The 144,179-nt window shown below is 49.2% G+C and overlaps 5 protein-coding genes across 10 annotated transcripts; 4 read left to right on the top strand and 1 right to left on the bottom strand.

The window, feature by feature from the left end:
* The first annotated feature begins 30,808 nt into the window (after positions 1 to 30,808).
* On the top strand, positions 30,809 to 36,424 carry LOC136591542 (uncharacterized). The gene is made up of 2 exons (XM_066588534.1): positions 30,809 to 31,609; positions 33,980 to 36,424. The coding sequence occupies exons 1-2, from the start codon at positions 31,474 to 31,476 to the stop codon at positions 34,951 to 34,953; spliced, it is 1,110 nt and encodes a 369-aa protein (XP_066444631.1). The 5' UTR covers positions 30,809 to 31,473; the 3' UTR covers positions 34,954 to 36,424.
* Positions 36,425 to 37,426: 1,002 nt separating this feature from the next.
* On the top strand, positions 37,427 to 74,340 carry RHOG (ras homolog family member G). The gene is made up of 2 exons (XM_066588533.1): positions 37,427 to 38,363; positions 70,828 to 74,340. The coding sequence occupies exon 2, from the start codon at positions 70,856 to 70,858 to the stop codon at positions 71,429 to 71,431; it is 576 nt and encodes a 191-aa protein (XP_066444630.1). The 5' UTR covers positions 37,427 to 38,363; positions 70,828 to 70,855; the 3' UTR covers positions 71,432 to 74,340.
* Positions 74,341 to 84,192: 9,852 nt separating this feature from the next.
* On the bottom strand, positions 84,193 to 116,612 carry NUP98 (nucleoporin 98 and 96 precursor). Of its 2 annotated transcripts, none has more exons than XM_066588530.1 (33): positions 116,508 to 116,612; positions 114,529 to 114,624; positions 113,273 to 113,377; positions 113,008 to 113,187; positions 108,145 to 108,284; positions 106,932 to 107,039; positions 106,680 to 106,860; positions 106,431 to 106,597; positions 106,211 to 106,354; positions 105,489 to 105,573; positions 105,067 to 105,159; positions 103,856 to 103,996; positions 103,438 to 103,571; positions 102,916 to 103,103; positions 102,153 to 102,266; positions 101,834 to 102,078; positions 101,473 to 101,586; positions 100,851 to 100,989; positions 100,075 to 100,252; positions 99,161 to 99,328; positions 92,697 to 92,876; positions 92,397 to 92,541; positions 91,215 to 91,623; positions 90,895 to 91,115; positions 90,549 to 90,818; positions 90,305 to 90,462; positions 90,085 to 90,228; positions 89,863 to 90,008; positions 89,507 to 89,728; positions 88,959 to 89,200; positions 87,868 to 88,022; positions 86,635 to 86,746; positions 84,193 to 85,018 (listed from the first exon to the last, which is right to left on the bottom strand). In XM_066588530.1, the coding sequence occupies exons 2-33, from the start codon at positions 114,602 to 114,604 to the stop codon at positions 84,810 to 84,812; spliced, it is 5,313 nt and encodes a 1,770-aa protein (XP_066444627.1). In that variant the 5' UTR covers positions 114,605 to 114,624; positions 116,508 to 116,612; the 3' UTR covers positions 84,193 to 84,809. The 2 variants fall into 2 exon arrangements, with proteins under 2 accessions (XP_066444627.1, XP_066444628.1); XM_066588531.1 differs by having other exon boundaries at positions 113,273 to 113,374.
* Positions 116,613 to 116,800: 188 nt separating this feature from the next.
* Positions 116,801 to 142,839, top strand: LOC136591455 (uncharacterized). Of its 5 annotated transcripts, none has more exons than XM_066588521.1 (9): positions 116,801 to 116,946; positions 117,503 to 117,609; positions 138,009 to 138,241; positions 139,805 to 139,868; positions 139,952 to 140,079; positions 140,376 to 140,494; positions 141,350 to 141,482; positions 141,558 to 141,654; positions 141,807 to 142,839. In XM_066588521.1, the coding sequence occupies exons 2-9, from the start codon at positions 117,510 to 117,512 to the stop codon at positions 141,851 to 141,853; spliced, it is 921 nt and encodes a 306-aa protein (XP_066444618.1). In that variant the 5' UTR covers positions 116,801 to 116,946; positions 117,503 to 117,509; the 3' UTR covers positions 141,854 to 142,839. The 5 variants fall into 5 exon arrangements, with proteins under 5 accessions (XP_066444618.1, XP_066444619.1, XP_066444624.1 ...); XM_066588522.1 differs by lacking the exons at positions 116,801 to 116,946; positions 117,503 to 117,609 and adding exons at positions 137,272 to 137,333; positions 137,799 to 137,909; XM_066588527.1 differs by lacking the exons at positions 116,801 to 116,946; positions 117,503 to 117,609 and adding exons at positions 137,599 to 137,618; positions 137,799 to 137,909.
* On the top strand, positions 133,556 to 137,704 carry LOC136617055 (uncharacterized). The gene is made up of 4 exons (XM_066594229.1): positions 133,556 to 133,939; positions 135,580 to 135,675; positions 135,831 to 137,598; positions 137,664 to 137,704. Exons 1-4 carry the CDS (start codon positions 133,556 to 133,558, stop codon positions 137,702 to 137,704), a joined length of 2,289 nt encoding a protein of 762 aa, XP_066450326.1.
* Positions 142,840 to 144,179: the final 1,340 nt, after the last annotated feature.

The raw sequence follows: 144,179 nt of genomic DNA, 5'->3' as shown, positions 1-144,179 counted from the left end.
GCCCACACTGCATGCCCCAACCTGACCGGGGTTTTTAATTCATAGACACAGGCAGGTACAACTCCCTATTGTGAAGTCCCTGTGGACCGAAAGCATGGGTGGGTGCCAGGAAGCCACCGGCGGTGCATAAATATATCCCATTGCATTGCCCATCTCAGCTGAGGTAATGTCATGTTTAATGCAGGTGGGCTTCGGCCCACACTGCATGCCCCAGTCAGACTGGGGTTCTTTAGAAGTGGACACATGTAGTTACAACTCCGTGTTGACCGACAGCATGGGTGGGTGCCAGGAAGCCACCGGCGGTACATAAATATATCCCATTGCAGTGCCCAGCACAGCTGAGGTAATGTCATGTTTAATGCAGGTGGGCTTCGGCCCACACTGCATGCCCCAGTCAGACTGGGGTTCTTTAGAAGTGGACACATGCAGTTACAACTCCCTGTGGACCCACGGCATGGGTGGCTCCCTGGAACCCACCGGCGGTACATAAATGTATCCCATTGCAGTGCCCAGCACAGCTGATGTAACGTCAGCTGTAATGCAGGTGGGCTAAAAATTAATTGGATTACACTGTAGGTGAGGGCCCCCAAAAATTGGTGTACCAACAGTACTAATGTACCTCTGAAAAATTGCCCATGCCCAACCAAGAGGGCAGGTGAAACCCATTAATCGCTTTGGTTAATGTGGCTTAATTGGTGACTAGGCCTGGAGGCAGCCCAGTTAAAATAAAAATTGGTTGAGGTGAAAGTTTCAACGCTTTAATGAGCATTGAAACGTATAAAGATTGTTTAGAAAAATTATATGACTGAGCCTTGTGGGCCTAAGAAAAACTGCCCGTTCAGCGTGATTATGTGAGGTTTCAGGAGGAGGAGGAGGAGGAGGAATATTATACACAGATTGATGAAGCAGAAATGTCCCCGTTTTGGATGGTGATAGAGAACGATGCTTCCATCCGCGGGTGCAGCCTACGTAATGTTTAGGTATCGCTGCTGTCCGCTGGTGGAGAAGAGAAGTCTGGGGAAATCCAGGCTTTGTTCATCTTGATGAGTGTTAGCCTGTCGGCACTGTCGGTTGACAGGCGGGTACGCTTATCTGTGATGATTCCCCCAGCCGCACTAAACACCCTCTCTGACAAGACGCTAGCCGCAGGACAAGCAAGCACCTCCAAGGCATACAGCGCGAGTTCAGGCCACGTGTCCAGCTTCAACACACAGTAGTTGTAGGGGGCAGAGGCGTCACGGAGGACGGTCGTGCGATCGGCTACGTACTCCCTCACCATCCTTTTACAGTGCTCCCGCCGACTCAGCCTTGACTGGGGAGCGGTGACACAGTCTTGCTGGGGAGCCAGAAAGCTGTCAAAGGCCTTAGAGAGTGTTCCCCTGCCTGCGCTGTACATGCTGCCTGATCTCTGCGCCTCCCCTGCTACCTGGCCCTCGGAACTGCGCCTTCTGCCACTAGCGCTGTCGGCTGGGAATTTTACCATCAGTTTGTCCGCCAGGGTCCTGTGGTATAGCATCACTCTCGAACCCCTTTCCTCTTCGGGTATGAGAGTGGAAAGGTTCTCCTTATACCGTGGGTCAAGCAGTGTGTACACCCAGTAATCCGTAGTGGCCAGAATGCGTGTAACGCGAGGGTCACGAGAAAGGCATCCTAACATGAAGTCAGCCATGTGTGCCAGGGTACCTGTACGCAACACATGGCTGTCCTCACTAGGAAGATCACTTTCAGGATCCTCCTCCTCCTCCTCCTCAGGCCATAGACGCTGAAAGGATGACAGGCAAGCAGCATGTGTACCCTCAGCAGTGGGCCAAACTGTCTCTTCCCCCTCCTCCTCATCTTCCTCCTCCTCCTCCTCCTCACCGCGCTGAGATATAGACAGGAGGGTGCTCTGACTATCCAGCGACATACTGTCTTCCCCCGGCTCTGTTTCCGAGCGCAAAGCGTCAGCCTTTATGCTTTGCAGGGAACTTCTCAAGAGGCATAGCAGAGGAATGGTGACGCTAATGATTGCAGCATCGCCGCTCACCACCTGGGTAGACTCCTCAAACTTTCCAAGGACCTGGCAGATGTCTGCCAACCAGGCCCAGTCTTCTGAAAAGAATTGAGGAGGCTGACTCCCACTGCGCCGCCCATGTTGGAGTTGGTATTCCACTATAGCTCTACGCTGCTCATAGAGCCTGGCCAACATGTGGAGCGTAGAGTTCCACCGTGTGGGCACGTCGCACAGCAGTCGGTGCACTGGCAGATTAAACCGATGTTGCAGGGTCCGCAGGGTGGCAGCGTCCGTGTGGGACTTATGGAAATGTGCGCAAAGCGGCGCACCTTTCCGAGCAGGTCTGACAAGCGTGGGTAGCTGTTCAGAAAGCGCTGAACCACCAAATTAAAGACGTGGGCGAGACATGGCACGTGCGTAAGGCTGCCGAGCTGCAGAGCCGCCACCAGGTTACGGCCGTTGTCACACACGACCATGCCCGGTTGGAGGCTCAGCGGCGCAAGCCAGCGGTCAGTCTGCTCTGTCAGACCCTGCAGCAGTTCGTGGGCCGTGTGCCTCTTATCTCCTAAGCTGAGTAGTTTCAGCACGGCCTGCTGACGCTTTCCCACCGCTGTGCTGCCACGCCGCGCGACACCGACTGCTGGCGACGTCCTGCTGCTGCTGACACATCTTGATTGCGAGACAGAGGTTGCGTTGGAGGAGGAGGAGGGTGGTTTAGTGGAGGAAGCATACACTGCCGCAGATACCAGCACCTAGCTGGAGCCCGCAATTCTGGGGGTGGGTAGGACGTGAGCGGTCCCAGGCTCTGACTCTGTCCCAGCCTCCACTAAATTCACCCAATGTGCCGTCAGGGAGATATAGTGGCCCTGCCCGCCTGTGCTTGTCCACGTGTCCGTTGTTAAGTGGACCTTGGCAGTAATCACGTTGGTGAGGGCGCGTACAATGTTGCGGGAGACGTGGTCATGCAGGGCTGGGACAGCACATCGGGAAAAGTAGTGGCGACTGGGAACTGAGTAGCGCGGGGCCGCCGCCGCCATCATACTTTTGAAGGACTCCGTTTCCACAACCCTATACGGCAGCATCTCCAGGCTGATAAATTTGGCTATGTGCACGTTTAACGCTTGAGCGTGCGGGTGCGTGGCGGCGTACTTGCGCTTGCGCTCAAACACTTGCGCTAGCGACGGCTGGACGGTGCGCTGACAGACATTGCTGGATGGGGCCGAGGACAGCGGAGGTGAGGGTGTGGGTGCAGGCCAGGAGACGGTAGTGCCTGTGTCCTCAGAGCGGGGTTGGATCTCAGTGGCAGGTTGGGGCACAGGGGGAGAGGCAGCGGTGCAAACCGGAGGCGGTGAACGGCCTTCGTCCCACCTTGTGGGGTGCTTGGCCATCATATGTCTGCGCATGCTGGTGGTGGTGAGGCTGGTGGTGGTGGCTCCCCGGCTGATCTTGGTGCGACAAAGGTTGCACACCACTGTTCGTCGGTCGTCTGCACTCTCAGTGAAAAACTGCCAGACCTTTGAGCACCTCGGCCTCTGCAGGGTGGCATGGCGCGAGGGGGCGCTTTGGGAAACAGTTGGTGGATTATTTGGTCTGGCCCTGCCTCTACCCCTGGACACCGCACTGCCTCTTGCAACCTGCCCTGCTGCTGCCCTTGCCTCCCCCTCTGAAGACCTGTCCTGAGTAGGCGTTGCAAACCAGGTGGGGTCAGTCACCTCATCGTCCTGCTGCTCTTCCTCCGAATCCTCGGTGCGCTCCTCCCTCGGACTTAATGCCCTTACTACTACCTCACTGATAGACAACTGTGTCTCATCGTCATCGGCCTCCTCACCCACTGAAAGGTCTTGAGACAGTTGGCGGAAGTCCCCAGCCTCATCCCCCGGACCCCGGGAACTTTCCAATGGTTGGGCATCAGTCACGATAAACTCCTCTGGTGGGAGAGGAACCACTGCTGCCCAATCTGAGCAGGGGCCCGAGAACAGTTCCTGGGAGTCTGCCCGCTCCTCAGAATGTCTCATTGTAATGGAGTGAGGAGGCTGGGAGGAAGGAGGAGCAGCAGCCAGAGGATTCTAAGTTGCAGCAGTGGACGGCGCAGAACTCTGGGTGGACGATAGATTGCTGGAAGCACTTTCTGCCATCCACGACAGGACCTGCTCACACTGCTCATTTTCCAATAAAGGTCTACCGCGTGGACCCATTAATTGTGCGATGAATGTGAGGACGCCAGAAACGTGCCTCTCTCCTAATCCCGCAGCAGTCGGCTGCGATACACTTGGATCAGGAGCTCGGCCTGTGCCCACACCCTGACTTGGGCCTCCGCATCCTCGCCCGCGTCCACGTCCTATAGGCCTACCCCTACCCCTCAGCATGCTGTATTACCAGTAATGCAGAAACAGAACGCTGTAATTAAATGTGCCGCTTATTGGCCTGTGGTTGGAGGCTGACTTCGCTCACGGAACGCCAGGAAATAATTTTGCGCAAGCCTGCTGTAACACTTAGCTGGCTGCGTATGAATTTGGAGAACTACTACACTCAGCACAGACCCAGAACACTGAGGACACTCACAGGCAGCCCAAATAGATTTTTTTCCACAAATTTTTTTGCAAAGGCCCACTGCCTATATTCAATCAATATGTCTTCTGTCCCTGCCTAAGCGCTTATGTCCCTGGAGTATGTATAATTACTGCAGGGCGCAATGCTCTGCACGGCGGATATACCAAAAAAAAAAAAAAAGTGCAACACTGCAAAAAGCAGCCTCCACACTACTGCACACGGTTAGATGTGGCCCTAAGAAGGACCGTTGGGGTTCTTGAAGCCTAAAATACTCCTAACGCTCTCCCTATAGCAGCTCCAACAAGATACCACTTTCCCTCCTCTATGTCAGCATGCATCTGTGGCGAGCCGCGGGAGGGGCCGATTTTTATACTCGGGTGACACCTGATCTCGCCAGCCACTCACTGCAGGGGGGTGGTATAGGGCTTGAACGTCGCAGGGGGAAGTTGTAATGCCTTCCCTGTCTTTCTATTGGCCAGAAAAGCGCGCTAACGTCTCAGAGATGAAAGTGAAAGTAACCCGAACATCACGTGGTACTCGTTATGAGTAACGAGCATCTCGAACACGCTAATACTCGAACGAGTATGTTCACTCATCTCTAGTCCCCACACAATTCCTTCGGTGTAGGTGTCAGATAGCTGAACAACGCAATGGGAAAGCCTTCTGCACCCTACCCAAGTCATACAGTGTATTTGTGCCAGACAATTAAACACCGCACTGGGAAACCTTTGTGCACCCACAGCATAGGCGAGCCCATAAAACCCAAGGACAGTATTAAACATGAAGAAAAGAGAGTGCCCAAACATGGCAGAGTTTCACCCCGCCCAGGACCTCGGCTTCTGCCCACACTTCTGCCCAAGTCATTCAGTGTATGTGTCAGATAGCTGAACAACGCAATGGGAAAGCCTTTGTGCATCCACAGTATAGATGGACGACCTGAAACATTTCTGTAGCAAGAGTATAGGCGAACCCCTGAAACTGTTCTGTAGCAAGAGTATAGGCGAACCCCTGAAACTGTTCTGTAGCAAGAGTATGGGCGAACCCCGGAAAAACCTTTCTGTAGCAATAGTATAGGCGGACCCCTGTAACATTTCTGTAGCAAGATTATGGGCGAACCCCTGAAATATTTCTGTAGCAAGAGTATAAGCGAACCCCTAAAACCTTTCAGTAGCAAGAGTATAGGTGAACCCCTCAAACATTTCTGTAGCAAGAGTATAGGCAAACCCCTCAAACCTTCCAGTAGCAAAAGTATAGGCGGACCCAAGTAACATTTCTGTTGCAAGAGTATAGGCGGACCCCTCAAAGCTTTCAGTAGCAAGTGTATAGGGAGACCCCTGAAACATTTCTGTGGCAAGAGTATAAGCAGACCCCTGAAACATTTCTGTAGCAAGAGTTTAGGTGGACCCCTGAAACCTTTTAGTAGTGTGAGGCTATATGTATACATTGCCATATGTTCTTTATACTTTTATACCTGTATGCAAGTTCTATCCAATTCCAAAGCCGGAGCCGTACAACGCATTCCACCCGGATCCACGCCACGGAGAAGCCGTCCTGCTGCAAACCGAGCCTGATCAACTCACAGAACTCCAGGTAAGACCAGCATATATTTATGTTGTGTTTTACGCTGAGTCTTGCAGCAGGAGGGACTATCTGTGGTTTGTGACCGGACGGGTTGGGTTAAGAGTTCTACACGGTAACTCGTGTGGGCTCCGGGTTTGCCGTCATGGACCACTGACCGTGATATGCGCACCAATCGCTCACCCAGGAACTAGTCTTTAGTCTATTTGTTGTTGAAGTCTGTAGCGTTTTAGCGATAGTGAAGGTTGTTGGTTGTATCTGCAGAATTTTTTCTCTTTCTTTTCATTTAGTCTCACAAGAGAAGGGACCCTCGGTTGTTTTTCCAGTATATAAGGGGCTAACAATTTGAAAATTAAGAGGGATGCATTTTGTGAGACAGGCTTCATAGGAGAAGGGACTCTCGGTTGTTTTGTCTTATATATGGGGCTAACGATTTGATTTCAGAGAGATGCATTCTGTGAGGCTGGTTCCATAGGAGAAGGGACCCTCGGTTGTTTTGCCGGTATATAAGGGGCTGACAATTTGAAAATTAAGAGGGATGCATTCTATGGAGCGTGTTATTATTATTGTTGTTGTTGTTCTAATATGCGTAAGACCTTATTAACCCCTTCCCGCTGCAGGGCGTAAGTTTACGTCCTGGCAGCCTGGTACTTCCCGCAACAGGGCGTAAACTTACGTCCTGGAGATAGCACGGGATCACATATGATCTCGTGCTATCCCGCAGCCGGAGCCGGCTGTCAGTCACAGCCGGCATCCCGCTGCTACAGCGGGGGGGCATCGGAGTTGCGCCCCCGCTGTTAACCCCTTCCCTGCTGCGATCTAAGTAGATCGCGGCAGGGAAAGAGTTCACAGAGGGAGCGCGGCTCCCTCTGTGTCTCCGGCCAGAACTCGCGATGTCATCGCGAGAGCCCGGCCTGTCACCATGGCAACAGGACACCAGACACTGGCGTCCTGTATTGCCTATGCCTAGGATCGCTGTATAAGCGATAAGGCATGGGAGAGCAGTAGCTCTGCCATGCCTTATAACAGCGATCATCAGGGCAGTGATTAAAGTCCCTCAGAGGGACTCAAATAGTGTAAAAAAAAAAACAAAGATTAAAAAAATGAATTAAAAAAATGTAAAAAAAGAGTAAAAAAAACCCATTTTTTATGCTTTTTCTCAGATTAGCATAAAGAAAGGTAAAAAAAATAATAAAATCCCACATATTTGGTATTGTCGCGTCCGTAACGACGCGTACAATAATGCTAATCTTAGCATTTTGCCTCACTAAAAACTCAATAAAAGTGATCAAAAAAGCCATATGTACCCCAAAATGGTACCAATAAAATCTACAGCTTGTCTCGCAAAAAATAAGCCCTCACGGAGCGCCGTACATCAAAAAATAAAAAAGTTACAGGACTTTGAATGCAGCGATTTAGAAAAAAAAAAGATTTCCAAGAAAAAGGGTTTTTATTGCAGAAAAGTGGGAAAACCTAAAAAAAATGTAAGAATTTTGGTATCGTTGTAACCGTACCGGTCTGCAGAAAAAATGGAATGTCTCATTTATGCTGCATGATTAACGGTGTAAAAAAAAAATAAAAAAATCTATGGCAGAATTGGTGCGTTTTCTCTCCCTGCTATCATAAAAAAAAAAAAAAAGTTTTACAATATAGTCTATGTACCGAAAAGTGGCACCGATAAAAACTACAGTTCGCCACGCAAAAAACAAGCCCTCATACGGCCGCGTCGACGGAAAAATAAAAAAGTTATGACTTTTGATAAACGGAGAAGAAAATCCGCCAAAAATTGTTGCGTCCTTAAGCCCAAAATAGGCCATGCCATGAAGGGGTTAAAGAAGATAGAGCCCCTCAAGTGCTGCCGCCGTGCGGATCAATTGATGGAGGAGAGAGAGTAGGAGAGACAAGGGTTCCAATGTGTAAAATGTAAGAAAACTTATGAAAATGTGTGACATCGACCCGCACGGTAGATTACAGCATGGTGTCTGGTTTGCTAGAAAGTGCTGGAGTGAGGGAGAGAGAGAGACAGTCAGAGAAAGTTACGTATATACACATTATTTGTTTAAGAAAATATCCGTAAGTGAAATGTTGAAAAGTACAGTAAGTGATCAAGAGGGCGTCAGGAGAGTGTCTATTGAAGGTTACATTGGCAGTTAGGTAGGGGAGAGAAGTATAAGGAACAAGCAAGTCGAGAAGAAAGGTACAATGCATGTGATTTGTTGGCAAAGAAAGGAGAAAAATGGGGGGCGTGGCCTGACCAAGCACCAAGATGGCTGCTTAATTTAAGTGCTCCGAGCGCGGAGGCTTTTAAAAGCAACTTTTAAGCAAAAACGGTCGTTTCCCACCCGACAGAAAGACACCCTGCACTACCGACAGTAGCGGTGAGCGGAAGATCCGTCCTCAGCGTTCCATCTACTGCACGGACACCCGGAGAACCCGCTCCTGGCTCGTGGCGATTTCTCCATAGCGGACCCTGCACCTACAGCGCACGTGGTTTCCCGGAGGGTGAGAGACGGCCGGTGGTTTCGTTCGGAGATCGGCGGTCCCTGTACCTGCCGCCCGTAGCGAAAAGAGGGGAGCTGGATCCGGTGGAAAATAAACCTACAAGACTGCCGGCTTCCCATCTACTGAACGGACACCCGGAGTGCCCGCTTTCTGCATGTGCCGGCTTCTCCACAGCGGCCCCTGCACCTCAGCGCACACAGTCTCTCCGGTGGTGTGAGACAGCCGGTGGGTCGTCCGGAGGCCGGCTGTTCCTGACACCTGCCGCTCTTAACGAAGAGAAAGACCCGGGAGAGAGCCTACACGGCTGTCATTGACGGAGAGCGGAGGAATCGTTGTCGGCTTCCCTTCTACCACACAGTAACCCGGAGAGCCCGCTTCCTGTGAGTGTCGGCTTCTCCACAGCGGCCACTGCACCCCAGCGCACATAAGCTCCAGGGTGGAGAGGGACAACTGGTGGACCGTTCGGAGGCCGGCGGTCCCTGACACCTGTCACTCGTAACAGAGAGAGAAGAGCTGGCTCCTACCCAGTAGAAAACAAACTGCCACTGCTAATACTAACGAGAAGCGGAGAAACCGCTGTCGGCAGCTTCATCTTCTCCACGGATACCTGGAGAGACCGCTCTCTACAAATAGCAACCTCCCATTACCCTGTAGTCTCCCTGACGGTGAGAGGCATTCGGTAGATCGTTTTTCTTAAAGCTAGCGATCCCCGACGGCTCCCACTCATAGAAGAGAGTGACAGGGTGGTGCAGGACAACCAAGCTCAGAAAAACTGGAGAACAGATGAGCCGACGTAAGTCCTGTCAGCCCCTGCACAGACGACTAGAGGACTTCTTCACCCTGCGGGGCAGCCCATACACAGCGGATCCTGACTCTGGGACACAGCCTGCAAGCCAAACAGAGGAATCCAACTTACAACCTCCTAAAACCAGCGAGAGCCCTCTGACAAGAACCGCAGCAGAACGGAGAGGAGACATAGTGGTGAGTGACACTTCAGCCCTGCTTAACAACCCCTTGCCCCACACCACTAACTCCATGTCGGCCATTAAGGGGAAAGCTCCCCCAAAAAGCAAGTCACATCCCAACAAAATGGCTGCTAATTCAGCCCAAAACAAGAAACCACATGCATCCCCGACCGCTAGCCCATTAAAACAACGGGCAAAAATAGCGGAAGATCACATAGAAGATCCACAAAGCCCTCAGATGGAAGACCCTATCACTTCTATGCCCTCTTCAGACAAACCAGCCACAGAGGCATTTATGAAAGAAATGTTACTGGCCCTAAAAGATTCCTTACAAGTGAACTTTGATTCATTAAGCTCCACCCTAAAATCCTCTATGGAGGAGATGGAGGAAAGAGTATCCCATACCGAAAACAAAATGACCGAATTAACCCAATCTCATAATAATTTAATTGATGACCACTACTCTCTGTCAGAAGAGGTTGATGCCCTCAAAATAAAGCTTGCAGATATAGAGGATAGAAACCGACGTAATAACGTCAAATTCAGAGGCATTCCAGAGACGATCCAGACAGCTGAAATCACCAAATATATCCAGCAACTGATTAAAACAGTTCTCCCAGATGCTTCACTCATGGATTTAACCATAGACAGAGCGCATAGATTGCCAAAACCAAAATTCGTTCCCGACTCTATGCCTAGAGACATCATTGCTAGGTTTCACTTTTTTCATATCAAAGAAGCCATGATGCAAGCTACGCGCAAACTAAACCAACTACCGGCCCCATATAATGCAATTCGCCTCTACACGGATCTCTCGCAGATGACTTTACAAGCAAGAAGAAAATTCTCAATAGTTACCAACGCCCTACGTCAAGCTAAAATTCCATATAAATGGGGCTTCCCTCCGAAACTCCTAATCCACAAAGATGGAACCACTCACCTCTTCTCAAATCCAGAAGAGGCCACAGAAAAAATTAAATCCTGGGGCATTTCCATCCCACCTCCGGATGAAAACCCTAGGGGTCCAACAAGAAGACCAAGACCAGAAAAAACCCACATGACCTCCGAGCATGGCCGTTAAAAAAAAAAAAAAATCCACTTACACCTCGACCTACGAAAAAACCTCATCAACACAGCCTGCCTCTGGCTCCTGCTTACTCAGGTGAACTTTACCCCCCCACTTTACAAGCCCACAATTTAACTGGGCTTGAAGTTCCACCCATGTTGTCAACTGTTTTGATGACATTATACCTTTTGATACTATACTCTGCAATGTTACCCTTTGTTATGCTTAGACATCGCTATTTTCCATGCTGCTTTATGTCATACTCTACTTCTAAAAATGTCGGTTAAACTTCTCTCCATAAACGCGAATGGGTTAAATTCACCATTTAAACGCTCATCACTATGGAGAGAAGCGTTGACCCAAAATGCTGATATTCTTTGTGTGCAGGAGACACATTTCGATGCTTCCGCGTGTCCAAAAATTTACCATACTAAATTCCCTAAGATCCTCCTGGCCTGCGCCCCAAACAAAAAGGCAGGAGTATTGATTGCTTTTAGAGACACGATTAATGTACAAACCAATTCAATTATACAAGATCCTAGAGGGAGATTTCTCTTGGTAACAGGAACTTTAAACTCTCTCCCTTTCTCCTTACTGAACATTTACGCACCAAATAAAGCCCAGATAAGTTTTTTGAATAAGACTATCAAAAAACTGCAGAGGCATGGAAATGGAAAAATGATGATTTGTGGAGACTTCAATCTCGTCCCAGACGATTCCATAGACACAACTTCTCAAACCCGCAGAATCCACCCAAACTTAAACCCATGGATTCAAAAAGAAGCTCTCTATGATAGCTTCCGCTGCCTAAACGCATCAGCGAGAGAGTATACTTTTTACTCCCCCCCGCATAAAATTTTTTCGAGAATAGACCTGATATTGGTGGATAGATGGTCTCTACCTCTAATCTCAAACGCCTCGATTGGAAAATCCACATGGTCAGATCATGCACCTATCACAGCCACTTTTACATGGGGAGAGGGAGGGAATGCGACACGCACATGGAAATATAACACTTTTCTAATGGGGATCCCTAAACATACAAAAACAATAAAAGATGCCCTCACGGAATATTTTCAAACTAATGTTACTCCGGAGGTATCTCCAGCAACAATTTGGAATGCCCATAAAGCGTTTACTAGGGGAATCCTCATTAAAATCAGCGCAAAACACAAAAGAGACAAAGAAAAACAAATCAATGACATTTTAAACCAAATAACAGCCACTGAAATTCGCCTACAAACAGTCCAGTCAGATGATTTACATAAACAATTATTTGAACTAAGGCACAAGTTACGCTCCCTTCTTATAGATGACTTTGACAAAATTATCAAAAATTCAAAAATAGCCTACTACTCCTCGATGAATAAACCTTCCAAATTAATGGCAAACCTAGTCAAAAAAACCAGAACAAAAACAAAAATTCCCTACATAGCAGACCCAGAAAACAAAAAGCTAAAAATATCACATCCTAAACAGATAGCGGAATGTTTTCGCAAATTTTACGAAAAGCTATATAATCTGAAAGAAGACCCCTCCACCCCCCAGCCGAACAAAAAAGAAATAGCGTCTTTTCTTCAAACATTAAATCTCCCAAAAATTTCAGAGTCGCAACTAAAAAACCTAAGCAAACCTATAACAACCCAAGAAACTATTGACACTATAAAAACACTAAAACTGCAAAAATCCCCGGGCCCAGATGGCTATCCAAACGAATATTATAAATCCTTTAAAGACATTTTAGCTCCACACCTGACCCAAATGTTCAATTCGGCAATTCAACAAAGTAAATTTCCAAGAGAAATGCTTGAAGCTACTATCGTTACAATAGCCAAACCTGGTAAAGACCCCTCGTGCGTAACGAATTTTCGCCCTATATCGCTGCTTAATTGCGATACTAAACTATATTCTAAAATTATTGCACAGAGACTACAGACAGTCTTACTGTCCATAGTTCACTCAGATCAAGTGGGCTTTATTAAGGGACGTCAAGCATCCGATGCTACAAGAAGAGTCATCAATCTTCTCTCTATACTAGAAACATCCCACACCCCGGCCTTATTCCTCGCCTTAGATGCAGAAAAGGCTTTTGATCGCCTCCATTGGGAATACACTTTTGCTGTTCTAGAAAAATTTGGACTCACTGGAAATATCATTAACGCAATAAAAGCTCTCTACTCCAGCCCCTCAGCTAAAATCCTGGTAGACGGTACACTGTCTGATACTTTTTCCATCACTAATGGGACCCGTCAGGGATGCCCACTTTCCCCCCTAATATTTATCCTAGCTATGGAACCCTTAGCTGAATTCATAAGAATGAACACTAACATACAGGGAGTACCTACAAAAATTAGACAACACAAAATCAGCTTATTTGCAGATGATACGCTAATTATGATAACTAACCCTTTATCTTCCCTTAGACATGTATACTCTAGTCTAGCCTTATTCTCAAAAATCTCATACTATAAATTAAATGTGTCCAAGTCACAAATACTGGGAGTCTTCATACCAACTGATTTAAAAAGAGATATAAAATCTGAATTCCCATTTCAGTGGCAGTCCCAAAATATTCCCTATCTTGGAATTCAAGTTTGCTTCCCCCTGGCTGCCACCATTTCAACTAACTATCCCCCACTACTCAAATGTATACAAATAGATCTAAACGATTTTAAAAAACATCACTCTACATGGCTGGGGAAAATCACATTGTATAAAATGATAATTCTTCCAAAAATCCTCTATTATTTCAGATCACTTCCTATTCCGATCCCACAAAAAATTTTACAAAAATTCCAAAGTCAGATATCAGAATATGTGTGGAATGGTAAACCACCGAGAGTGGCACGTTCTATTTTGTCTTTACACAAAACCCAAGGAGGAGTTGATCTTCCCAACTTAGAGACTTATTATACAGCGATACAAATTAATCAGTCAAGAGATTGGTTAACCCACTCGACAATGTCAGGATGGGTAAATTTGGAGAGAGAAATAATGAACCCTAAAGCTCTAAAATCGCTAATTTATGCAACTATTATGACAACTCAACATCCACAACTAAGGTCAAAAATTGCGATCCCAAACTCCTCACCAACAATCACAGCGACAACGGAAGCATGGAGCAAACTTACTCAAAGCATTGAATGTACAAAAACCCATAACCAAAACTCAATCCCGTTAGACACTTTAGAACATTTCATTCCAGGACTGAGACTAAACATTTGGTTAGAAATGGGGATAAAACAAATAGCAGACCTTTATGAGCAAAACTCATTGAAATCTTTCTCACTATTAGTTCAACAATTCAACTTACCAATAACAGAAATGTACAGATATTTCCAAGTAAGATCATTATTGAAATCCATCCACCCTCAAAACACAATGATTCCATACATAATGGTTTCAAACATAACAAAACTACAAAAGGGGAACAAAAGTGCAACCAGACTCCTCTATGACCAGATGACTGGAAACCTGAAGTCGGGTAAGAGATGCCACCTTTTAAATTGGGAAAAAGATTTAAAAACAAAGTTCTCTCTCGAAAGCTGGTTAGAATCTTTTAAAAGAGCCAAACAAGCGACAAAAAGTGCCAACTTAATAGAAACCCACTTAAAAACTCTCACAAGGTGGTACCTCACTCCGGACCAATTAAAGAAAAGACGGTTGATTCCCGGGGCTGAATGTTGGAGGGGTTGCGATCAGGAGGGATCCCTAATCCACATTCTTTGGGCTTGTCCCCTAATCTCTATATACTGGTCTAACGTATTCTCACTAATTAACAAAATATTGAATATTAATGTACCGAAAATCCCTGCTACAGCACTCTTACTTCTTGACCTCGGAGAAATAAAACCGGAAAAAAGACAATTAATAAGCCACATACTAATGGGAGCAAAAATCCTAATTACTAGGAAATGGCGAAACACGGAAATCCCTCATATAAACGAGTTAACTCAACTCATAACGGAACACGGAACCTTTGAGAAAGCTCTTGCGATCAGAAATAACTCTTACTTAAAATACACAGCAGTATGGAAACAATGGTTTGATAAATTTCAGCTGGATGTCTAAAAATGTTATATCCTATTATGTTTTTTCCTAGCCCCCTTTTCCTATATCCCTCTGTTCTTCTCTCCCTCCCCCCCCCCTCCCCTATCAAACCCCCCCTCTGTCCTGATTTACCTAATAAACTCTAAAATGTGTTCTTTAAATAACTAAACAAGAATTCACATCAACAAATCGAATGTGTCTGATTTTCTAATATATATATTGTGTAAAAAAATTGTTTTTCTTACTAATGCATAATTGTACACCTGAATGTGAAATTCAATAAAAATTTAATGAAAAAAAAAAAAAAGAAAGGAGAAAAATGTGTATAATACAAGATAGATAATAGATATATATATATATGTGTGTATATATGTATATACTGTATGTGCAAATAGTTAACTGAGCTTGCTTTTAGATGAGAAGGCTTGTTTATGTAAAGCTAGAGCTTGTGTTTAGTTTTCAAGGTCGGGCGATAACGGAGCGGAGAAAATGAAATAATGACCCTGGATAATATCTTTGCTTGCTTAAAATGAATTGAAATGAATTTAATTAATTATACTGTCTTAGTAGGCAGGAAATATAGCAATTTCTAAGGTATATTCTTACTTATACAGGGGTTGAAAATGAACATGTTGCAAGGTCCCAGCATATGTGTTAATTATGAGTTCAAATGCAGGCAATAGTTAAGCTAAAACAATTCAGTCTGTGAATGCATATTTAGAGAGATAACAGTTGGTTTTACAAAGGTGGGGGCTTTCAGATTTCACTCCAAACTCAGGGTCATGCATTCTAAAACACTTCAGCGTTTAATACAGCATATAATAGCTTCAGTAGATAAGAAATATAGAATGTCTTAGTCACTCAGCAAACTTTTTTTTCACATAATTTGTCAAAGATAGCGCTCATTCACAATCTCATCTCAATAGAATCATGTACTTTATAACATTATAGCACTCACCTCAATGTTTTTCAACTGATGTATGTTTGTTTGTCTGACTTTTTTTTGTCTGTGCATCTGTATGGACTGGGACACCTTCAATGGGTGTGACGGGGCAGACTTGAGAGCATGGATGGATGAGAGTTGGTGACCCGTGTTCGGGCTGTGGTGAGTGTGTGATGCAGGTAATGACTGGGGATAAAAGTCCCCCCCTCCATGCATGGGACTTTGCTTGGTTGTGATGTGGACTGTTAAGCTGAAATGAGCTGTGAAAAAAGACGCACGCAGCCAGTATCGAAGGGGTGGAGCTAGATGATGTAATAGTACGTAGTAATGTTTCATCCCTCTTGTCCACAAGGGAGGGGTGAGGAGCTTGAGCAGCTAGTAAAAGTTTTTGTTTTGTTTTTTTTCCTCTCTCAAATTTGATAGGACATTGCAGGCAGGAACAGACTAATAATGAATTTGCTTAAAGGATATCACATTTCAAATATTAATACATGTTTGTAGATTATTCTGCCCCGATGTAACTCATGTCTCTGTTATTGGTGCTAACATTTTACAGGCCTTATCTGCATCCATCAAATCTTTTTACAATGTTGTACTAACTTGAACCCGGCTACTATTTCTTCCAATTGCGTACCCGGGTTCAAAGGGGGGGGAGGAGAAGGCATAGGTGATCTAGGTATTGCAAATCAGCCATTTTTAAATTTTTTGCAAGCCATTTTTAAATTTTTAAATTTTTTGCAACAAGATTCTGATCTATTTGAAATATACTACCAGCCTGATTGTCTAGCAGTGATGCAACAAGAAAATTTAAGTTTTAAAAAAGTTACTGAAAGCCCTTGTTAATAATGCATATTTTGAGTTGTTTTTTATAGATGGTACCCAGGGTGATTGACGACTCCACACTGGATATACAGTGGTTACACAACAAGATGTCCTAAAAGCAGAATGTCTCCGCATGTCGCAGTACAAGAAGCGGAGTTACAGGCCCTCGCTGAGGCGTGTGGAGTGGCCACAGGTAAGACGGCAAACATTTACACTGACTCCCGGTATGCATTTGGCATAGCTCATGATTACGGCCCAACATGGAAGGCCAGACAGTTTTTTATCACAGCAGGACAGCCAATTAAGAATGATGCAATGGTGCAGAGTCTCATGGAGGCCCTACTTCTACCTGACAAGGTGGAAAGCTCACACCAATTCCTACACCGGAGAAGCAAGAGGCAACGCCATCACAGACCACACAGCAAAGGCAGCGGCCCTCAAGCCGTGGAAGAAAAGAAGAATTTAAAGGGGTTGTCCCGCGGCAGCAAGTGGGTCTATACACTTCTGTATGGCCATATTAATGCACTTTGTAATGTACATTGTGCATTAATTATGAGCCATACAGAAGTTATAAAAAGTTTTATACTTACCTGCTCCGTTGCTAGCGTCCTCGTTCCCATGGAGCCGACTAATTTTCGGCCTCCGATGGCCAAATTAGCCGCGCTTGCGCAGCCCGGGTCTTCTGCAGTCTTCTATGGGGCCGCTCGTGCAGAATGCCGGCTCCGTGTAGCTCCGCCCCGTCACGTGCCGATTCCAGCCAATCAGGAGGCTGGAATCGGCAATGGACCGCACAGAAGCCCTGCGGTCCACGGAGACAGAGGATCCCGGCGGCCATCTTCAGCAGGTAAGTATGAAGACGCCGGACCGCCGGGATTCAGGTAAGCGCTGTGCGGGTTGTTTTTTTAACCCCTGCATCGGGGTTGTCTCGCGCCGAACGGGGGGGGGGGGTTAAAAAAAAAAAAAAACCCGTTTCGGCGCGGGACAACCCCTTTAACAATAACTTTGGACTTTGATAATAACTTTGGCCTTTGATATGAACTTGGACTTTGATATGAACTTGGACTTTGATAATAACTTTGGACATTGATATGCTAATGACTTTACAGTTACAAGCCAGCAAGGAAGAAAAAGGAAAAATGGACTAAAAAGGGACGGCATATGGTGAACAGTCAACAGCACTTGCCTACCACGGTCCCTGTGCCCCATAATGGCCCAGCTGACGCACGAAAAGACGCACCTCTCAAAGCAGCAATGATGTCAACGCTTGAACGACGACGGGTGGCTCCTTGGTTTTCTGTAGCTGCTGCATCATTTGTCCAATTTTGCATGATCTTTGCCGTAAAGCAACAGGGCAGAAGTAAATGTGCCACATCACACTTGCCTAGACCACTCTACCCATTTCAGGGATTGCAAATTGGCTACACTCAGCTCCTACTTGTTGGGAAGCATGAATATGTGCTTGTTGTTGTTGATTTCTTTTCAGGTTGGAGACCTACTCTGTTACCAAAGTATAAATAAGCAGGTAACCGCACAGAAGCTCATGAATGAGGTAATCTGCAGATTCGGGGCACCGGAAGTGATTGAGTCAAACAAAGGTACACACTTCACAGGTGAAATAATGCAACACATCATGTCTATTTGGGTATATTCCAGGCTTTTCACACACCCTACCATCCGCGGAGTAGGGGGAAAGTAGATACAAAAGGCAATGAAGAAAATGGGCAAATCTTGAATTGAGTGTCTTTCATTAGTTTTTCTTTTTCTCCGGAGGGTACATGCCTCAGTAGCAGAGTTTGGGGAATGATTTTCTTGTTAATTTTGTCATAGGTCTCTCCAAGGAATTGTCAATAATGTATTCTGTAGTCTCTGCTTTTCTCCCAGGTCCTACAGATGAGTGTCACAATCTGAAACCAGGTGACAGGGTCTATGTGAAAAAGTTTGAGTGAGAAACCTGGTTTGAAGGTCCCTACCAGATGTTGCTCACCACCCCAACTGCAGTCAAGCTTGAAGGAAAGCTCACTTGGATTCACACTTCACACTGCAAAAACTAATGATCCTGCATATCCTTTACATGCTATGATGTGGTACAATTCCTCTAACACACACCTTTGACTACTGTACACTAGCCCCCTGTTACAGAACAAATTAATACAATCAAATGTGCAATATGAAGACTACACTGAGGGTGAGAATCCAACACCGCATCGTGCTAAGAGAGACGTTGACACTCCAGGTGGTAATTTTGATCCACATGTACACATAGATACAATAGGAGTGCCAAGGGGGGTGCCAGATGAATTTAATTCTAGAGATCAGGTAAAGCTGGTTTTGAGTCCTTATTTGCTTTTGTCACTGTTAATAATAATGTAGATTGGATGAATTATATCTATTACAATCAGCAGAGGTTTGTAAACTACACCAAGGATGCTTTGCAAGGGTTAGCTGACCAGTTAGGGCCCACTGCATCCATGGCGTTCCAAAATAGAGTGGCCCTGGATATGGTTTTAGCAGAAAGAGGTGGGGTATGTAATTTCATGTATGTGTATTTTCCCTTTGATCAAAAAGAGTATGAGTAAGGGACTGGACAATGTGACACCAACATTTCCCTTGTTTGAAAAAGATGAAGAGCCAGTTCTGATAATGCCAACCAGGTACGTTACCAGAAGAATGGAGAAATGTACTAGTACTGCGCCTGCCCCGATCTCCTAAGATGGACTGTCAGTGGAATTCCCATTTGCCTAGGGATAGTGCAGAAGACCTTAGGTTCCGGCGAGGGCACACCCTGCGGGGTGTTAACTCGTACAGATAGAGGGTATGGATGCCCGGAAATAAGCCCAGGGAATCCATGGCCTCCTTCTGAGGTGAGGTAGGGATCCCCCCCTCCTAGGAGTAGGGACTTACGGGCAGTGGAGAAACCCTGATGCAAGGGAGAGACGACCGAGGAAGAGTGCAAGGTCTGATGCTTGATCTCCATATAAGTTTTTAGGGGGGTTTGTGAGGGTATATGTATACATTGCCATATGTTCTTTATACTTTTATACTTGTATGCAAGTTCTATTCAATTCCAAATGAGAAAAACTTATATGTCGCCTTACATCAGATATTCCAAAGGCCTTGCCAGGCGAAGACAAAATGTATCTTGAACAAAATGTATTTTAAACACAGCAAAGAAGAATCGGACGAAGGATGCGTACTTGGCTGTTTTCCCGGAGGCGCCAGTATTAAGATAACGACTGTTCAACTATGTACATAACTTTCACTGTCTCAGGCCGGAAATCCGGACTTCCCATATATGGTTATGAGCCCATCACCCATTCCTGGTGATGAGACAAAAGGGTATAAGATCTCATGTAATCTGAAATAAAAAAGCGCAGTCATGTCCCAGTGTGAGAAACTATACCAGACCTCCGTGTGTGGTGTCTCTTCTTTCTGCCGGCAGCAGGGCAAGTGGGGTGGGCCTGATTGGTGCTGTACTTAGAATTTTACCCTGACAGTAGCAAGAGTATAGGCGAACCCCTGAAACCTTTCAGTAGCAAGAGTTTAGGCAGACCCCTGAAACCTTTCAGTAGCAAGAGTATAGGCGAACCCCTGAAACCTTTCTGTAGCAAGTGTATAGGCAAACCCCTGAAACATTTCTGTAGCAATAGTATAGGCGAACCCCTGAAACATTTCAGTAGCAAGTGTATAGGCGGACCCCGGAAACACTGGTTTACCCCGAGGGCAAGTGAAAACAATAAACATTTTTTAAAGATAGAGGTTGTTGTTGCTTAATTTGTAACAGAGCCTGGAGGCAGCCCTCCGAAAAAATTGGTTTTAACAGACTCTTTTGGCCCGCAGAATAATTGGCAGCTCAGCGTGATGACATGCTGTTTTAGGAGGAGGAGGAGGAGGAGTAAGATCCGAGAGGGATAGACCAAGCTACTTCTCCCCTTTTTTGGGGGTGATAGAGGATGCATATTTCTCCTGTTGCAGCAAAAAGAATCTTTAGGTTCCGCTGCTTTCCGCCGGTGGAGAAGAGAAGTCTGGGGAAATCCAGCCTTTGTTCATCTTTATGAGTGTAAGCATGTCGGCACTGTCGGTTGACAGGTGGGTACGCTTATCCGTGATGATTCCCTGCGCTGCACTAAACACCGTCTCTGACAAGACGCTAGCGGCAGGGCAGGCCAGCACCTCAAGGCCATACAGCGCAAGTTTGTGCCATGTATCCAGCTTTGACACCGAATACTTGTATGGAGCAGAGGCATCACAGAGGACGGGGATATGATCGGCTATGTACTCCCTCACCATCTTTTTTAGTGCTCCCTCTGACTCAGACTTGACTGGGGAGTGGCGACACAGTCTGGGTGTTGAGCCATAAAACTGGCAAAGGCCTTGGAGAGTGTTCCCCTGCCTGCACTGGACATGTTGCCTGATCCCTGCGCCTCCCCTTCTAGTTGGCCCTCTGAACTACGTCTTCTACTACTAGCGCTGTCAGATGGGAACTTTAGCATCAGTTTTTCCACCACGGCCCTGTGGTATTGCATCACTCTCGTACCCCTTTCCTCTTCAGGAATGAGAGTGGAAAGGTTCTCCTTATACCGTGGTTCGAGAAGGGTGTACACCCAGTAATCCGTGTTGGCCGGAATGAATCTAACGCAAGGGTCATGGGAAAGGCAGCCTAACAGGAAGTCAGCCATGTGTGCCAGAGTCCCAGTACGCAACACATCGCTGGAGGATGACATTCATAATCCTCCTCCTCTTCAGCCCATACACAGTGAACAGATGAGAGGGAAGCAGCATGGGTACCCTCTGCAGTGTGGGCAGTAGTCTCCTCCCCCTCCTCCTCCTCCAAAACGCACTGAGAAATAGATGTGAGGGTGGTCTGGCTATCAAGCGACATACTGTCATTCTCCGTCTCCTGTTCTAACTGCAAAGCGTCATCCTTTATGCTTAGCAGCGAACTTCTCAGCAGGCAAAGCAGCGGGATGGTAACGCTAATAATGGCTGCATCGCCACTCACCATTTGTGTAGACTCCTCAAAGTTTCCAAAGACCTGGCAGATGTCTGCCATCCATGCCCACTCCTCTATGAAGAACTGTGGAGGCTGGCTACCACTCCGCCGGCCATGTTGCAGCTGGTATTCTATAATGGCTCTACGCTGCTCGCAAAGCCTGGCCAACATGTGCAGCATAGAATTCCAGCGCATCGGCACGTGGCACAGCAGTTAGTGCTCTGGCAGCTGGAACCGATGTTGCAGTGTCCTGAGGGTGGCAGCATCCGTGGTGGACTTGCGGAAATGTGCGTAGACGCGGCGCACCTTGCCGAGCAGGTCAGACAAGTGGGGGTAGTTTTTCAGAAACTGCTGAACCACCAGATTGAACACGTGGGCCAGGCATGGAACGTGTGTGAGGCTGCCAAGCTGCAGAGCCGCCACCAGATTACAGCCATTGTCACACTTGACCATGCCTGGTTGGAGGCTCAGCGGTGCAAGCCAGAGGTAGGTCTGCTCCATCACACCCTGTAACAGCTCGTGGGCCATGTGCCTCTTGTCACCTAAGCTGATTAGTTTCAGCACTGCTTGCTGACACTTCCCCACCGCTGTGCTGTCGCGCCGCGTGCTACCGACTGCTGGCGACGTGCTCACACTTCTTAATTGAGAGGTGGAGGTGGCAGAGGAGGAGGAGGGGGGTTTGGAGGAGGTATACATATGTGGTATTGACACGTCCGTAACGATGTGTACAAAAAGTTGAACACACTTTTTATTTTGTACAGCAAAAAGTATTTTAAAAAACGCTAAAAAACAGGCAAAATGCTAATTTTTAGCATTTTGCCACACAAAAAAATGCAATAAAAGTGATCAAAAAAGCCGGATATTTCCCAAAAATGGAAGCAATAAAAACTACAGCTCATCTCGCAAAAAATAACCCCTCACAGAGCTCCGTACATAGAAAAGTAAAAAAGTTACAGGACTTTGAATGCAGCGATTTAGAAAAAAAAAAGATTTCCAAAAAAAGGGTTTTTATTGCAAAAAAGGTGAAAAGCCTAAAAAAATTGAAGCATTTTGGTATCATTGTAACCGTACCGACACGCAGAAAATGTAGTGTGTCATTTATGCTGCATGATTAACGCTGTAAAAAATAAAAATAAAATCTATGGCAGAATTGATGCGTTTTCTCTCCCTGTTATCATAAAAAAATAATAAAAGTTTTACATTGTAGCCTATGTACCCAAAAATAGCACCATCAACGACTACAGTTCACCACGCAAAAAACAAACCCTTATAAGGCCGCGTCGACGGAAAAATAAAATAGTTACGGCTTTTGAAAAATGGAGATGAAAATAGGCCATGTCATTAAGGGGTTAATTTGGCAGTGTGCACGTTTAAAGCTTGTGCGTGCGGGTGCGTGGCGGCATTTTTCCGCTTTTGCACCAACACTTGTGTTAGCGACAGCTGGACGCTGCGCTGAGAGACATTGCTGGATGGAGTGGAGGACGGTGGAGTACGAGGGTGTGGGTGCAGCCCGGGAGGCGCTCGTACCTGTATCCTGGGAGGGGGATTGTATCTGAGTGGCAGGTTGGGGCACAGGGGAAGAGGTAGTGGTGTGACCCGGAGGTGGTGAATGGCCTTCGTCCCACCTTGTGGGGTGCTTGGCCATCATATGCCTGCCCATGCTGGTGGTGGTGAGGCTGGTGGTGGTGGTGGTGGCTCCCCGGCTGATCTTGGTGCGACACAGGTTGCACACCACTGTTCGTCGGTCGTCCGTGCTCTCACTAAAAAACATCCACACCTTTGAACACCTAGGCCTCTGCACGGTGGCTTGCCGCGAGTGGGTGGTTTGGGAAACAGTTGGTGGATTATACGGTCTGGCCCTGCCTCTACTCCTGGCCACTCCACTGCCTCTTTCAATCTGTCCTGCTGCTGCACTTGCCTTCCCCTCTGAAGACCTGTCCTCAGTGGGCTTAGCAAACCAGATGGGGTCAGTCACCTCATCGTCCAGCTGCTCTTCCTCTGTGCTCTCCTCCCTCGGACTTACTGCCCTTACTACTACCTCACTGACAGACAACTGTGTCTCATCATCCTCATCCACAAAAAGCTCTTGAGACAGTTGCCGTAAGTCCCCAGCCTCATCACCCGAACTCCGGGAACTTTCCTAAGGTTGGGCATCGGTCACGACAAACTCCTCAGGTGAGAGAGGAACCATTTTTTCTCACTCATGGCAGGGACCCGAGAACAGTTCCTGGGAGTCTGCCTGCTCAGAATGTGTCATTTTCATGGAGTGAGGAGGCTGGGAGGAAAGAGGAGCAGCAGCCAGAGGATTCAGAGTTGCAGTCCCTAGGCCGGGAGTAGTGGACTGCGTTGAAGACTGGGTGGTCGATACATTGCTGGACGCGTTATCCACAATCCACGACAGGACCTGCTCACACTGCTCTGTTTGTAATAAAGGTCTATCACGCGGACCCGTAAATTGTGATATGAAGCTGGGGAGTGGAGAGATGCGGCGCTCTCCTTATCCCTCTGCAGCCGGCTGTGATTCACCCTGCCCAGGACCTCGGCCTGTGCCCACACCCTCACTTGGACGCCCGCGTCCTCGACCCTTACCCCTACTTCTCATCATGTCGGATAAAGGGTAAAGCAGGGGCCAAATAAATTACCCCACTGTACAGAACTGACAACTGTGGCTAATTCACTGCACACAGAGACTTGTAGATATCGGAGGCTCTATGCTGTGACTTGTGTCTTGCGCTGATACCTAGGGGTAATTTACTGCTCACAGAGACTTGTAGATAATAGAGGCTGTGTGGAGGGGAGAAGACTCTAAAGCCAGTGGATAGTGCTGATAACTGGGGCTAATTCACCGCACACAGACAATGGTAGATGTGAGATGCTCTGCACAGGGGCAGAAAAAAATTAACAGACTGTTAGGCGTGGAGAATTTAGGCTAGTTCACCACACACAGCAAATGGGATATGTGGGATAGTCTGCACAGGCCTAGATGCTTGAAATAAAAAATTGGTGCACTACTGCTTCCAGCCAGCCAATAAAGGAATGCACACTATGAGGAGTAGCCCTAAGAAGGACCGTTGGGTTCTTGTAGACAGGATCCTACACTAACACTTTCCCTAACCTCTGCCAGTGTGTGTCTGAGGCCAGCCACGGGCGGTACCAGTTTAAGTACTCCGCGGTCACCTGATCTCACCAGCCACTCACTGCTGGGGGGTGGGATAGGGCTGGCACGTCACAGGAGAAAGTGGTAATGCCTTCCCCGCATGTCTATTGGCTAAAAAGTGGCGCTAAACATGCGGAGAAGGAAATGGAATTGACTCGAGTACCGTGTAGTGTTTGTCTCGAGTAACGAGCATCTCGAACACCCTAATACTCGAACGGGCATCGAGCTCGGACCAGTGTGCTCGCTCATCTCAGTACAATTACTACGATACCAAACTTATGTGGTTTTTTTGTTTTTTTGCTGTACTATTATTTTTTTCAAAGTTGTTAAGTTATTTTGTTAAACTATTTTCTTTTTCCGTCCACATAGTTGTGCGCGGCTCATTTCCTGCGGGACGTCCTGTAGTTTGCTTTGGTACCAGTTTGGAATACATACGGCTTTTTGATCACTTTTTATTGCATTTTTTCTTGGAGACAGAATGACCAGCAAAGCGCATTTCTTGCATTCCTAATTTGTTTTTCGGACAACGTTCACCGTGCGCGGTAAATTACACAGGTCTGCGATGAAAAAAATGTAGCATATTTAATTAGTGGGTTTAACAGTATTTTTTGTGCTGATTACGGTAAAAATAGTGAAAAAATTCCATCCCCCCTAGATAAGTCACAAATTTCACCTGAAATGTTCTTATTTTCAGGGTTTTTCAGGTTCGAATCTAAACTGTCTGCTAGGCGTGACCTTGACTGCAGTCAGTGACTCGGTGTGGAGCCAGCCACTGTGGTGGACGCATCAAACAGTTTGGTGATACGGCATTTAGAAGAAATGGCTACTAGAAGATGTGTCAACTCCCCTAACTGTCTGTTATATTTGTGGGTCTTATACCGTCAGGAAGCAACAAAGGAACATTTCTAATTTTGTTCAGAAGAAGGTGTATTTTGCATACTTTGGTATGAAATTAGGGGACCAATATAAATCTTGGGCTCCCCATATAGTGTGTTCTGTGTGTGTTGAAGAACTGAGACAATAGTTTCAAGGTAAGAAGAAATCATTTGGTTTTGGTGTACCCATGGTTTGGAGAGAGCCTAAAGATCACAGTGATGACTGTTATTGTTGTTCTTGTTCAGGAAGGATATTTCATACCCAACCAACATACGTTCGGCTATTCGCCCTGTTCCTCATGGACCTGACTTGCCTATTCCTTCACCTCCGGATACCCTGGACAATATTTTAGATGATTTAGACCAAATGTCACATAGTAGCAGCGATAATGATGACAGCTATGATCCAGGTACCAATGACCCAGAACTTTTCTCTCAATCAGACTTGAACGATTTAGTACGAGATCTGGGCCTACCAAAGGATTCAGCGGAAGTGTTAGGGTCTAGACTTAAAGAAAGACATATGTTAGCCTCCGGTGTTTCATTTTAATGGTACCGACGTAGAGAAAAGGAATTTGTCCCTTTTTTACACAAGAGGGTGAACTAGTTTTCTGCAACAATGTACCTGGAATCATGGAATGTTCAACATAACATATGACCCAGAGGAATGGAGACTTTTCATAGATTCGTCAAACAGGAGTTTGAAAGCCGTACTTCTTCACAATGGTAACCAATATGCTTCTGTGCCTGTTGGACACTCAGTCCATCTGAAAGAATGCTATGAAAATCTTGGGTTTGTTCTTAATAAGCTCAACTACTCTGACCATAAATGGACCATTTGTGGGGATTTGAAAGTTATTTCCATGTTACTAGGTCAACAAAGTGGTTACACAAAGTTTACATGTTTCCCCTGTGAATGGGATAGCCGTGACAGGAAACAACACTATGTCAAGCAGACCTGGCCAATCAGAAAGGCTCTTATTCCTGGAGTTAAAAATGTTGAAGGACAAAGTTTAGTGGATCCTAAAAAGATCTTACTTCCACGACTTCATATCAAATTGGGACTAATGAAACAGTTTGTGAAAGCATTACACAAAGAAGGAGAGTGTTTCAAGTATCTTTGTGAACAGTTTCCTGGTTTATCAGATGCTAAGCTGAAGGAGGGAGTCTTTGTTGGGCCTGACAGAAGAAAACTTTTACAAGATGAAATCTTTGTCACTAAAATGGAAATGGAAGAAAAAAATGCCTGGAATTCATTTAAATTTGTTGTAACAGGCTTTCTTGGAAATAAAAAAGACCCAAACTACAAAACTTTGGTTGCTGAATTGTTACAAAACTACAGAATCTTGGGCTGCAATATGAGTGTCAAAGTCCATTTCCTTCACTCACATCTGGACTACTTTCCAGAAAATCTTGGGGCTGTTAGTGAGGAACAAGGAGAACGTTTCCATGAAGATCTAAAAGAAATGGAGCGCAGATACCAAGGTCGATGGAATGTCAGCATGATGGCAGACTACTGTTGGGTGTTAAAAAGGGAAAATTCACAAGAACACAGCCGAAAAAGTACCAAAAGAAGCTGTGATGGAAAAAGAAAACCTTTTTACAAAGACTTATAATAACTTTGCCACACATGTGTATCACTATTCTGCTTATTTTAGCTCGGGATTGTTGGTTTTTTTTGCTTTTACTTCATGTTAAAATAATAAAAACAAATAAAAAAATTTCCGTTTTTTGTATTTTTTCCAAATACTTCAACTTTATTTTGTAGGCAAGCCTTACGTGATAGAAAAAAAACCCGTCATTTTTGAAATCTGTGCAAAAAACTACATAAAGATGATTTAACAAAATCAAAACAGACCTGTGTAATGCGTTACTCCGATAGACCGGACTCTTACGGACGCGGCGATACTAAACATGTATTTTTGTTTTATGATTTTGATTCTTTTTATTTAGTCTGACCAACGACCCGTAAAAACAGCGCTCATTAATTACGACTTACTGGTGGAGGATCGGCAGCGTTTCCGCCACGTGGAGACATATTGTATGTTACATAAACCGACGGCTCATTTACACGAGTGTATATTGGACGCTGTGTTGACGGCTGGATTCCAATGCATTGATCATACAGGCATTTTCCCGCGGCGTACGCGTTTTTACGCCGGGCAGGAAAGATGGTCCTGGAACTATCTTTCTGCCCAGAATATGTCGGCTGCTGCATAGGCTCCTATGGGAGCCAATGGCAACGGACGGAGAAGGGAGGTGGGAAGGAGTATTCAATGGAAGGGGGTGAGACAGGTGTGGAGCTAAACTGTGCCACACCTGCTCCAATTGCTGGCTGCTGACAAGGGGCGGGGAGGGGGGCTTAGCTCCGCCCCCATCCCCGAGAAGGGGAGCCGGTGAGGGGAAGGGAAGGGGGAGACAGCTTAGCTGAGCTAAACTGTCTCCCCACGACCAACAGTATTGCGGCCTCGTCATATATGCGCCGGGCCTGTGCCGTCTGGACGGGTGCACAAACGTTAGATTTGTGCGCATGTTCATGCATTTTTAGGCTGGATTCACATGAACGTATATCGGCTCGGTTTTCACGCCGAGCCGATATACGTCGTCCTCATCTGCAGGGGGGGGGGGGAGGATGGAAGAGCCAGGAGCAAGAACTGAACTCCCGCCCCCTCTCTGCCTCCTCTCCGCCCCTCTGCACTATTTGCAATTGGTAGAGGCGGGATGGGAGCGGGGCTAATTTGCAGAACTTAGCCCCGCCCCCGCCTCCTTTCATTGCAAATAGTACAGAGGGGCGGAGAGGAGGCAGAGAGGGGGCGGGAGCTCAGTTCTTGCTCCTGGCTCTTCCATCCTCCCCCCTGCAGATGAAGACGACGTATATTGGCTCAGCGTGAAAACCGAGCCGATATACGTTCGTGTGAATCCAGCCTTATGGTGCCGGCGTCAAAACGTGATTCCAGCCTTATAGTGCTCAGTCGGCATGCGGAGTGTAACGGTGATTGCGAAATAGTTGCACAATCATTTCTGTTGTTCTTTTTATAAGGCAGGTGGATTTCCAAAATATACAATACAACGGCGATTGGGTGACATTATTCACCATAACTGGGAAATCTTCCGTGGCAGAAAAAAACGGACATCATATGTGAATATAGCGCTAAAGTTACCATGAGCCGCCGATCTGCTTATCGTTACAAGAATTGTGTTGCAGTTATCAGCTGTTTGGTATAATTGGTCACGGACACACCTGACTATAATCCTACTAATTCCCTGACTGTGCGAGTCTACCGAGAAGAACTGATGAAGGTGAAAGCGTCACACCAAATACTGAAGGGGCTACATTTCTGTTTTGTTCAGTCACTTTGTATTTTGTTGATTGGCAAAGTACCAACGCTTTTGCTTCTGGAAGCTTTCCTACTCTGCAGCAATTTTGGCAAGCCTGCCTATAGCTTTTGCACAATACTAGATGCATTGTTTGTGTGGATATACACGGTACTGATGCATTATGTCTCCACCGGAACTATGGGTGGACACCTGGGTAGGCCTGTGTCAGTGATAGGGGTCCACCCCAGCTGTGGATTGGCCTGTGTTACTAATAGGGGAGGTGGGGGGGCAGAGGCGATCTCTCCTGCTACAATAGCTTTTTTGGCCAGAGAAACCACCACAATGGGGGGCCGGAGTACTAGACAGCCTGCTGAGAAGAGCTGCATGCTGCTGCAGCAGAGACCAAATGTCCTGCTGGCCAGTGCTGCTGGGAACTGACATGTGCAGCCTGCAGGCAGATGAACAGATTTACGCCCGGTACGGCCAGCAACTGACATGTGCAGTCAGTGGGTAGACTGATAGACTTACACCCAGTATGCCTGGTATGGCCGGGAACTAGCATGAGCAGGGTGCAGGGAGACTGACAGACTTACGCCCGATATGGCCAGGAACTGACATGTGCAGCCTGCGGACAAGATGGAATATGTGTTTGGCTACTAGAGTACTATCGGCAGACAATCCACACCTGGGGGCGTCCCCTGTCGCTGCGGCCGACCAACCCATGTCTCTTCCCATAGTTCCGGTGGAAACATAATGCACCAGTACTGATGTACACCATATGGACACAAATATTGGGACGCTGCTTGTTTCTCAGACAAAGTGCCTTATTCTTCTATTCAGTAAGGTGTCGGCCGTCCTTCTGCTTGTATGGCAGCGGCCGCACGTCGGGGCAGACGTTCCACAAGCTCTCTGTAAGTCTGGGCAGGGGATTGTTGTGAGGATGGGCGTGGGTGTCGGTGTCGTACCCGTCGCTCCGGTTCCTTCCACAAGCGCTCGATCCGATGAATGGTTTTGAATGCCGCGAGCTAACTAAGGATGCGGCACATGACTGGGAACAGGTACAGCAGGGGTTAAGTAGAGCGAGCAAAAGGGGGGTGGAGTTTAGACAGGAAGAGAAAGGGTGGGGGGGAGCGGAAGGAGCTCAGTCGTGAGACAGGAAGAGACGGGAGAAGACTGGAGAAGAGACAAGAAGAAGTGCGGAAAAGGGAAGGAGTATCCAGCAGAAGAGGAGAAGCGGCGAAGAAATACCTGCAAGCGGCGTGGAAGAGGAGAAGGCAACCGCGTCCGGCGATCCAGAAGTCCCAAGATCGGATGATGGAGGAGCTGCGAGCCCAGATTCGGGAGGCGATCCAGACGGACGGCGCGGAATGGCTGGAGGAGATCCTCGCAAGCTGCAGATCGGGGTCGGAGTCCGGAAGGCCAGTCGGGCCGGCAGCAGCGTTACCGGCGGCTGCCGAGGGAGCGGAACAGCTGGGGGATGCCGGGCGAGGCCGCCCGAAGAGAAGACGGAACCCCCCTGCGAGGCTCAGTCCGAGCCCCGCCGCCAAGAGGGTCGGCCGCAGGAGCGGCCGCAGCGGAGAGATGTTGCAGGGCGCGGGACGCGCCACGAGGGCGGAGGCGCGAAATTCGAATCGCGCGGCGGTTGGAGCGACCGCGGAGGAGCAGCGGGAACAGCCGGGCGGCAGTCCGCAAAACAGCAGAGGGGCACCGGCAGCATCAAGCAGGGGCTCCGGGTCCAGGAGCCAGCGCGCAGTCGGGCGCACGGCAGCAGGAGACACCGGCAGCATGGAGCAGCAAGGGAGGCACGTGCCACGTGCAGACGCATGGCGGGAAGGCAGGCAAGATGGCGGCAGAACAAGGCAGCAGCGCCAGGTACCGGGGAGGAGGGGGGGAGGAGCGTCCTCAGAGGGCCAGGTGGCCAGGCACTTAAATCCATTACCCGGGAAGTATAACCCTGGGGGGGGGAGGGATAGGGGATACAGCCCGGCCACCAGCTCTACCGGCAGTGCAGCCACCAGGGCAGGGAGCGCTCAGGGAGTTAGGGAAAGTGGGGAGATTATAGGAGAAGCGGGGATCCCATTTGTTTCCCTTGTCCCGGAGGGTCCATCGGCCGGGTCTTATGCGAGTCACCCTATACATGAGCAACGACATAGCCGGTATGTAAATTACATCCCGCCCGCTGGCACCGGGTACATAGTCAGCACCCAGACCCGTGAGCATAGCGGTCGCGCGGCTCACAGATATCACCTTCCACAGCAGCAAGCGATAGCGCCCCCTAGCTCACAGAGACTTTGTTATGTCAACCCACGTTTCGTGGTGGCAACATCGTCAGGTGGGGGGGATTCCTCACAGGGCTACGCCAGTCGCGCAAGCGGCAACAGGCAAGGTTTGGGTGCCGAGCGTAGGCAACGCGAGAGAGCTAGGAGGGCAAGGTATCAGCAAAGGCGTGAGAATGAGCTTGCGAGAGTAGGAGCGCAAGCAAGCGAGAGCATAAGGAGGCCGAGCGGAGAGTCTCTGGGCGACGGATCCAGGAGTCCAGGTGTGCGGCACCACCAGGATACTTACCGCCATGCGGAACCTCCGCCAACACCTTCAACAAACAGGCACAACATACGCCACAGGAGGCGGGATACACCCCCGGGACGGCCAGAGCGGGGCCACCTTATGATAGCGGGAGGATATGCGACAAACGACGCTCCGCATGTGAGTTCGCGGCAGCCATCGAGCAGCAGAGGCAGGAGCCCTGGGAGAAGGACGGCAGGGACCTCGCCCTTGGCGATGCCGGAGGACGGTCGTGCCGGTGAGTCAGACTGTTTAAATGCTTGGAAAAATGTAATGGATCCCGCCAAGGTGGCGGAGAAAAACGATTTGGTTTTAGTATTAAAATCGGTTTTGAGTAAAATGGATAAAAAAGAGGTTTTATCGGTGTCCTGTGGATCCCCGGGGGGCGCGGGCCCACCCGTGGGGCAGGAGGGTGGCTTAACAGCCGGAGGTGAAGTGGACCCGATGGAAGGGTTGAGATACGCAGACTCGTTGTTCTGCGGGGTTGCCCCCTTGGGGGTCGATGTGTCGGATGATCTTCTCGATAAGATCCGGAAAGGTGTTTATGTGGACATTTGGTCTCTGTTGTCTCCGGACCATGTGACGGTGGATAAAGAGAGGGTGTCGGATCGTGTGGATAAAAAATCGAAGGTCGCTAAGACTTTCTGTAATTGGGTTCAAGCGTTTACGGTTTTGGCGTACGTTACATGCCAACAGTACCCTAAGAAAGGTCCCGAGATGTTGGTCTATCTTAACACCATTTTCAGTGCATATAAGTTGCACGGAGGCACCGCGTGGTGGCGCTACGACGAGGACTTTCGTCGGCGCGTGTCGGGTACGGCCGTGAGTTGGGCGACAAAAGCGACCGATGTATGGTTGCAACTCATTTTAGCCCAACGCCCGCAAAAACCTACCTTTCAAGGGGGGGCCGCGGGGGGCGGGCAACAGCCCCCTGCGGCCTCTCCGCGGCAAAACGGGTCATGCTGGCTCTATAATGAGGGCCACTGTCGGTTTTTCGCGACGTGCAAGTTTAGGCACGAATGTTCGGTCTGCGGAGGACAACACTCCGCGGTGCGCTGCTTCAAAAAACAGAGACTGCCAGTCACCGGGGGCGGTGCCAGTGGAGCACCGAACCCCGGTGAAAAGCAAGTACCTCTTCCAGTGGCTCGACAGATACCACAGGAGGGAGGAAGCAAGAATCCTTAGGCAAGGTTTTACCGACGGTTTTTTAATCCCCTTTTCATTTCAACCTTCTTCCACCTTGTGCGCAAATTTAAAGTCGGCCCTGGATAATATAGTATTGGTAAGAGAAAAGGTCAACAAAGAGGTGTCGGCGGGCCGCATGGCGGGCCCCTTCGACGAACCACCGTTCGCGAACTTGCGGGTCTCACCGTTGGGGCTAGTCCCTAAGAAAGAGGCGGGCAAGTTCCGATTGATCCATCATCTATCCTTCCCAAAAGGGGAGTCGGTAAATGATGGCATTACAAAGGAACAAGCATCGGTGGTTTATGCGTCATTTGATCAGGCGGTCGCTTTGGTCAGAGCAGCGGGTAAGCGGGCACAGTTAGCGAAAGCCGACATTGAGTCGGCTTTTCGGCTACTTCCAATTCACCCTGAGTGTTTCCACTTGTTGGGTTGCAAGGTAGATAATCAGTTCTTTTATGATATGTGTCTGCCGATGGGCTGCTCGATTTCGTGCTATTACTTCGAGCTTTTCAGTTCATTCCTGGAATGGATGCTCAGGTTCGAAACGGGCATCACATCGGTGACGCACTACCTTGACGATTTTCTGTTTGTCGGTACGGAGGCATCGGGCACCTGCGAGTTTTTGTTACGCACATTTCGGTCATTGATGCAGGAGGCGGGGGTCCCGTTGTCTGAGGAAAAGACCATGGGCCCGGTGACAAGGTTAACGTTCCTAGGAATCGAGATCGACACCGAGGAAATGGTTTTTAGATTACCGATCGAAAAAATTGCCCGCCTCCGGCAGACGGTTAACGATGTCGTACGGTGTAAAAAAGTTACGCTGCGCCAAATACAGGTCCTCTTGGGTTTATTGAACTTTGCGTGCAAAGTGATACCCATGGGTCGCGTTTTTTCACGGAGGCTGTCGCTAGCGACGGTGGGTGTAAAGGAGCCGCATCATTTTATTAGAGTCACGCCCGGGATTCGAGGGGATTTACACACATGGAAAATCTTCTTGGAAGCGTTCAATGGGCACGTGGTGTGCCCTAAGGAAGAGTGGTCGGGTACAGGTCTTAGCCTGTCCGCGGACGCTGCAGGGTCTACCGGATTTGGGGTTATTTTCCGGAACCACTGGTGCAGGGAACCATGGCCAGTATCCTGGATAACTAAGCGGTGGAATCAAAACATTACTTTATTGGAGTTTTTCCCGTTGGTGGTGGCTGTGGAACTATGGGGTGAGGAGTTACAAGATCACAAAGTGTGTTTTTGGTCTGATAATGCTGCGGTGGTGCACATTATTAATCGGCAGTCTTCATCTTCCCCACCGGTGTTGGCACTCGTGAGACATGTGGTCTTGAGATGTTTACAGCGTAATATATATTTACGGTCAAAGCATGTGCCGGGATATAAAAATGTGGCAGCTGACGCGCTCTCTCGTTCGCAGATGGAGCGGTTCAGAGAGCGGCACCCTCAGGCGGATGCGTTGGGAGTACGCTGCCCGCTTTTCTTGTGGGATCTGGCAGAACAGAGCTGCTGAAGCTTGTCGAGTCATCCGTGACAGTGGGAACCTGGAAAAACTATAATGCGGTGTGGAAAAAATGGTTGTGTTGTACGGATGGCAGGGTAGCTGGGGGCGAGAGGGCCCGGTCAGCTACCCTGGATATGTTAGCGTCCCTACGGGCGGGACGGGCGTCGGTGGATGCGGCGAAAAAGCATCTTGCGGGCGTCGCTTTTTTGCTAAAGTTGCACGGGTTCAGAGACGTGACAAAAGAGTTCGTTTTTCGCCAGATAGTGCGCGGGTGGAAGAAAGAAAAGGCCGGCTCGGATGCCCGCCGCCCGATTACTTACCGGTTGTTGTGCAAGTTATTGGACACTTTGGAGGTCACGTGCTGCAACGGGTACGAGGTTTTACTGTTTAGGACGGCGTTCTTGCTGGCGTTTTTTGCGGCGCTCAGGATCGGCGAGTTAGTCCCGAAGAGCAAGTTTATGCCGGGAGGTCTTATGTTTGACGATGTGGTAACGGTAGACGACGGGATACGGGTCAGGATTAAAAAATCAAAAACCGACGTTTTCGGTAGAGGTGAGTGGGTGCCGATCTCGCGGCTAGGCGCCGTTTGGTGCCCAGTAGATACGGTAGCCAGTTACATGGCAACAAGGCCGGCGGGGGAGCAGTTTTTGGTTCACGCATCCGGCCTCCCCCTCACCAGGTTTCAGGTAACGGCGGGGTTAAAATCGGCTTTGAGGTCTGTGGGCCTCGATCCGAAGGAATTCGGAACCCACTCCTTCAGAATCGGTGCGGCCACGTCGGCAGATGCGGGTGGAATGAACGAAGACGGGGTAAAACGGCTTGGGAGATGGAAGTCCCAGGCATATAAGTCTTATGTGCGACCCGATCTGGCGGTGCGAGATTTAAGTTAGGGTCAAAAGGCCCCTCGTTTTTCTTTAAATGTGAGGCAGTGTCCTTCAAGTTGGTTGCCCTTGTTTTGTTTTTTCTTGTTTTTTATTTGCAGCAGCAGAACCGTGGAAGGTACACATAGTCGGGCATTCCTATATTCATTGGGCACAAAGGAGGGCAGCAGTACGCCCGTTGGGATCGGAGCTAGGCCTACCCGGAACATCCGTAACCTGGCACGGAGTCCGGGGGCTAAGATGGCCCGACATGTGGAAGCTTGTGGTGGACATAGCCAGAAGTACCCCCCGGAAAGTGGTGTTGGTGGTTCACGCCGGGGGGAATGATCTCGGGAAAGCAAAGACACGAGACCTGTTGGTCATCATGAAACAGGACTTACTGCGTTTTCGGGAATGTTTTAATGGATGCATCATCGTGTGGTCTGACATTGTCGCGAGGAGGCTCTGGAATGGAGCAAGGAGCCTGGAAGCGGTGGACAGAGCCAGGAGGCTGATCAACATGCGGATGTCGCAGTTTGTTCACTCTATCGGAGGGGTGGCGGTGCGCCATTGGGAGCTGGAAGAGAAGGAAAAGGGGGCATTGAGGAGGGACGGTGTTCACCTCAATGAGGTAGGGTTGGATACGTTCCTATCCGGCTTGCAGGATGGGGTCGAGAAAGCTTTAGCTCGGGTTGGTGGGGTGGGGACGGAATGAGCCGTAGTAACGCGGCACATCCCGTGTGGCCCGGATTTTTTGTCCATGCTGTGAGGAAGTAGAGGAGGGTTTGCAAGCCGAAGGAACGGGGCTTACAAACGTCCTCAGTGGACTGTTTATGGACTTTAAAGTTTTAGCATACGGACAGCATGGACGGTTTTTTCTATAAAGTTTTTCAATAAAGTTTTTTGATATTCGTTAATAAATAAAAGCTGTGGCCTACCCCACAATTGGCAGAAACAAGAAGTTGTAAGTATTGGTTATTTAGTAGATAAGTGAGCGGGTAAAGGATTGTGAGTGTTCCCAGTCTTGAATGCCGCGAGCTAACTAAGGATGCGGCACATGACTGGGAACAGGTACAGCAGGGGTTAAGTAGAGCGAGCAAAAGGGGGGTGGAGTTTAGACAGGAAGAGAAAGGGTGGGGGGGAGCGGAAGGAGCTCAGTCGTGAGACAGGAAGAGACGGGAGAAGACTGGAGAAGAGACACCCGCCCACCCGCCCTGGAGGGATAGGGGAGAGGTGGGATGGTTATGAAGGACTATCGTTGGAAGTTGTCACAGCTGTTTTTGGCCCGGATTTTTTGTCCATGCTGTGAGGAAGTAGAGGAGGGTTTGCAAGCCGAAGGAACGGGGCTTACAAACGTCCTCAGTGGACTGTTTATGGACTTTAAAGTTTTAGCATACGGACAGCATGGACGGTTTTTTCTATAAAGTTTTTCAATAAAGTTTTTTGATATTCGTTAATAAATAAAAGCTGTGGCCTACCCCACAATTGGCAGAAACAAGAAGTTGTAAGTATTGGTTATTTAGTAGATAAGTGAGCGGGTAAAGGATTGTGAGTGTTCCCAGTCATTACAAAATGAGCAGCTTTTTATTTTCCCCATGCCCTTCCCAGCATGCCGTGCGGCAAACTCAGGATTTGTGTATTTGCCGATTTTCTGCAGCATCCAAATCCTTTTGTCCATATAGTGTATGTGTATATATATAATAAAGGAGAAGCGCGACGGTGCATTTACTAGTGAGGATACCTATAAGCTATGTGACGTGTTTGTGGCCATCGGCCGCTTCTTCCCTTGCATTGCCTCTTGTGGTATTACAGCAGCAGATTGCAGAAGTAGAAGGAAATTGTGCAGAAATTGCTTGTCATCATCCGTCCTTCTGGCGGCAGGAAGCCGTTGTCACCGCCACTTCTCGTGCGGCCCGCCATATGGAAGCATGTGAAGCAGAATCCCCGATAACTATCAGTGTCTTCAGCACCGCCTGCAGCTTACTATAGAGATGCATCATCTGAGCCCGAGGGGCTGCAAAGTCCAAGGAGTAGAAGCCGGCCGAAGCAATGATTCCGAGCCTGAGAGAGGTGGCCGACGGCCCGAGTGTCACTCCATCGGAGTCCTGAATGGCAGCTCTACCTCATGCACCAGTTGGGGGGGCTGATCCTGTAACTGACGCGCCTCGACACGTCATGTGCAATCCTTTGACTTTTATTAACATATTTGGCCGCCATAACTAGTGAAATAATATATAATATAATGTGATATTGTAACGTAATCACCCACAACTGCTTTATCGGCCAATAGCATGAGGAATACTTCCCATATGTAAAGTCACGATTCACTTTAGGGCAGACTGTAGTGTATGGCCGGAGGACCACCATACTGCAACTAGAGATAGCCTGCTGCAGACGCTGACAATAATGCACTGGACTAGGGACAGACCTTGGTATCTTATGCTGGTTCAGTGGTGAAAGAGTTAAATGCAATGGTTGCTGGAGATCAGTGGTGCAGCTTTTTGCAGGACCTCATTTGATCCCATCCAGATGTGACCTGGCTGCAGCGCCCTCAGAATCACCCTACACACCCCTCCTCACGAATATTCACTGCCCCCTGGAATGTCAGGGGTTAATCCCAGCCGCCTGGACTCTTCCAGATGTAATGGGCAGGGGAGGAAGGGGAGCAGGGACCCAGCTGAGGCTGCTGGAGGATCTCAACTACTTCTCTTTCTTAACTTCCTCCCCTCGCTCACTTCCTTCTGCTCTGCAGAGTATTACACACTGCCTCTCCCAGCCTGGAACGCCCTGGACCCTTATTAGCAGCACAGCACATACTGCTCGGAGACACCCAAAAACATCTCTTGCTACCAGAGAGCAAGTCCTGACAGCAGAGGTCAAAACTAAGATCCAGAAGACTCCTCCAGTCAGCATCTAGGAAGCACCTCTGAGGTCCAGAAGACTTAGTCCATCGAGGACCATTTCCTGCCTCCTTCCATCACCAACTCATATCCACAGACCATCTCTTGCCACCTGAATCCATTACCTGGCACTACAACTACCTCCAACATCCCTGAGACCATCTTCTGCTACAAGACTCCAGGTCCGAGATCCAAAAGACCCCTGTACTGATCACCTCTTGCCATCCACAACTATTTTCACCATCAAGCAGCCTAATCCTTCTACCCAGATCCATCTCTTGTCAAGAGACTAACTCCTAAAACCAAAAGCTACCTGAGAAAGCGTCTCCTGCCATCAAAGACCATTCTGCTTAACTGGAAATCATATAGAGGTCTTCTTGAGTCATCTTCTGCCTGTAAAAGCCAAACCAACCACCAGGAATCATCCACTGTAGACCATCGGTTTCCTTGCTAAGGTCCATACAACTCCTCTGGTCCCTATCTGAAGGACAGCTCAAGTCATCCAGAAGATATCTGCCACCCTGCACAGAGATATGAGAAGTAAGTGAATGCATGATGCTTAGAACTGATGGAGCTGTAGGATGACCTAGAACCGTTCTAGATGAAGCATTGACTTATTGGGTGAGCAGCAGTTCTATAAGAACATTGGGAAGGGCGTTAGAGGACGGTGATTCCAGAAGGGTATAGCTCAGGTGGGATAGCGCCATCAGGGCAAGACGCTCCCACCTGCAACTCTCCAGCTGTTGTGAAACTAATATTCCCAGCATGTCCTGAAAGTCATAATCCAAAAATAAGCAAACCATTGCAAATTTATTGCAACGTCTTCATACATCAGCAAGAGACCCTGTCCTAAAGGCTTGCAATCTAATTCCTGCTAAGCCAGTGGACTATGGTAAGTTCAAGGGTGTAGGGAGCTGGCAGTAAGTGGCATCAGCAGGTAGCACGGAGACCCATCACGTGCAGCCATCTGAACAACGATGGGATGTGGGGGTTGTTAGGAACTTTGTGAGCTAGTGTGAAGTCTTATGGAGGGCGCCCATGGGAATAAAGGGTGGTGGGAAGTATTTTGAGTCAGTGCAGAGACTGGTGAGACGCCTGGGTGTAAGGCTTAGGGTTAAAGGGTCCCTCTTTTTAGCTAGTTTGGAAACTGGAAGAAGAGAAGTGTTGTGAGAATGGAGACCTACTACTACAGAGTTTACCCTGGGGATAGCGAGCAGAAGAAGTTACACAAATATGGGGTTTCCCAGTGAGAACCCCCTGAGATGGAGGGGGATGGTGAGAGATTTGCTGACATAGTTCACACACAGAATGAGGAACCGAGCCCGCCCTGTACTCTCATGTAACGGATCCAGAGCAGACAGGAAGTTACTGAAGAAAACACTCATTCTTCTCGAAACTGCCCCAAGGGGTCCTGATGGACTGCTCCAGCCGTTCCCATACAATACCCAGAGCTGCCGGAGCATCCCGCACGAAGATGATATACTGCTTCTGTATGAGATGCACTGTAACCTACTTATTACACGGTGTCTTCCTGTTATATTTAAATATCACACTATATCCTCCTGGTTGGTTCAGGTAGCTCAAGGTAGACTCAGCCTTCCTTCCTTCTGAGGTCAGTAAAATGAGTACCCAGCTTGCTGGGGGGTGAGGATAATTGGGGAAGGCAATGGCAAACCCCCCACAAAAACAGTCTGCTAAGAAAGCGTCACAATGTTACGTCACCCTAGGAGTCGGTCATGACTCGCTGCTTGCACCAAGGGACATTACCTCATATATTATTATTACACTGTATCCACCTGTCATATATAACTATTACGGCTCTTTCACACGGGCGTATTTTACATTAGTATTTTGTGACCAAATTCAGGAGCAGAACGTAGAGAGAAAGTAGACTGGAAGGATTCGCATTTCTCCTGTATTTTGGACTCGCTCCTGGGTTTATCTCACAAAATGCTGATAAAAAAATACGCCCGTGTGAAAGAGCCCTTACACTGTATCCACCGGTCATATATAATTGTTACACTGTATCCCCTAAGGCTCCTGGGCCCGGATACAACTGCATCACCTGCATCCCCTATAGTTACACCCCTGCACCTGTTGTATAGAACTATTACTCTGTATCCTCCTGACACATAAAATATTACATTGTATCCACCTGTCATATATAACTACCAGCTGATATACCCGGCCTCACCCAAGTTAATTTGATACCGGTGTTTACGAAAAATTTTATGAAGTAAAGCTTACTTTAGAGGAACCGAAGAATAAAATCTGCATACACATAGAGGAGCGTTAGATTCTCCTCAGGCTGCATGTACTGATGTCCCTCTGCAGAATGTGCCACCCCTCCAACTCTCCTCATTTAGGAACTAAAGAATGTTCGTGTTAAATTTCACGCTTTTATTACGACACAGAGAAGTTACATTACATAGGGGTGCACTTACTTTTGAATAATCGAGTTGTGACCCCTTTACTTTTCCTTTATGGGACCTAAAGAATGCTCCTGCCAAATTTCATGTTTGTACGACATCCGGAAGTTAAAGAATTAGTGGCGAGTCAGTCAGTGAGTCAGTGAGTCAGTCAGTCAGTGGGGGCTTTCACCTTTATATGTGTAGATTACACTGTATCCATCTGTCACATATAAATATTACACTGTAGGCACCTGTCATATATAACTATTACACTATAGCCATCTGTCATGTATAACTATTGCACTACAACCTCGTCATCTACACCTATTACATTGTATCCACCTGTTATACATGACTGATAGATATAGTATATATAACTATTCCACTGTATCCACCTGTCAACTACAATTACAACACTGTATCCACCGGATAGATGCTGTCAAAGCTGATACTGGCATAGATATCACGCAACTGAAAGAAGCAGTGCAAAACCGAAAAACATGGAGAGAGGTCGTCTTTAGTGCCACTGAGGGTCGTGAGTGACTAAACCACTAACAACAACAGAAACATCCACCAGTCATATATAGTTATTACACTGCTCCATGTACTATATACATGTATACACCCCAAGGTGTTCCCACTACTATATACATGTATACACCCCAAGGTGTTCCCACTACTATATACATGTATACACCCCAAGGTGTTCCCACTACTATATACATGTATACACCCCAAGGTGTTCCCACTACTATATACATGTATACACCCCAAGGTGTTCCCACTACTATATACATGTATACACCCCAGGGTGTTCCCACTACTATATACATGTATACACCCCAAGGTGTTCCCACTACTATATACATGTATACACCCCAAGGTGTTCCCACTACTATATACATGTATACACCCCAAGGTGTTCCCACTACTATATACATGTATACACCCCAAGGTGTTCCCACTACTATATACATGTATACACCCCAAGGTGTTCCCACTACTATATACATGTATACACCCCAAGGTGTTCCCACTACTATATACATGTATACACCCCAAGGTGTTCCCACTACTATATACATGTATACACCCCAAGGTGTTCCCACTACTATATACATGTATACACTCCAAGGTGTTCCCACTACTATATACATGTATACACCCCAAGGTGTTCCCACTACTATATACATGTATACACCCCAAGGTGTTCCCACTACTATATACATGTATACACCCCAAGGTGTTCCCACTACTATATACATGTATACACCCCAAGGTGTTCCCACTACTGTATACATGTATATACCCCAAGGTGTTCCCACTACTATATACATGTATACAGCATGTAGTGTTGCAGGAAGTTCCTGACATAACAAAGACATCGGCCGGTTTTGTTTTTGTTAACATGAAGAAAACACAGAAGCAGCAGCGACTTTCACAATGAGAACAAAGAGATGAGACACAATAACATAAGAGTTCCGTTACCGCCCGCCGCTTCCTGCTCTCTCATCATTGAGGTGTGTGCTGCAAGAAAGGTGGCAGTGTACAACGGACCCAGATCAAGCATCTGCCCGCTATCATCACCACCAAAAGGGGCAGTATTATAGTAGTTATATTCTTGTACATAGGGGGCAGTATTATAGTAGTTATATTCTTGTACATAGGAGGCAGTATTATAGTAGTTATATTCTTGTACATAGGAGGCAGTATTATAGTAGTTATATTCTTGTACATAGGGGGCAGTATTATAGTAGTTATATTCTTGTACATAGGGGGCAGTATTATAGTAGTTATATTCTTGTACATAGGAGGCAGTATTATAGTAGTTATATTCTTGTACATAGGGGGCAGTATTATAGTCGTTATATTCTTGTACATAGGGGGCAGTATTATAGTAGTTATATTCTTGTACATAGGGGGCAGTATTATAGTCGTTATATTCTTGTACATAGGGGGCAGTATTATAGTAGTTATATTCTTGTACATAGGGGGCAGTATTATAGTCGTTATATTCTTGTACATAGGGGGCAGTATTATAGTAGTTATATTCTTGTACATAGGGGGCAGTATTATAGTCGTTATATTCTTGTACATAGGGGGCAGTATTATAGTAGTTATATTCTTGTACATAGGGGGCAGTATTATAGTAGTTATATTCTTGTACATAGGAGGCAGTATTATAGTAGTTATATTCTTGTACATAGGTGGCAGTATTATAGTAGTTATATTCTTGTACATAGGGGGCAGTATTATAGTAGTTATATTCTTGTACATAGGGGGCAGTATTATAGTAGTTATATTCTTGTACATAGGAGGCAGTATTATAGTAGTTATATTCTTGTACATAGGGGGCAGTATTATAGTAGTTATATTCTTGTACATAGGGGGCAGTATTATAGTAGTTATATTCTTGTACATAGGGGGCAGTATTATAGTCGTTATATTCTTGTACATAGGGGGCAGTATTATAGTAGTTATATTCTTGTACATAGGGGGCAGTATTATAGTAGTTATATTCTTGTACATAGGAGGCAGTATTATAGTAGTTATATTCTTGTACATAGGTGGCAGTATTATAGTAGTTATATTCTTGTACATAGGGGGCAGTATTATAGTAGTTATATTCTTGTACATAGGGGGCAGTATTATAGTAGTTATATTCTTGTACATAGGAGGCAGTATTATAGTAGTTATATTCTTGTACATAGGGGGCAGTATTATAGTAGTTATATTCTTGTACATAGGGGGCAGTATTATAGTAGTTATATTCTTGTACATAGGAGCAGTATTATAGTAGTTATATTCTTGTACATAGGGGGCAGTATTATAGTAGTTATATTCTTGTACATAGGGGGCAGTATTATAGTAGTTATATTCTTGTACATAGGGGGCAGTATTATAGTAGTTATATTCTTGTACATAGGGGGCAGTATTATAGTAGTTATATTCTTGTACATAGGGAGAAGTATTATAGTAGTTATATTCTTGCACATATAGGCAGTATTATGGTAGTTATATTCTTGTACATAGGGAGCAGTATAATAGTAGTTATATTCTTGTACATAGGGGGCAGTATTATAGTAGTTATATTCTTGTAAATTGGAGGCAGTATTATAGTAGTTATATTCTTGTACATAGGGGGCAGTATTATAGTAGTTATATTATTGTACATACATGCAGTATTATAGTAGTTATATTCTTGTACATAGGTGGCAGTATTATAGTAGTTATATTCTTGTATATTGGAGGCAGTATTATAGTAGGTATATTCTTGTACATAGGGGGCAGTATTATAGTAGTTATATTCTAGTACATAGGGGGGCAGTATTATAGTGGTTATATTCTTGTACATAGGAGGCAGTATTATAGCAGTTATATCCTTGTACATAGGAGGCAGTATTATAGTAGTTATATTCTTGTACATAGGAGGCAGTATTATAGTAGTTATATTCTTGTACATAGGAGGCAGTATTATAGTAGTTATATTCTTGTACATAGGGGACAGTATTATAGTAGTTATATTCTTGTACATAGGGGACAGTATTATAGTAGTTATATTCTTGTACATAGGAGGCAGTATTATAGTAGTTATATTCTTGTACATAGGAGGCAGTATTATAGTAGTTATATTCTTGTACATAGGGGACAGTATTATAGTAGTTATATTCTTGTACATAGGAGGCAGTATTATAGTAGTTATATTCTTGTACATAGGGGGCAGTATTATAGTAGTTATATTCTTGTACATAGAGGACAGTATTATAGTAGTTATATTCTTGTACATAGGGAGCAGTATTATAGTAGTTATATTCTTGTACATAGGGAGTAGTATTATAGTAGGTATATTCTTGTACATAGGGGGCAGTATTATAGTAGTTATATTCTTGTACATAGGAGGCAGTATTATAGTAGATATATTCTTGTACATAGTAGGCAGTATTATAGTAGGTATATTCTTGTACATAGGGGGCAGTATTATAGTAGTGATACTCTTGTACATAGGGGGCAGTATTATAGTAGTGATATTCTTGTACATAGGGGGCAGTATTATAGTAGTGATATTCTTGTACATAGGGGGCAGTATTATAGTAGTGATATTCTTGTACGTAGGGGGCAGTATTATAGCAGTTATATTCTTGTATATAGGGAGCAGTATTATAGCAGTTATATTCTAGTAGTTATATTCTTGTATATAGGGGGCAGTATTATAGTAGTTATATTCTTGTACATACGAGCAGTATTATAGTAGTTATATTCTTGTACATAGGGGGCAGTATTATAGTAGGTATATTCTTGTACATAGGAGGCAGTATTATAGTAGTTATATTCTTGTACATAGGAGCAGTATTATAGTAGTTATATTCTTGTACATAGGGAGCAGTATTATAGTAGTTATATTCTTGAACATAGCGAGCAGTATTATAGTAGTTATATTCTTGTACATAGCGAACAGTATTATAGTAGTTATATTCTTGTACATAGGGGGCAGTATTATAGTAGTTATATTCTTGTACATAGGGAGCAGTATTATAGTAGTTATATTCTTGTACATAGGAGGCAGTATTATGGTAGTTATATTCTTGTACATAGGGGGAGTATTATAGTAGTTATATTCTTGTACATAGGGGGAGTATTATAGTAGTTATATTCTTGTACATAGAGGCAGTATTACAGTAGTTATATTCTTGTACATAGGGGGCAGTATTATAGTAGTTATATTCTTGTACATAGAGGCAGTATTATAGTAGTTATATTCTTGTACATAGGGGGCAGTATTATAGTAGTTATATTCTTGTACATAGGAGGCAGTATTATAGTAGTTATATTCTTGTACATAGGGGGCAGTATTATAGTAGTTATATTCTTGTACATATGGGGCAGTATTATAGTAGTTATATTCTTGTACATATAGGCAGTATTATGGTAGTTATATTCTTGTACATAGGATGCACTATTATAGTAGTTATATTCTTGTACATAGGGGGCAGTATTATAGTAGTTATATTCTTGTACATTGGAGGCAGTATTATAGTAGGTATATTCTTGTACATAGGGGGCAGTATTATAGTAGTTATATTATTGTACATACATGCAGTATTATAGTAGTTATATTCTTGTACATAGGGGGCAGTAATATAGTAGTTATATTATTGCACATACATGCAGTATTATAGTAGTTATATTCTTGTACATAGGGGGCAGTATTATAGTAGTTATATTCTTGTACATTGGAGGCAGTATTATAGTAGGTATATTCTTGTACATAGGGGGCAGTATTATAGTAGTTATATTCTAGTACATAGGGGGGCAGTATTATAGTAGTTATATTCTTGTACATAGGAGGCAGTATTATAGTAGTTATATTCTTGTACATAGGGAGCAGTATTATAGTAGTTATATTCTTGTACATAGGGAGCAGTATTATAGTAGTTATATTCTTGTACATAGGGACAGTATTATAGTAGTTATATTCTTGTACATAGGGAGTAGTATTATAGTAGGTATATTCTTGTACATAGGGGGCAGTATTATAGTAGTTATATTCTTGTACATAGGAGGCAGTATTATAGTAGATATATTCTTGTACATAGTAGGCAGTATTATAGTAGGTATATTCTTGTACATAGGGGGCAGTATTATAGTAGTGATACTCTTGTACATAGGGGGCAGTATTATAGTAGTGATATTCTTGTACATAGGGGGCAGTATTATAGTAGTGATATTCTTGTACATAGGGGGCAGTATTATAGTAGTGATATTCTTGTACGTAGGGGGCAGTATTATAGCAGTTATATTCTTGTATATAGGGAGCAGTATTATAGAAGTTATATTCTAGTAGTTATATTCTTGTATATAGGGACCAGTATTATAGCAGTTATATTCTAGTAGTTATATTCTTGTACATAGGGGGCAGTATTATAGCAGTTATATTCTTGTACATAGGGAGCAGTATTATAGCAGTTATATTCTAGTAGTTATATTCTTGTACATAGGGGGAAGTATTATAGTAGTTCTATTCTTGTACATACGGGGCAGTATTATAGTAGTTCTATTCTTGTACATAGGGAGCAGTATTATAGTCATTATATTCTTGTACATAGGGAGCAGTATTAAAGCAGTTATATTCTAGTAGTTATATTCTTGTACATAGGGAGCAGAATTATAGTAGTTATATTCTTGTACATAGGGGGCAGTATTATAGTAGTTATATTCTTGTACATAAGGGTCAGTATTATAGTAGTTATATTCTTGTACATAGGGAGTAGTATTATAGTAGTTATATTCTTGTACATAGGGGGCAGTATTATAGTAGTTATATTCTTGTACATAGAGGGCAGTATTATAGTAGTTATATTCTTGTACATAGGGAGCAGTATTATAGTAGTAATATTCTTGTACATAGAGGGCAGTATTATAGTAGTTATATTCTTGTACATAGGGAGCAGTATTATAGTAGTTATATTCTTGTACATAGGGGGCAGTATTATAGTAGTTATATTCTTGTACATAGGGGGCAGTATTATAGTAATTATATTCTTGTACATAGGGAGCAGTATTATAGTAGTTATATTCTTGTACATAGGAGCAGTATTATAGTAGTTATATTCTTGTACATAGGGGGCAGTATTATAGTAGTTATATTCTTGTACATAGCGGGCAGTATTATAGTAGTTATATTCTTGTACATAGGAGGCAGTATTATAGTAGTTATATTCTTGTACATAGCGGCAGTATTATAGTAGTTATATTCTTGTACATAGGGGGCAGTATTATAGTAGTTATATTCTTGTACATAGGGGACAGTATTATAGTAGTTATATTCTTGTACATAGGGGCAGTATTATAGTAGTTATATTCTTGTACATAGGGGGCAGTATTATAGTAGTTATATTCTAGTAGTTATATTCTTGTACATAGGGGGCAGTATTATAGTAGTTATATTCTTGTACATAGGGGGCAGTATTATAGTAGTTATATTCTTGTACATAGGGGGCAGTATTACAGTAGTTATATTCTTGTACATAGGGGACAGTATTATAGTAGTTATATTCTTGTACATAGGGAGCAGTATTATAGTTGTTATATTCTTGTACATAGGGAGCAGTATTATAGTAGTTATATTCTTGTACATAGGGGGCAGTATTATAGTAGTTATATTCTTGTACATAAGGGTCAGTATTATAGTAGTTATATTCTTGTACATAGGGGGCAGTATTATAGTAGTTATATTCTTGTATATAGGGGCATTATTATAGTAGGTATATTATTTTACATAGGAGGCAGTATTATAGTAGTTATATTCTTGTACATTGGGGGCAGTATTATAGTAGTTATATTCTTGTACATAGGAGCAGTATTATAGTAGTTATATTCTTGTACATAGGGGGCAGTATTATAGTAGTTATATTCTTGTACATAGGAGCAGTATTATAGAAGTTATATTCTTGTACATATGAGCAGTATTAGAGTAGTTATATTCTTGTACATAGGAGGCGGTATTATAGTAGTTATATTCTTGTACATAGGGGGCAGTATTATAGTAGGTGTATTATTTTACATAGGGGCAGTATTATAGTAGTAATATTATTTTACATAGGGGGCAGTATTATAGTATTTATATTATTTTACATAGGGGCAGTATTATAATAGTTATATTCTTGTACATAGGGGGCAGTATTATAGTAGTTATATTCTTGTACATAGGGGGCAGTATTATAGTAGTTATATTCTTGTACATAGGGGGAATTATTATAGTAGTTATATTCTTGTACATAGGAGGCGGTATTATCGTAGTTATATTCTTGTACATAGGGGGCAGTATTATAGTGGTTATATTCTTGTACATAGGGCAGTATTATAGTAGTTATATTCTTGTACTTAGGGGGCAGTATTATAGTACTTGTATTCTTGTATATAGGGGACAGTATTATAGTAGTTATTTTCTTGTACATAGGGGGCAGTATTATAGTAGTTATATTCTTGTACATAGGGGGCAGTATTATAGTAGTTATATTCTTGTACATAGGGGGCAGTATTATAATAGTTATATTCTTGTATATAGGGGCAGTATTATAGTAGTTATATTCTTGTACATAGGGGGCAGTATTATAGTAGTTATATTCTTGTACATAGGGGACAGTATTATAGTAGTTATATTCTTGTACATAGGGGGGCAGTATTATAGTAGTTATATCCTTGTACATAGGGGGGCAGTATTATACTAGTTATATTCCTGTACATAGGGGGGCAGTATTATAGTAGTTATATTCTTGTACATAGGAGCAGTATTATAGTAGTTATATTCTTGTACATAGGGGGCAGTATTATAGTAGTTATATTCTTGTATATAGGGGGCAGTATTCTAGTAGTTATATTCTTGTACATAGGGGCAGTATTATAGTAGTTCTATTCTTGTACATAGGGAGCAGTATTATAGTCATTATATTCTTGTACATAGGGAGCAGTATTATAGCAGTTATATTCTAGTAGTTATATTCTTGTACATAGGAGGCAGTATTATAGTAGTTATATTCTTGTATATAGGGGCAGTATTATAGTAGTTATATTCTTGTATATAGGGGCAGTATTATAGTAGTTATATTCTTGTACATAGGGGGCAGTATTATAGTAGTTATATTCTTGTACATAGGGGACAGTATTATAGTAGTTATATTCTTGTACATAGGGAGCAGTATTATAGTAGTTATATTCTTGTACATAGGGGGCAGTATTATAGTAGTTATATTCTTGTACATAGGAGGCAGTATTATAGTAGTTATATTCTTGTACATAGGGGGCAGTATTATGGTAGTTATATTCTTGTACATAGGGGGAGTATTATAGTAGTTATATTCTTGTACATAGAGGCAGTATTACAGTAGTTATATTCTTGTACATAGAGGGCAGTATTATAGTAGTTATATTCTTGTACATAGAGGCAGTATTATAGTAGTTATATTCTTGTACATAGGGGGCAGTATTATAGTAGTTATATTCTTGTACATAGGAGGCAGTATTATAGTAGTTATATTCTTGTACATTGGAGGCAGTATTATAGTAGTTATATTCTTGTACATATAGGCAGTATTATGGTAGTTATATTCTTGTACATAGGATGCACTATTATAGTAGTTATATTCTTGTACATAGGGGGCAGTATTATAGTAGTTATATTCTTGTACATTGGAGGCAGTATTATAGTAGGTATATTCTTGTACATAGGGGGCAGTATTATAGTAGTTATATTATTGTACATACATGCAGTATTATAGTAGTTATATTCTTGTACATAGGGGGCAGTAATATAGTAGTTATATTATTGTACATACATGCAGTATTATAGTAGTTATATTCTTGTACATAGGGGGCAGTATTATAGTAGTTATATTCTTGTACATTGGAGGCAGTATTATAGTAGGTATATTCTTGTACATAGGGGGCAGTATTATAGTAGTTATATTCTAGTACATAGGGGGGCAGTATTATAGTAGTTATATTCTTGTACATAGGAGGCAGTATTATAGTAGTTATATTCTTGTACATAGGGAGCAGTATTATAGTAGTTATATTCTTGTACATAGGGAGCAGTATTATAGTAGTTATATTCTTGTACATAGGGACAGTATTATAGTAGTTATATTCTTGTACATAGGGAGTAGTATTATAGTAGGTATATTCTTGTACATAGGGGGCAGTATTATACTAGTTATATTCTTGTACATAGGAGGCAGTATTATAGTAGATATATTCTTGTACATAGTAGGCAGTATTATAGTAGGTATATTCTTGTACATAGGGGGCAGTATTATAGTAGTGATACTCTTGTACATAGGGGGCAGTATTATAGTAGTGATATTCTTGTACATAGGGGGCAGTATTATAGTAGTGATATTCTTGTACATAGGGGGCAGTATTATAGTAGTGATATTCTTGTACGTAGGGGGCAGTATAATAGCAGTTATATTCTTGTATATAGGGAGCAGTATTATAGAAGTTATATTCTAGTAGTTATATTCTTGTATATAGGGACCAGTATTATAGCAGTTATATTCTAGTAGTTATATTCTTGTACATAGGGGGCAGTATTATAGCAGTTATATTCTTGTACATAGGGAGCAGTATTATAGCAGTTATATTCTAGTAGTTATATTCTTGTACATAGGGGGCAGTATTATAGTAGTTCTATTCTTGTACATACGGGGCAGTATTATAGTAGTTCTATTCTTGTACATAGGGAGCAGTATTATAGTCATTATATTCTTGTACATAGGGAGCAGTATTATAGCAGTTATATTCTAGTAGTTATATTCTTGTACATAGGGAGCAGTATTATAGTAGTTATATTCTTGTACATAGGGGGCAGTATTATAGTAGTTATATTCTTGTACATAAGGGTCAGTATTATAGTAGTTATATTCTTGTACATAGGGAGTAGTATTATAGTAGTTATATTCTTGTACATAGGGGCAGTATTATAGTAGTTATATTCTTGTACATAGAGGGCAGTATTATAGTAGTTATATTCTTGTACATAGGGAGCAGTATTATAGTAGTAATATTCTTGTACATAGAGGGCAGTATTATAGTAGTTATATTCTTGTACATAGGGAGCAGTATTATAGTAGTTATATTCTTGTACATAGGGAGCAGTATTATAGTAGTTATATTCTTGTACATAGGGGGCAGTATTATAGTAGTAATATTCTTGTACATAGAGGGCAGTATTATAGTAGTTATATTCTTGTACATAGGGAGCAGTATTATAGTAGTTATATTCTTGTACATAGGGGGCAGTATTATAGTAGTTATATTCTTGTTTATAGGGGGCAGTATTATAGTAGTTATATTCTTGTACATAGGGGCAGTATTATAGTAGTTATATTCTTGTACATAGGAGCAGTATTATAGTAGTTATATTCTTGTACATAGGGGGCAGTATTATAGTAGTTATATTCTTGTACATAGCGGGCAGTATTATAGTAGTTATATTCTTGTACATAGGAGGCAGTATTATAGTAGTTATATTCTTGTACATAGCGGCAGTATTATAGTAGTTATATTCTTGTACATAGGGGGCAGTATTATAGTAGTTATATTCTTGTACATAGGGGACAGTATTATAGTAGTTATATTCTTGTACATAGGGGCAGTATTATAGTAGTTATATTCTTGTACATAGGGGGCAGTATTATAGTAGTTATATTCTAGTAGTTATATTCTTGTACATAGGGGGCAGTATTATAGTAGTTATATTCTTGTACATAGGGGGCAGTATTATAGTAGTTATATTCTTGTACATAGGGGGCAGTATTACAGTAGTTATATTCTTGTACATAGGGGACAGTATTATAGTAGTTATATTCTTGTACATAGGGGCATTATTATAGTAGGTATATTATTTTACATAGGAGGCAGTATTATAGTAGTTATATTCTTGTACATTGGGGGCAGTATTATAGTAGTTATATTCTTGTACATAGGAGCAGTATTATAGTAGTTATATTCTTGTACATAGGGGGCAGTATTATAGTAGTTATATTCTTGTACATAGGAGCAGTATTATAGAAGTTATATTCTTGTACATATGAGCAGTATTAGAGTAGTTATATTCTTGTACATAGGAGGCGGTATTATAGTAGTTATATTCTTGTACATAGGGGGCAGTATTATAGTAGGTGTATTATTTTACATAGGGGCAGTATTATAGTAGTAATATTATTTTACATAGGGGGCAGTATTATAGTATTTATATTATTTTACATAGGGGCAGTATTATAATAGTTATATTCTTGTACATAGGGGGCAGTATTATAGTAGTTATATTCTTGTACATAGGGGGAATTATTATAGTAGTTATATTCTTGTACATAGGAGGCGGTATTATCGTAGTTATATTCTTGTACATAGGGGGCAGTATTATAGTGGTTATATTCTTGTACATAGGGCAGTATTATAGTAGTTATATTCTTGTACTTAGGGGGCAGTATTATAGTACTTGTATTCTTGTATATAGGGGACAGTATTATAGTAGTTATTTTCTTGTACATAGGGGGCAGTATTATAGTAGTTATATTCTTGTACATAGGGGGCAGTATTATAGTAGTTATAGTCTTGTACATAGGGGGCAGTATTATAGTAGTTATATTCTTGTATATAGGGGCAGTATTATAGTAGTTATATTCTTGTACATAGGGGGCAGTATTATAGTAGTTATATTCTTGTACATAGGGGACAGTATTATAGTAGTTATATTCTTGTACATAGGGGGGCAGTATTATAGTAGTTATATCCTTGTACATAGGGGGGCAGTATTATACTAGTTATATTCCTGTACATAGGGGGCAGTATTATAGTAGTTATATTCTTGTACATAGGGGGCAGTATTATAGTAGTTATATTCTTGTATATAGGGGGCAGTATTCTAGTAGTTATATTCTTGTACATAGGGGCAGTATTATAGTAGTTCTATTCTTGTACATAGGGAGCAGTATTATAGTCATTATATTCTTGTACATAGGGAGCAGTATTATAGCAGTTATATTCTAGTAGTTATATTCTTGTACATAGGGGACAGTATTATAGTAGTTATATTCTTGTACATAGGGAGCAGTATTATAGTAGTTATATTCTTGTACATAGGGGGCAGTATTATAGTAGTTATATTCTTGTACATAGGGGGCAGTATTATAGTAGTTATATTCTTGTACATAGGGGGCAGTATTATAGTAGTTATATTCTTGTACATAGGGGGGCAGTATTATAGTAGTTATATTCTTGTACATAGGGGGCAGTATTATAGTAGTTATATTCTTGTACATAGGGGGCAGTATTATAGTAGTTATATTCTTGTACATAGGGGGCAGTATTATAGTAGTTATATTCTTGTACATAGGGGGGCAGTATTATAGTAGTTATATTCTTGTACATAGGAGGCAGTATTATAGTAGTTATATTCTTGTACATAGGGAGCAGTATTATAGTAGTTATATCCATGTACATAGGAGGCAGTATTATAGTAGTTATATTCTTGTACATAGGGGGCAGTATTATAGTAGTTATATTCTTGTACATAGGGGGCAGTATTATAGTAGTTATATTCTTGTACATGGGAGGCAGTATTATAGTAGTTATATTCTTGTACATAGGGGGCAGTATTATAGTAGTTATATTCTTGTACATAGGGGCAGTATTATAGTAGTTATATTCTAGTACATAGGGGGCAGCATTATAGTAGTTATATTCTTTTACATAGGGGCAGTATTATAGTAGTTTCTGAAGTATTTCATTGAAGGGAGGATGTATATTTAAAAATTGAAAGAGCAAACACAATGTAAGAATTATCGTCACATTCTCATTCTTCCTGAGACCCCCTACCTAGCTGTGGTCCTCCCTCTCCCATTACTGTCTTCTCAGGAGTCGGTGAGGGCTGTTCTCATGGTAGATTTATATGACCCTTAAAACGAGTCAGATTGTTGACAATTTTGAAACTGCGTCTCCTGTAATGTTGAAATCAGGGGGTTCACATACTTATTTTTTACTGAGCTGACTGCACACTTTTGAAATCAATGGGCAGAGATGTAACATGAAGCTCAGGCACGCTATATGAGGATCCCTTAAATGTCAGCGCTGATGTCCCCTTATATAGGAGAAGGGTCCACTGGGCACCGAAGCCCTCGTACCTTAGTAACTCCTGCACTGTTATATCTGTGCCCCTGTCAGGGCTCGCTATGGATATTGACGAGCGTTGTCTGTGCACTCCTGTCATGTAAACCAACACTTTCACACATCATGAAGATTTACGGACCGACCCTCTCCTTTCTGGAACCAGTGAACAGATTCTGATGTCATACAGGTGTAATACAGTGATTATGACATCAGTTTCCTTACACTGAAGTCTTGGAATTTCCAGGAAGGAGAGAGATTTCATGCTGCTGACACAATGTAACAAAGCTTGAGCTGCATAAGTAGGACGAGGTCCAGTTAAGTTCAGGAGGGCCATTTCGGACTCGGCTTCCTTCAGCATATCCACATTTTAATTTGCAGGCTGTGACTGAAGTCAATGTAATATACGGTCACACCGAGTCCGCCAGAACAAGAAGACTTTGGTTGTTGGGGATTATCTCTCCTTGACTAATATCACTAGGGCTTCCTCCTTGTAGAGTCTGTTTCCTAAAGATTGTCTCTGTTCTCCTCCTTATATTTCTTCTCTGTCAATTAGAAAAAGTCTAGCCAGCAGAAGATGTCGGCTTTGTATCCACCATGTGTAGAAGGCCTGCAGGTACTATAGGTGTGAGGTCAGGGTGAAGACTGCAGAGCAGTAGAGTCAACATAATCAGAGGGAGATAAGTGTAGATCTAGGTTATAAATGGCTGGGGGAGTTGTAAGGTAGATGTGGAGGGTTGGAGATGGCATGGTAGCAGAGTTGGGTAGGTTGGATATAATTGGTTGAAGATGGTAGGGTAGTGGGGTATAGTTGGAGATAGAGATGGTAGGATAGCAAGGTTTAGCTGGTACAGTCACTGTTCATACATTACTCATCCTGTACTGATCCTGAGTTACATCCTGTATTATACTCCAGAGCTGCACTCACTATTCTGCTGGTGGAGTCACTGTGTACATACATTACTCATCCTGTACTGATCCTGAGTTACATCCTGTATTATACTCCAGAGCTGCACTCACTATTCTGCTGGTGGAGTCACTGTGTACATACATTACTTATCCTGTACTGCTCCTGAGTTACATCCTGTATTATACTCCAGAGCTGCACTCACTATTCTGCTGGTGGAGTCACTGTGTACATACATTACTTATCCTGTACTGATCCCTGAGTTACATCCTGTATTATACTCCAGAGCTGCACTCACTATTCTGCTGGTGGAGTCACTGTGTACATACATTACTTATCCTGTACTGATCCTGAGTTACATCCTGTATTATACTGCAGAGCTGCACTCACTATTCTGCTGGTGGAGTCACTGTGTACATACATTACTTATCCTGTACTGACCCTTAGTTACATCTTGTATTATACTCCAGAGCTGCACTCACTATTCTGCTGGTGGAGTCACTGTGTACATACATTACTTATCCTGTACTGCTCCTGAGTTACATCCTGTATTATACTCCAGAGCTGCACTCACTATTCTGCTGGTGGAGTCACTGTGTACATACATTACCTATCCTGTACTGATCCTGAGTTACATCCTGTATTATACTCCAGGGCTGCACTCACTATTCTGCTGGTGGAGTCACTGTGTACATACATTACTTATCCTGTACTGCTCCTGAGTTACATCCTGTATTATACTCCAGAGCTGCACTCACTATTCTGCTGGTGGAGTCACTGTGTACATCCATTACTTATCCTGTACTGCTCCTGAGTTACATCCTGTATTATACCCCAGAGCTGCACTCACTATTCTGCTGGTGGAGTCACTGTGTACATACATTACTTATCCTGTACTGCTCCTGAGTTACATCCTGTATTATACTCCAGAGCTGCACTCACTATTCTGCTGGTGGAGTCACTGTGTACATACATTACTTATCCTGTACTGATCCTGAGTTACATCCTGTATTATACCCCAGAGCTGCACTCACTATTCTGCTGGTGGAGTCACTGTGTACATACATTACTTATCCTGTACTGCTCCTGAGTTACATCCTGTATTATACTCCAGAGCTGCACTCACTATTCTGCTGGTGGAGTCACTGTGTACATACATTACCTATCCTGTACTGATCCTGAGTTACATCCTGTATTATACCCCAGAGCTGCACTCACTATTCTGCTGGTGGAGTCACTGAGTACATGCATTACTTATCCTGTACTGATCCTGAGTTACATCCTGTATTATACTCCAGAGCTGCACTCACTATTCTGCTGGTGGAGTCACTGTGTACATACATTACTTATCCTGTACTGATCCTGAGTTACATCGTGTATTATACTCCAGAGCTGCACTCACTATTCTGCTGGTGGAGTCACTGTGTACATACATTACTTATCCTGTACTGATCCTGAGTTACATCCTGTATTATACCCCAGAGCTGCACTCACTATTCTGCTGGTGGAGTCACTGTGTACATACATTACTTATCCTGTACTGCTCCTCAGTTACATCCTGTAGATCTTTTTTATTATAAAAGTGAAAAACATACCAATAAACAGAACATAAATATCGCTCACTTGGCATAAAAGACAAACATAAAACAAAACCAAATCATCCCTTATATTATCCGTACTTTGCCTTACTGCAGGACAAAGGGACAAAAGCCAAAGGTCCATCTGGTCCAAATAATACACACCGCACACTACACCAACCTGCACTCCAAACTACACTCACTCATCCTCACCAATACATATATACTACATACTACATATAACAATATACCCACATGTGAGAAAACATCCCTAACTGACAGGATCCAGCCGGAAATCCCAAAAAAGGAGAAAGAAAACGACTAATAAACGAAATTCCAGCCAAAACAATTATATAATAATAACAATAATACTAACAACAAAAAGTAATAATAATAACAAGAACAACCCAATACCCTTATTTTGGTACCATTTTTTTTGTTTTGTTTTAATTTTGTATTTTTTTTTTTTAACTTTTTAAAATCTTTTTAATTTTTTATAATTTTTTTTTTTTTTAATGCCCACCACCTAAAGAATAAAACATTACATAATCCTAAACTAACCCTATACCCAGACCAAACCACCACACACCCCAAACAACCCCCTACGGTGCAGCCTGGGAGCCACGCCTGCATCCCAAGTCCGTGCTCAATGTCTATGTCCAGGACGAGCCGAGCTGCACCGCATACACACACCCTGCCCGCCGCAGCCTGAGGGCCACGCCTGCACCAACAGTCCGTGCCCAATGTTCATTGTCCGGGACGTGTCAAGCTACGGCTGAGGCATAAATCCCCCCCCCCCCCAATAAACCCCCACCCAACCTATCTATAACCCCTAGCCCTATATACAAAACAAAACATAACAAAACATATAACATCTCTTATACTACACAACTACAAACCAACACTACATATTAATACCCGAAAGCCTTAGGCCTCCTTCCCACGAGCGTGACGGGCTCCGCAGCGTAATATTCCGCTGCGAAGCCCGTCACGGCGCCCCCCAGAGCCCCTATACTTACCTGCGGGAGATAGCGTGAAATCGCTTCCCCGCCCACCGCCGCCACGTCACCGCCCGTCACCGCCCACCGCCGCGCGTCACCGGCCGTGTCACGTGACGCGGCCGGCCGTGTCACGTGACGCGGCCGTGCGCGTCATATGGCGTCATATGACGCGCGGCGGTGGGCGGGAAAGCGTTTTTTCACGCTATCTCCCGCTGGTGACAGCGGGAGATAGCGTGAACGGACGGCTTCCATTGACTGCAATGGAAGCCGTCAGTGCGTACAGCCCGTCCTCACCCGCAGAAAATAGAGCATGCTGCGGGTGAGGACGGGAGAAATCGCGGTGCGTAATTCCGCGGTGGAATTACGCATCGTGAGCATTGTGCTATTAGGTTCAATAGAACCTAATAGCTGCGGGCAACGCAGCGGATTTTCGCCGCGAATTACGCGGCGGAAATCCGTTCGTGGGAAGGAGGCCTAAGGTTCAGTTACCTGCAGCCGTACATACTTTATCTTTGACCGAAAACAAAAACTCTACTAGTGTCACACTCAGCCCTCCACAAGGACTGGATATGATAAGCCGGGCACCGACCAAATAGAGAAACACTATCCCTATAGTTAATCTGTCCCTACAATGTCCCTACTCCTTCCCTAAAACTTACCCTCAGAGAAAACTGTCCCTACCTCTCCCTATTCTGTCCCTACAAAGACCCTAACAATAAGAAGACTGTCCCTAACGAAAGACAAACCCTCTCCATAGGAGAGAGGCCTTAGTCGTGCCCGACCTCTCATAATCCAGAGAGCGCACCTTCACCAGGTCACCCAGGATGTTCCTATTCACCTCATCCACGGGGAGGATTTTCTCTTCCATCGAAACTAGACACCGTGCGTTCCAAATGTGAAACCTGACCACTAGGCTGACTAAGAATAAAGTGCACCGGTCCCTGCCACCAAGGTCCCTGAATGCCCCATAGACCCATTCCGCATACGAGAGGCGTGCCAACCTGGGCCAACCAATGGAGGCTCCCACCCGATTGTATACCTCTGTATTAAAGGGACACTGAAACAGGAAATGCTCCATGCTTTCCAGCACGTTGCTGCACTCCTGGCGGGGACAACCCCTATCCACCAGTGGCCTGCTCTTCAAGTTGCCCCTTACATACAGTCTCCCGTGGAAACAGCACCAAGTCAAGTCCCAAAACTTCACGGGGATCCTGTCAGAATTCAATAAACGTAACCCTCCCTCCAGGTCCCGACTTGGGCAGTCCTTGAGCGCCAGGGGCTTCTGGAAATGGGTCAACAGAACCCTCTTATCGAGGAGTTTCCTCGACAGAGTTCTGATCTCCCACATCCCCAGACCCCACCGACATATCATCTTCAGAACCACGGTAGCGTAATCCGGAAGATGCCCGTGCTGCGTGCGAAGGTCCTTCACTCGCCCTCCTGTCTCCCATTCCTGGAAGAAAGGCCGAAGCCATCCCCAACAGGAGAATACCCACGGAGGAGCCCTCTCTTGCCAGAGGTTGCCTATGTTGATCTTAACAAAGGTGTTTACAAGAAACACCACGGGGTTGACCATAGATAACCCCCCTAATCTCCTCGTGCGGTATGTGACATCTCTCCTAATTAGGTTCAACCTGTTCCCCCACAACATTAGGAAGAACAGGTTGTAGACCGGGGTCCAGAGAGGCTCTGGAAAAGTGCATACACTGCCCAGGTAGATGAATAAAGGGAGCAGGTATGTTTTGATCAGGTTAACCCTTTCCCGAAGGGTCAAAGACCAACCCTTCCACTGGGCCACCTTCTGAGTGGCACCATCGAGCCGGACCACCCAATTTTGCATGGGGTAATCTCCCCGGCCAAATTTGATGTAGAGAACTTTAGCCGAGTCCTGGGGCACTGGAAGGGTGTTCGGGAGACCAAATGTGGGATCTCCCCTTCCTAACCAGAGACTTTCGCACTTATCCCAGTTGATGCCGGACCCGGATGCTTCCGAGTAGCGATCCACCTCTGCCATCACATACTCTGCCTCCTCCCTCGAGGACACAAAGACGGTGACGTCATCAGCGTATGCTGCCACCCTGAGGGCGGCTTCCATCACCGCCCGATCCATCCCGACCCCCGACATAGACCCACCATCAATCCTCCTAAGGAAGGGATCAATGGCAAACACGTACAGCAAGGGGCTCAGAGGACAACCCTGACGGACGCCAGACCCAACCTCAAATGGGTGGCCGACCCAACCGTTCACTAGCGGGAAAGTCTCAGCCCCCGCGTACAATGTCTTGAGCCAATTGACAAACCCCACTGGCAGGCCATATCTCAGAAGAACAGACCAGAGGTACTTGTGATTAACCCGATCAAACGCTTTGGCCTGATCCAAGGACAGCAGGTACCCCTCCCAGTGACCAGCCCTACCCTGCTCCACTGCCTCCCGGACACCTAGAACAGCACTAAAGGTGCTACAACCTGGAACAGAGCAATGCTGGGCGCCCGAGAGGAGCCGGGGTGCAAACTTGACCAGCCGATTAAACAGCACTTTTGCCAGAACCTTCCTGTCCGTATTGAGAAGTGCTATGGGACGCCAGTTCTCAATACGGCTCGAGTCTTTACCCTTTGACAGAAGGATCAAAGCCGACCTCCTCATTGACTTTGGGAGAGTGTCCGAGGAAAGACACTCATTGAAAACCTCAGTCAAGAGGGGACTCAAGAGGTCCTTAAAGGTCTTATAGTACTCAGATGTTAAGCCATCCGGTCCTGGCGATTTTTTGAGCGCAAGCCCATCAATCGCCAGTTTAACTTCCTCTATGTTGATCTCCTCTGTCAAAACATTAAGGGAGATGTCATCCCCTGGCTCAGGAACAGCTTCAGCCAGGAAAGCCGACATCACATCTCGATCTAGATCCCTCTTTCTCAAAAGGTGCGAGTAGAAGGATCTGATGACTTCCAGAATCCCTGATCTGGACCTGTTCAGAGATCCTGTACCGTCAATCAGTCCAGTGACAACTTTACGATTCACTGACATCTTGCAGTTTCTGTAAGGGTCAGGTGAGTGGTACTTCCCGAAGTCCCTCTCAAAAACCAAAGATGCGTGCCTATTATACTGGCAGCCTTTGAGCAAAGACTTCACTCTGGAGATCTCCTCGCGGCTACCTCCAGTCGAGACGAGATGTTCGAGTTTCCTCCTCAGGCCCTGATAAAGACGGTACTTACTCAGGCTCCTGAGGCTAGAGAGCTGGCGGAAGAACCTCGCCGCCCTGATCTTGAGCATCTCCCACCACTCTGACTTACTGCTACAAAGATCCAGTAATGGTACCTGGCTCTGCAGAAAATCCTCAAAGGACTGTCTTATCTCTGCTTCCTCCAGGAGTGATGAATTCAGCCTCCATAAGCCTCTACCCATCCGGGGGGTCTCTGCAACATTCAGGGAAAACAAAATCAGACAGTGGTCGGAGAACTCCACCTCAACAACGGACACTGGTGAAGAGATGGCTTCCTCCTTCAAATAAAACCTATCTATTCTAGACCTACACTCGCCTCTATAATAGGTGAAACCCGTGTGGCCTGGGGTGTGCCGGATGTGGACATCCACCAGGCGAGCTTCGCTAGCTATGCTATTAAGCGCGACGCTATCATAAGTCAGCTTGCCTAGGGAGCCTCCCCTGTCATGGGTCCTCGTGACTGCGTTAAAGTCACCCCCAAAGATCACCTGCCGACTGGTAAAAAGGTACGGCTTGATCCTCATAAAGAGATCCTTGCGGTCCCGCTTGGTTTGGGGACCGTAGATGTTGATTAGCCGAAGCTCTTGTCCCTTCATGAGAACATCCAGGATCAGGCACCTCCCTATTTCTAACTCGATAACCCGTCGGCATTCAACCGCTGCGGTAAAAAGTACCGCCACTCCACTATATGGCTCGGCCGCAAGAGACCAGTAAGATGGACCAGACCTCCATTCCCTCCTTGCCTTATGCACAGCTGCCAAATTTGGCAGCCTGGTCTCTTGCAAAAACAAAATGTCTGCTTCAACGCGGCCGAGAAAATCAAAGGCCGCAAATCTAGCCATATCAGACTTAATGCTGGCAACATTAATGGATGCCAGCGTCAACGGAGCGGGTGCCGCCATCATTGGTGATTGAGTTAGATGGCTTTCTTCTTCCCACCCCCCTTCTCATCAGGGTCTGAGGATGACCCCTTGCCACGTTTCTTGGACACTGAAAGGTCCATGGCAAGGGGCTCCTCAACCTCGTCCTCCTTGCCACTGGGCTCTGGGCCAGCCCTCCCCCTGGAGGTCACCAAACCCCCACAAGAGGAAGGCTCAGCACCCCCTGTAGGCCCCACGCTTGTCCTAGGCACCTCTTCCTCCGAGGACGAGAGAGCTTGGTACCTGTTGGAGAGCCCAACAAGAGGAGAGTTTGGATTGCCTTCCTGCACCTGGCCCGTTGCAGGGGAAGATTTCCCTTCCCTTTTTTTCATTTTCTTGGAGCCCTGCTTGCGCTTTTTCTTTTGCCACTCATCCTTGCCCTCACCCACACTTTCATAGTGGGAAGAATCTGAATAAGTGGCATCCTCTTCCCTTTGGATCCTCCTGACCTCCTCATCCAGCTCCCTGTCCCCTGGAGCCTCAGCCACATGATTTGCGTCCGGAGCAGGGGCCAGCATTGACCCACCTGCCACCTGGGTTTCCACCAGCTCCCTGCCCCTTCCGCGCTTCTCTTGGCGCCTTAACTTGGCTGCCCCAGCATGTTTGTTCTTCCTTGGCTCCTGGGCTCCATCGCCTCTGCTGGTCCCCTCCCCTGCAGAAGCAACCTCACGGCTCTCCTCCGCTGGGGCCATGACCGCATTGGCGAAAGAGCGCGGACAGCGACTGAATGGGTGACCGAGGTCACCACACAGGTGACACCTAATCTCTGCACAAGATGCCGCAAGATGACCTACCTCGCCACACAGAGCGCACTTGATGACGTTACAGGCTGCACTCAAATGTGTGGGGTCGCCGCACTTGTGACAGAGCTTCGGCTGCCCCTGGTAGAAGGCCAAGATACGATCCCTGCCAAGGAAAGCCGCGGATGGTATGTGGGCCACCGAATTCCCTGAACGCTTAAGTTTCACCATAAACGTCCAGGCTCCGGACCAGATGCCGTGTTCGTCCCGGTTCTTATTGGGCATATCCACCACCTCTCCGTACCGACTTATCCAAGTCATGATATCGTAACAAGAGAGGGACTCGTTACGAGTCAAAACGGTCACTCTCTTGACTCCAGTCTGGCGGGTTACCACTTGTGCAGCGAAACCGCGCCAGCCGGGCTCGTCCTTCATCAGCTCATAATTCCCCCAGAAGAGCTCCAGGCCCTCCGGGCGAGCAAAGCTGATGTCGAACTCAGACGTGCCATAAGGATGGATCAGGGCATAGATGTCATTTGCCCTGAAACCCATCTTCAGCAGAAGCTCCACCACCTTACTCCTGGATGGGCACGCGTCATTGCCTCTCCACTGAAGACGAGCCACATTCCTACGGCCAATGTCCTGCCCGGTTGTCGGCAGGGACCAGACGGTCTCCCCCCTTTGTTCTCGGAAGGCACCAAGACCATGTCTCTCCACCCAGAGAGACAAATCCATAACTCTGCCCCCTACATTCATCGAGCTCTCCCCCCTCCTCAGGGCCTCCAGGAGGCGCTGTTGCAAAACGCCGTCCCCAGAGCCCAAAGACGAGGAGGACGCATCCCCCCTCCCTCCAGCGGCGACACTGGCATAACTTCTACCAGATGTTGTCGCCGCTGGAGGGGCGACTGGATCCTGACCCACCCCCTGACTACCCTCCAAAGCCCCACCCTCCCGTACAAAAGGTGGCATACCAGCCGGGGAATCGGGGACACCTGTTCCTGCAGGAACAGGGGCAACAGGAGCAGCAGGGGTACCAACAGCCGCATCCATTACCGCACTCACTTCTCCATTAGCTGCTGGACCAGGACCCATGTTACCTTTACTCTTAATTTTCTCTTTATGCCCTGAGGGCAAGTCCATGGCACCTTCGGTGGGTGGCTGAAGATGTACTTCAACATTTCTTTTGACATTGGTGGCTGTAGCTCCGCCCACCTTAGCCACTCTTGGATCTGCAGCTCCTCCAGCTTTCCTTCCAGCAGCAGAAGGATGCTTACCATGTGTGGGAGGATCGGCAGACCCAGCCACCACCCCCTGCGCCCCCTCTGCACCGGAAAGGCGCTTTAGGGACACAGGGGGGACAGCTAAGCCACCACCGGTGGGACCTGGTGCCGTATCACGCCCCCCTCCCACTGGGACGTGACCAACAGCGCCAGCACCTCTGGACTGGCCGCGACTCTTCGCTTTCCCAATGCTCTTCTCCACCTCCTTTACTCCTCCATTCCCACTACTAACACAAGCGGGCTTGGAGTTTTGGGCCGCATTAACCCTCTCTTCCCCAGTCCCCTGCACCGGACCCACCATAGAGCCCGGGACTAGGAGCTCAGGGCTACCACCCTGGTCTGACTTTGCAGCCAAACCAGAGTGCTTGGTGACATAAACGAACTTTTCTTGAATATACGTTTTTTCCTTTTTCCTCCTCTTTTTGTTTGAGGTTTCTGGGGGCAAATCCTTTCCAAAGTAGCAGGATTGTAGCCTCTCTGGGGACTCCTGCAGCTGTATCTGCCGCATTATCAGCGCCCCCTCTCCACTGCTGCTGCAGCTGTCGTCGGTGTCCTCCTGGTCAGATTCGCCTGACGTGGGGGGCAGGCTGACCTGTTCAGCTGGGATGCTGGGCCCAGTAGTCCCACCTGGCAGCGACGATTGCTGCTCACCAGAGCACCCAGCTCGCCCATCCTCAGCACTGTCTGATTCGCCTGTGCTGCTGCTTGAGCACCTGGCAGAGCGCTCTTTAATGCCGCAACTGCTCACAGATGCCATTTTGCTAAACCTTTCGTCGTTTAACAGTTTCTCTTTGAAAGGCCCGCTTCTTTCCAGAATCCTTTCCCTTTCCTCCTCATAAAACTCAATGGCCTCCTCACAGGCTTCAATCTGCCGTGATGTGGCTACCTTCCTGGTGCGGGATCTGGCCCGCTCCGCATCATAGCGGGCAGCATGCAGCTCCTGCCTATATTTATTCAGCTGCCTCCCGACATGCCCAAAGTCCTTCATATACTTGGCAATGCGTGATGCCACATCCGTCACTGACTCGCCCTCCTTGCGATCAGCCCAACTTGCCTGCAAACGTTGTTTTGCCGCGTGGTCCTCCACTCTCTTCCTCTGGCTGCGGGTCCTCTTGGGCTCCTCCAGGGGAGTCAGGGTGACATTGCTGCCACTCTGACCAGGTGTTCTCCCCTCCTGGGGTGCAGTCCTCCCTCCCCCCGACCGAAGCCGGAGGGAGGAGGTCTGGGACTCCATGGCTGGAGCAAGCCCAGCACCTGTAGACTTGGCTGGGTAAGCTTTCCTCTTACTGGTGACCACACCCTGGATCCTGCAGAGCTCTCACACACCCAACCTTCTCCAGAGCTGCACTCACTATTCTGCTGGTGGAGTCACTGTGTACATACATTACTTATCCTGTACTGATCCTGAGTTACATCCTGTATTATACTCCAGAGCTGCACTCCCTATTCTGCTGGTGGAGTCACTGTGTTCATACATTACTTATCCTGTACTGCTCCTGAGTTATATCCTGTATTATACTCCAGAGCTGCACTCACTATTCTGCTGGTGGAGTCACTGTGTACATACATTACTTATCCTGTACTGATCCTGAGTTACATCCTGTATTATACTCCAGAGCTGCACTCCCTATTCTGCTGGTGGAGTCACTGTGTTCATACATTACTTATCCTGTACTGCTCCTGAGTTATATCCTGTATTATACTCCAGAGCTGCACTCCCTATTCTGCTGGTGGAGTCACTGTGTACATACATTACTTATCCTGTACTGCTCCTGAGTTACATCCTGTATTATACTCCAGAGCTGCACTCACTATTCATCTGACTGCCTGTGCTCCCGTCTCTGTGATACCTCCAGCTTGTAGTAGATATTTGTGAGGAATTTTCACCATATTTGTTCTAAAATTTTCAACGTCTTAAGTCTTTGTCCAAAATTGTCAAGAAAAGGTGTGTTTCATTAAAAGTGGTTGTGGTTTGTCAGTGTGATGCAGCTCTGGATGTGAGTGGAGTATGAGACGTGAAGTAACAGTTGAAGCAGGCGGAGTCTGTTATCCGCAGGAGGATTTTACGCTACAACTCTTAAGGCTGGGTTCACACTAGGCGGAAATTCCGTCCGGAATTTCACCGCGGCAAATCCGCCTGCAGCCGCTAATTCCGGAATTGGCAAGCCATGTGGACGAGATTCCTCAGAAATCTCGTCCACACGGGACGGCGCATCTGCCGCAGCAAAGCCGGCACTGCGGCCTGGATTAGCCGGCCGCAGCATGCTAATTCTTTTTCTTCCTCCGCTGCAGTCGCGCTCTCCCCTATGGGAGCGCTGGCCGCAGCGGAAGAGCGAGCGCCGGACCGCTTCCAAACCTGCGGCTAAGTGCTGCGGGTTTTGAAGCAGCGCTTCTCCTGGCGGAAATGTCGCAGTTTTTCGCTGCGGCCAAACCGCGAGATTTCCACTGGGATTCCGCTATATGGGAACTCAGGCTTAGAGGGGGTTTTCCAGCGTTGCCTACAGGAAGATTCCCCTTTACTGACAGGAAGCAGAGATCTTGAAAATAAAGAGGAAGTGAAACACAAAGTCTGTTAGAAAGTTGTGGACCTTTCGGCTCTCTTGCCCCTCGGCGACCGCCGGACTCCATCTTGTTGCCGCTTTTTGTAGATAGGAAACTGGGATTTCCTGTGTGAAATCTTTTGGGGCGTTTGGTGTCCTTTCTGGACGGCGAGGAGTCGCTCTCCCCTCCGCCGATCCCGCACAGGGGAGGCTATAGAGACGGCAGCCTCTTAGATTGGGTAGAAGTCGTCTCAGGCTGTCACACAGCAGCGCGCTCGCAGATCTCCTCCAGTCACACCCCATCCTGCTGCCCCGTACATCTTCAGGATATCAGAAGCCCTGTACTCACCAGGAGGGTCAGTCACTAAAATCCACTACTATTTAGAATAATTCACTATCATTCACCTCCCCCCCTTCTATTTACCACTATACATTATCATCAATCCCCACAAGTCCCCGTCATTCACTTCTGTTCACTACCAGTCCCCTTCATTCAGCACACTTCACTATCATCTCAGCATCTACCGGTAGTCATCATCCTCTCCTCTGCACGGCTGTATCATTATCACTCACCACCAATCACAACCATTCACCACTGCTCACCACCAATCCCAACCATTCACTACTGCTCACCACCAATCACAACCCTTCACTACTGCTCACCACCAATCACAACCATTCACCACTGCTCACCACCAATCCCAACCATTCACTACTGCTCACCACCAATCACAACCATTCACTACTGCTCACCACCAATCACAACCATTCACCACTGCTCACCACCAATCACAACCATTCACCACTGCTCACCACCAATCACAGCCCTTCACTACTGCTCACCACCAATCACAGCCCTTCACTACTGCTTACCACCAATCACAGCCCTTCACTACTGCTCACCACCAATCACAACCATTCACTACTGCTCACCACCAATCACAACCATTCACCACTGCTCACCACCAATCACAACCATTCACTACTGCTCACCACCAATCACAACCCTTCACTACTGGTCACCACCAATCACAACCATTCACCACTGCTCACCACCAATCACAACCATTCACTACTGCTCACCACCAATCACAACCCTTCACTACTGCTCACCACCAATCACAACCATTCACTACTGCTCACCACCAATCACAACCATTCACCACTGCTCACCACCAATCCCAACCATTCACTACTGCTCACCACCAATCACAACCATTCACTACTGCTCACCACCAATCACAACCATTCACCACTGCTCACCACCAATCACAACCATTCACCACTGCTCACCACCAATCACAGCCCTTCACTACTGCTCACCACCAATCACAGCCCTTCACTACTGCTTACCACCAATCACAGCCCTTCACTACTGCTCACCACCAATCACAACCATTCACTACTGCTCACCACCAATCACAACCATTCACCACTGCTCACCACCAATCACAACCATTCACTACTGCTCACCACCAATCACAACCCTTCACTACTGGTCACCACCAATCACAACCATTCACCACTGCTCACCACCAATCACAACCATTCACTACTGCTCACCACCAATCACAACCCTTCACTACTGCTCACCACCAATCACAACCATTCACTACTGCTCACCACCAATCACAACCATTCACCACTGCTCACCACCAATCACAACCATTCACCACTGCTCACCACCAATCACAGCCCTTCACTACTGCTCACCACCAATCACAGCCCTTCACTACTGCTCACCACCAATCACAGCCCTTCACTACTGCTCACCACCAATCACAACCATTCACTACTGCTCACCACCAATCACAACCATTCACCACTGCTCACCACCAATCACAACCATTCACTACTGCTCACCACCAATCACAACCCTTCACTACTGGTCACCACCAATCACAACCATTCACCACTGCTCACCACCAATCACAACCATTCACTACTGCTCACCACCAATCACAACCCTTCACTACTGCTCACCACCAATCACAACCATTCACCACTGCTCACCACCAATCACAACCATTCACCACTGCTCACCACCAATCACAACCATTCACCACTGCTCACCACCAATCACAACCATTCACCACTGCTCACCACCAATCACAGCCCTTCACTGCTGCTCACCACCAATCACAACCCTTCACTACTGCTCACCACCAATCACAACCATTCACTACTGCTCACCTCCAATCACAGCCCTTCACTACTGCTCACCACCAATCACAACCATTCACTACTGCTCACCACCAATCACAACCATTCACTACTGCTCACCACCAATCACAACCATTCACTACTGCTCACCACCAATCACAACCATTCACCACTGCTCACCACCAATCACAACCATTCACTACTGGTCACCACCAATCACAACCATTCTCTACTGCTCACCACCAATCACAGCCCTTCACTACTGCTCACCACCAATCACAACCATTCACTACTGGTCACCACCAATCACAACCATTCATTACTGCTCACCACCAATCACAACCATTCACCACTGCTCACCACCAATCACAACCATTCACTACTGGTCACCACCAATCACAACCATTCATTACTGCTCACCACCAATCACAACCATTCACCACTGCTCACCACCAATCACAACCATTCACTACTGCTCACCACCAATCACAACCATTCACTACTGCTCACCACCAATCACAACCATTCACTACTGCTCACCACCAATCACAACCATTCACTACTGCTCACCACCAATCACAACCATTCACTACTGCTCACCACCAATCACAACCATTCACTACTGCTCACCACCAATCACAACCATTCACTACTGCTCACCACCAATCACAACCATTCACTACTGCTCACCACCAATCACAACCATTCTCTACTGCTCACCACCAATCACAGCCATTCACTACTGCTCACCACCAATCACAACCATTCACTACTGCTCACCACCAATCACAACCATTCACTACTGCTCACCACCAATCACAACCATTCACCACTGCTCACCACCAATCACAACCATTCTCTACTGCTCACCACCAATCACAGCCCTTCACTACTGCTCACCACCAATCACAACCATTCACTACTGCTCACCACCAATCACAGCCCTTCACTACTGCTCACCAACACATCCAACGTTTGCTGCTATTCAATCGCCATCCCCGTTGTGATTCACAATAATTCACACCATTCACCGCTTTACTATATATCATCATTCAGCTCTATTCACTAGTATTCATCACCAGTCACCATCATTCATTTATTCCATTAGTCACTACCGTATACCACTGGTTAATGCTATTCCTTATCATTCACCACCAGTCATAACCATTCACTTCTGTTCACCACCAGTCCCCACTGTGTACTGTTGGTTACAACTATGCACCACCATTCACTATTTCCACCTGTCCTCACCATAGACCATTGGATATAACTATTCACTCTCATTCACTGCCATTCTTCCCCATTCACTATTTCCACCTGTCCTCACCATAGACCATTGGATATAACTATTCACTCTCATTCACTGCCATTCTTCCCCATTCACTATTTCCACCAGTGACCACCATTCCATTGGTTACTTCCATCAGTCATTAACATATATTATTGGTTTTACTACTCTTCACCCCCAGTCAGCACCGTGTCGTTATCATTCACCAACTGCCACAACTATTCACTACGATTCCCGCCATTCACCCCTATTAACACTGTTTACTTCTAGTAACGCTCATTAGCCACCATTCTCTGCCGTTTATCATCCTCACTCACCATAATCTTTTACCGTCCTTCACTACAATCTACCAGCAGTCACCGACATCTCACGATCATTCACCAACTACCATAACCGTTCACTACTATTTCCACCATTCTCCATCATTCACTCATTCACTACTATTTCCACCATTCTCCATCATTCACTCATTCACTACTATTTCCACCATTCACTGTGTTTTCGAGGAGTCTTTGTGGTGACAAACGTGACGGCCCAGCTCACGGCTGAACACAAGTAGGAGGATTTTACTGGGTAGAAGTAGAAAAGGAGAAGGATGAGGTCCGAAGACTTCAGACGAAGCTTCCTCTTCTACGGTCTTGAGGCGCTGGGCCGTGCATTTCCTCAATTTCTTTACTGGAAATGGTGATGACACCATGGAACATAGCAGTAGGACGGCTCTCACACTCGGTGGCACCGCCACAGCGCCCTTGCGTAATATCACTATATATTCTATATCCTCCCCCAGCATTTCTTCATCCAGAGGATGAAGCCCCGCCTTCCTTTTACTGGTCCGCTCCCCTTGCAGGGTAAGAGGGCCTGGTGCTTACCCCCCTGGACAGTTGACCTTTCTATTGTCCAGCAGTCTAGATTGCCTTACATAAGAAGGAGCCTCGAGTAAGTTCACATGAGGATAGAATAAGACCCAGCCGAGCGGATCGGCCACCTCCACTATGGCCCCATGGTGCTCAGACTCTTTGTTTCTACCTCAGTGATGCACGCTACAATATGGCACACTTTTTAGTATAAGAAGGTGAAAATAAGTTCTCGTACCCGAGAATCCCATTGGTTTATAATCAAAACATGCACAAAAACTTTCCATAGCCATGGCGCAGTGGGGAGTAAACCTTGGCTACCATGTAGGACCGTAACTGTGGCATACATAGGCAAGAGACCTGAGTGCTTTGAGTTCAGTCAACTCTTGGGTAAGCTATAGAGATGACGCTGCTGAAAACTGTCCACTTTTATTTTTCAGGTTGCTAACAGAGGACACCCCATCCAGAATGCAGACCATTAAGTGTGTGGTAGTCGGTGATGGAGCCGTTGGGAAGACCTGCCTCCTCATCTGCTACACAACCAATGCCTTCCCCAAGGAGTACATTCCCACCGTCTTCGACAACTACAGCGCTCAAACGACAGTGGATGGAAGAACTGTTAGCTTAAACCTGTGGGACACGGCGGGACAAGAGGAATATGACCGCTTAAGGACACTTTCCTACCCCCAGACTAACGTCTTCATCATTTGCTTCTCCATCGCTAGTCCCCCATCCTACGAGAACGTCAAGCATAAGTGGTACCCAGAGGTTGGGCACCACTGCCCCAATGTGCCCATCCTTCTGGTGGGAACTAAGAAGGATCTCAGGAACAACCAAGATGTCATCAAAAAGCTGAAGGAGCAGAATCAGATGCCAATCACCCACCAACAAGGGGTCAGCCTGTGCAGGCACATTCATGCCGTGAAGTACATGGAATGCTCAGCCTTGAACCAGGATGGTATCAAGGAGGTCTTCAGTGAGTCGGTGAGAGCAGTCTTCCAACCAAACCCGATCAAGAAGAAGAGCCCGTGCTTTCTATTGTGATGTCGTGCTCCTGCACTCACTCTCAAAATTGGTTTTGTTGACCTCATTTAATGTTGGATGCAATACTGTGAGCCTGAATGCACATCTGTCATTGGAGACTGCCACAAGGACCTCCAGTGGTGCACAACATAGGACTTTTGTGCTTTTGAAACTTGTCCCATGTTGACTTGAGCTTCTGATGAATCTTTTTGCTTCTTATGAGTATCAGTTGTAGCTATGAAGAACTTAAGAGTGTCCTGTCCTGGGACCAGAGACGGAGCACAGCAGTAACTTCGCTTCATGCTCAACATTTGGATGGACTGTATCTCAGCTTAGATCAAGCTTCACAGGAAAGATCCGTGATTGTGTCCTGCAGTCTACACACAGAACCCTCATGAACCACAAAGTCCACCCCTGACATGAATTATGAAGGATCTATCAATAAAGTCCTCCACCTGAAGGACCTGGTGGACCTCCATAGAGCCACATCTACAGGATGATCTGAGATTACTCAAGCAGACAACAAGCAGATTTCTGAAAATAAAGAACATTTCATCAACCACAATCTTCTCTTATGGAAGATTAGACTGTAGCGAAAGAACCAGGAACAATGGCTGAAGATGAGAAGATTTTGACGACATCACCCTCCTTGTCTGCTTTCATTGAGACTGCTGTATAGTCTTACCCCAAGAGCGGCAATCCCAAAATCTACAGTCCCTTACTTAGTAGTAAGTAACCCCCACAGTGGCCTCAGTAGTAATAGTGACCCCCCACAGTGGCCTCAGTAGTAATAGTGACCCCCCACTGTGGCCCCAGTAGTAATAGTGACCCTCACAGTGGCCTCAGTAGTAATAGTGACCCCCCACAGTGGCCTCAGTAGTAATAGTGACCCCCCACTGTGGCCCCAGTAGTAATAGTGACCCTCACAGTGGCCTCAGTAGTAATAGTGACCCCCCACAGTGGCTTCAGTAGTAATAGTGACCCCCACAGTGGCCTCAGTAGTAATAGTGAGCCCCCACAGTGGCCTCAGTAGTAATAGTGACCCCCACAGTGGCCTCAGTAGTAATAGTGACCCCCCACAGTGGCCCCAGTAGTAATAGTGACCCTCATAGTGGCCTCAGTAGTAATAGTGACCCCCCCCCCCCCCACAGTGGCTTCAGTAGTAATAGTGACCCCAGTAGTAATAGTGACCCCCACAGTGGCCTCAGTAGTAATAGTGACCCCCACAGTGGCCTCAGCAGTAATACTGACCCCCCACAGTGGCCCCAGTAGTAATAGTGACCCTCATAGTGGCCTCAGTAGTAATAGTGACCCCCCCACAGTGGCTTCAGTAGTAATAGTGACCCCCACAGTGGCCGCAGTAGTAATTGTGACCCCCACAGTGGCCTCAGTAGTAATAGTGACCCCCCACAGTGGCCTCAGTAGTAATAGTGACCCCCCACAGTGGCTTCAGTAGTAATAGTGACCCCCCACAGTGACCTCAGTAGTAATAGTGACCCCCACAGTGGCCCCAGTAGTAATAGTGACCCTCACAGTGGCCTCAGTAGTAATAGTGACCCCCCACAGTGGCTTCAGTAGTAATACTGACCCCCACAGTGGCCTCAGTAGTAATAGTGACCCCCCACAGTAGCCTCAGTAGTAATAGTGACCCCCACAGTGGCCTCAGTAGTAATAGTGACCCCCCACAGTGGCCTCAGTAGTAATAGTGACCCCCCACAGTGGCCCCAGTAGTAATAGTGACCCTCACAGTGGCCTCAGTAGTAATAGTGACCCTCACAGTGGCCTCAGTAGTAATAGTGACCCCCCACAGTGGCTTCAGTAGTAATAGTGACCCCCCACAGTGGCCTCAGTAGTAATAGTGACCCCCACAGTGGCCTCAGTAGTAATAGTGACCCCCACAGTGGCCTCAGTAGTAATAGTGACCCCCCACAGTGGTCTCAGTAGTAATAGTGACCCCCACAGTGGCCTCAGTAGTAATAGTGACCCCCACAGTGGCCTCAGTAGTAATAGTGACCCCCACAGTGGCCTCAGTAGTAATAGTGACCCCCCACAGTGGCCTCAGCAGTAATAGTGACCCCCCACAGTGGCCGCAATAGTAATAGTGGCCCCCACAGTAGCCCCAGTATTAATAGTGCCCCATAGTGGCCCCAGTAGTAATAATGACCCTCACAGTGGCCTCAGTAGTAATAGTGACCCCCCACAGTGGCCTCAGTAGTAATAGTGATCCCAATAGTGGCCCTAATAGTAATAGTGGCCCCCACAGTAGCCCCAGTAGTAATAGTGACTCAATACAGTGGCCTCAATAGTAATAGTGACCCTCACAAGCCCTGGCTGGGCAACTGCTAGACCGGCCAGCACATTCACTCACATGGGCGTATGTTATCTGTGTAATGCGCGGGGTAAAGGTCCATTGACTTCTATCGGCCACTCACCCCTGTGTGTTTTTCATGCGTGGTTTGTGCACCAGTATAGGCTGCAGAGATTTGGCGGTAATTTCCCGTGTGCGGGTGTATCGGCTTGTTCTGTGTATTCTACACGCATGAAGACTACACATGTAAGACGTGGGCCGTGCCCGTGGGGCCCTTACAGGTTCTGTTCTGGAGACCTCGCAGACGCCTGGATTCCTGCCTCGGTGTCTGCGCTCATATACGCACTGTACGCGGACGCAGTGGGAGGAGCCTAGTGGGAGGGACGGCGTCGGTAGCGAAGCCTCAGTTGGGTGAATGCGCCGGTGGGTCTGGTTGCTGCCGGAGCTTCTCAATGCGGGTAAATATTGGTTAGCGGCCTTCAGGACAGATTAGCGGCCGTGTGGACCCCATGCTCCCTGCCCATGGCTGCCGCCCCCCGCTGTGTACAGGCCGCTACGCTCAGTATATTAGCACATTTACTTCTCTGTTGCTTTGTTATTGAATAAAGGAATATAAAGTGTCGCGGCTCCTCCGCCATCATTCACTGCTCCCCTCCGCCATCATTCACTGCTCCCCTCCGCCATCATTCACTGCTCCCCTCCGCCATCATTCACTGCTCCCCTCCGCCATCATTCACTGCTCCCCTCCGCCATCATTCACTGCTCCCCTCCGCCATCATTCACTGCTCCCCTCCGCCATCATTCACTGCTCCCCTCCCCCATCATTCACTGCTCCCCTCCGCCATCATTCACTGCTCCCCTCCGCCATCATTCACTGCTCCCCTCCGCCATCATTCACTGCTCCCCTCCGCCATCATTCACTGCTCCCCTCCGCCATCATTCACTGCTCCCCTCCCCCATCATTCACTGCTCCCCTCCGCCATCATTCACTGCTCCCCTCCGCCATCATTCACTGCTCCCCTCCGCCATCATTCACTGCTCCCCTCCCCCATCCTGGTATGATCAGAGCTTTGCCCATTTCTGAATACTGCAGGGACCACCGGACTCATCCACATGCTGCCATGCCTGCTATGAAGCCTCAGCCCCTGCCACTGAATCAGAGATGTTCCGCAGCAGCTCAGTACTGTATGATGTTCTGCAGCAGTAGGTGTGTAGAATGAGGTTCTGCAGCAGCTGAGGTGTGTTATAAGAAAGTTCCACAGCAGCTGAGGAGTGTAGAATGAGGCTCCGCAGCAGCTGAGGAGTGTAGAATGAGGTTCCGCAGCAGCTGAGGTGTGAATTAGGAGGCTCTGCAGCAGCTGAAATGTGTAGGATGAGGTTCCGCAGCAGCTGAGGTGTGTATTAGGAGATTATGCAGCAGTAGAGGTGCGTAGAATAAGGTTCGGCAGCAGTAGAGGTGTGTATTAAGAGGTTCTGCAGCAGCTGAGGTGTGTATTAGATGGTTCCGCAGCAGCTGAGGTGTGTATTAGGAGGTTCCGCAGCAGCTGAGGTGTGTATTAGGAGGTTCCGCAGCAGCTGAGGTGTGTATTAGAAGGTTCCGCAGCAGCTGAGGTGTGTATTAGAAGGTTCCGCAGCAGCTGAGGTGTGTATTAGGAGGTTCCGCAGCAGCTGAGGTGTGTATTAGGAGGTCCGCCTGGAAATTAGTTGTTATAACACTTCCTGTTTTGGGGCGGAGCTCCGTTTTTCTTCTCCTGGGGGCCATTGTGTGCCCGCTGTCACCCGCCTCTACGCCAGTATTTACACGCAGCGCGGACTCTGTAACCCGACGAGCTGGATGGAAAGAATCTTCTGATTGTGTCATTCCCAGGCTGCCGGCCAACATGAGTAAGTCCGGCCTCGTCCGAGCTGCCATCTACACCCGCCAAGTTAGATGCAAATGTGCGCCCCTCCCCCGGCCTTGTCATGTCACCGTGTCCTTGATGTGACAGTTGTGTCCCCACCGCTGACACTGGCCCCATTGTCTGCACCGCCGCCTCATCTGACCTCACTAACAAACGCCTTATAGATGCGGCTGGAAGTCATGCGGACGTTGTGATCTTGGTGTCTAATTGACCTCAGGAGCTCCGCAGGAGGCTGCAGCCGTCACATACTGACCCCCGACACCGCCGCGAGGGCACGAACCTACAGCTGACGACAAGTAAAACGGAGGATCAGATCTACTCGCTGCACGTCTTCTGATCCGCAGCGGATCGGGATCGGTAATGGTATTGGCTCGTGACTTCAAGGAGGTCAATCAGGGAAGTGAATGGGTTGATACCAACAAACAGGGTGGTCTACGATACTGCCAATATCCCAGGTGGTCTACAGTGGTGAAGGAGATGAATATAGCATCCCTGGTGGTCTAGGACAGAGAATGGCTTAATGCGGATATCCTTAGTGGTCTAGAGTAGTGAAGGGGTTAATATCAACATACAGAGTAGCCTAGAGTGCTGAACAGGAACTGCTCATATCCCTGCTGGTCTAGGGTAGTGTAGGGCTTCATGCTAATGTCCTTGGTGATATAGAATAGTGAAGGGGATAGTTACAACATCCCTGGTGGTCTAGAGCAACTAAACTAAGTTCTGTTTTGTTGTCCCCCTCTGAAGATCGCACCTGAACTACTAATCCCGCTCTTTTCACAGTGCCAACTCTAAGGGAGAACGTGCAAATGGCCCTGTAAAAAGAATGGGATTTGCATTGCCGACGCGATCTTCAGAGGAACACAGCGCTGGATCCAGGGAGCGGGTGAGTATAAAAAAAAATACATCCTCCTGCTTCCCGTGACCTCCCTGACAGCAGAACTTAGTTCACAGTGCTGTTGGGACATGATAAGGCTTAAATGCTAATATCCTTGATGGTTGGAGGTAGATAAGGGGTTAATATTAATCTGCAGGGTAGTCTAGGGTGCTGAAAGGCTAATGCCAATATTCCCAGTGATCTAGGGTAGTGAAAGGGCTAATACTAATAAACAGGGTGACCTAACGGTGTATTTCCATGGTATGGAAAGTGTTCATTATAACATTGCTGGTGGTTTAGAGTAATGAAGGGCTGCAGGCCAATAAACCTGATAGTCTAGGGTAGTAACAGTGATAGTATAATACCACCAACCAGGGTGGTCTAGGGGAATGAAAGGCTTAAAGGGGTTGTCTCACGCCGAAACGTTTTTTTTTTTTCTTCAATAGGCCCCCCGTTCGGCGCGAGACAAACTCAAGGGATGGGCTAAAAAAAAAATCAAACGTTTATTACTTACCCGAATCCCCGCTCTGCGGCGCCTTCTTTCTTCCCTTACCAAGATGGCCGCCGGGATCTTCACCCATGGTGCACCGTGGGCTGTGTGCGGTCCATTGCCGATTCCAGCCTCCTGATTGGCTGGAATCGGCACATGTGACGGGGGCGGAGCTACGATGACGACGCGGGACCAGGTCTCCGGCACAAGCGGCCCCATTCATCACGGAGAAGACCGCACAGCGCAAGCGCGTCTAAAATCGGCAGAAGACGGCGAAATTAGACGGATCCATGGCGACGGGGACGCCAGCAACAGAGCAGGTAAGTGAATAACTTCTGTATGGCTAATAATTAATGCACGATGTACATTACAAAGTGCATTAATATGGCCGTACAGAAGTGTATACCCCCACTTGATTTCATGAGACCACACCTTTAAAGGCTTACATCTCTGTTGGTCTAGGGTCATGTTGATTTTAAGATATATTCCTAGTGCTCTAGGGTATTGAGAGGGTTTATTACAGCATTCCTGATGCTTTAGAGTATTGAAGGGGTTAATGCTAATTACCCTGTTGGTCTAGGGTAGTTAGTTTTTTTTTTCCCCCAACATACAGGGTGCTCCAGGGTACTGAAAGTATAATGTCAATATCCCTGGTGGTCTAGGGTAGTGAAGAGGCTACATATGAGCAGCATTTATACTGAAGGCTGCTGGACGCTCTACTCTCCCAGTACATCGCTGCAGAATACTCAGACACAAGGACAAGTCATCAGCTACTGTCAGCCAATCACAGAGCAACTCAGCTAGCTATTCTGGCGTTGTGATTGGCTGATAGAGATGGTACAATGTCTGTAATAGATAAGAGCCCTTCCAAGATGGGAGCAGGGGAAAGTTGAAAACTTGTATTAAAATCCCTAGAACGGGCTCCTTCTTCCATTGGGCCCCTGTACAGCAATACGCCTGCCCACATTATAAGGAGACATTTCTAGAAAATGCTGCAACCAATCAGGCAGAGAGGCTTGAAGTCACCAGCAGATCCGGAATCCCTGCAAGACGCCTCAGGCTCCGCACAAGGGGGCAAAGATCAATGGGAAAGAAACTGCCGGCAACTTAGAACCCATCAGGTGGATCCCATCAAACAAAAGAGGAAAACCTTTGGGATCCTTGAAGTAATCCAGATCCTGAGCTTGACCTGCTTCTGGACTCCGCCCCTCTGACTCCTGATACTTGTAGTCCTGACTCCACCCCTAGTCCTGTCACTGCTGCAGCATCCACAGCCCCTACATCTCCGTAACACGGTGCAGTGAATCCACCCTCTATGATGGGCCTGGGATGACCCTCCTGGGACCCCTTGTAACATCTATGGAGTGCGTTGTGTCAATCTAAGCTTAGGCTGTGGGCACAGTGCTGCGGCACGGGCAGCGCTCCTCAGTGACATCCCACGGCAATTCAGGGAGAAGAAGGTTTTTGCAACTTCTAGGACCTTCAGGTCTTGACCCAATCGCCAGCTAGGGGTGGGACTGGGGCGTTCCTCCATGGAACCCCTGTCAAACCCCTAGCTTCCAGTGGCATCACGAAACACCGGTACCATATGCGCATGACCAAGAGAGTGGCACCCAAGATTCTTCTTCACAACTCGCATCGCGCAGCACACAACTCGGTCGGTGGAAGATCTCACAGGTGATGCAACTCATCAGCAATTACCTGTCCCATTCTCCAATCAGGCAGGTGTCATAGTGTTTGCATTGTGACACCCCTTGCCTATTGCTTGTACCCCCATGTAGGCCCAGTGCCATCTTGCTATCCCTTGGGCATCAGTTCCACAAGCATCCAGCTGTAGTCTCTGCCTGTCCTCACCCGTCTTACATGAAGTCCACATTCATCATCAACCAATACCCAGGTATCACTCCATAAGGCCACATTCACACTGTGGGCGAGGGTCTGCAGCCCTGACCTCACAACAGCATCAGTATTGGTCAGTAGATCCAAAGTCCATCCAGAACACTCATTCGTAACACTAGTGTGAATGGTCCCAACATTGTGCGCACCTGGACCTCTCTCTCTCTCTGTGGCGCTCCACACACCTGCACCTCTCTCCCTCTCTCTCTCTCTGTGGCACTCCACACACCTGGACCTCTCTCTCTGTGGTGCTGCGCACACCTGTCTCTCTCTCTGTGGCGCTGCGCACACCTGTCTCTCTCTGTGCCGCTGCGCACACCTGTCTCTCTCTCTGTGGCGCTGCACACACCTGTCTCTCTCTCTCTCTGTGCCGCTGCGCACACCTGTCTCTCTCTCTCTCTGTGCCGCTGCGCACACCTGTCTCTCTCTCTCTGTGCCGCTGCGCACACCTGTCTCTCTCTCTCTGTGCCGCTGCGCACACCTGTCTCTCTCTCTCTGTGCCGCTGCGCACACCTGTCTCTCTCTCTCTGTGCCGCTGCGCACACCTGTCTCTCTCTCTCTGTGCCGCTGCGCACACCTGTCTCTCTCTCTGTGCCGCTGCGCACACCTGTCTCTCTCTCTGTGGCGCTGCGCACACCTGTCCCTCTCTCTGTGGCGCTGCGCACACCTGTCCCTCTCTGTGGTGCTGCGCACACCTGTCTCTCTCTCTGTGGCGCTGCGCACACCTGTCCCTCTCTGTGGCGCTGCGCACACCTGTCCCTCTCTGTGGTGCTGCGCACACCTGTCCCTCTCTGTGGCGCTGCACACATCTTGATCTGTCTAAGTGTCTATACAAGCAGCTCTCTAGGGTTTGGAGTCGTCCTCTTGGCAGTCCGCCCGCTCCTGACAGAGACTCCATTGTGCTTTGTGGCATGCTAGTTGTTGGGGTGCCAGGCCGGCATCCTGCAGCTCACACAGACCTTCCTATCTTCCTATTCATGGTTGACCATCAATTATTAGGATGACGGGCACTGGAGCGAGGGGCTCACTGCCACGGCTGGGTAGGCAACTGTCGCTGTTCAGGGAAAAACCATGGCTCGGTGCCCAACCACGCCACTTGGATGAAGGTCAGGACTGAAGGGTTAAACCTGTAATCCGCTCCGCCGCCCCTCTCAGTGCCGAGATTTCTTGTATTTGAGGTGCGGCGCTCTCGCTGACCGTTGCGCTCCAGTCCCCACGCGGGTGGTTTTCGTATCTTCATTAGCGTCTACGGTGGATCCAGATCACATGACTGGCAATTTGCAAAACAATGGCAGTAAACTCCCCAACCCCCCGGGCGAGCAGACGTGGCAGTGCCAGTCTGACCATCAGCGATAAGGTGGCCACACACATTAGAGAGAAGGGTGCCGGGTACCTGTTGTACGAATGCTCATCCAGTAAATGATCGTTGTGCAGATGCAGCTGTATACATTTTAGACCGCTTTGGCCGCCGTTCCTCCGCACGGATGGTATAACAGCGGGCGACCAGTTCCAGCGCCATTGTGTCTAAGAGAAACATAAAGACTCCAGCGGGCAAAAGAGCGCAAAACTTGTATCACTGAGCAGCGGGAAAACATCTCCTGGTCAGATGGAGCCAGATCTCTGTTGCTGATGGGAGGGCAGAATTTGGCGCAAGCAGCATGAATCGCTGACCCCTTCCTGTCAGCCGGTCAGAACATGTCAGCACCACCATCTAATCTGCAGTGACTACAAGAAGCTTCCTGTCCGCAGGGGCCGGTATTCCTCCAGGACGATCTCATCAACCCGTGGAATCTACACCGCACAGGATAATAAAGGGGCCATCGGTGTAGGAGTGCGCTAGCTGAAAGGACATCTGAACCCACATGGCACAAGCTTTAGCACTGCGCCAGGGAACAGCCAGCATGTACTAAACCCAGCAATAGCTCACCACCCCATTTGGTCAGTGCATGTTTGCCACCCAGGCTGCTGCTGTGGTGTGCCCAGACGGCCAACCTCTGCAAGCCTGCTGGGCTCCAGCTGACCAACTACGTGAGGACCGTGTGCTGCTACTGCAGATCCCCAAGTAACCTTAATGTAGGCATTGCTCTTTAGGGATGAGCTATCTACAGAACAGATGTGGCTCCTGCAGGGAGTCTACTGTTCCTTCCAGAGAACCCAAACTTAGTCCGTGTGCTCCCTGCAGCCTTGGCCCTCTGCATGTGCTCCCCGCAGCCTCGGCCCTCCGCGTGTGCTCCCTCCTGCAGCCTTGGCCTTCCGCGTGTGCTCCCCGCAGCCTCGGCCCTCCGCGTGTGCTCCCCGCAGCCTCGGCCCTCCGCCTGTGCTCCCCGCAGCCTCGGCCCTCCGCCTGTGCTCCCCGCAGCCTCGGCCCTCCGCACGCGCTCCCCGCAGCCTCGGCCTTCCGCACGCGCTCCCCGCAGCCTCGGCCTTCCGCACGCGCTCCCCGCAGCCTCGGCCTTCCGCACGCGCTCCCCGCAGCCTCGGCCTTCCGCACGCGCTCCCCGCAGCCTTGGCCCACAACAGATTAACCCTGCGGTTGGAGCGCTCACGTTGTATTCCTCATGTCTGAGGACCCCCTGTAAGTAGGATCAGGCTGTAGTTATCACCTCCATCAGGCACAACTGGAGGGGCTTCTCCTGCCATTCATACAGCAGATGCAGCGAGGTGTGATGCCATCGCCACCATGGCATCACCACCTGATCTTGTAGATTACCAACACATTCTCTTTGTACTGGACTAATAAAGCTCCTCCCACAATTATAAAGCAGGGGATTATGGGTAGAGGCAGCCAACACCCGGCAAAGAAGGTTTATGAAGTGTTACAATGAGAACGACCGCCAGTGAGCCACATTAAAAAGGAAAACACAAAAAAACCATGAAAACCACTAAAGGAAAAGAAGCATCAGAGCGAAGACTGGACAGCAGGCGCTCTGCTGCCCCCCGGGGGACGGGGCAACCTGGCTACACATCTGAGAACAGGGTGAAGAATGGCTTTAAGCCGACAGCTCTGATCAGCACCTCCACTTTAGCATCATCCTCTAATCTAGTGTCATCACATGACAAAGTTATCCCTCCCCTATACTTTACACTGCAACTCTGCTCCTTTGGCCTGGCTTACACTGGCTAAGTAACTTGCCCTAGGATTTCTGTGTCCATAAGCCAACTCAACAGGCGCAGGAAAAACTGATCCCGCCTACTGCTATTCTACTTGCCTCTGCACTGCTCAGCGCACTTGTTTACACAGGAATTGTGTAAGGTGAGTAAACAGGAAAGGTGGTGAGCAACTACAGGGTCTGCCCAACTCCACGGTCCCACGTGCCAGGTGTGTTTACACTGGTCCAGTAAGCAGGTAAGTTAGGGAAAGTGTGACCACAACTGCTGTAAACCAGGAAGCTGTAAAGTTAGATCAATGAGTGGAACAGGTTGCCACGGGAGGTGGGGAGCTCTCAGCCAATGGAAGTCTTCAGAGGCTGAACAGAGATCTGTCTGGGATGATTTAGTGATCCTGCACGGAGCCGATGACGCTACTATTCTAGGACTCTAGGATCCACTGTGTTAGACGAGGCAGCATTCACCAGAGTCTGACAGTCTAACACATCCGCCCCATCATAAGGCCTGACAGTCTAACACATCCGCCCCATCATAAGGCCTGACAGTCTAACACATCCGCCCCATCATAAGGCCTGACAGTCTAACACATCCGCCCCATCATAAGGCCTGACAGTCTAACACATCCGCCCCATCATAAGCTCAGCTGCCTCTCTGGATTCCCCATTATGATCTGCACTGCAACATAGTTCACAGAACGATAACCCAGGGACTAGACCCCCCGGGAACTGCTGCTAGAATAGTGCCGATTACCTACCCAGACAAGGGGGTGCAGGCAGGTCCCATTATTTCTGCACCCCCAATCTGTCAGTTACTATCAGCACCCACATAAGCTGCACCAGAAACCCCCAAATCCAGGCAGTGCAAGGACTGCGGCCCCCGTACCCACAGGGCCACATGTGTTAGAGGAAGCCAACTGTACCTCTAAAAACCCTCTAGCGATGTGGCCCCTGGCCATATCTAAACCCGTGGCCCTAGAGCTACCCACAAGTATCGGTGTGGACAAGTCCCCAATAGCCAGCAGGGACGGGGGAGAAGCCGGCATGAAGTACCAGGAGGTGTACACTGCAATAGTTGCCATGCACAGAGCGCCCCCTGGTGCAGACTACTGGCACAAGAGATGAGCACAAGGCCTAGCGATCTCCCTATTGCTGTAGGCGCAGTGATGAGACTTGTAGTTCCACAAGAACAATAACCCTTCACCACCACCTTCTTCAGTATGCAGAACCTTCAGGACACTAAGAATTGACCATTTCATGTCTTATTAGAAATCCTGTCAGCAGGCCATTTCCTGTAAATTATTCCCCAAGTGCCCCTGGGGCGGGGTGTATCCAACCCCCTCGTGCGGGATACCGTCCGCCGTATCCAACCCCCTCGTGCGGGATACCGTCCGCCGTATCCAACCCCCTCGTGCGGGATACCGTCCGCCGTATCCAACCCCCTCGTGCGGGATACCGTCCGCCGTATCCAACCCCCTCGTGCGGGATACCGTCCGCCGTATCCAACCCCCTCGTGCGGGATACCGTCCGCCGTATCCAACCCCCTCGTGCGGGATACCGTCCGCCGTATCCAACCCCCTCGTGCGGGATACCGTCCGCCGTATCCAACCCCCTCGTGCGGGATACCGTCCGCCGTATCCAACCCCCTCGTGCGGGATACCGTCCGCCGTATCCAACCCCCTCGTGCGGGATACCGTCCGCCGTATCCAACCCCCTCGTGCGGGATACCGTCCGCCGTATCCAACCCCCTCGTGCGGGATACCGTCCGCCGTATCTAACCCCATCGTGCGGGATACCGTCCGCCGTATCTAACCCCATCGTGCGGGATACCGTCCGCCGTATCCAACCCCCTCGTGCGGGATACCGTCCGCCGTATCTAACCCCCTCGTGCGGGATACCGTCCGCTGTATCTAACCCCATCGTGCGGGATACCGTCCGCCGTATCCAACCCCCTCGTGCGGGATACCGTCCGCCGTATCTAACCCCCTCGTGCGGGATACCGTCCGCTGTATCTAACCCCATCGTGCGGGATACCGTCCGCCGTATCTAACCCCCTCGTGCAGAATGCTGTATCCAATTTTATCATGCATGATGGCGGCTGTATCTAACCCCCTTGTCCGGGATAGCGGCTGCTGAACCCAATCCCATAACCTAGCAGTACACGCCCCAGTATGAAGCACACACATGAGGCGCAGAGCGCCCCCAGCAGGACCATGTAAATATTTTATTAAAAATCTCAGAACAAAAAAAAAAAAAAAAAACAACCTGAAATCTTTATTACTGATTTCGCCCCTTATAAGCTCTGGATAAAAACTGCCTCCCATATTCATGCAGAAACACTCGGACACAAGCGTACAAGCCTGACACTCACACGGCCAGCAGGGGGCACTGGTGGCAAGTCTCTGCTGTCCAAAGGGCACAGACAAAACCCCACGGGCTGAAGGCTTCCGATAATCAGGAGGGAAACCATCAGCAATGATGAGCGGAGGGCGGTAGCAGCAGCGCCCCCTGCAGAGAACTGATTAAATAAGACATCTCCGCTTGTACACCCTGGACTGGAGCCGCCCTCACCACCTCGGGGGCTCCAACACCTTTGGCAAACGTTTAATCACGGTGGCCGACTACTACGGCAAACTGCAGTGTAACATGGCGACTGTACGGAGTCTTCACATGTACAAACAGGAGTAGAGAGGGTGTATTCAGATACGGACACGGATGAGCGGCACAATATGGCGGCTCGGGCAGGACTCTGCTCTCCTGCTCTTGGCGGTTCCTTAAGAGTTCAGAGGTCTGTAGCGATTGGAGAAGCGGCCATCTTGTCTGAGTCTATTGGCCGCCTACAGTGAGTTCTCTTAGATAGGACTGGGTGAGGCTGTGCAGCTCCTCGAGGGCATAGTCCTCCGGCATCGGTAGACGTCCAATGTGGGGGGCGAGCAGTCTGAGGGGGACACGCTGGAGGTCAGAATCATCCGATTCAGAGGAGTGCTGTAGACGCAGGACAACGCGCAGGATGTTCGCCACACGCTTCGCCATTTCTGGAAGGGAAGAGAGTCGGTTAGTGAGACTCCTGGAATCACTTGCTTAGGCCGCTTAGAGCGCAATATGAATGTGTCCCCCGTCCTGTGACCCCGGGGCCAATCATGTGGCTTACAGACGGAGGAGCCCATGATGCTCCAGGCTCCAGTCAGTAACCCCCATGGTTGTGCCGGGACACTTAGCACCGATCATGGCTGATTGCAGGACGGCAAACACCAGATCTGCACCAGATCCCGGCCGCGGTACAGCTCCGCCGCGCAGCCACAACATGCGCCATCTAGCTACAAAACCGTAACCTTAGAAGGGGCCCTAAACAGAGCGGAGGCCTTGTGTCACCTTCCATCTTACAGCCTGCAGCTTAACCCTTTAGGGCCTTTATACCGTTCTTTACCCTGTATCTGTATATCATACTATACCCTGTAGGGGGGGTTGTTGGGACGAGTTGTATCTTTCAGTGATGCTATTTGAAGTACCGATAATGGACTGAAAACGGAAAAACTTGTAAGTGGCGTAAAATGAAAATAGGAAATGACATTCTGCTATATTTCGGTGCGTCTTGTTGCAGTTTGTGCGCCGTAGAAACAAGTGACTGATCCCTTTATTCCGCGGGTCGGTGCGATTACTGCGACACCAGAAACCTGTTTTTTTTCCATTTTCTGCCGTCTGACTGCAATAACTATAATTCTTCCGTCCGCACAGCCGGGCGAGGGCTAGTTTTGCGGGACGTTTTGTAGTTTGCGTAGCTAACATTTTGGGATACCTACGACATTTTGATCTCTTTATTGCATTTTTTTCTTGGAGACCGTGACAAAAAAAAAAAAAAGTGCATTTCTGGCACTTATTTCTTTGGGGCGACGTTCCTCGTGCGCGGTAACTAATGCGTTACTTTGATAGTTTGGACTTTTACGGACGCAGCAATAAATCTATTTTTGTTGTATTTCGATTTTTATTAGAAATATGGCAAAAGTGTGTGTGGGGGGGGGGGAGGGGGGGGGGGGAACGACGACTTAATACTTCATTAGTAAAAACTTTATTGGTCTTATTCCTCTTTTTACAACATGCGATGCTCTGATCGCTCCTGCAGTGTGATGTAATGCCATACATACTGCGTTCAGGTGGGCACAGCTTGATAGACATTCAGAAGGCCCCCCCAGGTGCCATGACACCAGCGCAGCTCCCTGCACCCTAATCACAGGGGTTGGGGGGATTTAAATGCCGCTGAATTGACAGCAGCATTATCGGAGCTGTGGCTGCCGGGTGTCTGCTGTGATAACAGCCGGCAGCCGCCCCGCGGTTTCTCTTCACACATACATTCACATCCTGCAGCGGCGGAGTATGTCATAATGTTAATGAACGGAGGATTTCCTTGACCATCAGCCTGGGACATGCGGTGATGCTACCCGGGTGTTATGTCAGTGTCTGTGCTGGTATAGACTATCTGTATGTAGAGAAAGGACCCCGGACGCAGTCATAACAAGCAGACCGTAAACCTCATGCTCTACAGACTGTAGGCTGCATCCTGGGAAGTGTCTAGCGCCCCCGTCCAGAATACTCTGCACCATGTACTAGTACACAAACGTGTCATCTCCACCTTCAACGCGCCGCGGCCACTCACCGGACTGCGCCAGCCGATCTTTGGAGTTGTAGCAGTGGATCTGATCGACCCGGTTACAGACAAACGTCACTTTTGTGTGCAATCGTTCAAGTTCACAGCCGGAAGAGTCATTCTGTAAGAAGAGAATAAACTATGAACCCCCCAATCCAGAGTCCACATATAACTTCTGTACACCCCTCCCCCTCCTGCGGCTGTCAGGGCATGCTGGGAGTTGTGGCTTCACTAAAGCCGTATAGATAAAGCAATGCAAAGTATCGTATTTTCCAGCGTATAAGACGACCCCCCCCCCCCCCCCCCCCCCAACTGTCGACTTATACGCCGGAATACGGCATAGGAGAAAAAAAACACTCACCTCCTCCTGACATCATTGAATGGCTGCGATTGGCTAATGCAGCGCCAGAAAGCAATGCTCTGTCGGTGAGGAGGAAGGAGTTTTTTCCCCCTTTTTCTCTCTCTACAGCTTATACCCGGCGTATAAGACGACCACCGACTTTGGAGAAGATTCTCCTGTGTTATAATACGGTATGCTGTAAGGGGTTCTCCAGGACTTTTACTACCGAAGACTTTTCCTCAGGATGGATCTTCAATAGTTGATCAGCGGATCCCCCGGCCCGCTCACATAGCTTTGTCTAGATTGCAGTAGGCTGGTTTTGTACTGTAGGCACAAATTCAATTGAATAATTGGAGATGTGCCTGTAGTACCAAACAGGCTGCTGCGATGCCGACAGCGCTATTCCAGATGGTAGGCCCCCACCAACTATTAACACCTTTCAACCCCAGGGCACAAGTGTACTCCCTACTTGGGAAGTAGTTCCCGCAAACTGGTGTACAGTTATGGCCTATGGATGATTCACACTCAAAAGCTGAGCCCATGCCATCCACAGGGATCAGCGAGATCACGGCATGTGAAGGGTTCACAGAAGGGGGCTCCCAATGTCATGTAAGAGGGCTGATAAGTTGCCATGACAATGGGTTGACAGATAGCGATGAAGGGCCAGGAGATAAAATACATCAGTTCTACAATACGTTATATGAACCCAAAAAGGGTACTAATTAACCATTTCACCCCACAGGACACACCCCTCATACGGCCGCGGCAACTACAAACCGTTATGGTTTACTAAAAGTGAAGATGAAAATCCCCCCCAAAAAATCATTGCATCCTTCGGTCCAAAACAGGCGGCATCACTGAGGGGTTAGAAGCCCCCCCACACCCTGCAGTTTGAGAGTCACCTGTCGGATGTGGTTCAGCATCTGTATGACACTGATGTAGTCCAGGTAGACCTGCCCGGCCGTGTCCCAGCCCTGGATGTGCAGGCAGTTCTCCGGCCGCGACAGCTCGTCCAGGAAGCTGCGCAGGTACGAGTAGTTCTCATTGATGATGGCGTCTGAAAGACAAAATCGGGAGACATTTCCCATCATGCTCTACTACAGAGTCACCGCGTGTTTACGCATGAGGAGCGGTCTGCTATGAAGGCTGCTTAACATCCAAAAGGCTGAAAAGCCACCCTGGCCTCCTGCTTACATTGCAAGGCTGTCTGGGAAACTCCGATATTGCACTCCTGAAACCTGCCATTTTCTTTAGCGTGCGCGTTTTGCGAGGCACTCGACAATATAATACGTTTCAAGGGAAATCCGAAAAAAAAAAAAAAGGCCGCACTCCTGAGAACATCTACGAGCGAGCGCAAGGCATTTGTTTTACGTTCCATAGAAACTCATGGGCGGCTTCTCCCAGGAACAGGACATGCAGCGACCCTCCGATCTCCCTATGGGTTACTTCCCCGTGAGTTCTGTCCGTATCCTTCATGTGACGCACCCCAAGCGGCAGCACTAATCCCTATAAAGGCTGATACATTGTAACAAGCAGGCAGGATAGGAGATTAAGGCCCCCTGTCCACGGCTGAGCGGGGGGAACGCTGTCGGGTCTCCGAGGCGAGCCTATCTGATAGACAGGCTCACCGCAGCATGACGCGATTTAAATCCCCTGAGCAGAGAACCACTAGGATTCTCGGCTCGTAGATGCCGGCGCTGCGCTTTCCATAGCAACACTATGGAAAGCTTCACACAGCGTGATCCTCGCCCGTGGACAGGCAGCCTTACGCTGCCAAGAGCTGTCACACTGTAGCAAACCCTCAGATGTGAGACCTGTTGTCATCGGGACATTTTAGCATCTGGATGACAATAACTAATAAGCAGCTGAACTCCGAAGGGGGAGGTTAGAGCATAAACACCCATTTTTGGCATATAAAACTTAAATGTTGCCGTCCGTCTGCATGAACCAGGCCACAGAGCATTTTACTATCTGATGAGCGGCGTGTGCTTACCCGATGCAAGGTGCCGGCACACCAGCTTGTGGCACTGGTTCCAGTGTCTGGCCCGCAACAAGTAGAGCGCCTCCCTGTGGTGATCTCCGTTTCTCCTAGCACAGATGGCTTTGGCCTCGTAGATCCATTCGGCGGGGATGCAGAGCTTCTCCACCAGGAACTTCTCCTTGGTCAGCGTCTCTGTAGTCTCCCTTAGGGCGCAGTGTCTGTTCAGCAGCTCTCGGACGGACGACTGCCGGACTCTGTGGGGACAAGAGGGGTTATACTCCCCTAGGGGATCGTGTGGGGATATTACATGGTACCATCACTCCATCTGCGGGGTGCAGCCCACTGTTGAATTAAACAAATCTTTCCTGTGCTGTTCCCAAAGGATGGTCTACACTGACACACTGTAGCAGACGCTCAGTTGGGTGTGGATTAGGTCGACAGTGTTCCAGCCTCTAGTAGATTTGCATTCACCAACAGCAAGCAAAGACCTTGACTCCCTTTAACATCCGATTACACTTTGCAGATAGAGAAGACCGGACGTTTGGCACTTAGTAACTTACATTGCGTTGGGGACGTGAAGCATCACAAATATGGCCCACTCCCAGAGTCCCACGTTCTCCAGCTGCTCGGCATAGCTGGCATGCAGCAGTCCCTGGCTCTGCTCGGAGAGGTGCGTGTAGTTTAGTGCTTGCAGGACGTTCCACAGATGCCAGCTCAGGCGATAGTCCAGGGGGTCCGGGGTCACACTCCTGGGGTCCAAGAGCTGACGAAGATCATAACATCTACAGAGGAGTAAAGGGGATTACAGAGAATGACCTCAGTGTGAAGAGATCCCAATTAAGTCACGATAGCTTGCATGGGGTCAGCCGAGCCGGCGCCAGATCAGGACTTCTACAGATAACCCCTCTCACTTTACCTGTCACTATAGAGCTTCAGGAGGTGGAAGCAGACATCTCTCTTGATAGAGGAAGTATTGGCATCGATGGCTTCTAGGTGAAGGCCGTGTCCTTCCAAGTAGTCAGGCAGCGGGTAAGCAGCATAGCGCGTGTCTTCTTCTGACTCCTAATTAATGAAGGCCAGAGGTCTATGACCAGAAGAATGACCGGCACGGCAACAGATATAGTCAGCGGTCACCTACCTGAAAGGCGGACTCGTACTGCTGCAGTGCTTGGGAGATGGTAGCTGTAGGTGGCAACATATACCAGAGGTGAACGGCCAACGCACGCTTCCAGTCGAGCTGTGCGCAGACATTGATGCTCTTACTATCAGACGACTTCCAGACCTGATGGAGGAGACACTGGTAACATGGCTGCCGGCGCTCTGTATACACACACACGATATAAGCTCTATGCACTTACTGGGGTGGCGGACAACAAGGCGTAAACCTTCAGCCGCTCCTCCTGGATGAACCTGTCCACTTGTAGGTTCTTCCAGTCAACCAGTTGCATAACATTGAGCTCCACCACCTGCTGACCGCCGACCAACTGAGACAGTAACATGGCGAGCCGGTGATCGCCTGCGCAGAAACACAGAAGACGGCGACTTCAGAGAGAAATACAACAGACATACAACTGCGAAGAACCTCAGCGCCTCGTCACTCACCAGACCTCTGTGCGAGCCGGCACGCCTCGCTGATCCGACAACCTGTCAGGAAGCTGAACACCGCCTCGATTGGCCGCTCGTGGCAGTGCAGAGCCACCTCCTCCTCGATGCGTTCTGCCGCAGTCTCTGCAAGCCAATGAGAGAACGCCTTCCTGCGCTGCAGCCTCTCCACGTACTCGTTGGTTTCACCCAGACTGGTCTCCAGCTCCCGGAGTTGACCCCACAGAGCCTTACAGAGCGCCCAAGTTAAACACCACTGCTTGACCACCGCTGCAAGGGAAGTGGAAGAACGTGACTACACACAAAGAATCACCAGAGAGCCGGGGGAGGTTGTCAAGTCACTCACGTTCCACTTGCGCAGACTCCTGGCAGAAGTCGTTGACCCAACCAGCGTAGTCATGGATGGCAGCATTTCCGTGGTTGGGTACAAGCCGCGGGCAGTGGTCACTCTGCACTGTACTGTTCTTCAAGGCTATTTCCAAGGGTATCAGGTAGGACTGCAGATCCGGACTCTTCCGTTCTAGACTGAGCTTCTCCAGGTGAACCTTAAAGGGGGTTTCTGTAAAACTGAGGAGAGGTCAATAGATTAGGACAGAAAACGGAACTGCGACCATGCGATTCTAACGATGCTCTTACAAGGTGCTGCCGCATTCTGTGCTCACTTACGATTTAGCCGAGACGGGCTTGGACAGATAGCCATAGTCCAAGGACTCCATGTTCTCCGCCTCCTCCCTCTCCCTGGCTCCACTCAGCATGCTTCCGCTATGGGCCAGTGTCCAGTTTGGACCCCAACCTACAGAGAACGAGCGATTCATGAACAGGCCAATGTCCATCAGCAGCTTGCCCTTCCCAGCTGACACGGACTCCTCCTGCGGCACAAGGCCCTGCTGACGGCGCATTCCCACAGTCCTTAGCTGCGACTCAGGGACAGGAGATGGCATCATGAAAGCGGAAGCAAGAGGTCCCAGAGGGGGCCACGGAGCAGAGGAGGGCTTGGGGCTCTGAGAGCCGAGTAGAGTGTCCTTGTGTTTCAGTCCGGTGGGACCAGAGAACTTGGACTGCAGCCGACCGCCAACTATGGAGAGAGGAGAGGGGAAACATTCTATAGGATGTAGGAGCTGCACGGACCTGAGCCTGCAGTCCCGATCCAAGCCGCTGCAGTGGATGGAGTTGTTTCCAGACCATCAGACCCCCTGCCAATCAGCTGTCAGGTTGTGGACACCACAGCCATCAATGACCTACCCTCAGAATAGATCTGTAGCGTTCTGCTGCTGGGGACCCCCTGCCAATCAGCTGGCAACTGGCATGACTGCTCCAAACACACTGCAGCAGGGTGGTAATGCAGGCGCAGAGCCATCAAGCCAGATAGTAGCTGATCAGCAGGGATCCCAAGCGACTTGTTGACCTATCCTGAGGACCTGGACCACTGCATTAACCCTTTCATGCCCCAGAGAAGACATTTACCTCCTGGGAGAGCCGAATTTTATGGAGCAAGAGCTGCACCCCTCTTGTCCACGGCGGGTGCCGGCCATCTTTTATAGAGAACTGAGCCTAGAAACTTAAAAGCAGTTGCTCAGGGTGAGAAAAACATGGCTACTTTCTTCCAGACTCCGCTCCACATTAGTACATGGCAGGATGTGCGGCATTGCAGGGCAGAGGGGGGGGGGGGGGGGTGATCTGCAATAGTAGACAACCCGCGGACAGGGGTGGTGCTGTGTTTGAGAGAACGCAGCCATGTTTTTCCAACCCTGGACAACTCCTTAAGTGTCGAGGCCTGGCTAATTCGTACAATGGTGTCGGTCTGCAGAACCACTTAATGCTCGGAGGCTTCACAGAGCACGGACTTACCTCCAGACGTTCGAGGAGACTGCGTGGCAGGGACAAATAGTCGCGGTGAATAGATCTCCTGGGACGAGTCCAAGGCAGATGGGAAGCGGGTGAAATGATTGATGTCACCACCCTCATCCTCCAGCAACAGAGACGCCTTCATCACCTGCGGAGTGCACAAGACTTCCATTACATCCGAGGTCACAGGCAGGATGAAGATCTGGTCGTCGACCAACGATGATGTGCACCGACCCTCTCACCCTGGAGGCTACATATAGATATTGCAGGCAGTCCCTATCCAGGGGTGCAGGCAGGACTCACCTGTAAGGCGTGTGGGTTGACACCCAGGGATGACGTGATGTGGGACGATAAGGACACGGGCTCCGGCTCCTCCGTGATGTCCTGCTCTTCAGGGGCCGCATCCAGGAGCGGTTCCTGAGTGATGTCTGCCATGTCGCTGTCCAGCTCCAGGACCCTTCCCAGCTGCTCGACAGCAGGGCTCTGACAAACACAAGACAAATTAGCATCTCAACCACTGGAGGGCGCTGAAGGCAAGAAAATCCTGACAAGAAAGTATGTGCAGCTCTACGAAAGTAGCACAAGTCAGAAAGTTGAAAGTTTCCCGGTCACCATTATACCACAGGACCCCCATCAACGCACTGCAGAAAGAAAAGTTCTGCAGCTTTCACAACATTTTAGAACTCTGTTTGCTGTTACAGAATAGAAACATTTGCATCGAGAAGCTGAAAACCCATCCTGATCAAGTCCAAAAAATACCAGAGCTGCAGACTTGTTACAATGTATCAGAGCTGTAAGTGCATGCAGCAGCTGGGAGATAACCGAAGTCAATGAGTTTATTTTCTGCTTGCAGTCAGTGAATAAAATCCTCATCCGATGACCGACCTGGGATAGTTTTCACCATCCTGCCATCTACGAGGCGGTGGGACTCTGAATGTTGCAGTAAGGGGAGTTTTGGTGCCAAGAGTTAGGGCAACTAATGGAATTAACACAATTCGTCACTTCAAATCAGGAAGGATTCCGTTGGTTTGTAATTGTGAGATGACAATAGCTCCGCCCACAAGCTGTGAACCGAGCGGACGGCAGCGCGGGACCGTGCAGGTGAAGGACGAGGGGGACGATGCAGCGGGCCGCCCCACAGGATGCAGGCGTGGCTCGTCAGCTTCACAGCCCTTCTCCAGGGGAGGATTTATTGATCTTCTTGCTGGTTGGCAGGAATCTAAACGATAATCGTTCGCAGTAAACGCCGGCAGCGAATCAACAACGGGATCATTAGTCTGGTTTGTGATTCTTTATGCCAGTAGAAACGGGTCGCCCGTGTAAATAGCTGGTAGTTCATCTAAGAATGCTGCTCTGACTACTGTGAATGGAGGCGGGCGCAGCGATCTCCGGAACGAAACCTCCATTCACTGAGCGATGGCCGTCCCCGTGTGATCTAGTTACATCAGGGATCAGTACAGAGATCTCTCCCATCATCTATTATACCCAGGACTGTAACAAGGGGGCGCTCCAATAACTATGTATAGATATATCATATGTCAGTACAGAGATCTCTCCCATCATCTGTTATACCCAGGACTGTAACAAGGGGGCGCTCCAATAACTATGTATAGATATATCAGGAGTCAGTACAGAGATCTCTCACATCATCTATTATACCCAGGACTGTAACAAGGGGGCGCTCTAATAACTATGTATAGATATATCAGGGGTCAGGACAGAGATATCTCCCATCATCTATTATACCAGGACTGTAACAAGGGGGCGCTCTAATAACTATGTATAGATATATCAGGGGTCAGTACAGAGATCTCTCCATCATCTATTATACCCAGGACTGTAACAAGGGGGCGCTCTAATAACTATATATAGATATATCAGGGGTCAGTACAGAGATCTCTGCCATCATCTATTATACCCAGGACTGTAACAAGGGGGCGCTCTACTAACTATGTATAGATATATCAGGGGTCAGTACAGAGATCTCTCCATCATCTATTATACCCAGGACTGTAACAAGGGAGCGCTCTAATAACTATGTATAATATATCAGGCCTCAGTACAGAGATCTCTCCCATCATCTATTATACCCAGGACTGTAACAAGGGGGCGCTCTAATAACTATGTATAGATATATCAGGCCTCAGTACAGAGATCTCTCCCATCATCTATTATACCCAGGACTGTAACAAGGGGGCGCTCTAATAACTATGTATAATATATCAGGGGTCAGTACAGAGATCTCTCCCATCATCTATTATACCCAGGACTGTAACAAGGGGGCGCTCTAATAACTATGTATAGATATATCAGGGGTCAGTACAGAGATCTCTCCCATCATCTATTACACCCATCACAGTAACAAGGGGGCGCTCTAATAACTATGTGTAATATATTAGGGATCAGTACAGAGATCTCTCCCATCATCTATTATACCCAGGACTGTAACAAGGGGGCACTCTAATAACTATGTATACATATATCAGGAGTCAGTACAGAGCTCTCCATCATCTATTATACCCAGGACTGTAACAAGGGGGCGCTCTAATAACTATGTATAATATATCAGGGTACAGTACAGAGATCTCTCCCATCATCTATTATACCCAGGACTGTAACAAGGGGGCACTCTAATAACTATGTATAATATATCAGGGGTCAGTACAGAGATCTCTCCCATCATCTATTATACCCAGGACTGTAACAAGGGGGCGCTCTAATAACTATGTATAATATATCAGGCCTCAGTACAGAGATCTCTCCCATCATCTATTATACCCAGTACTGTAGCAAGGGGGTGCTCTAATAACTATGTATAGATATATCAGGGGTCAGTACAGAGATCGCCCATCATCTATTATACCCAGGACTGTAACAAGGGGGCGCTCTAATAACTATGTACAGATATATCAGGGGTCAGTACAGAGATCGCCCATCATCTATTATACCCAGGACTGTAACAAGGGGGCGCTCTAATAACTATGTATAAATATATCAGGGGTCAGTACAGAGATCTCTCCCATCATCTATTATACCCAGGACTGTAACAAGGGGGCGCTCTAATAACTATGCATAATATATCAGGGGTCAGTACAGAGATCTCTCCCATCATCTATTATACCCAGGACTGTAACAAGGGGGCGCTCTAATAACTATGTACAGATATATCAGGGGTCAGTACAGAGATCGCCCATCATCTATTATACCCAGGACTGTAACATGGGGGCGCTCTAATAACTATGTATAGATATATCAGGGGTCAGTACAGAGATCTCTCCCATCATCTATTATACCCAGGACTGTAACAAGGGGGCGCTCTAATAACTATGTATAATATATCAGGCCTCAGTAGAGATCTCTCCCATCATCTATTATACCCAGGACTGTAACAAGGGGGCGCTCTAATAACTATGTATAGATATATCAGGGGTCAGTACAGAGATCTCTCCCATCATCTATTATACCCAGGACTGTAACAAGGGGGCGCTCTAATAACTATGTGTAATATATTAGGGATCAGTACAGAGATCTCTCCCATCATCTATTATACCCAGGACTGTAACAAGGGGGCACTCTAATAACTATGTATACATATATCAGGAGTCAGTACAGAGATCTCTCCCATCATCTATTATACCCAGGACTGTAACAAGGGGGCGCTCTAATAACTATGTATAGATATATCAGGGGTCAGTACAGAGATCTCTCCCATCATCTATTATACTCAGGACTGTAACAAGGAGGCGCTCTAATAACTATGTATAATATATCAGGGGTCAGTACAGAGCTCTCCATCATCTATTATACCCAGGACTGTAACAAGGGGGCGCTCTAATAACTATGTATAGATATATCAGGGATCAGTACAGAGATCTCTCCCATCATCTATTATTCCCAGGACTGTAACAAGGGGGCGCTCTAATAACTATGTATAATATATCAGAGGTCAGTACAGAGATCTCTCCCATCATCTATTATACCCAGGACTGTAACAAGGGGGCGCTCTCTACATCTAGAGGATAGAAGGTTTCTACATGACATAGAAGAGGGTTCTTTACTGTAAGAGCAGTGAGACTGTGGAACTCTCTCCTGAGGACGCGGTGATACGATATAAGTATAAGAGGTTCCGGACGCCTTTCTTGAGGGTTATATTACATGTTACATCACTGATTACTCAGAAGGGTCAGTAATTCGGGGATTATTCCCACTGCCAGAATGGAGTCAGGAAGGAATTCTTCCTCTTACAATGAGGAAAATCGGCTTCTACCTCATTGGATTGTTTTTTTCCCCTTTGCCTTCCTCTGGATCAACATTGTGGGGTAACGGGCTAGGCTCAGACGGCTGTAATTCCACGCACACAGCAAGTACGCAATGACACTGTATACTTGCTGCAAGCTGCCGTGCATGACCTTGGCGTGTAAGCATATATAATACACGCCAAGGTAGGACATGCAGTGATTTTCGTGCAACGTGTGTGAGCGGCCGCATGGCAGTCTATGGGAGATTGGCACAGCGTATTATGTGCACAAAGCCAACACACATAATGCTGTGACCGTACGCCCGTGTGCAGCCGCCCTTACTCTATGTACCCCAGTACCCCAATACCAGACATTGTCCTGCAAACACAAGATGTCATACGGCTACACTGATAGAAAAAAGGGGAAACCATGCACCGCTTATTAGGGCTGAAATTAGTTATGTCACTAAGGGGTTAAAATGGACTTTAAGCAAAGGAGTTCATCAAATATCCACAGCGAAGCATCAGAGCGCCCGCACTCCATATTTGTGATGCGGCCACCAAAGTGAATGTAGCAGCAGCACACAACCTATTTATGCAGGGACCGCCAGCACCCCCCTCAAGATTGGTGGGGGTCCCAGGGGTCAGACCCCTACTGATCACACAGCTATCCTTTATCCTGCGGATTGGGGATAACTTTAGATTTTGGTATAATCCCTTCCTGGATTTGTATGGCATATCCACAGAAGTCTGACAGGTTCCCCCTCTGGGACCCCAAACCCACCCAGAGCTCGGGGGTCCCACCCTGGCTGAACGTCACGGCCGAGAATTAACAGAAAGAGCCAAAGTGGACAGGAGTCACAGAACGTGTAGCTGCGCTGTTCCCATCCATCCGGCTGCCTCAGCAGAGCGTCACAAGGCTCTGCAGATCACTCCTACTTGATGCCCGCTTCTGATGCCCATTCTAGTAGCCGTGGCCGGACAGGTTGGTTGTCACAAAGTTTGCTGCTTCAGTTTTTATAACAGCAATTTCTATTAACTCTACAAAAAATTGTGAACTCACTCCATAAAACCACAAGCCCCCCGTCCACTGCCCTGCAGCGCTGCCACCCAATGCCCCAATCCCATCAGGGATCTCGTGCCAACGAGGACGGGGCGGACGATATAATCCAGTCAGCATCATAAGAGCCGACAGGGTGACGTCTTGGTGCTTGGAGTCATCGTCTTCTCCCGTTAACCTGGGTGACCTCCAAGGGCTTCACAGACGAGGACGCTGCCGCTTGTGAGATGGTCCCTAAATCAGCCATTTATCGGCCCATCAAGGACTTCCAGGAGAGGTTCAATGTCTGTGAAGAAGCTTCATGGTGTCCAAGAAAGTCCAGCAAGTGCCAGGAGCGTCTCCTGAAGAGGCCCCAGCTACAGGATCAGTTCCTAACCCGTACAGAGCGGGCCAGGAGCGTCAAGAAGGGCAGCAAAGACGACACTTCTCTCCAAGAAGTCTATCGGGGACAGACTGACATTCCGCAATAAGTACGGGGATCAGACAGGTGGGAGAAGTGATTTTCTCTAACGAAGCCCCTTCAGACATCTGAAAGAATGATTGGCCGGAGAGGAGAAGGTGAGCGCCACCATGAGGCCTGTGTCACGCCAGCGGTAATGCACCCATTAATGCTTGGGGCTTTTCATCCAGGGAGTGCGCTCACTCACAGCCTAAGACCACCGCCATGAAGAATGGGATCTAGACAGTCTCCGGGGGAGCAGCCTCTCCCAACCGCCCTCTGAGGGCAATGTGGTGATGAGCAGTACTGGTGCCAGCGTGATGGGCATCATACCACAGGGTAGAAGTGGTAACTAAGTGGCAGGAAACTCCCCGATCCCATCCCACGGTCCGTCCTCAAGAAACAGGCGGACGAATAATACAGAAATGGTAATGAACCCCAAACAGCGATTAGGAGGAGCCGATCACCGGCAGGATTTGGGCCAGAAGCGGAAATCCAGCCTGTCGGGGGAAGGGCAGAAGGCTGCAAAATAAGTGACAACCTACAAAGTGCTTCCAGTTGTACTTCAGGAACCGTAGAAACAGCCGACTAACAGCTGAAAACCAGGATGTGTCCGGCTCACAACTTTTGGCCCTGACGTGAATACCTACCAAACTTATTAGTCCTTACCTTTTTTGAAAAGCAGTGCTCAAAAGGCCCAGAAGCTGCAAACTTTAGCACAATTCCATCATGCACCAAAACCATCAGCTTGTATACGCCACTACACTAGTGTAAACCCCATAAATTCCCCCATGTGTCCCACAAACACTGCACCTACTGCCTCCATGTCAATAGGACCCTAGTGCATTCTGGGTAATGATCTTACAAACACGAGAATCGGTTAGAATAAGTCTCCAGTCGCTTGTAATGGTTCATCAGTGTCTGACTTTATAGAACTACCCACTGCAATAAGAGTAATCGGATGGGAGACACTATGCCACCAAGCAGCTCTACCCACGGAGTCAGGGAGCGAGATGTTGGGCGCTCTCTACCTGAGGTGGAGGGGTAGGTCTCCCATTAACCACGGCCTGTGGGGGCAGCTGCTGCTGTCCTTGAGGGGGAAGGGCAGCCGCTTTCAGTTTCTTCGGTTCTGCAGTGGAAGCGACATCTTCCTCTTCATCATCAGAGTCTTGCAGTCCGTACTTGGAGAAATGCTTCACCTGCAGGAGAGACGTTGGCATCAGTTTCACAGCGCTACACCAAAAATCTATTGTCTACCAAATTATACAGCGGGGCGCTGCACCCCAGTGTGCTGCAGACAGTGCATTAAAGGGGTTGTAGGAGACTGAACTAGTGAGATGATGAGTAGGAGCCGCTGCTCAGGACCCTCAGCGATCAGTGGTTACGTAGCCCGCCGCTCTCAGCGTGGGTTACCACTGGTGTAGCTACAATCCCATGGGCCCCGGTGCAAAAGTTCAGCTTGCCCCAAACATGGACCCTTTGTACAACAGTGCACCGAAATGCAGCCACTTCCAGTAAAACAGCGCGGCACGGCGTTCATCAAGGAGCTACTGCTCTATTACATAACACTTCCTGCCACACTTGGTCCCATTATATCCCAGCAAAGCCCAACCCCTTCCCTGTTTCTTAGAATCCAAACGCTGGAGATAAAGGGAAGGAGTCAGGATTTAATGCTGCTGCTGGGATATAACGGGACGCGGCGGAGCGCCAGGAAGTTCGATGTGAGCACAGCACTACTGGGTGGCTGCAGCAACAAATCTGTGTGTCCGCAATTGCTCTGCCTACGCCACCTAGTGAGTCACACAAAGCCCTCAGATTTTCGAGTGGACATGTGGAACTAAAACACGTTTACCATTTATGATTTCTTGGAAAGAAGGTGCAAGAGATGCAGTGAAAGCCATTAAGTCACAAGAGAAGACCTCAGTGACAGGCTCCCTCATCTCACCTTGAACACCCAGGACCCCGTCTCTGGACGGTACTCCTTAAACTGGGCTCCTTGTTTCCGGGAGGCGGCTTCCAGCTTGTTCTTATAGTTCATCTCTTCTAGCCTCTCTGGGCTCTTTATCAAGGCGCGGGTGGTCTTGTCGATCGGCCACACTTCATTCAGGGTCACCTCTGCAGGCCTAGAACAGGGTGAAGGGAATTCTCATGTCAAACCTTGAACATACAAAGTGAAGGCTCTGCACAAGGTTATAAACTAGATCTGCAGGTGACTTCTAGAGCGACTACACTGCGGTCTCGTTCAGATCCGTCAGTACTGGCCAAACGCCACGTAAATCTCACTCACCGCGTCTTAATAACCCACTAAAGGGATTCTGCCATCAGGTTTATGAAGTTTGACTCAGCTCCCCCCCTATACACGAGGTCTATCACTTGCATGCTGCAGGGTTTGGCCGGCACGGGCTGCCTCCATGTCTCAGAGCTCCGCTTTAAGGCAAACTTCATCAACAGAATCCCTTTAATGAGTTAGTGATGCTGCCTACCTAAAGGCTACTCCAATCTAGACTTGCACAGCATAAAACACACAATAGGTGTGGGTCCCATCCATCTCTAGTTCTGGCCCTCAGCCGTACATGATGGGCAGGAATTACGAAAACTCCACAGCATTTCAGTCCTTTTTACAGGGGTATTTCCCTTTGTTGCCATGTTTTGCAGAGATGGTAACACCTTTAAATGCACAAATCATCAAATGACATGGAAATAAGCTTTAAAGCGTCATACCTGTTGAGCCCTTCCCCCACAGGCGGCTTATTTCCATCATCTGTGTACACGATCACCTCCTTGTTTCGAATATGGACAATTTCATCCAGGTTCAAGTTGGAGAGGTCGACCAGGCCTTCAAAATAGATGGAGCCATAACCTGCGGGAGATGAGAGAATGCTGGCGTTACAGGAGCATATACACATGAAGCGATTTGTAAAAGCAGGAGCTCCGTGGAAGCGGCACTAGAAACCAGCTGCCATCCACCACAGATACAGGAGTCCTGTAATCAGTAGGGTTCAATCACTTCAAAAAGTTGGGGCTGGCCGCCATTCACCACTGCCTGCAACGTTTACAGTCCAGTGCATCAAATCCACAGCGACTTACACCACATGTGGATGGGGTCTTAAAGGGCCGCAGAGGAAAGCTGTCAAACCCCCATTACACATGTGAACGTTCCACGTGGATAAACAAGCGTGCTACAGATTGACATCACTCAGACAGGAGATTCCATTCTGCGAGAGCCTCCCATGAGGTGCCGATGCTCCTGATTTGTAGTAGTGAGCAGTAAATGTCAGCTGTCTCTATAGAGACTACACCGAGGAGGAGCGTCGGCCTTCCCCCGTATGACTGAACCACTCACCTCGACGACCAATAGTGAACCCATCAACAATACACCTTCCTTCTTCGTCAATCATCTTGGCCAGTTCCTCCATTGAGGGGATGGTGTAGTAACCCTCCCTCGTTAGCACAATGCCTGGTGGAAACAGAACAGACTAAGACTGAAGTATAAAGCATGGTGGAAATAAGAAGCTCAGAGTCCATAATTAACACAGGACAGACACTGCTGACGCACTCGGGACCACTAGAGGGTTCCTAGTCTGGTACAGACCATGCAAGTAATGCTCTGAGTACATTTGCATTAGCGCCATTTTTATCCGAAGGTCTTCACTACTACACGAGAGGTCACTTAGGTGTACATGAGTATGCAGAGCAGGTCTCACCGGCGGGGTGTGGGGGCACATCATTGAGGATGATCTCCTCTGTGAGCGAACTTTCTTCCGCACTGCCGTCCAGACTGTTCCGCAGAGCGCTGCGCATGTTCAGTGCAATGATTGTGTCATCCATATTGTTCGCGTGCTTCTCCTGACCATGAGGCAGCAGTTTAGACAGAGAGGGAGGAGAGCAGAACCCGGATACTTCTTCATCGTGGCGGCCATCCACTTCAGAGCTGTTCTTCTCATGGATTCTGTAAAGAACAAGTCTTCAGTATATACAGCAACGACCGCAGAACTCCACAAGTCATGGGAGTGCATCCGTTACCGGTCATTCTCCAGGTATCGGGCTGGAGAGGGCGTCTCATCCTGCTCCGTGCGCGACGGGGAGGCCAGATTGCTGATGTTCAGATTCTTTAATACCAACTTCTTTATGCTCTTCCTGAAAGATTACAAAAGAAGTTCGAGTTTACCTTCTGTATTATGAGCACAAATGGCAAAACAGAAGTGCGGAGCGACTGCACTGGTGCCACAAAGACCGGAGAACGAAGACCTGAAGAGGAGCCACCCATACCAATTTCCGTTCGCAGCCCTATGACAGAGCTGCATATAACTAGATCTATTCAGGTACCTGGGAAAGCGCCTGCTCTGTCAGGAGAGGAGAAACCTCAAATCAGGGCAGTTTAACCCCTTACATGCCACAATCAATAGCAACTACAGCATGTAAAACAGTTGACAGGGAAGGGGCTCTGTCACCCATTTGTACCCCACAATGCGATTAAGATACCAATGGGTTTCCATGGTAGCTAAAAGCCTGACAAAGGCGTCTGGTTTTGCCACGTAACAGCTTATTAGGCCCAGCCTTTAGCAGAGTCGAACATGCTGTTGTCACAGGCTTAGTAGAACGCACTACACGAGTAATGCAGTGTACTATCCTAGCAATCAAATCACCATGTTTAAAATCTTCTTGAAAGAGGACAAAAAGATGCAACTGCTGTAGCACTTGTGAAACATTTTTTGTCCACTGCCACCAACTCCGACAACGTTGTGCCACATCCTGATCGGTACGCTTTACAATAAGGGATTCTCACCTTGGCATGAAGGCTCCACTGGACAGAGAGGGCTCGTCATCATCCAAACCATCAAACAGTTGCGTTTTTGCAGTTCCTGCCGTCTGCAGCGCTTTGGGACGCACTTTGGTAGCTGGGCGAGGGGTGAGCTTGTAGTGTGTTGGGGTAGTAAGGGCTTTCTGTGCGGCTGGATTGGTGGGCTTCAGGCGCTACCAAGACAGAGACCAAATCAGAGCAGTGTAAAGTGAATCCCTTGCCCAGACTTTTGCAGGCTGCCGTAGTTCCAGACAAGCGCATTGTCATATATTCGTAATATGAATGTGCAACAGATGACACTGATTTGTATGTCCCCTGCAGAAAATACTACCAATATAAAAAAAAATGGAGGCAAAAACGCACAAAGATAGGTCCTGCTGCGTTTTTAGAATACGCCCATGAGAAGATTGATTTGAATTGGCTCTGTATTACGGCACAAAGCAAGGACAATACACAGAGTTGACATACGCTCGTCTGAGAGCGGCCTTACAAATTTTACTCACTCACCTCTTCCTTCTTCTTTGGGTCTGAAATAGGGTTTCGGAAAAGAGGCGAATCCCCGTATGGAGAATAGGCCAGAGCAGTGAGCTGCTGCTGAAGGACCAGCTGTTGGGCCGCCGCTGCGCTGGGATCAGTCAAAGCTGCAGAGATAATATAATGGGATCAGAAACTGCAGCACACACTAGTATAATACACCGCAGGCAGCTACAGCCACAAACCCCTCTAGTAGAAGGCCGTCAGAAACGGGATTCACACCACTTACTTCAGGTATTGACCTCTGTGCCATCAGAGATGCCCATTTCCTATATATATTAATGATGAACCCCCTTCCCCCGGTGGTCTCAGTGCACACCACACTGGCCTGATAACTGAAGCCCATGTTATCCCATCATCCTCAGATAAAGTGGAAGCAGCAGAAACTTACCAACGGGAGCTTGAGGACCCCCAAATCCTAGGCCTGTGTTGGTTGCATTAAACCCGGTAGAGCCAAATGTGCCCGTGCCAAGCGTGCCACCAAGCTTTGGCTGATTGTTTCCGAACAGAGACGTCTGGCCAGTGTTCAGGCCTGCGAGAGGGGAGAGGGGGGAGGGGGGGGGGGGGGGGGGGGAGAGAGAAAAAAAACAAACAAAAAAAAAAAACCCATTAGTTAGAAGAGAATGTACCGCACCCTGCGCAGATTTCCAGAGGATTTAGGGGAAGTTTGTGACGTTATCTTGCAGGGCACTTGTTTATAGGCCTCTCACTAGCCAAGCCAGAAGCCAACTGCACACACAGATGAGGGGAGCGACCCCAAAACAGTCTGTCTTTACATGGTTATCGTTTCCTCCTGGTGAAGACTCTGGCCTTGGCTTACATTCCCCATTGTTACAAGGATTGTTAAAGGGTCCAACATTGACTTGCAGGAATGTTGCCTTCCAATTGGGGGGGGTGTAGAGGCATTGTTCTATCTCCCATATGCAGAGGACATGGAACACGAAATTTCATGTCATACAAGTCATTTGGCAGTCAACATGGGAAGACTATTGAGCAACCAACAGGAGTCCCTTTACCCTCACAAGGCTTAGAGGTCAGAAGGGACTCCTGAAGCCACAGGTGGGGCCCCAATATGTCCATACCAATGTCAGCCACATCCTCTGATGTTGACAGGATCTGTTTGTGGCTAGAGCTGGATATTACTGATAACATATCCTCCACAGAGACCACCAATATTTGATTAGTGGGAGTCGGCCACTCAGGACCCCCAGTTATCAAGTTATCTGGTCTGTCAGTTTCTGGCTCCATCCACACCAATACCCCTGCATATATATATTACAGGTGGGTAATGCATGGAATTCAATAATGGCTGTGCGTGCATTACCAACCTGGATGAAGCCACCAGCTTCTGGCTCGGTTCACACTGACAGCGGGCCGCACAACAACCGATTGCCTGAGGTCTTACGGCAATGGATAAAAGGTTTCCTGGACTGAAACACGTGTGGATTACAGCCTTTCAAGACTTCATAGTGTGTGGAGTTCCGCTTGCATTTAAACACTGCCTGACCACTTTTTCTACATATCAGCCGCTGCCAGGAAGGGACAGTTGTTGGCAGCGGCTGATCTCCAAGTAGTCAGCAAGCACGATGCACATAAGCCTACCTTGTCCAAAGGCAGAACCGAGGCCGGGCCCAAGTGTTCCCGCTGCAGCCTTGTTGCCGAAGAGACTACTGCCAGTGTTATTGGTTCCAAAACCTGCAAGTGTAAGAAATGCAGGTTAAAGAAAACTCCTTGTCCAGAGCCGGGTGCAGAGACCACACTTCATTCCACTTCAGTACATTTAGTAGCACCTCTGAAAAATGTGACTCATCCCACAAACAGGTTATCTGACAGTGACGCTTACAGAAAACGAGAAATTATGATTATTTTTGAAAGTGGGAGGAGGAACAAGAGGGTCGCATCACTAAGGGTTTAACCCCGGTTATTTCAGAGGCTGAATGACGCTTTAGGACCGCAATTCAGATGGTTTTGTAGTGCTGAGCAGATAACATTAGAAACTGGCATTTATAGCAAATCATCATTACCAAACAGTCCTCCGGAACCCGTGCCAAACGCAGGGGCGCTGGTCGTGGTCGTCCCAAACCCGGCTGGTTTATTGTTGAACAAGGTCTGGAAGAGAAGACATTGGGAAAAGTTACAGCGCCGCACGGCCATCTCATGTCTGCAGGTCCCGTTAGTCACTGGGTGCTCACACATCACTTCTAGCTCTATGGCCGCCTGCAGACGGGCGGAAATTGCGCAGTGGAATTTTCCCGCGGAATTTCTGCCAGTGGAAGCTGCCATAGGATTGCGTTAGCAAACGGCCGCGCGCAATCTCGCGCAGCAAACAAATCGCGGCATGCTCCATTTCTGTGCGGGGCTCTGCGAGCCCCGCACAGAAACGTCACTCCCCGGCCGCCGGCTCTGCGCATGCGTCGGCTGCCGGCACATGAAAGAGCCGGGGCCGCGGGAACAGGTGAGCGACGCGCTGCTCTCTGCAGACGCTCTGGTCGCCTGGAGCAACATTTTAGGAACCAATTAAACTGTGGCCCCGCAGACTTAGTGGAGACGTTCCAGTTTTAATCGGCCCTGGGAGCCCTGCACTGGACTGCCAGGATAAACTCCGGTATTATGAGAAGATCTCACTACAAGTCTGCGTAGAGCCGCTCTAAAGTGACTTCGGAATAAAACTGAAGATGACAAAAGTTAAACGCTGACAGCAAGTTTGTTCCTGGCCCTTAGTACACGGCTTCTGGATCTTACATACCGAACTACCGACTCCTCCGAACGGCGCGGTGTTAGTCTGTCCAAACAAACTGGTCCCGGCTCCGAACGCCGAGCCTGCATTGGTGTTGGTGGACGTGCCGAAGAGGCCGGTGGGTTGCGTGGATTGAGTGCTTCCAAAAAGACCCTGTGGAAAACACATGAAGCTTAAGTATATTTTATCATGAGACTGGCAGAAAGCACCCCAAAACAGTGGCGCTCACCATTGTGCTCGTCTGCTGCTGGCCCAGCGTGTTGGTGTTTCCAAATGAAAAGCCGGTGTTCTGTGTGGTCGTTGCTTGGCCGAAAGGCTTGTTGAACAAGCTGGTCGCTGGCTGGGCGGCTGGCTGTCCGAACAGACCTCCTGTGTTTGCTCCAAATGTGCTGGTAGCTGAAACACACCATCTCCATAAGACCCCTCCACCTCCAGCAGACCCTCACCAATACGACATCTTACACAACCCACAACTTACTTTGCCCAAAGGCATTTTTATTGCCAAATGAAAAGCTGCTGCTGGAGGGCGTCGTACCAAACAGCCCGGTGGAGGAGCTCGACGTGGCCGTGGACGCCCCGAATAGGCCAGTGCCGGTGGCTGTACCCACAGGATTCTGGGGCCCCTTCCTGTTCGCCTGATAATCCTCCAGACGAAGCTCCTGGAAGGAGAAATGGTTACCGACACAAGATCGATCAGACCGCTCAGTCCGGAGACGGACGCACCACTCACCTCCAGAGACTTGCTCTCGTATTCCTTCATGGCGGTGATGCACTGGTGCTTCGTGCTGATGTTGGTTGTAACACCCCCCTTTGCCATGGTGTCCGTTCCAGAAGGAGCCTGAAAGCCAGAGAGAAATCTAGCTGAGATCTGCCGAGAGCCCTTCAGTAACACAACATCTTCACGGCTAGTTTTTGTTCCTGCCTTCCAAAAGGCCTAACGTTTTAGTGTCAGATTTGTATGAGGGCTCTTATTGGGCAAGCTGGATTTTATACCCGTGCCGTATGAAATACAGAAACTGAAAAAAATGTAAGTGCCGTGAAATGGAAGAAAAACAAGCTGCAGTTTTGCAATTTTCTCTTTCATTTTCTCAGCTTTCTCACTGCAGTAAAAAGGAGACTTGTGAATGGATCCCGCGGGCCGCAGGGTCTACACCGTCATACAAATATTGCTTCATCACCGTATTCCGAACCCTTCCATTGCTGGGGCTGCGCAGGGGCTCGTCTTTGGTGGGGAGCTCTGTGGGGTACGTACGACTTTTTGATAACCTAATTCTAGTACAGAGTTCACCTGCCAGGAGAATTAATGCAATCTCTTAATAGTTCGGACTTAGGTTTAGTTTTTAATTGGTATCACTGCAATCATAAGTACTAACCACTAGGGGACCTGAGCTTGTGGTGGGACTTTTACAATGTACTGCAATAGTTCTGTATTGCCATGGCGATGTATCAGCAACATGTAATTGTGATTGCAGAACTTCACCAACATGTGCCAATCTGCAGTGACCATGGCCCACAAGTAGTTAAATCACCATGACCGGAGCTAGCTCCGTACCCACATCGGTGCTCAGGAAGTGATGGTACTAGTCAGTAAAAGTGACTGGTGGGGGCTTCACCACTGAGAGCCCACAGATCCTAAGGGCTTCTGTGACCTACATCCCCTCACTGCACGCTTCCTGCTCTCCCAGAGCGGAGGAGAGTGACACATGGGACCCCCTTTCTCTGGATTGTCCGGGGGCTAAGCGGTGAGACCTCCACTGATCAGACTTCGCAGCTATCCTATGGATAGGCAATAAAAGTCCCACGTGATACAACCCCTTTAACGCTTCCCACTCCCCAATATATGTAATATCAGTGCGCACTCCATTAGTATGTAGCACATGTACACCAGAATCCCTGCATTGAGAACCAGACCAGTCCCTGATGTAAACCGGCTCACTACTCACATTGAACTTAATGGTGGTTCCCGTTGGAGCTGCAGAGAATGTAGAGGCTCCAAAAAGGGTGCTGGACGTTCCTCCAAAGGGGTTCGCTGTGGTATTTGTGCTGCCAAAGAGACTCGAGCTGTTTGTAGCCGTCCCAAAACCTGCAGGCGAGAGAGAGAACAGTCACACCAGTGGAGGCTCACCTCCGCGTGCCTGCCAATCCACACAGGCGGCACATCACACGCACCAGACCCAAGGCCACCCATCCGCGTGCCGGCCAATCCACACAGGCGGCACATCACACGCACCGGACCCAAGGCCACCCATCCGTGTGCCGGCCAATCCACACAGGCGGCACATCACACGCACCCGACCCAAGGCCACCCATCCGCGTGCCGGCCAATACACGCAGGTGGCACATCACACGCACCGGACCCAAGGCCACCCATCCGTGTGCCGGCCAATCCACACAGGCGGCACATCACACGCACCCGACCCAAGGCCACTCATCCGCGTGCCGGCCAATACACACAGGCGGCACATCACACGCACCGGACCCAAGGCCACCCATCCGCGTGCCGGCCAATACACGCAGGTGGCACACCACACGCAGTGGACCCAAGGCCACCCATCCGCGTGCCGGCCAATCCACACAGGCGACACATCACACGCACCGGACCCAAGGCCACCCATCCGCGTGCCGGCCAATACACGCAGGTGGCACACCACACGCAGTGGACCCAAGGCCACCCATCCGCGTGCCGGCCAATCCACACAGGCGACACATCACACGCACCGGACCCAAGGCCACCCATCCGCGTGCCGGCCAATCCACATAGGCGGCACATCACACGCACCGGACCCAAGGCCACCCATCCGCGTGCCGGCCAATACACGCAGGTGGCACATCACACGCAGTGGACCCAAGGCCACCCATCCGCGTGTCGGCCAATCCACACAGGCGACACATCACACGCACCGGACCCAAGGCCACCCATCCGCGTGCCGGCCAATCCACACAGGTGGCACATCACACGCAGTGGACCCAAGGCCACCCATCCGTGTGCCGGCCAATACACACAGGTGGCACATCACACGCACCAGACCCAAGGCCACCCATCCGCGTGCCGGCCAATCCACACAGGCGGCACATCACACGCACCGGACCCAAGGCCACCCATCCGTGTGCCGGCCAATCCACACAGGCGGCACATCACACGCAGTGGACCCAAGGCCACCCATCCGCGTGCCGGCCAATACACGCAGGTGGCACATCACACGCACCGGACCCAAGGCCACCCATCCGTGTGCCGGCCAATCCACACAGGCGGCACATCACACGCACCCGACCCAAGGCCACTCATCCGCGTGCCGGCCAATACACACAGGCGACACATCACACGCACCCGACCCAAGGCCACCCATCCGCGTGCCGGCCAATCCACACAGGCGGCACATCACACGCACCGGACCCAAGGCCACCCATCCGCGTGCCGGCCAATACACGCAGGTGGCACACCACACGCAGTGGACCCAAGGCCACCCATCCGCGTGCCGGCCAATCCACACAGGCGACACATCACACGCACCGGACCCAAGGCCACCCATCCGCGTGCCGGCCAATCCACATAGGCGGCACATCACACGCACCGGACCCAAGGCCACCCATCCGCGTGCCGGCCAATACACGCAGGTGGCACATCACACGCAGTGGACCCAAGGCCACCCATCCGCGTGTCGGCCAATCCACACAGGCGACACATCACACGCACCGGACCCAAGGCCACCCATCCGCGTGCCGGCCAATCCACACAGGTGGCACATCACACGCAGTGGACCCAAGGCCACCCATCCGTGTGCCGGCCAATACACACAGGTGGCACATCACACGCACCGGACCCAAGGCCACCCATCCGTGTGCCGGCCAATACACACAGGTGGCACATCACACGCACCGGACCCAAGGCCACCCATCCGCGTGCCGGCCAATACACACAGGCGGCACATCACACGCACCGGACCCAAGGCCACCCATTCGCGTGACGGCCAATACACAGGCGGCACATCATGCGCACCCGACCAAAGGCCACCCATCCGCGTGCCGGCCAATACACACAGGCGGCACATCACACGCACTGGACCCAAGGCCACCCATTCGCGTGCCGGCCAATATACAGGCGGCACATCACGCGCAGTGGACCCAAGGCCACCCATCCGCGTGCCGGCCAACACACAGGCGGCACATCACACGCACCGGACCCAAGGCCACCCATCCGTGTGCCGGCCAAAACACACAGGCGGCACATCACACGCAGTGGACCCAAGGCCACCCATCCGTGTGCCGGCCAATACACACAGGTGGCACATCACACGCACAGGACCCAAGGCCACCCATCAGCGTGCCGGCCAATCCACACAGGCGGCACATCACACGGACCGGACCCAAGGCCACCCATCAGCGTGCCGGCCAATCCACACAGGCGGCACATCACACGCAGTGGACCCAAGGCCACCCATCCGTGTGCCGGCCAATACACACAGGCGGCACATCACACGCACCGGACCCAAGGCCACCCATCCGTGTGCCGGCCAATACACACAGGCGGCACATCACACGCAGTGGACCCAAGGCCACCCATCCGTGTGCCGGCCAATACACGCAGGTGGCACATCACACGCAGTGGACCCAAGGCCACCCATCCGTGTGCCGGCCAATACACACAGGTGGCACATCACACGTAGTGGACCCAAGGCCACCCATCCGCGTGCCGGCCAAAACACACAGGCAGCACATCACACGCACTGGACCCAAGGCCACCCATTCGCGTGACGGCCAATACACACAGGCGGCACATCATGCGCACCCGACCCAAGGCCACCCATCCGTGTGCCGGCCAATACACAGGCGGCACATCACACGCACCCGACCCAAGGCCACCCATTCGCGTGACGGCCAATACACAGGCGGCACATCATGCGCACCCGACCCAAGGCCACCCATCCGCGTGCCGGCCAATACACGCAGGTGGCACATCACACGCAGTGGACCCAAGGCCACCCATCCGTGTGCCGGCCAATACACACAGGTGGCACATCACACGCACAGGACCCAAGGCCACCCATCAGCGTGCCGGCCAATCCACACAGGCGGCACATCACACGGACCGGACCCAAGGCCACCCATCAGCGTGCCGGCCAATCCACACAGGCGGCACATCACACGCAGTGGACCCAAGGCCACCCATCCGTGTGCCGGCCAATACACAGGCGGCACATCACACGCACCGGACCCAAGGCCACCCATCCGTGTGCCGGCCAATACACACAGGCGGCACATCACACGCAGTGGACCCAAGGCCACCCATCCGTGTGCCGGCCAATACACACAGGCGGCACACCACACGCACGGGACCCAAGGCCACCCATCCGCGTGCCGGCCAATACACGCAGGTGGCACATCACACGCAGTGGACCCAAGGCCACCCATCCGTGTGCCGGCCAATACACACAGGCGGCACATCACACGCAGTGGACCCAAGGCCACCCATCCGTGTGCCGGCCAATACACACAGGCGGCACATCACACGCACCGGATCCAAGGCCACCCATCCGTGTGCCGGCCAATACACACAGGCGGCACATCACACGCAGTGGACCCAAGGCCACCCATCCGTGTGCCGGCCAATACACACAGGTGGCACATCACACGCAGTGGACCCAAGGCCACCCATCCGTGTGCCGGCCAATACACGCAGGTGGCACATCACACGCAGTGGACCCAAGGCCACCCATCCGTGTGCCGGCCAATACACGCAGGTGGCACATCACACGCAGTGGACCCAAGGCCACCCATCCGTGTGCCGGCCAATACACGCAGGTGGCACATCACACGCAGTGGACCCAAGGCCACCCATCCGTGTGCCGGCCAATACACACAGGCGGCACATCACACGCAGTGGACCCAAGGCCACCCATCCGTGTGCCGGCCAATACACACAGGCGGCACATCACACGCACCGGACCCAAGGCCACCCATCCGTGTGCCGGCCAATACACACAGGCGGCACATCACACGCACCGGACCCAAGGCCACCCATCCGTGTACCGGCCAATACACACAGGTGGCATATCACACGCACCGGACCCAAGGCCACCCATCCGTGTACCGGCCAATATACACAGGCGGCATATCACACGCACCGGACCCAAGGCCACCCATCTGTGTGCCGGCCAATACACACAGGCGGCACATCACACGCACCGGACCCAAGGCCACCCATCCGTGTACCGGCCAATATACACAGGCGGCATATCACACGCACCGGACCCAAGGCCACCCATCTGTGTACCGGCCAATACACACAGGCGGCACATCACACGCACCGGACCCAAGGCCACCCATCCGTGTACCGGCCAATACACACAGGTGGCACATCACACGCACCGGACCCAAGGCCACCCATCTGTGTGCCGGCCAATACACACAGGCGGCACATCACACGCACCGGACCCAAGGCCACCCATCCGTGTACCGGCCAATATACACAGGCGGCATATCACACGCACCGGACCCAAGGCCACCCATCTGTGTACCGGCCAATACACACAGGCGGCACATCACACGCACCGGACCCAAGGCCACCCATCCGTGTACCGGCCAATACACACAGGTGGCACATCACACGCACTGGCATGTCCCATTTTCCCAACTGTTAAAAGGACAGGAAGAGGAACCGCCATAAGTGTTTACGTGGACCTTCAGCCCACATGAAAAAGCATCCATGTTTTTTGCCAAGGTTACAACAGGGCACAGTGCTGTCTGTGAATCAAACACGCCAGTGATCCGGAGGCCCGGGATCCTGAACCTTCTCGGACGGCACTTACTGCTGAAGGTGGAAGGCTTCGTCTGGCCAAAGGCATTGTTCTGCGAGGAGAAGAGGCTGCTGCCGGTGTTGGTGCTCCCAAACAAGGAGTTGGTTGTACCGGTGGAGGCCCCGAAGCCGAACCCTGTGCTGGTAGAGGAGGTCGCTGCCGGATTGAAGGTTCCCGTCCCGAAGAGTCCGCCTGAGAGTGAGGAGTCAGATAAGCACAAGAGCAGAAGGAAGTACAACCGCAAGGACACACGGCACTCCACAACCAGCGCCCCTACCTGGCTTATTCTGTGTGTTCCCAAACAAGCCGCCACTGTTGTTGTTTGTGCCGAAGGTTGAGCTCCCGAATCCAGTAGCCGTGGACGTGCCAAAACCGGGAGCTGCTGAGCGGAACCACAGATCACTATTAGTATCGGAGCAGCGGTGGGGTACAGAGACCCCTCCCGATGCCAGGACAGCGGTGGGGTACAGAGACCCCCCCCGATGCCAGGACAGCGGTGGGGTACAGAAACCCCCCCCCCCCCCGATGCCAGGACAGCGGTGGGGTACAGAGACCCCCCCCCCCCCCCGATGCCAGGACAGCGGTGGGGTACAGAGACCCCCCCCCCCCCGATGCCAGGACAGCAGTGGGGTACAGAGACCCCCCCCCCCCCCCCGATGCCAGGACAGCAGTGGGGTACAGAGACCCCCCCCCCCCCCCCGATGCCAGGACAGCGGTGGGGTACAGAGACCCCCCCCCCCCCCGATGCCAGGACAGCGGTGGGGTACAGAGACCCCCCCCCCCCGATGCCAGGACAGCGGTGGGGTACAGAGACCCCCCCCCCCCCCGATGCCAGGACAGCGGTGGGGTACAGAGACCCCCCCCCCCCCCCGATGCCAGGACAGCGGTGGGGTACAGAGACCCCCCCCCCGATGCCAGGACAGCGGTGGGGTACAGAGACCCCCCCCCCCCGATGCCAGGACAGCGGTGGGGTACAGAGACCCCCCCCCCCGATGCCAGGACAGCGGTGGGGTACAGAGACCCCCCCCCCCCGATGCCAGGACAGCGGTGGGGTACAGAGACCCCCCCCCCCCGATGCCAGGACAGCGGTGGGGTACAGAGACCCCCCCCCCGATGCCAGGACAGCGGTGGGGTACAGAGACCCCTCCCGATGCCAGGACAGCGGTGGGGTACAGAGACCCCCCCCCCGATGCCAGGACAGCGGTCTGTAGAGGGGACATCACCTGCAGTTATACTTTTCTGACACCTCTTAATCTGCCGATTCTGGGCTTTGTTTTCTCCCCATTCAATACGCTCATGATCACATGAGCAGCTCTGCCCAATCAGATAGCAGGTACAGTAGCGCTGTGCAGGATCAGGTCATCTGTAGATGGCATTGGCCACCTTGGAGGGATGAACACAGGACAGGAGCCGGCAGATGGGAGGGATCATAGAAGGACGCCCCCCGCAGGTAATACACCGCATTACCAGGATGCCAGCAGCCCCTCCCAGTGGCAGGTTGAAGAGGGTAAGGATGGGGGGCATCATACTTACTTTGGCCAAAGGTTGATGTTGCACCAAAAGCTCCGGTTCCGCCCCCGAAAGGAGCGCCAAACGATTTATTGAACATGTTTCCAAAGCTTCATAGAGCTAGAAAGAAGGAAGAGACATCAGTAAATGAGGGGATACGGGCGGCGGGCGCTCCAGAGGCGGGCGCCGGTACAGGAGCCGCCAATGCCGCAGCGGGGTACACTACCCCCCACCATAAAGTTAGCTGATGGCAGCACACCGCTTCGGTCTGCCCCACACAGAGTCACCCCTTCACGTCTATGGGCAGGCGCAGAAACACGCAGATCCACCGATGCGCACGTCTATGCGGCCGCGTCACGCAAGTTGGCTGAGAATGGACGACGAGCGCGACGACACCGGAGTGAACGAAATACTTCATATATCACAGAGGGGGAGCGCATAGACCATGTGACCGAGCCCTCCGCGTCACATGACCGCCGCCGTCACATGACTATTAGTCAGGTGTCCCCACGATATATACCTGCACACGGCCATAGTGGAGCCGCGGGGTTGTGGCGCACGTCCGTATGTTACGTAGGTTCTCGCCGCCGTAGGGAGAGTGTTTCCTCCCAGCGCCTGACAGTATACAGCAACCGCGACCAGGAATACAGCCGCACAGCGCCCAAATCACGCCATCTGCTGCGGCACACGTATATCCTGGCGCAGTGCCGCCCACATCTGTGGGCATCAGTTCCATCATAGGAGCAGCAGACCAACGGCGGCGCCGGATCCATCATGACAGCCGTGCCCGGATGACCCCAGACGGGGGGCGCCGGGGATCCATCATGACAGCCGTGCCCAGATGACCCCAGACGGGGGGCGCCGGGGATCCATCATGACAGCCGTGCCCGGATGACCCCAGACGGGGCGCGCCGGGGATCCATCATGACAGCCGTGCCCGGATGACCCCACACGGGGCGCGCCGGGGATCCATCATGACAGCCGTGCCCGGATGACCCCAGACGGGGCGCGCCGGGGATCCATCATGACAGCCGTGCCCGGATGACCCCACACGGGGCGCGCCGGGGCGGGACAGGCACGACTACACAGCGGGGGCTCTGACATGCCGGATCGCACCACTTCCAGGAGCCCCCCAGTGCCGTGTAACGGGGGTCCGCACTGAAGCCCGTACGGTAACACGCAGCGGCATGCTGCTTCTCCATGAAGATACCTGCTGACAGGCTGAACCAGCGGCCGAGAATCCAACCCGACCGCACGGGAGAACCGCGATGAGGGCGCATCTACGGGGGAGGCCAGAGCGCTCTGCGCCGCTGAGAGGCTTCTAGAGCTCGTCATCGAGGGGTTAATCTACGGGATCGCTGTATGGCGCCGAAGGGGCGTCCGTCTGGTCCGCTCCGGGTGACGAGCCGCCCGCCATCATGGAGGTCCGGCAGGGCTAGCTCATAATAAATATGGCGCAAAGTAAACCATCGCACCCATCAGCAGCGAGCGCCGCCGTACCGGGCAGACGGGCAACTCCGCCCACACACGGGCAACAGCGTTATTTACGTGCAGCGGCACTACGGCGGTGTGTATCGGCACGGATACCACCGAGCGCCCCGACATCACCAAGGACCCCCCCACCGCCGAGCGCCACGACATCACACCGAGCGCCCCGACATCAAGCACCCCCCACCACAGACCTCACCCAGCGCCCCGTCGACGCTTCCATCCACCGCGGGTAACAGGCAGCACGATTGTCCTGATGAGAAGCAGCCAGCGTGCCGCGGCCGGCGGCCTGCAGGGGGCAGCGGCGGCCCCTCCGTCAGCTGCTCACGGTTCGCGCCCGTTCACACCAGCCGCGTTAATATGTGCTGGAGGCCGCAGGGCAGTCAGTGCGGTCCGCCCGGAGCCCCCGCCGCACACCCCGGCAGGCCAGACGCGGCGCCCTCTTCCGCTGCACCCCAGGATGGACGAAGCACGCCGGGCTGCTGCATCGTCCGCCGCCGTGCCCGTCCTCTCACCTCTCCGCTCCGCACAACCCTCTCACTTTCCGGTCTCCTCACAACTTGCAGGCCGCAGGCGGGAAAACAAGTCCGTCATCAATCAATATGGCGACGGCGTCTGACGTCACCACGTTCCATACGCGAATACGGACTTCGGCGCCGGATTGGTTCGCCGGGCTGTCACTTACTGTGACGTCATGCTCCGTCATGAGGGCGGGACCTGCGCGGCTACCTCTTCTATGATTGGTTCCCGCCTGAAAGTCAGTATCAGGGAGGGCAGCGGTCACCTAGCAACTGAGGAACGATGTGAGGCAGAGGCCGCCTGTCACGTGACATGGTCTTAAAGGGGAATTCCATCTCTAGTGGTTGAAAATCTGTAGAAATTCTGATGAGTGGAGGAGCCACAACCTGCACTAATAACTACAGCCTGCCGCGTGCCTTCAACGACTGTCAGGAGGTAAGCCGCTTATCTTCCAGGGAAGTAACGAATGAGCTAATGAAATTCAACGTCCCCGATCTCATCTGGCGGGAAAGTTGAATCAGCGCCATCTACATCAGAGAATCACCAGCGAGGGCCAGATGAAGGCTGCCTACGGGACGGAGCAGTCAGGTTGGAGCCCCCCATGGTAGCACCAGGTAATCTTATTGTCAGGCCACGCCCCTTTTACATTACGCCATTGTATCCCCTCATGGTAATAGTTCTCACTAGTGAACCTGTCAGTAGTGATAGTGATTACAGTGCAGTTCCCTCCAGCGATCACAGGCAGCGCCACCTCTAATTGGTTCCTTTTGTTTTCCATCCGCGCCCAGACCGTCACAATGACTTCCCCCGGCCAGACTGTCTCCATCACCCCCAGGTCTTCCTCTGCACAATCCATAGCGCCCCCGCTCTTCTGAGTCCCTGTGGCACCTGTAGTTTTTGGTGGCACTATTTTTGGGCACATTTGGCTTTTTTTTATCATGTTTGTGGAGGAACAAATGAAATAATCACTTTGCTTCTGTTTTGTTTCCAGTTTTTGCATGTACGGGGTTAAGAGCGGGGATCAGTGCGCTCATCCCCGCTGGTGTAGCGGCAGGCCGGCTGTCAGTCACCCCGCTGGTCCCACACCATCCACAGGACGTAAGTGTACATTAAGGGGTTAAAGCAGATCCGTCGCCTCATTTTTGCCCATTAAATTGAATCTAGTGACGCATGAGCGTCTGGATGGCGGTAAAGCAGCGCCGTTACCTCTGTGACCCGTCTGTAGGCTTCCCGCACAGTATGCTAATTAGCCACAGACCGTCCGATGGGTGGCTCACACCTGCTAGCGCCCCCTCCTGTGCTGATGGACACCTGCAGCTCTGGCCGCTGGAGACTTTCTGCATCTCACTGCATCGTGACTCCTCCTTGGCAGCCATGGCATCACCAGCGGCGGGCGTCCATCAGCTGTATGTAGAGACGGGGGTCGCAGGGGTAATGGCGTCACCAGCGGCGGGCGTCCATCAGCTGTATGTAGAGACAGGGGTCGCAGGGGTAATGGTGTCACCAGCGGCGGGCGTCCATCAGCTGTATGTAGAGACAGGGGTCGCAGGGGTAATGGCGTCAACAGCGGCGGGCGTCCATCAGCTGTATGTAGAGACGGGGGTCGCAGGGGTAATGGCGTCACCAGCGGCGGCTGTCCATCAGCTGTATGTAGAGACGGGGGTCACAGGGGTAATGGCGTCACCAGTGGCGGGCGTCCATCAGCTGTATGTAGAGACGGGGGTCGCAGGGGTAATGGCGTCAACAGCGGTGGGTGTCCATCAGCTGTATGTAGAGACGGGGGTCGCAGGGGTAATGGCGTCAACAGCGACGGGTGTCCATCAGCTGTATGTAGAGACGGGGGTCGCAGGGGTAGTAGCTTCACCAGCGGTGGGCGTACATCAGCTGTATGTAGAGACGGGGGTCGCAGGGGTAATGGCGCCACCAGCGGCGGGCGTCCATCAGCTGTATGTAGAGATAGGGGTCGCAGGGGTAATGGCGTCACCAGCGGCGGGTGTCCATCAGCTGTATGTAGAGACGGGGGTCACAGGGGTAGTGGCGTCACCAGCGGCGGGCGTCCATCAGCTGTATGTAGAGATAGGGGCCGCAGGGGTAGTGACGTCACCAGCGGCGGGCGTCCATCAGCTGTATGTAGAAACGGGGGTCGCAGGGGTAATGGCGTCACTAGTGGTGGGCGTATATCAACTGTATGCAGAGATGGGGGTCACAGGGGTAATGGCGTCACCAGCGGCGGGCGTCCATCAGCTGTATGTAGAGACGGGGGTCGCAGGGGTAATGGCGCCACCAGCGGCGGGCGTCCATCAGCTGTATGTAGAGATAGGGGTCGCAGGGGTAATGGCGTCACCAGCGGCGGGCGTCCATCAGCTGTATGTAGAAACGGGGGTCGCAGGGGTAATGGCGTCACTAGTGGTGGGCGTATATCAACTGTATGCAGAGATGGGGGTCACAGGGGTAATGGCGTCACCAGCGGCGGGCGTCCATCAGCTGTATATAGAGACGGGGATCGCAGGGGTAATGGCGTCACCAGCGGTGGGCGTCCATCAGCTGTATGTAGAGACGGGGGTCGCAGGGGTAATGGTGTCAACAGCGGCGGGTGTCCATCAGCTGTATGTAGAGACGGGGGTAGCAGGGGTAATGGCGCCACCAGCGGCGGGCGTCCATCAGCTGTATGTAGAGACGGGGGTCGCAGGGGTAATGGCGTCAACAGCGGCGGGTGTCCATCAGCTGTATGTAGAGACGGGGGTCGCAGGGGTAATGGCGCCACCAGCGGCGGGCGTCCATCAGCTGTATGTAGAGACAGGGGTCGCAGGGGTAATGGCGTCAACAGCGGCGGGCATCCATCAGCTGTATGTAGAGACGGGGGTCGCAGGGGTAATGGCGTCACCAGCGGCGGGGTCCATCAGCTGTATGTAGAGACGGGGGTCGCAGGGGTAATGGTGTCACCAGCGGTGGGCATCCATCAGCTGTATGTAGAGACAGGGGTCGCAGGGGTAATGGCGTCAACAGCGGTGGGCATCCATCAGCTGTATGTAGAGACGGGGGTCGCAGGGGTAATGGCGTCAACAGCGGCAGGCGTCCATCAGCTGTATGTAGAGACGGGGGTCACAGGGGTAATGGCGTCACCAGTGGCGGGTGTCCATCAGCTGTATGTAGAGACGGGGGTTGCAGGGGTAATGGTGTCAACAGCGGCGGGTGTCCATCAGCTGTATGTAGAGACGGGGGTTGCAGGGGTAATGGTGTCACCAGCGGTGGGCGTCCATCAGCTGTATGTAGAGACAGGGGTCGCAGGCGTAGTGGCGTCACCAGTGGCGGGTGTCCATCAGCTGTATGTAGAGACGGGGGTCGCAGGCATAATGGTGTCACCAGTGGCGGGTGTCCATCAGCTGTATGTAGAGACGGGGGTCGCAGGCGTAATGGTGTCACCAGTGGCGGGTGTCCATCAGCTGTATGTAGAGACGGGGGTCGCAGGGGTAATGGCGTCACCAGTGGCAGGTGTCCATCAGCTGTATGTAGAGACGGGGGTCGCAGGGGTAATGGCGTCACCAGTGGCAGGTGTACATCAGCTGTATGTAGAGACGGGGGTCACAGGGGTAGTGACGTCACCAGCGGCGGGCGTACATCAGCTGTATATAGAGACGGGGGTCACAGGGGTAGTGACGTCACCAGCGGCGGGCGTACATCAGCTGTATATAGAGACGGGGGTCACAGGGGTAATGGTGTCACCAGCGGCGGGCGTCCATTAGCTGTATATAGAGACGGGGGTCGCAGGGGTAATGGCGTCACCAGTGGTGGGCGTACATCAGCTGTATGTAGAGACGGGGGTCGCAGGGGTAATGGCGTCACCAGTGGCGGGCGTCCATCAGCTGTATGTAGAGACGGGGGTCGCAGGGGTAATGGCGTCAACAGCGGTGGGTGTCCATCAGCTGTATGTAGAGACGGGGGTCGCAGGGGTAATGGCGTCAACAGCGACGGGTGTCCATCAGCTGTATGTAGAGACGGGGGTCGCAGGGGTAGTAGCTTCACCAGCGGTGGGCGTACATCAGCTGTATGTAGAGACGGGGGTCGCAGAGGTAATGGCGTCACCAGTGGTGGGCGTCCATCAGCTGTATGTAGAGACGGGGGTCGCAGAGGTAATGGCGTCACCAGCGGTGGGCATCCATCAGCTGTATGTAGAGACGGGGGTCGCAGGGGTAATGGCGTCAACAGCGGCAGGCGTCCATCAGCTGTATGTAGAGACGGGGGTCACAGGGGTAATGGCGTCACCAGTGGCGGGTGTCCATCAGCTGTATGTAGAGACGGGGGTTGCAGGGGTAATGGTGTCAACAGCGGCGGGTGTCCATCAGCTGTATGTAGAGACGGGGGTTGCAGGGGTAATGGTGTCACCAGCGGTGGGCGTCCATCAGCTGTATGTAGAGACAGGGGTCGCAGGCGTAGTGGCGTCACCAGTGGCGGGTGTCCATCAGCTGTATGTAGAGACGGGGGTCGCAGGCGTAATGGTGTCACCAGTGGCGGGTGTCCATCAGCTGTATGTAGAGACGGGGGTCGCAGGCGTAATGGTGTCACCAGTGGCGGGTGTCCATCAGCTGTATGTAGAGACGGGGGTCGCAGGGGTAATGGCGTCACCAGTGGCTGGTGTACATCAGCTGTATGTAGAGACGGGGGTCACAGGGGTAGTGACGTCACCAGCGGCGGGCGTACATCAGCTGTATATAGAGACGGGGGTCACAGGGGTAGTGACGTCACCAGCGGCGGGCGTACATCAGCTGTATATAGAGACGGGGGTCACAGGGGTAATGGTGTCACCAGCGGCGGGCGTCCATTAGCTGTATATAGAGACGGGGGTCGCAGGGGTAATGGCGTCACCAGTGGTGGGCGTACATCAGCTGTATGTAGAGACGGGGGTCGCAGGGGTAATGGCGTCACCAGTGGCGGGCGTCCATCAGCTGTATGTAGAGACGGGGGTCGCAGGGGTAATGGCGTCAACAGCGGTGGGTGTCCATCAGCTGTATGTAGAGACGGGGGTCGCAGGGGTAATGGCGTCAACAGCGACGGGGGTCCATCAGCTGTATGTAGAGACGGGGGTCGCAGGGGTAGTAGCTTCACCAGCGGTGGGCGTACATCAGCTGTATGTAGAGACAGGGGTCACAGGGGTAATGGCGTCACCAGCGGTGGGCATCCATCAGCTGTATGTAGAGACGGGGGTCGCAGGGGTAATGGCGCCACCAGCGGCGGGCGTCCATCAGCTGTATGTAGAGATAGGGGTCGCAGGGGTAATGGCGTCACCAGCGGCGGGTGTCCATCAGCTGTATGTAGAGACGGGGGTCACAGGGGTAGTGGCGTCACCAGCGGCGGGCGTCCATCAGCTGTATGTAGAGATAGGGGCCGCAGGGGTAGTGACGTCACCAGCGGCGGGCGTCCATCAGCTGTATGTAGAAACGGGGGTCGCAGGGGTAATGGCGTCACTAGTGGTGGGCGTATATCAACTGTATGCAGAGATGGGGGTCACAGGGGTAATGGCGTCACCAGCGGCGGGCGTCCATCAGCTGTATGTAGAGACGGGGGTCGCAGGGGTAATGGCGCCACCAGCGGCGGGCGTCCATCAGCTGTATGTAGAGATAGGGGTCGCAGGGGTAATGGCGTCACCAGCGGCGGGCGTCCATCAGCTGTATGTAGAAACGGGGGTCGCAGGGGTAATGGCGTCACTAGTGGTGGGCGTATATCAACTGTATGCAGAGATGGGGGTCACAGGGGTAATGGCGTCACCAGCGGCGGGCGTCCATCAGCTGTATATAGAGACGGGGATCGCAGGGGTAATGGCGTCACCAGCGGTGGGCGTCCATCAGCTGTATGTAGAGACGGGGGTCGCAGGGGTAATGGTGTCAACAGCGGCGGGTGTCCATCAGCTGTATGTAGAGACGGGGGTAGCAGGGGTAATGGCGCCACCAGCGGCGGGCGTCCATCAGCTGTATGTAGAGACAGGGGTCGCAGGGGTAATGGTGTCACCAGCGGTGGGCATCCATCAGCTGTATGTAGAGACGGGGGTCGCAGGGGTAATGGTGTCACCAGCGGTGGGCGTCCATCAGCTGTATGTAGAGACAGGGGTCGCAGGGGTAATGGTGTCACCAGCGGTGGGCATCCATCAGCTGTATGTAGAGACGGGGGTCGCAGGGGTAATGGCGTCAACAGCGGCAGGCGTCCATCAGCTGTATATAGAGACGGGGGTCCCGGGGAAATGGCGTCAACAGTGGCGGGTGTCCATCAGCTGTATGTAGAGACGGGGGTTGCAGGGGTAATGGTGTCACCAGCGGTGGGCGTCCATCAGCTGTATGTAGAGACAGGGGTCGCAGGCGTAGTGGCGTCACCAGTGGCGGGTGTCCATCAGCTGTATGTAGAGACGGGGGTCGCAGGCGTAATGGTGTCACCAGTGGCGGGTGTCCATCAGCTGTATGTAGAGACGGGGGTCGCAGGGGTAATGGTGTCACCAGTGGCAGGTGTCCATCAGCTGTATGTAGAGACGGGGGTCGCAGGGGTAATGGCGCCACCAGCGGCGGGTGTCCATCAGCTGTATGTAGAGACGGGGGTCGCAGGGGTAATGGCGTCACCAGTGGCAGGTGTACATCAGCTGTATGTAGAGACGGGGGTCACAGGGGTAGTGACGTCACCAGCGGCGGGCGTACATCAGCTGTATATAGAGACGGGGGTCACAGGGGTAATGGCGTCACCAGTGGTGGGCGTACATCAGCTGTATGTAGAGACGGGGGTCACAGGGGTAATGGCGTCACCAGCGGCGGGCGTCCATCAGCTGTATGTAGAGACGGGGGTCACAGGGGTAATGGCGCTCCTGTACGGACGGCCTCCTCTCAGCTGGTTGCTACTTTCTATTTAAGATTTACTTCCTAGATTGTGCTGAGATCAGCGGCGCGGCGTTAACCCTCTACGGGCTGAGCTGCTGCGTGCTCAGCTTCTTGCAGGTCAGGAAGGTATCGTCACTCCTTAAGGAGACACTTAGAAGGTGGGAGGAGACTTATAAGGCTATCCAGGCTCTTCTGGGAAATATGCAAATGGGATAGATGGAGCAATACCTCTGCAGCGCCACCTGGTGGAAGGCAGCATTCCTGCAAGTCAAGAAACCTACTGTAACCAGCTGTCTGTGCATGGAGTCTGGCTCGGCTCACAATTCCCAGTCATTGTTACAAGGCTTGTATAAAGGGTCAGACACTGGCTTGCAGGAATGCTGCCTTCCACTAGGTGGCGCTGCAGAGCTATTGTTCCATCTCCCTCATTTGCATAGCTTGTCGCACTAATGCACCTATGTCTTTCTTCTCTAGGCTGTCTGTCCGAGCGTCTTCAGGGTGCCATACTGCGGCGCAGGCGCCCGTGGCGTCAGTGTTTGTACGAGTATGAGTATCTTCCTAAGGGCGCCTCCCTGCTGGCGGTAGACCGTCTTGCGATGCCAGAGTGAATGATGAAACCATTAACAATCATTGGCATCGCAGGAGGGTCTACCGCCAGCGGGTGTGAGCCCTTAGAGCTTACGTGGGGGACTCCGCGCGGCCTTGGGGCTTATTCACACGATCGCTGCTCTCATGCGATGCACACAGGACTCGCGTGGGTACGGACTGCATTGTTTTGGATGGTCTCATTTACACACACGCTCCATCTCAGGGCGCCCCGCCAACGGCCGCGGGCAGCGTCTTCAATGGGACCTCTAACTCCTTGTATCCCGTGCGATCTGCATGCGATGTGTGTCATTGGGGACACTTTAGCTCCCCCCTCACGGCCGAGGGTCGCAATTTCAGGGAAGAGATGTGTTTTTTAATCAAAAACGCTTTGCATCGCCATGGAAATCGCGATATCGGCGGAGTATCTCTGCCCCCCGTGTGACTGTAGCCTCTCGGCTGGGAGGAGGTTTGCCGATGCTGGCGGTGAAGTCCGCGGCTGCGGTTCGCACTAACCAAGCTGGACGTGCGGCTCCTCAGTACGCGGCGCCACTTTGTGTAGACTTTTTGTCAGCAGCGCTACCAGTATGCCCACTAGGGGGCGCGTGGTGTCGCACGTCAGCAATGGTGGAGCTCCAGTAATCCACAAATAGGAACATGAGCCGAGCAGCAGTGAAGCGCAAAAGATTCTCCACCTCTTGGAAAGGACATCACGCCCGACAACAGAACATGCTGCTATTGTTTTCTATGCACATGTGACCAAATACATTGGTTTATTATTCACCGCATATTGTGCGCATGCGTTATACAAATGTGGTCGTGTGAATAAGCCCCAGGTCCGGATTTCCTGTGGGATTTGCCTGCCCTACCTGATTGTCAGCCCTGAAGAGCCTAGGATCGCTGCTCTGAGGGGGTATTCTGCAGCCTCGGTGGCCTCGGTGGACGGTGGCCATGGATGTTGGACTCTGCTGAGGTGGTGTAACAGCCAAGCCCTGCTCCTGGCTAGTGATGGAGCATCAGGCCCATACGTGGCCGTGGCCAGCCATGACACTTCCTGCAGAGACGTGATGAGTAACGTCCATCACTGCAGCAACAAACTTCCAAGTGCTGATATGTGAGAAGTGATGCCGGCTCGTAGCAGGTAGGGGTACAGCCAAGGCTATGGCCCAGTCTACTGCCATCATATAGGCACCGTCCAGAAAGATCTCAGACGTCCATAAGGTTATGCAGAAGCAGAAGTTCAGAGTGGGGCATCAGGAGAGAGCTGAACCGACCCCATCTATCTGCCGTACATTGCTGACCAACTATATAGAAGTCTAAAGGCCCCTTTACACGCAACAATCATCGCTCAAAATTTGTTCAAACGGGTGAAAATCATCGATAATCGTAACATGTAAACGCGGGCATTCCGCACTTTACGTTTGAATGGATTTCAGTTCACTTAAAATCCATCGTTCAGCCTCTGAAAGACCGAGCAGATACGCTCCATTGGAATAAGTTTCGCTCATCTTTCAATAGACTGCAGGATGTTCTCCTTGAGGCATGTTTACACTAGCCACCAGGAGAACAATAGATGTTTACACTAGGCACCAGGAGAACAATAGAATGTTTACACTAGCCACCAGGAGAACAATGGAATGTTTACACTAGGCACTAGGAGAACAATAGAATGTTTACACTAGCCACAAGGAGAACAATGGAATGTTTACACTAGCCACCGGGAGAACAATAGATGTTTACACTAGGCACCAGGAGAACAATAGAATGTTTACACTAGCCACCAGGAGAACAATAGATGTTTACACTAGGCACCAGGAGAACAATAGAATGTTTACACTAGCCACCAGGAGAACAATAGAATGCTTACACTAGCCACCAGGAGAACAATGGAATACTTACACTAGCCACCAGGAGACCAATGGAATGCTTACACTACCCACCAGGAGAACAACAGAACGTTTACACTAGTCACAAGGTGAACAATCGAATGCTTACACTACGCACCAGGAGAACAATGGGATGTTTACACTAGCCACAAGGAGAACAACAGAACGTTTACACTAGCCACAAGGAGAACAACAGAACGTTTACACTAGTCACAAGGAGAACAATGGGGTGTTTACACTAGCCACAAGGAAAACAATGGGATCTTTACACTAGCCACCAGGAGAACAATGGGATGTTTACACTAGCCACAAGGAGATAAATGGGATGTTTACACTAGCCACCAGGAGAACAATGGGATGTTTACACTAGCCACCAGGAGAACAATGGAATGCTTACACTACCCACCAGGAGAACAATGGGATGTTTACACTAGCCACAAGGAGAACAACAGAACGTTTACACTAGTCACGGGAAGAACAATGGGATGTTTACTTTAGCCACGGGGAAAACAATGGTATGTTTACACTAGCCACCAGGAGAACAACAGAACGTTTACACTAGTCACCAGAAGAACAATAGAATATTTACACTAACCACAAGGAGAACAATGGGATGTTTACACTAGCCACCAGGAGAACAACAGAACGTTTACACTAGCCACAAGGAGAACAATGGGATGTTTACACTAGCCACAAGGAGAACGATCGAATGTTTACACTAGCTACAAGGAAAACAATGGGATGTTTACACTAGCCACCAGGAGAACAATGGAATGCTTACACTAGCCACAGGGAGAACAATGGGATGTTTACACTAGCCATGAGGAGAACAATGGAATGTTTACACTAGCCGTACGGAGAATAATGGAATGTTTACACTAACCGTGGGGAGAACAATGGGATGTTTACACTAGCCACGAGGAGAACAATGGGATATTTACACTAGCCACGCGGAGAACAATGGAATGTTTACACTTGCCATGAGGAGAACAATGGAATGTGTATACTAGCCAGGAGGAGAACAATGGGATGTTTACACTAGCCGCGGGGAGAATAGGAGGTTTACACTAGCCATGAGGAGAGCAATGGGATGTTTACGCTTGCCACGGGGAGAACAATGGAATGTTTACACTAGCCACAAGGAGAACAATGGGATGTTTACACTAGCCATGAGGAGAACAATGGAATGTTCACACTAGCCCCGGGGTGAACAATGCGATGTTTACAATAGCCACAAGGAGAACAATGGAATGTTTACACTAGCCACAAGGAGAACAATGGAATGTTTACACTAGGTACGGGGAGAACAATGGAATGTTTACACTAGCCATGGGGAGAACAATGGGATGTTTACACTAGCCACAAGGAGAACAATGGAATGTTTACACTAGTCATGAGGAGAACAATGGAATGTTCACACTAGCTGTACGGAGAATAATGAAATGTTTACACTAGCCGCGGGAAGAACAAAGATATGTTTACACTAGCCGTGAGGAGAACAATGGTATATTGACACTAGCGACTGGGAGAACAATGGAATGTTTACACTAGCCACGATGAGAACAATGGGATATTTACACTAGTCACGAGGAGAACAATGGAATGTTTACACTAGCCATGAGAAGAACAATGGGGTGTTTACCATAGCCACTGAGAGAACAATAGGATGTAAACACTAACCGCGGGGAGAACAATGGAATGTTTACACTAGCCGTGGGGAGAACAATGGAATGTTTACTCTAGCCACAAGGAGAACAATGGAATGTTTACTCTAGCCACAAGGAGAACAATGGAATGTTTACACTAGCCACAAGGAGAACAATGGAATATTTACACTAGGTGCGGGGAGAACAATGGGATGTATACACTAGCAGTGGGGAGAACAATGGAATGTTTACACCAGCCACGCGGAGAACAATGGAATGTGTATACTAGCCAGGAGGAGAACAATGGAATGTATACACTAGTTGTGGGGAGAATAATGGAATGTATACACTAGCAGTGGGGAGAACAATGGAATGTTTACACTAGTTGTGGGGAGAATAATGGAATGTATACACTAGCAGTGGGGAGAACAATGGAATGTTTACACTAACTACAAGGAGAACAATGGGATGTTTACACTTGACACGGGGAGAACAATGGAAAGTTCACACTAGCCATGAGGAGAAAAATGGCACATTTAAACGAGCCACGGAGAGAACAATGGAATGTTTACACTAGCCACGAGGAGAGCAATGGGATGTTTACACTTGACACGGGGAGAACAATGGAATGTTTACACTCGCCACGAGAACAATGAAATGTGTACACTAACCGTGGGGAGAACAAAGCAATGTTTACACTAGCCATGAGGAGAACAATGGAATGTTCACACTAGCCGTACGGAGAATAATGAAATGTTTAAACTAGCCGCGGGAAGAACAAAGATATGTTTACACTAGCCGCGAGGAGAACAATAGGATATTTACACTAGTCACGAAAAGAACAATGGAATGTTTACACTAGCCATGAGAAGAACAATGGGGTGTTTACAATAGCCACGGAGAGAACAATGGAATGTTTACACTAGCCACGAGGAGAACAATGGGATATTTACACTAGTCACGAGGAGAACAATGGAATGTTTACACTAGCCATGAGAAGAACAATGGGGTGTTTACAATAGCCACGGAGAGAACAATGGAATGTTTACACTAGCCGTGGGGAGAACAATGGAATGTTTACTCTAGCCACAAGGAGAACAATGGAATGTTTACACTAGCCACAAGGAGAACAATGGAATGTTTACACTAGGTGCGGGGAGAACAATGGAATGTTTACACTAGCCGTACGGAGAATAATGAAATGTTTACACTAGCTGCGGGAAGAACAAAGATATGTTTACACTAGCCGCGACGAGAACAATGGTATATTTACACTAGCGACTGGGAGAACAATGGAATGTTTACACTAGCCACGAGGAGAACAATGGGATATTTACACTAGTCACGAGGAGAACAATGGAATGTTTACACTAGCCATGAGAAGAACAATGGGGTGTTTACCATAGCCACTGAGAGAACAATAGGATGTAAACACTAACCGCGGGGAGAACAATGGAATGTTTACACTAGCCGTGGGGAGAACAATGGAATGTTTACACTAGCCACAAGGAGAACAATGGAATGTTTACACTAGCCACAAGGAGAACAATGGAATATTTACACTAGGTGCGGGGAGAACAATGGGATGTATACACTAGCAGTGGGGAGAACAATGGAATGTTTACACTAACTGCAAGGAGAACAATGGAAAGTTCACACTAGCTATGAGGAGAAAAATGGCACATTTAAACGAGCCACGGAGAGAACAATGGAATGTTTACACTAGCCACGAGGAGAGCAATGAGATGTTTACACTTGACACGGGGTGAACAATGGGATGTTTACACCAGCCATGAGGAGAACAATGGAATGTGTATACTAGCCAGGAGGAGAACAATGGGATGTTTACACTAGCCACGGGGAGAATAGGAGCATTACACTAGCCATGAGGAGAGCAATGGGATGTTTACACTTGCCACGGGAAGAACAATGGGATGCTTACACTAGCCACAAGGAGAACAATGGAATGTTTACACTAGCCATGAGGAAAACAATGGAATGTTCACACTAGCCGTACGGAGAAAAATGGGATGTTTACACTAGCCACAAGGAGAACAATGGAATGTTTACACTAGCCATGAGGAGAACAATGGAATGTTCACACTAGCCGTACGGAGAATAATGGAATGTTTACACTAGCCGCGGGAAGAACAAAGATATGTTTACACTAGCCGCGAGGAGAACAATGGGATATTTACACTAGCCACGAGGAGAACAATGGAATGTTTACACTAGCCATGAGAAGAACAATGGGGTGTTTACAATAGCCCCGGAGAGAACAATAGGATGTTAACACTAACCACGGGGTGAACAATGGGATGTTTACACCAGCCACGAGAACAATGGAATGTGTATACTAGCCAGGAGGAGAATAATGGGATGTTTACACTAGCCACGGGGAGAATAGGAGGTTTACACTAGCCATGAGGAGAGCAATGGGATGTTTACAATTGCCACGGGGAGAACAATGGGATGTTTACGCTTGCCGCGGAGAGAGAACAATGGGATGTTTACACTAGCCGTACGGAGAATAATGGAATGTTTACACTAGCCGCGAGAACAATGGTATATTTACACTAGCGACTGGGAGAACAATGGAATGTTTACACTAGCCATGAGAAGAACAATGGGGTGTTTACAATAGCCACGGAGAGAACAATAGGAGGTTAAAACTAACCACGGGGTGAACAATGGGATGTTTACGTTTACCACGGGGAGAACAATGGAATGTTTACACTAGCCATGAGGAGAACAATGGGATGTCTACGTTTGCCGCGGAGAGAGAACAATAGGAGGTTTACACTAGCCATGAGAAGAACAATGGGGTGTTTACAATAGCCACGGAGAGAACAATAGGATGTTAACACTAACCACGGGGTGAACAATGGGATGTTTACACCAGCCACGAGGAGAACAATGTAATGTGTATACTAGCCAGGAGGAGAACAATGGGATGTTTACACTTGCCACGTGGAGAACAGTGGGATGTTTACACTAGCCGCGGGGGAGAACAAAGGAATGTTTACACTAGCAGAACAATGACACGTTTACACTAGCCACGGGGAGAACAATGCAATGTTTACACTAGCCACGGGGAGAACAATGGGATGCTTATACTAGCTGTAGGGAGAACAATAGAATGTTTACACTATACGTGGGGAGAATAATGAAATGTTTACACTAGCCGTGGGAAGAACAAAGATATGTTTACACTTGCCATGAGGAGAACAATGGAATATTCACACTAGCCGTACAGAGAATATTGAAATGTTTACACTAGCCGCGGGAAGAACAAAGATATGTTTACACTAGTCACGAGGAGAACAATGGAATGTTTACACTAGCCATGAGAAGAACAATGGGGTGTTTACCGAGAACAATGACACGTTTACACTAGCCACGGGGAGAACAATGGAATGTTTACACTAGCCACGGGGAGAACAATGGGATGCTTATACTAGCTGCAGGGTGAACAATGGAATGTTTACACTAGCCACAGGGAGAACAATTGAATGTTTACACAAGCCACAGGGAGAACAATGGAATGTTTACACTAGCCACAGGGAGAACAATAGAATGTTTACACTATACGTGCAGAGAACAATGCAATGTTTACACTAGCCGCAAGGAGAACAATGGAATGTTTACACTAACCGCGGGGAGAACAATGGAATGTTTACACTAGCCGTGGGGAGAACAATGGAATGTTTACTCTAGCCACAAGGAGAACAATGGAATGTTTACACTAGGTGCGGGGAGAACAATGGAATGTATACACTAGCAGTGGGGAGAACAATGGAATGTTTACACTAACTGCAAGGAAAACAATGGAAAGTTCACACTAGCCATGAGGAGAAAAATGGCACATTTATATGAGCCACGGAGAGAACAATGGAATGTTTACACTAGCCACGAGGAGAGCAATGGGATGTTTACACTAGTCACGAGGAGAACAATGGAATGTTTACACTAGCCATGAGAAGAACAATGGGGTGTTTACAATAGCCACGGAGAGAACAATAGGATGTTAACACTAACCACGGGGTGAACAATGGGATGTTTACACCAGCCACGAGGAGAACAATGGAATGTGTATACTAGCCAGGAGGAGAACAATGGGATGTTTACACTCGTCACGGGGAGAGCAATGGAATGTTTACACTTGCCACGTGGAGAACAGTGGGATGTTTACACTAGCCACGGGGGAGAACAAAGGAATGTTTACACTAGCAACGAGGAGAACAATGACACGTTTACACTAGCCACGGGGAGAACAATGCAATGTTTACACTAGCCGCAAGGAGAACGATGGAATGTTTACACTAGCCGCGGGGAGAACAATGGAATGTTTACACTAGCCGCGGGGAGAACAATGGAATGTTTACTCTAGCCACAAGGAGAACAATGGAATGTTTACACTAGGCACAAGGAGAACAATGGAATGTTTACACTAGTTGTGGGGAGAACAATGGAATGTGTACACTGGCAGTGGGGAGAACAATGGAATGTTTACACTAACTGCAAGGAGAACAATGGAAAGTTCACACTAGCCATGAGGAGAAAAATGGAACATTTAAACGAGCCACGGAGAGAACAATGGAATGTTTACACTAGCCATGAGGAGAACAATGGGATGTTTACACTAGCCACGGGGAGAACAATGAAATGTTTACACTGGCCACGAGAAGAACAATGGGGTGTTTACACTAGCCACGGGGAGAACAATAGGAAGTTTACACTTGCCACGGAAGAGCAATAGGATGTTTACACTAGCCACGAGGAGAGCAATGGGATGTTTACACTTGCCACGGAAGAGCAATAGGATGTTTACACTAGCCGCTAGGAGAACAATGCAATGTTTACACTAGCCGCGGGGAGAACAATGGAATGTTTACACTAGCCATGGGGAGAGCTATGGAGTGTTTACACTAGAAGTGGGGAGAACAATGGAATGTGTACACTAGCCACAAGGACAACAATGGGATGTTTACACTAGCCACGGGGAGAACAATGGAATGTTTACACTGGCCACGAGGAGAACAATGGGGTGTTTACACTAGCCATGGGGAGAACAATAGGAAGTTTACACTAGCCACGAGGAGAGCAATGGGATGTTTACACTTGCCACGGAAGAACAATGGGATGTTTACACTAGCCGCTAGGAGAACAATGGAATGTTTACACTAGCCGCGGGGAGAGCTATGGAATGTTTACACTAGAAGTGGGGAGAACAATGGAATGTTTACACTAGCCACAAGGAGAACAATTGAATGTTTACACTAGCCGCAGGGAGAACAATGGAATGTTTACTTAAGCAGTGGGGAGAACAATGGAATGTTTACACTAGCCGCAAGGAGAACAATGCAATATGCGAGCAGCTATATGCACAGCTGGCAGTGTGTTTTAACACAAGCTGGGTTCTGTGAACAACTCCTAGAGGTCCTTTTACATGCAAATGAAGATGATAAAGTGTTAATGGCCAATAACACTTTATGCAAATAGATTGCTAAATCTTTCAATCTTTTAGGCCTTTGAAAGATTATCTTTCATGTAAAAGGGCCGTAACATTCAGAGGAGCTTCAAGCAGATTGCTAAGGTGTGGGGAATACCAGAGATTGACTGATCTCATGGTGACCAGGTGACCGAGCTGGTCAGATCCCTTATTAGGAGGACAGTCCCTTGGTAGCAGATGTCTATCCATCCTTTGGAGGTTCAGGATGGCCTGTATTGCCCCTCCAGTGTCCTTGATATAAAGGATATTGTTGAAAATCAGCAAAGAATAGGCGACAGTAAGGCTGCATCCACACGGGCTACTAAAACTCGCTCCTGTGAAAGACCCCATTGGAAATCATGGACTTCACATTGTAGCGAGATTTTGTAGCCATGCCAATGCAGCCTAATAGCCATCATACCATACTGGCCAAAGAGGTCATGGTTCACCCAGTTCATGTTCTTGAGTCTAGAATATTATTGGAGGCTTCCAATAATGTGTTTCAGGGCTCAACTCTTCCAAGAGCTGTAGAGACTCAACCTGACAGCCTGAAGGTTGGCCCACCTGTTATATAATCTAGAGATGCTGAATTCTGAAGATCTTCTCGCAGTCGAGGTCTCCATCCATCAGCACATCCAACCTCTACAAGTACAATCACAATTCAAGAGGTTTGGACAAGAAATGCTTCCTTTCCCAGAAAGCCCATTTCTCCTACAAACGGTAGAGCCAGTCCGTGGTCCAGCCTCACTGAATCCGGTTGACCAGTCACACATCCCAACTAAGCTTGGGAGCCCATCTAGACAAATCCCCAGCACAAGGCACTTGGATTGTGGAGGAAAGCTCCTTGACATTCAGTCTCAGAGAACTCTATTTACAGAACCCTCTACACTCTGGACCCCAGATTACAGACGGAGCAGTCAAAGCAAAAATGGACACCTGACATCTGTGCTATATATCATTGAGCAGGTAGACACTTGATCTCAACGCCTTCTAAAGAAAGTGGGAATCATCTTGTCAGGACAGAGAAGGGAAAACAGTCTGCGAGAATGTGTCCTACCAACCTCAGATCTTAACGACATCGCCCTACAGGCATGCATGAGAAGGAGCCCAAAGAAGGGTCTACAAGAATGAGCCCTACCACCCTCAGACCTTAACGACATGGCCCTACAGGCGTGCATGAGGAGCCTAAAGAAGGGTCTACAAGAATGAGCCCTGCCATCCTCAGACCATAACGACATGGCCCTACAGGCGTGCCCTGCCATCCTCAGATCTATAGCTAGATGGGTCTTAGCCCAAAAGAGCTTAGTGAAAAGGATCTTGAAAATTCTGAGCTCAAATTGGAATGACCATTCTTAGACCTGTGGCAAAATAAGTCCTAGCCCTAGAGGCTTTAGCAAAACAGATGCTAAGAGGGGTCTACATCAGCAGATCTACCATCCTCAGACCGGTGACAAAAGAGGGACTTGGTTTTAGTTCTAAAAGTATTTTGCTAATCTCGCTTGAACCTCGGGCGAAGGTTCTGTATATACGAGAATTATCCTTAGGAAGGTGACGTCTTCTGGACCATAACCCCTGCCAGGTTTATAAGGGAGATCCAAGCCCTATCGTCTGTGGATCCCTATGATGGAGTCCTCGCTGACGGGGTCCTGCCAAAGTTCCTTCATTAGTAAGCTGAAATCAGGTCATCTCCTTTTCAGCCTCTCGGGAGCAGTGTGATCTCCTAGATCTGTGCTGTTGTCCTAAGATGTAGTTAGCTAATAGTGGAGATCAGGAGGGTGAGAATGTATTAGTGAGGAGACCTAAGGCTTGAAATCGGCTTTATCTAATCTGAGTAGATGAAGCAGAGACCTTTAATCTGGTTTACAGGTTCCATGACTTTGACCCAGCTAATTTCCCTAGAGCCGCTCTACTAGAGCCGTGTCCGCCTCTCGGGCTGAATGAATTCTGAGCCAGCTAGAATCAGATTTGTCGTGCAGCTTGAAGCCTGCGCAATATATTTATCAACCGTTATAGGTAATAATTCAGGTCTCAGTTCTTGGGGCGGTCAATTTCACGTTCCGCCATGCACAAGCCCTCCCTGTGGGGTAACGTCTTGCTACATCCCCTTGGTTGTGCTGCTACTTTAGAAGAAAGCGGGTGGGAGGGGCCAGAAATCCTTGTAAAGTCAGGGGCTCTACTTAATGGTTTCATTTGATTCATTAAAAATTCCATCTGTCCTAATTGTACACGGGTGGAATTAACCCCTTGGTTGTGCTGCTCTTAGGACTAAGGGAAAGCAGGTTATCAATCACAATCAACGCTTATAGGATTAGATACAGCCGCTCAGTAGAGAGTATCACACATGGCAGGATTAGATACATAAACTGGATCAGCACTTTGTCCCCGGCTGTTGGGCTTCACAGTCATGGTCACTACCCTGTTCTTGAGACACTTCCTGACTGCAGAATTTGCACCAATCAGCCATCACCCTGAAATTTAGCTCCTCCCTGCTAATTGTAATAACACTTCCCATAAAAGGCCACTTGCAGCTCTGCAGGAGGAGTGCGCTGTGTGTCCTCAGCTGCAGCCGCCTCTGGTCGTGGTGCTCATTATATCTGTTGGAGTAGACAGAGGCTCTGCAGGAGGTGACTGCAGGTGGAGCAGACTGTCCGCTGTCAGTTTATTCTGCAAGTGGAGGACATGGTGTGATATCTTCTGAGGAGGTTACAGTTGGAGTGCACGGTGTGATATCTTCTGAGGAGGTTACAGTTGGAGCACACGGTGTGATATCTGCTGAGGAGGTTACAGTTGGAGCACACGGTGTGATATCTTCTGAGGAGGTTACATTGGAGCACATGGTGTGATATCTTCTGAGGAGGAGGAGGTTACAGTTGGAGCACACGGTGTGATATCTTCTGAGGAGGAGGAGGTTACAGTTGGAGTGCACGGTGTGATATCTTCTGAGGAGGTTACAGTTGGAGTGCACGGTGTGATATCTTCTGAGGAGGTTACAGTTGGAGTGCACGGTGTGATATCTTCTGAGGAGGTTACAGTTGGAGTGCACGGTGTGATATCTTCTGAGGAGGTTACAGTTGGAGTGCACGGTGTGATATCTTCTGAGAAGGAGGTTACAGTTGGAGCGCACAGTGTGATATCTTCTGAGAAGGAGGTTACAGTTGGAGCGCACAGTGTGATATCTTCTGAGGAGGAGGTTACAGTTGGAGTGCACGGTGTGATATCTTCTGAGGAGGTTACAGTTGGAGTGCACAGTGTGATATCTTCTGAGGAGGTTACAGTTGGAGTGCACAGTGTGATATCTTCTGAGGAGGTTACAGTTGGAGTGCACGGTGTGATATCTTCTGAGGAGGAGGTTACAGTTGGAGTGCACGGTGTGATATCTTCTGAGGAGGAGGTTACAGTTGGAGCACACAGTGTGATATCTTCTGAGGAGGAGGTTACAGTTGGAGCACACGGTGTGATATCTTCTGAGGAGGAGGAGGTTACAGTTGGAGTGCATGGTGTGATATCTTCTGAGGAGGAGGAGGTTACAGTTGGAGTGCACAGTGTGATATCTTCTGAGAAGGAGGTTACAGTTGGAGCGCACAGTGTGATATCTTCTGAGGAGGTTACAGTTGGAGTGCACAGTGTGATATCTTCTGAGGAGGTTACAGTTGGAGTGCACAGTGTGATATCTTCTGAGGAGGTTACAGTTGGAGTGCACAGTGTGATATCTTCTGAGGAGGTTACAGTTGGAGTGCACGGTGTGATATCTTCTGAGGAGGAGGTTACAGTTGGAGTGCACGGTGTGATATCTTCTGAGGAGGAGGTTACAGTTGGAGCACACAGTGTGATATCTTCTGAGGAGGAGGTTACAGTTGGAGCACACGGTGTGATATCTTCTGAGGAGGAGGAGGTTACAGTTGGAGTGCATGGTGTGATATCTTCTGAGGAGGAGGAGGTTACAGTTGGAGTGCACAGTGTGATATCTTCTGAGAAGGAGGTTACAGTTGGAGCGCACAGTGTGATATCTTCTGAGGTGGAGGTTACAGTTGGAGTGCACGGTGTGATATCTTCTGAGGAGGAGGAGGTAACAGTTGGAGTGCACAGTGTGATATCTTCTGAGGAGGTTACAGTTGGAGTGCACAGTGTGATATCTTCTGAGGAGGAGGTTAGAGTTGGAGCACACGGTGTGATATCTTCTTCTTCTGAGGTGGAGGTTACAGTTGGAGCACACGGTGTGATATCTTCTGAGGAGGAGGAGGTTACAGTTGGAGTGCACGGTGTGATATCTTCTGAGGAGGTTACAGTTGGAGTGCACAGTGTGATATCTTCTGAGGAGGAGGTTAGAGTTGGAGCACACGGTGTGATATCTTCTGAGGAGGTTACAGTTGGAGTGCACGGTGTGATATCTTCTGAGGAGGAGGAGGTAACAGTTGGAGTGCACAGTGTGATATCTTCTGAGGAGGTTACAGTTGGAGTGCACGGTGTGATATCTTCTGAGGAGGTTACAGTTGGAGTGCACAGTGTGATATCTTCTGAGGAGGTTACAGTTGGAGCGCACGGTGTGATATCTTCTGAGGAGGTTACAGTTGGAGTGCACGGTGTGATATCTTCTGAGGAGGAGGAGGTTACAGTTGGAGTGCACGGTGTGATATCTTCTGAGGAGGTTACAGTTGGAGTGCACGGTGTGATATCTTCTTCTTCTGAGGAGGAGGTTACAGTTGGAGCACACAGTGTGATATCTTCTTCTGAGGAGGAGGTTACAGTTGGAGCACACAGTGTGATATCTTCTGAGGAGGAGGTTACAGTTGGAGTGCACGGTGTGATATCTTCTGAGGAGGAGGAGGTTACAGTTGGAGTGCACGGTGTGATACTGTCTGCACAGCCATGGCATCAGCTGCGTGGTCTGAACGGGTTCTGGAGCTGGTTCTGAAGCTGAACAATCTGCAGCGTGCAGGTAGGGGGCGCTCTGTTTGATCAGAAGCCCTCTGTACACTAATCACTCCCCTTGTGCATGTTCACCTTTTTTATGCATAAAATTGCACTTATTCTGCAGGTTGCCTCCCGTTTTGTGTCCAAGGACAGCGAGTCGGCTGGGTGACGCCGCCGGTGGCGCAGGTTTTGGCGCAGCATTCTGATGTTTTCGCACTGTATAAAGACCCAGAAGCCCGGCTAGAGTTGAGCGATCATCTGGGCTCCCCCCACGAGCGGACACGAGCCGTGCAGCAAGTGATGGAGTCACTCAGAAGTGGGGATGTCTTCCCCTGTCTCCGGGAATGGAGGGGTGAGGTGAGAACTATGGCAAAAATGTGACTGATACCAGCTTCTTCTATTATAACACCTCCAGCACTATAATACAATGGGACTGCTAGCAGCCGCTCCTCTTATATAACACTGCTGGACTGTAATAAGATGGGACTGATATTAGCCGCTCCTCTTATATAACGCTGCTGTACTGTAATAAGATGGGACTGATATCAGCCGCTGCTCACATATAACACTGCTGGACTGTAATAAGATGGGACTGATATCAGCCGCTCCTCTTATAACTCTGCTGGACTGTAATAAGATGGGACTGATATCAGCCGCTCCTCTTATATAATGCTGCTGTACTGTAATAAGATGGGACTGATATCAGCCGCTCCTTTTATATAACACTGCTGTACTGTAATAAGATGGGACTGATATCAGCCGCTCCTTTTATATAACACTGCTGTACTGTAATAAGATGGGACTGATATCAGCCGCTCCTTTTATATAACACTGCTGTACTGTAATAAGATGGGACTGATATCAGCTGCTCCTCTTATATAATGCTGCTGTACTGTAATAAGATGGGACTGATATCAGCCGCTCCTCTTATATTAGGCTGCTGGACTGTAATAATATGGGACTGATATCAGCCGCTCCACTTATAACGCTGCTGTACTGTAATAAGATGGGACTGATATCAGCCGCTCCTCTTATATAACGCTGCTGTACTGTAATAAGATGGGACTGATATCAGCGGCTCCTCTTATATAACACTGCTGTACTGTAATAAGATGGGACTGATATCAGCCGCTCCTCTTATATTAGGCTGCTGGACTGTAATAATATGGGACTGGTATTAGCCGCTCCTCTTATAACGCTGCTGTACTGTAATAAGATGGGACTGATATCAGCCGCTCCTCTTATATTAGGCTGCTGGACTGTAATAAGATGGGACTGGTATTAGCCGCTCCTCTTATAACGCTGCTGGACTGTAATAAGATGGGACTGATATCAGCCGCTCCTCTTATATTAGGCTGCTGGACTGTAATAAGATGGGACTGGTATTAGCCGCTCCTCTTATAACGCTGCTGGACTGTAATAAGATGGGACTGATATCAGCCGCTCCTCTTATATTAGGCTGCTGGACTGTAATAAGATGGGACTGGTATTAGCCGCTCCTCTTATAACGCTGCTGGACTGTAATAAGATGGGACTGATATCAGCCGCTCCTCTTATATTAGGCTGCTGGACTGTAATAAGATGGGACTGGTATTAGCCGCTCCTCTTATAACGCTGCTGTACTGTAATAAGATGGGACGGATATGAACAGCTCCAGTACGGATATATCCTCCAGAGACATCATATACGTGACTGATATCAGCCGCTCCTCTTCTAACTCTATGGTTACCGGCCCTTTAAATCAGTATTTCCTGCTGCATGTAATTGTTATCCTTCAGCTGTTCAGCATCTGACTCTTCTGTAATCGCCAATACTTCGCGCCGGCGTCACGCTGTGCCTCTTATGACGTGTGACCGCGTTGTGTGTCAGAATGGCGCCCCCTGCTGTGATGCCATTCATTCTCCTCTTTCTCATTCCCAGCTGTTTGACGTGAAGGGTTTATTCTCGGATGCTCCTCTTCTCACCATGGAGCGGGCGGCCACACGTGAGTCATCAAGCTACCTCTGTGCTCAGGAGCTTGCAGTCTATCAAAGTGTTCTGCATACAACGTGTCTTTCTCTCCGCCAGCTCTCCTCGGGGTTCCCCGCTATGGCGTCCACGTAAACGGCTTCCTACGCAGAGGAGCCGACCTCTTTATGTGGATCGCTAGACGGTCATTGACAAAACCCAACTACCCTGGAAAGCTGGACCACCTGGTGAGGGGCTCATGGTATGGGGGCGGCACAAAACGAATGCAATGCCAATAATCCGGATTACAGCACTTCCAAATTCCAGATTATTGGCCGTTTGACAACAGACGGAGCCCCCTGATGACCAGCAGGGCAGCTTCCTGATACCATATCTAGATACTGTATGAGGACCTCTTGGAAAGTTGTGGGACCAATATGGCTGCCAATAATTAAAGGGGAACTCTTGTTTATAAATGACCGTAGGATAGCACAGACCAGGCTGACGAACTGCTCCAGGTTACTCATGGCTGTCCCTTTAACAGGCAGCAGGAGGCGTCTCTGCAGGGTCCAGCTTGTGGGAGACCCTGCTTAAGGAGTGTACAGAGGAGGCCTGCATCTCAGAATCCCTTGCATCCACTGCCAGACCTGCCGGGACTGTAAGGTGAGCTCCAGTAGATGTGATGAAGATTACAGGATGGGCACCTCGAATGCCATTATGTGCCCCGGCTGAGACCTCGGGAGGATAGGGCTGTAGACGTGTAGAATTCTCTCTGCAGGGATGATGTCCGTACCCATGATGGTGCCCACAGCCTGCAGCACCAGCTGCTAATGCAGAAAGGGCTGATGGGATTGTAAGGGGAGCTCTGGTAGATGTGCTCAATGTAGGTGGTATAGGTGATGACAGGACTGGCAGCTTAAAAGTACAACCAACTGGCACCAACTGCCCCAGGCAGTGAACTAAGGGACCGGGGCTCTACATAGGGATGGTGTTGCTACCCATGGTGGTGCCCATCTACTGCAGTACCAGGTGGTGACGGGCTTGTAAGGTGAGCTTCACTAGATGTGTTCAGTGTATATTAGAGGAGGAATGCCCCCATTTGCCCCAAGCAGAGATCTCCAGAACAGGGGGCTGTGCAAATTTACGATTCACTATATGGGTATGATGTTAGTACCCATGGCGGTACCCATGTGCTGCAGCTGCAGAGGCTGATGAGACTGGATCATATCCATCTTCCGCTACTCCACTTGCAGAGGATTAAACACCCCTGACCCTATGTGCTCCTCCCTGCTATGCTGGTCTCGCATGCCCTTCCTAATGTGAGGGGTCCATTCTTACTTGGCAGTATTTGCACAGCGTGATATCACGTGTACAGTACTTGTATACCACACACTGTACAAGCCAACAACGGGTGTGACTGTAGTGTAGCATACAGGCATCCTCAGGAGGTCACCATGTCTTCACTTCTTCTCCCCGGCTGCCCCCTCCTAGACACTGACTGCCATTTTGCCCTCACAGCTACGCCTATCGGAAGGGGGAGGCCCTGTACCTGGAGTGCCAGTTTGTGTTTGATCTTGAGGTTCCTGAGACCTTCCAGCCATGTATTGGGGACGGAGAGGTGCAGGAGTTCTATCTGTGGCCCCTCGACAAGGTGGGTAACATGATGGCCCATCAGAGCAGAGTGGGGGATTATCTCCAGCTGACGGGTCATTCTCTCGCCCTGCAGGTGAGGGACGCAATCGCCACCCAAGAGTTCAAGCCCAACTGCGCTCTGGTTGTGCTGGATTTTCTCATCCGGACCGGACATGTTCAGCCTGACACAGGTGAGATATTTAGTATTAGCCACGTGCTCATGGGGGGGGGGGGGGGAGGGGGAGTCATTGTGTGACCGCTCATGGCCGTGAGTGGCGGGTGTAGCGTTAAACCGCGGTGGGCTACAGCCAGGGGGCCTTCAATGGTAATATTTTCCTTTCAGAAAAGTTCTACACGAAGTTTGTGGAAAATCTGCATGGACCGCTGTGATGTCACATAACCGCCACAAGCCGATGCTGCAGTTACACAACTGGGCCATAAGTAGAGACTGTGATGTCACATAGGCACACCATAATCAGACTATGATGTCATCTCGCCTGCCCCAAAATCCAGTGCTGTGATGTCACATTACTGTGCCCAGTCTGATGCGGCGATGTCAACTAAGAACATGAGGCTCAGAGACTGTAATACCACATAACTGCCCTGACATGCTGTGATGTCACACAAGCATGCCTTAATAACAGTGATGTCACATAACTACCCGAATCAGACAGTGATGTCACAATGACTGCCCCACAATCTGATGATGTCACCACAACCAGAGAGCCTCCGATGTCCCAATCTAAGGCTGTGATGTCACACACTTGCCCCACACTCTGTTATGGTGACGTCTTGGTAGCCGGAAAATTCTGTTTACGTCTTCATCAATGCCAGAAAATAAACCTCAAAGAAAAAAGATGCTGGAAAGTAAACGTTCCATTCACGATACGGACAGCGAGCCCCAAAACCTGCTCTTGTACCACAAACAGCTGCTTCCCGGTAGCCGTGAGGGCCACGAGCAAATCCCGGGCGTCAGCCACCCGTATATATGGGTTCTCTTCTATCCTCCTCCTGCTATCCGCTGTGATGGTGGCTTTACCCCTCTCCAGCCGGCACCTGGCATTGTGCAGCAGAGACCACCACGCACGAAGCTCTGGATGAACAGAAGGGGCCAAGATGACAGGAAAGCCGAGCGACATCACTGCTAGAAATAGCCTGGGTCACATGCCGTATAAGCAATGGCAGGCGCTCTTAACCCCTTCACGGCCAACCTGTTTGTGCCTTAATGACCATGACGCAATATGGAGATCTGACTTGCCGAGAGAATAACCCTGTGAACCCTTACGCCTCCAGCGAATCCTCACCCTGCTTTCCTGCCATATGGAGAACTTCAGGGGACGGAGACGTTTTGGGAATATATTAAAAACACCAAATTTGATAAATTTAAGTTTGCATTTTTTTTCCAACTGCAAGATGTCGTGTGTGTGTGTGTGGTATGGTATATATATATATATATATATATATATATATATATATATATTCCTGCTGTTTATGCACAGTATCAGTATAATGAATTTCTGCAATAAGCTATGGTAACGGTGACGAAGGGGGGGGAGGGGGGAGGGAGAGAGAGACCAGCCGCAGACCCGCATGTAAACCTGCTGCGCACTTCACATATGCTCTGCTCCCCGCTCCGCCACGTGACAACGTACCATTATTATTAGACATGTAGACAGAACTTTGTAACAAAGGGTTAATGAGTTTTATATATTACACTCTCGCTATTATAGCACGGACATGTCAGCATATTACAAACTCTTCCGCCTTGTCCGGTGATTGTCTGTCACTGATGGCGGCACCGGGAGCGATCAATGAGTGGAACAGGTTACCACGGGAGGTGGGGAGTTCTCCTTCAATAGAAGTCTTCAGAGGCCGGACAGACATCTGTCTGGGATGATTTAGTGATCCTGCACTGAGCAGGGGGTCGGACCCGATGACCCCGGAGCTCCCGCTGACCCTGGAGGTCCCTTGGGAAAGAAGGAAGGGGGGGCAATCACCCACGGAGTGCTCAACAAATGTGTAGTTGCTGCAGCCGGCACTGGCGGAGTGCACACGCTGTTACGGTCATACACGATTTCCCCACAGAGCTACATGTAGACGGGCTCTGCCCCGCTCACTAGTCAGGACAGGGCAGCAGGGTGGTGGGTGCAGGGCTGACTGGCTCATCATGCAGTATAATAGTTGGCGCCGGCCCAGACCGCTCACCCACCCAGGAAAAATGGCCTGCTTTTGTGCAGGACTAAGGTAACACTAAGCCAGCTGATGAGGTGGGCACAGCAGGGGGTGCTGACGGATGCCCAGACCTGGACACACATAATACTAGCACTGTGGCATGGCCTCCTCTGCTCATATCCTACGGCCGGGCTTGTTTGATGGACATGTGTGAGCTGTGCCCAAGATTCATGGGGCAACCTCCAGCACACGGGCAGCCCTCGTGGGCTCTCTGACAGACGTGGACAGAGCACATCGCATGTTCTACTCTTCTCTGGTTCGGATGGGATGCTCTGTATAAACAGCGGCGCCGCCTACAGGACGGTCGCCACACTGTGCAAAATCAGATTTTCAGCGACTGAACAGCACCATTACAAATAACAGCAACAGAGCAGAAAAGGCAAATGTGCGGCCGACCACAGAGCGGGTGAAGAGGTAATGCCGAGCCGTACCAGTGCTGAACTGGCACAGAACAGGCACAGAACTGCGTCCCCCTCACATGACA

Source organism: Eleutherodactylus coqui, chromosome 1, assembly GCF_035609145.1.
Source record: "Eleutherodactylus coqui strain aEleCoq1 chromosome 1, aEleCoq1.hap1, whole genome shotgun sequence".
Taxonomy (NCBI): Eukaryota; Metazoa; Chordata; class Amphibia; order Anura; family Eleutherodactylidae; genus Eleutherodactylus; species Eleutherodactylus coqui.
Note: the sequence above shows the minus strand (reverse complement) of the source record. Positions and strands in the feature narration are given on the sequence as shown.

What these genes read in the sequence shown, in the direction of transcription:
- RHOG (XM_066588533.1), top strand. Translation starts at nt 70,856, where the DNA reads ATGCAGACCATTAAGTGTGTGGTAGTCGGTGATGGAGCCGTTGGGAAG.
- LOC136617055 (XM_066594229.1), top strand. Translation starts at nt 133,556, where the DNA reads ATGCTGAATTCTGAAGATCTTCTCGCAGTCGAGGTCTCCATCCATCAG. An exon ending in TGCTATATATCATTGAGCAG is followed by an intron (nt 133,940 to 135,579) that starts GTAGACACTTGA and finishes CTGTTGGAGTAG; the next exon opens with ACAGAGGCTCTGCAGGAGGT. An exon ending in GGTTACAGTTGGAGTGCACG is followed by an intron (nt 137,599 to 137,663) that starts GTGTGATATCTT and finishes TCTTCTGAGGAG; the next exon opens with GAGGTTACAGTTGGAGCACA.
- NUP98 (XM_066588530.1), bottom strand. Translation starts at nt 114,604, where the DNA reads ATGTTCAATAAATCGTTTGGCGCTCCTTTCGGGGGCGGAACCGGAGCT. An exon ending in GACCTACCCCTCCACCTCAG is followed by an intron (nt 92,877 to 99,160) that starts GTAGAGAGCGCC and finishes TGTGTTTGTCAG; the next exon opens with AGCCCTGCTGTCGAGCAGCT. An exon ending in AAGCCCGTCTCGGCTAAATC is followed by an intron (nt 91,116 to 91,214) that starts GTAAGTGAGCAC and finishes ACCTCTCCTCAG; the next exon opens with TTTTACAGAAACCCCCTTTA.
- LOC136591542 (XM_066588534.1), top strand. Translation starts at nt 31,474, where the DNA reads ATGATAGCGGGAGGATATGCGACAAACGACGCTCCGCATGTGAGTTCG. An exon ending in GCCGGAGGACGGTCGTGCCG is followed by an intron (nt 31,610 to 33,979) that starts GTGAGTCAGACT and finishes TCTCGTTCGCAG; the next exon opens with ATGGAGCGGTTCAGAGAGCG.
- LOC136591455 (XM_066588521.1), top strand. Translation starts at nt 117,510, where the DNA reads ATGTACGGGGTTAAGAGCGGGGATCAGTGCGCTCATCCCCGCTGGTGT. An exon ending in TCCCACACCATCCACAGGAC is followed by an intron (nt 117,610 to 138,008) that starts GTAAGTGTACAT and finishes CTTATTCTGCAG; the next exon opens with GTTGCCTCCCGTTTTGTGTC. An exon ending in ATCTGTGGCCCCTCGACAAG is followed by an intron (nt 141,483 to 141,557) that starts GTGGGTAACATG and finishes CTCGCCCTGCAG; the next exon opens with GTGAGGGACGCAATCGCCAC.